At 39.2% G+C, this 133,574-nt stretch overlaps 19 protein-coding genes and 2 long non-coding RNA genes across 22 annotated transcripts in view; 8 read left to right on the plus strand and 13 right to left on the minus strand.

Moving 5' to 3' along the window:
• Window positions 1-1,952: 1,952 nt before the first annotated feature.
• Window positions 1,953-2,813, minus strand: LOC133715536 (uncharacterized). Its single transcript, XM_062142069.1, has one exon. It carries the CDS (start codon window positions 2,717-2,719, stop codon window positions 2,108-2,110), a length of 612 nt encoding a protein of 203 aa, XP_061998053.1. The 5' UTR covers window positions 2,720-2,813; the 3' UTR covers window positions 1,953-2,107.
• Window positions 2,814-8,351: 5,538 nt separating this feature from the next.
• On the minus strand, window positions 8,352-10,831 carry LOC133715168 (protein phosphatase inhibitor 2). Its single transcript, XM_062141557.1, has 5 exons — window positions 10,698-10,831; window positions 10,276-10,300; window positions 9,932-10,062; window positions 9,477-9,656; window positions 8,352-8,826 (listed from the first exon to the last, which is right to left on the minus strand). The coding sequence occupies exons 2-5, from the start codon at window positions 10,278-10,280 to the stop codon at window positions 8,633-8,635; spliced, it is 510 nt and encodes a 169-aa protein (XP_061997541.1). The 5' UTR covers window positions 10,281-10,300; window positions 10,698-10,831; the 3' UTR covers window positions 8,352-8,632.
• Window positions 10,832-11,406: 575 nt separating this feature from the next.
• On the plus strand, window positions 11,407-14,043 carry LOC133715582 (uncharacterized). Its single transcript, XM_062142119.1, has 7 exons — window positions 11,407-11,541; window positions 12,124-12,281; window positions 12,406-12,546; window positions 12,670-12,778; window positions 12,893-12,954; window positions 13,409-13,512; window positions 13,710-14,043. Exons 2-7 carry the CDS (start codon window positions 12,189-12,191, stop codon window positions 13,810-13,812), a joined length of 612 nt encoding a protein of 203 aa, XP_061998103.1. The 5' UTR covers window positions 11,407-11,541; window positions 12,124-12,188; the 3' UTR covers window positions 13,813-14,043.
• Window positions 14,044-14,135: 92 nt separating this feature from the next.
• Window positions 14,136-14,700, minus strand: LOC133715583 (uncharacterized). The gene is made up of 2 exons (XM_062142120.1): window positions 14,350-14,700; window positions 14,136-14,275 (listed from the first exon to the last, which is right to left on the minus strand). The coding sequence occupies exons 1-2, from the start codon at window positions 14,687-14,689 to the stop codon at window positions 14,226-14,228; spliced, it is 390 nt and encodes a 129-aa protein (XP_061998104.1). The 5' UTR covers window positions 14,690-14,700; the 3' UTR covers window positions 14,136-14,225.
• A 229-nt stretch (window positions 14,701-14,929) lies between these two features.
• LOC133716976 (putative F-box protein At1g65770) lies at window positions 14,930-16,273 on the plus strand. The gene has a single exon (XM_062143601.1). The coding sequence runs from the start codon at window positions 14,930-14,932 to the stop codon at window positions 16,271-16,273; it is 1,344 nt and encodes a 447-aa protein (XP_061999585.1).
• A 1,053-nt stretch (window positions 16,274-17,326) lies between these two features.
• Window positions 17,327-18,661, plus strand: LOC133716977 (uncharacterized). The gene has a single exon (XM_062143603.1). It carries the CDS (start codon window positions 17,327-17,329, stop codon window positions 18,659-18,661), a length of 1,335 nt encoding a protein of 444 aa, XP_061999587.1.
• A 520-nt stretch (window positions 18,662-19,181) lies between these two features.
• Window positions 19,182-21,351, minus strand: LOC133715035 (uncharacterized). Its single transcript, XM_062141341.1, has 2 exons — window positions 21,110-21,351; window positions 19,182-20,399 (listed from the first exon to the last, which is right to left on the minus strand). Exons 1-2 carry the CDS (start codon window positions 21,182-21,184, stop codon window positions 19,473-19,475), a joined length of 1,002 nt encoding a protein of 333 aa, XP_061997325.1. The 5' UTR covers window positions 21,185-21,351; the 3' UTR covers window positions 19,182-19,472.
• Window positions 21,352-30,459: 9,108 nt separating this feature from the next.
• On the plus strand, window positions 30,460-32,792 carry LOC133714805 (uncharacterized). Its single transcript, XR_009848820.1, has 2 exons — window positions 30,460-32,447; window positions 32,523-32,792. It is a non-coding gene; the product is annotated as an uncharacterized LOC133714805 (long non-coding RNA).
• Window positions 32,793-32,870: 78 nt separating this feature from the next.
• On the minus strand, window positions 32,871-34,753 carry LOC133714804 (membrane steroid-binding protein 2). The gene is made up of 2 exons (XM_062141060.1): window positions 34,362-34,753; window positions 32,871-33,331 (listed from the first exon to the last, which is right to left on the minus strand). Exons 1-2 carry the CDS (start codon window positions 34,661-34,663, stop codon window positions 33,007-33,009), a joined length of 627 nt encoding a protein of 208 aa, XP_061997044.1. The 5' UTR covers window positions 34,664-34,753; the 3' UTR covers window positions 32,871-33,006.
• A 2,174-nt stretch (window positions 34,754-36,927) lies between these two features.
• On the minus strand, window positions 36,928-38,362 carry LOC133715020 (F-box/LRR-repeat protein At3g48880-like). The gene has a single exon (XM_062141325.1). The coding sequence runs from the start codon at window positions 38,011-38,013 to the stop codon at window positions 37,063-37,065; it is 951 nt and encodes a 316-aa protein (XP_061997309.1). The 5' UTR covers window positions 38,014-38,362; the 3' UTR covers window positions 36,928-37,062.
• A 176-nt stretch (window positions 38,363-38,538) lies between these two features.
• LOC133715019 (F-box/LRR-repeat protein At3g48880-like) lies at window positions 38,539-40,408 on the minus strand. Its single transcript, XM_062141324.1, has 2 exons — window positions 39,943-40,408; window positions 38,539-39,565 (listed from the first exon to the last, which is right to left on the minus strand). Exons 1-2 carry the CDS (start codon window positions 40,323-40,325, stop codon window positions 38,998-39,000), a joined length of 951 nt encoding a protein of 316 aa, XP_061997308.1. The 5' UTR covers window positions 40,326-40,408; the 3' UTR covers window positions 38,539-38,997.
• Window positions 40,409-47,389: 6,981 nt separating this feature from the next.
• LOC133717939 (uncharacterized) lies at window positions 47,390-48,884 on the minus strand. Its single transcript, XR_009850039.1, has 2 exons — window positions 48,458-48,884; window positions 47,390-47,657 (listed from the first exon to the last, which is right to left on the minus strand). It is a non-coding gene; the product is annotated as an uncharacterized LOC133717939 (long non-coding RNA).
• A 422-nt stretch (window positions 48,885-49,306) lies between these two features.
• LOC133714967 (F-box/LRR-repeat protein At3g48880-like) lies at window positions 49,307-51,330 on the minus strand. Of its 2 annotated transcripts, none has more exons than XM_062141254.1 (3): window positions 51,172-51,330; window positions 50,245-50,655; window positions 49,307-50,045 (listed from the first exon to the last, which is right to left on the minus strand). In XM_062141254.1, the coding sequence occupies exons 1-3, from the start codon at window positions 51,207-51,209 to the stop codon at window positions 49,487-49,489; spliced, it is 1,008 nt and encodes a 335-aa protein (XP_061997238.1). In that variant the 5' UTR covers window positions 51,210-51,330; the 3' UTR covers window positions 49,307-49,486. The 2 variants fall into 2 exon arrangements, with proteins under 2 accessions (XP_061997238.1, XP_061997239.1); XM_062141255.1 differs by having other exon boundaries at window positions 51,050-51,184.
• A 741-nt stretch (window positions 51,331-52,071) lies between these two features.
• LOC133717556 (DNA mismatch repair protein MSH3) lies at window positions 52,072-58,135 on the minus strand. Its single transcript, XM_062144277.1, has 13 exons — window positions 57,087-58,135; window positions 56,702-56,893; window positions 56,344-56,508; window positions 55,758-55,856; window positions 55,416-55,667; window positions 54,965-55,219; window positions 54,726-54,857; window positions 54,361-54,621; window positions 54,187-54,258; window positions 53,641-53,790; window positions 52,816-53,289; window positions 52,408-52,730; window positions 52,072-52,297 (listed from the first exon to the last, which is right to left on the minus strand). The coding sequence occupies exons 1-13, from the start codon at window positions 58,050-58,052 to the stop codon at window positions 52,294-52,296; spliced, it is 3,345 nt and encodes a 1,114-aa protein (XP_062000261.1). The 5' UTR covers window positions 58,053-58,135; the 3' UTR covers window positions 52,072-52,293.
• Window positions 58,136-63,596: 5,461 nt separating this feature from the next.
• On the plus strand, window positions 63,597-65,428 carry LOC133715241 (WD repeat-containing protein RUP2). The gene has a single exon (XM_062141659.1). The coding sequence runs from the start codon at window positions 63,652-63,654 to the stop codon at window positions 64,921-64,923; it is 1,272 nt and encodes a 423-aa protein (XP_061997643.1). The 5' UTR covers window positions 63,597-63,651; the 3' UTR covers window positions 64,924-65,428.
• A 5,124-nt stretch (window positions 65,429-70,552) lies between these two features.
• Window positions 70,553-73,137, plus strand: LOC133717629 (pre-mRNA cleavage factor Im 25 kDa subunit 2). The gene is made up of 7 exons (XM_062144339.1): window positions 70,553-70,829; window positions 70,983-71,028; window positions 71,549-71,642; window positions 71,755-71,828; window positions 72,200-72,286; window positions 72,387-72,497; window positions 72,804-73,137. The coding sequence occupies exons 1-7, from the start codon at window positions 70,711-70,713 to the stop codon at window positions 72,873-72,875; spliced, it is 603 nt and encodes a 200-aa protein (XP_062000323.1). The 5' UTR covers window positions 70,553-70,710; the 3' UTR covers window positions 72,876-73,137.
• A 297-nt stretch (window positions 73,138-73,434) lies between these two features.
• Window positions 73,435-75,478, minus strand: LOC133717628 (pentatricopeptide repeat-containing protein At3g29230-like). Its single transcript, XM_062144338.1, has one exon. The coding sequence runs from the start codon at window positions 75,383-75,385 to the stop codon at window positions 73,748-73,750; it is 1,638 nt and encodes a 545-aa protein (XP_062000322.1). The 5' UTR covers window positions 75,386-75,478; the 3' UTR covers window positions 73,435-73,747.
• Window positions 75,479-99,444: 23,966 nt separating this feature from the next.
• LOC133718477 (transcription factor LAF1-like) lies at window positions 99,445-100,970 on the plus strand. The gene is made up of 3 exons (XM_062145329.1): window positions 99,445-99,687; window positions 100,075-100,204; window positions 100,309-100,970. The coding sequence occupies exons 1-3, from the start codon at window positions 99,552-99,554 to the stop codon at window positions 100,907-100,909; spliced, it is 867 nt and encodes a 288-aa protein (XP_062001313.1). The 5' UTR covers window positions 99,445-99,551; the 3' UTR covers window positions 100,910-100,970.
• Window positions 100,971-101,764: 794 nt separating this feature from the next.
• Window positions 101,765-103,855, minus strand: LOC133714935 (remorin-like). The gene is made up of 5 exons (XM_062141220.1): window positions 103,543-103,855; window positions 103,017-103,067; window positions 102,809-102,896; window positions 102,339-102,420; window positions 101,765-102,235 (listed from the first exon to the last, which is right to left on the minus strand). The coding sequence occupies exons 1-5, from the start codon at window positions 103,742-103,744 to the stop codon at window positions 102,035-102,037; spliced, it is 624 nt and encodes a 207-aa protein (XP_061997204.1). The 5' UTR covers window positions 103,745-103,855; the 3' UTR covers window positions 101,765-102,034.
• Window positions 103,856-125,180: 21,325 nt separating this feature from the next.
• LOC133717327 (transmembrane ascorbate ferrireductase 1) lies at window positions 125,181-127,702 on the minus strand. The gene is made up of 4 exons (XM_062144020.1): window positions 127,478-127,702; window positions 126,235-126,283; window positions 125,894-126,093; window positions 125,181-125,708 (listed from the first exon to the last, which is right to left on the minus strand). Exons 1-4 carry the CDS (start codon window positions 127,622-127,624, stop codon window positions 125,409-125,411), a joined length of 696 nt encoding a protein of 231 aa, XP_062000004.1. The 5' UTR covers window positions 127,625-127,702; the 3' UTR covers window positions 125,181-125,408.
• Window positions 127,703-131,622: 3,920 nt separating this feature from the next.
• The window catches only part of LOC133718551 (uncharacterized), a 4,506-nt gene continuing 2,554 nt past the window's right edge, over window positions 131,623-133,574 (plus strand). Inside the window, exons 1-6 of the mRNA XM_062145413.1 lie at window positions 131,623-132,341; window positions 132,456-132,656; window positions 132,746-132,868; window positions 133,017-133,054; window positions 133,187-133,289; window positions 133,435-133,574. The exon at window positions 133,435-133,574 is cut by the window's right edge and continues 1,788 nt beyond it. Coding sequence (XP_062001397.1) covers window positions 132,273-132,341; window positions 132,456-132,656; window positions 132,746-132,868; window positions 133,017-133,054; window positions 133,187-133,289; window positions 133,435-133,574 — 674 coding nt within the window. The 5' untranslated portion in view covers window positions 131,623-132,272. The remainder of the gene's footprint in view (window positions 132,342-132,455; window positions 132,657-132,745; window positions 132,869-133,016; window positions 133,055-133,186; window positions 133,290-133,434) is intronic.

The raw sequence follows: 133,574 nt of genomic DNA on the forward strand, positions 1-133,574 counted from the left end.
CTAGCTTTGATTTATTTTTAATTTCATTTCCTATAGAATTTCTAATTTATTTTGTTTTCGTTTTATTTTTTTATTGAGATGACAAACTTATCTTTACACATGACTTTCACATGGCTAAATTTTTGTCAAAATTAGCTTTTGGACCAACTTTGATCAATTTCGCAAAGGGTGGGGTGCTATTCACACACTCTTTTTCTCTATTCACACACCCATTTTAATTTTCTATAACTTTAATTCAATATTTTTTATAAATTACCCTAACTACCCTCCCTTGTAAATCTGTTTTTTTTTTCTTTTTTCTTTTTTCTATTTGGCAATTCAACCATGAATCAAACATCATTATACAATAATTCAATTTTTTTTAACCTATAAATGAAGGAAAATAATACGTTTATTAAGTAGAAGGACCTGTATTATTAGACAAAGAATATGCTTCCTAGGTAATCACCTTCACCCAACTGAATCCAAATTGTAAAGTTTGTTCTCATACTTTGCAAAGTACCAAACTCAATGCTTGTTTGTTTATGACTCTTAATCCAGGTGCATCAACCTCAAATCGAAAAAATATATATATATAAATGAAATCAGCGTTTTATCCACTTCAGCCACAAGCTTCCACATTGCAGCTGATAATGTACACAAAATTTGGAGATGCTCTACATAATATTGAATGCAATGATTTGCAATCTTCGTGTCGGGAAAAAATTATGTTCTACTAGCATAATATAGTAGAACAAATTATGTTTATAATCATAAGGCCATCATTATTAGGCTGTTGTAAAGTTCTATAGTTGCTCATTGGATTCGAATATACCAAATAATTTCAGTTAGAATCTTACCAGGAATAATGGATTCAAAGGGGCTCGAATGATCACTAAACTCATATTTTTTTTTTCCATGACTCCATTGCAAATCAAATGTAAAATTTTCTCAAAAGATAGGTCTAAAGTTTCTTGTTCTATCATGATTAAACTTCAAAGCATCATAATAGAGAGATAGAATGACTATGCTAGAGAAGTTTTTGATGAAAAAGAAAAGAGAGAATCGAAAAGAGTTTTAAAGTCCTCCGTGTTTGCGGGAAAATAAGGGTTTAGAATTTGAGAATGATTGATTTGCCAAATAGAAAAAAGAAAAAGAAACATAATTATAAGGAAGGGTAATTAAGGTAATGTTTAAAAGAAAATTGAATTAAAGTAATAGAAAAATATAAATGGTGTGTGAATAGTGAAAAAGGGTGTGTGAATAGCACCACCATTTCGCAAATCATAAGGATAAAATTAAATATTTTGAAACCACAAGATTAATATTGAGTATCACCCCAAATCATAGCTAGGGACCATTTCTAACTTTTACCCATATTAATAACATGGGCTTACTCTCTTCTTCCTTGGTATGGCATGCTTCGATCTCCTCCGCCTAATATCTCTCCTTATCTTCGTATGGATGATTTGGGATTCCCTTATCTTCGTCATGTTTGATTCTCTTTTCTACATGAGTTGGTGTTGGGTCTATATCACAATTAGCTGCTATATTTTATACACTTTTTCTTATAATGCAAAAGTTGGTGGCTATTACTTGGACATGAAGATGCAAGGGTTATTTGGTTTGATTACGAAGCTTAGACCCAATGGCTTCTCTTGGTTGGCGGTGCAACTATTTATTTTCTTTGTGTTGTTTTTGCTTTGCAATCTGTTTATCTAGAAGTTGGGAAAATTGGAGGTTCACAATCAATTTTTTCACTTCCTTTTGTCTTTCTTTTTCATTATTGGGGTAAGATTTATGTCCCCCCTTCTTTAGGTTGTATTTTCTTTTTTATGTTATTAATAAATAAATAAAAAGAAGACGGACGGTGATTTTCCAAAGTATGGCAAACCGCTATCTTCCAGGATCAAAAGTGAGACTTGTGCCCTATATTATTTGTCTCTGAGGAGATAATATCACCTAGTCTCTCGTTTGATTAAAAAAACAAAATGTATAAAATCACTCAACAAAAAGCAATACAAAGTTGTTTATTGTTATAAACCCTAGCCTTTTATTTACAAAGTCCAGGTTCACAACATTCCCAAGCCAGCTTTTCTTGTCTTTATTGGCTCCGACCAATGTGACCTCATTCAAGATTGGTGTGGCGCGCTCTTATGGCCTCAGGGCTCTGACCCAAAACCTCACCCAACCTATAAACCACCATCTCAAACAACACAAACAAGGCACCCTCATACACACTCCCCATCGGAAGCAACGCCCTAGACTCCGCCGCATCCCCGCCGTCATCCGCCATAGTCTGCGCCGGCACATAACCCACCACGCTAGCATGCGCCACACACGACCCCGTCTCCGGCTGAGCCGTCAGCAGCAAGACTCGACCACCGTGCGAACGCGCAACCGAGCATATGGCATCGACGGTGGAGAAGCCACCGGGCCCGGCGGAGGCAATGAGGAGGTCGTTGGTTGTTATGGGAGGAGTTGTCATGTCGAAGACCAAGTGTGCTGAGAAGCCGAGGTGGGCTAGACGCATGCAGAGGGCCTTCATCATTAGGCCTTCTCTTCCCACGCCGTAGAGGAAAACGCTGCCGTTTTCGGCTGCGGCGGAAGATAGCTCAGCGACTAAGAGGTCTAAGACCGGTGGGTGAGGGTGGGTAGGTTTTGAGAAGATAGAGGCTATGTGGCTGCAAATTTGGGAGGCAAGTGAAGCCATTGACGAGGTTTGGGACTGTGAAGCCATTGCTCTGAGTCTCAAGGATAAGATCAGTGTCTATTATATCTGCAGGTGTTGACAACCAGAGTATGCCAGAGTGACACGTCAGCAGTTGTCTTTTTTATATTTTCTTTGTTTTGTTTTTGTTTTTAAGGCTTGGATAGGTGAGGAAGAGATCCTTCCTATCCTCTTAAATTAAGAAAAGGAAAACTATTCAAAAAAAAAGAAAAAAAAGAAAAGGAAAACAAGAGTACAAAGGAGGGGGACTAAAACCAAAACCTCCCAAATAAATCAGAAAAAGGAAACATAAAACTAACGAAAATGAAAGTTCGGAAGACCCAAGTGAGAGAAAGCACCAAGAACATGACCCCTGTAATCTCGAAAAACCGCACCATATCCCCCCACATTAGAACCATGCTTTCAAGCACCATCAGAGTTAATTTTAATCCACCCATAAGGTGGTGGATGCCAATTGACTTCAATTATCCTAGGAGCACAACGAGGCTTGCATTGGACACCAAACCGCTTCAATATCCGGAGATCACGTATGGTGTTATGCATGTTGCCGTGAGCAAGTCGACTAGCATACTGAATGTGTCCTGAGATCATTCGACAAATCACATCCACTTAAAAAACCTGGCCATCATATTTTGCTTTATTTCTAGCATGCCAAATACACCATAAAACAGTTGTAAAGCAAGCCAACCATAACTCTTTTAATTGTGGACTAAAACCAACAGAGCTGCCCAAAAGAAGCACGCATAAGATTGAGCAAGGCAAAACACCCAACTCAAACTAGTTAATCATGTGGTTCCAGATTCCATGTGCAAATGGACAATGAAGAAATATGTGATCTAGAGATTCCAAATTAAGAGAGCAAAGACCACAACGAGAAGCCAAAGAGACACCTCTTTTCTGCAAAAAATCATCAGTAAGCACCATACCCCTTAACACCTTCCATGTCAACAATGATATACGAGGCGTAATGTAGTTCGACCAAATGCATTTACCCCAATCCATTGAAGGAAGTGGTTGGCGTAAAAATTGAAATGCTAATTTAGCAGTAAGCTCACTTGAAGAAGATGGTGACCATATCAATGTATCATCAAGTGTAGGATCAGTAGCAATAGAAACCTTACTAATCAACTCACACAATGCAGGATAGTGAATTCGAAGTAATTGTGGTAGCTCCCAGGAACCATGATTAATGAAACTAGCCACAGACTCATTAAGGCCATCCACCCCATTATCAATAGCCCCAAAGAAATCAATCAAAGGCTTTCCCATGAAATTATCCTTCCAAAAAGACACCTTTGAACCTGATCCAATAAGCCACCGTGCCTTATCAATAATTACAGGCCAATACTTACGTACACCTGGCCAAATTGAGGAGGGCGTATATGAAGTACGAAGAGCACCATTCCTCCAAAATCTAGCACGAATAAAAGAGCAACCTGTAGAGCTAGATGAAAATATTTCCCAACCACGTTTTAGAAGAAGAGAACGATTTAGAACGATAAGTTGCTTTAGGCCCAATCCTCCTTCCTCAACTGAAGAGCAACAAGATGTCCAAGCTACCAGAGGGGTTGCACGTTTATCAATTGACCAAGACCAAAGAAAGTTGCGACACCAAACTTCCACTCGTCGAAGTAAAGAAACTGGCCATTCATACACCTGAAAACTATATATAAACATACTGTAAATTAACCACAAATTTAATCAACTGAACCCGACCAGCCTGAGATAAAAATGAACCCATCCAACTTGAAAATTTCAACCGAACTTTATCCACGATTGATTGGAAATAAGACACCCGTGGCTTGCCATGAAAAATAGGGACTCCCTAATAGGTAAACGGGGCTGAGCCAAGAGAAATGCCCAAATTAGTGGCAATAGAGTGTCGTCGATAATGAAGGTGCTTACTGAGAAATACTTGTGATTTTATCCTTGTTTACAAGAAAACTCATACAAAGCATAAGTCTGTAAATATTTCTTGCTCCATTATGAGTTTTCCTATAAACAATAGGAAAAGACCCTAATAACACAAAAGCTACAATTGAACGTTCATGACACATAAAGTGTTTGGCTTAAACTAAGCTCCATTAGGTTGATCTAAATCACTTTATGGATTACATATTATCAAAAGAAAACGGAAATCTTTATCTAATCAAATCCAACGGTTCGTCTTTCTTTAGTTATAAAGAAATTGATGAACTAGTTTGAGCGAGAAAGGAATAGGTTTTGTTTTGGAAATAGGAAGATGAAAGGTTTGATTCTGATAGCAGGGACAACTGGAAGAATAAACATGAGAACATATCTCTCATTATAAACGAACAAAACAAAACCAGAAGCCCAGACACAAAAATGAAATACAACTAGGAGCCCAGATATCAATTACAGATGAGCAACCAAATTTGATGCTTCGAACTAAAGGCATGTAGTGAACTGAAATCATGATTAAAAATAATTATATCGTTCAGTTACATATATCTAAATGGCTTGAAGTTGACAGATTAAGAAGCAACCTTTTACAGCTACAAAGTTGGTACAACCGTTAACCAAAAAAAAAAAAAGTTGGTACAACCCACATGGCATGTTGCTCCGCCGTACTCTTGAGAAGGCTATTAGCAGCAAAGGGCTTTGAATACCTAAACCCTAAACCAACTCGAGGTGTTTTCGATCAAAATGTGAATCTAATTCAATCAAATTCCATCCAGCAAATGGAAGATATAAACCCTCAAAATAATAGACATAATATCAGAAAGGGAGACATTCTGTGGAGTGCCTGGATGAAAAGCATATGAGAGTTGTGTACCTCCATAATCTGATATCATTCTTGGGAGATGGATCCCTTCAAATTTTCAAATTTTCTTGTCACACGTTCTTGATCTACGAAACCAATATACCTCTGAACCAGCAGCAGTTCTCTGTCTCATTCAAATCCACTAGATATGGTCTCACAATATCCCTTGGTATTATGCCGCCAGAAATACATTCTACCTCAGAACTGGATTGGGCACTATCAAATGAATAAAGCTTCCTCCCCTCAGTAACGGCATAAATTTTGTCTTGAAAGTAAGCTATATCATAAATTCCGCCACAGCTTAGATACGTCCGTGTTGCATCTTTACTTGGTCTAATGAAAGCCAATCTGCATTGTTCCTCATAAATTACTACAACAGTGCAATCATCTGCATTTAATATTGGATCTGCTGAAATTGTAGCCCTGAAGACGTAATAGTGGTAATACTCAGCTTGTCTAGTAGCATAATAGCTTCTAAGATAAAACCTGCAAGTGGAGGAAGGCGAATCATCGAATTTTCTTTCTCCCTCTCCCTCCTTTAACCCTAGAGAAGGGGTTTATCAGGGTCACTACAAAGTTCTCCTCCACAGCTATTAACCATCCTTTTGAAGACCCCGAAAATCGCTTATTCGGCAAATTTAATTGCAAAAGTAGAACCTTATTATTGCTGACGCTGTATACATTCCATGTATCTTCTTTGCTAGTAGATATTAACAGCAGTGGAGGCCGATTATAAGTTGACAACATCTTAGCTCCTTGGCTTTGATTATCCTTGGCTACATTATACCATGGCATACAAACAACACTGAACCGAAACTAGTCTGATAATGACTCTAATCTGCCTATAATGGAATCCAACAGGTGTGTTTGGCTCCAAAACCAGTTGGCTTGCAAACTGTCTCTTTTGAGCGTGTGATTGCGCAGGCGTGCCAGCACCGTGGGGTGCAGTCGTCGGGGTAGTCCCTTGACCTGACTTCTTCTTCAAGCGACCGTGGACGAGGAGAGCACCAACCTCGTCACGGGGTTCTTCTCTAGCCTTCCGGAGAAGGACTTCTTGCCTTACTGGGTAAGGGCTTTGGTTGTGGTCTCTTGCGTTCACCAAATCGATACTTAGTGTTGTAGACTAAGCAGAGCAATCATTGGGAAGTTGGGAGAAGCACGGGGTTGCGCTAAAACGTGACTCTAGCTTCGCTGGGTGCGAGGGCGTTACCCTTGCTTCGCTGGAAGTAACAGTGGCGGTTGCGCTTACAGTCGGCTCGCTGGGAGACTGGGACTGGAAGTACGGTCGCCAGGTTGATCTGGTGATGCTAGCAGTCGGCTCGCTGGGAGACTGGGACTGTATCGCGGTCACCGGGGTTCAACGAGGTTGAAGGTTTGCTCCTGGGAGGCTTTGTAATCGCTAGGATTGATTGATATGAGAGAGGTATCTTTTTCTGTATCGTCTTTAGCCTCTATATATAGGCTGCTTGTAGATTCACTTTCCAAAGAGGAATGAAATACTATATTTTAGGCCACAGATATTGGCCTTTAATCAAATCAAAACTCTTAATAGTTTTGATAGCTATCGTAGGCGATAATTAATAATTATCCTCCTCCGTCGCCGCTAGAATGTAGGCAAAGGTTAATTGCCTCTTGGAGTCCTGGACGTAATCTTCTTGGATGCGGTCTTCTTCCGGGCAACGTAATTGCCTCAAAGATTGACTCTTGGATATTACCTTCGCGAGCACTACGTAGCTCGCGGCATGCAATTAAACTCTTGGATATGCATATATCTTTTATTCATACAATTAAGGATGCTACCTTCCTTAATTGATCTTCTGCCATGCATGTATATATGTATATGTGAAATAGCCACGTACTGGCCTTGATTCATGCAGCCTGTATATATATCTTCCTCAGTTGGCCCACCACCTAACAATCATATATACTCCTTGATTATTGCAATTAAGGTGGTTGATTCCTTAAACTGTTCACGTTGCATACTCCTTAATTGCCTGGAAGACTTGAATACTTGCACATATATTGGTGCTTAATGCTAGATATTTTGTCAAGTATACTCCATCCTCGTAGCCAAGTAAACCACCATTAATTATCAAATATCTTGATAATTATCAGTAAATCAATAAGATCACGATTTGTCTGAAGATTACTTGATCTCCAAGTAGGCTTTATTTAGCCTCTAAATAATATTTCCCGAGCTTATTCGAAAATAAATCGTTTGGGCCACGGATATTGGCCCGGTTCTCTTCGAGTCTCCCATGTAGGGAAAAAATATTTATTTTGGATTCAAACAAGGTGGATAGGCAAATAGGCAATCCTGCCCAATCTGATAAGAACAGTAAAGAGTCACACACACTATTCTATGAATCCAGGACATAGAAATCTACCGAAAACTAACTAATAGAATGGAATAAAGGATAAAAAGACACAATTTAACAAGAGAGTCTTATGATTTAATTCTCTGGAAATTAGAGAGCTGTATAATCTGTAATATAAAGAAGACCTAAGTATACAACATAATATAAACATATAGATACAAATAGAGACAAAGCAGTTTCTCTGAGTAAACATACTTCGATAGCTATCCATGTTTTCAAAGAAGATTATGAGAGAAAACCCAGAACAAGATCGAGGGTTTTTGAGGTTTTCACTGGTGATTATTATTTATATAGAGATGATTGGAGAAGGGGGCCTAATATTTGTGGTCACTTGAAACTTTGGGCTTCCTTACTATTCAAGTCATTTCCTCTTATTATTATTTGATTACTTTATTTTTATTTGAGAAAATAAATCTAAACGCCTAATTTTCACCTTGGTTAACGTACACATACTGTAACAAATTTTCATCATTAGTCATAAGTGAAAAAGACCATAAACTCAAACTATTAAAAAGGGTCTTTTGCATCAAGAGTTTTAAGCAACATTGTTATCGAGACAGAAATAAAGTGAACTATTTACAAACAAAAAGCATATTGATGAATAATACAAATAGCAGTCACTGCAGTCATTTGAGCATTCTGTACAGTCATCCCAGAAACTGTAATCGACTGTCAGTGATTATGGTATGTCTTAGCTTGGCTTGATTAAAAAGTCTTATCTCAGCTTCATCTAAGCTCCATTATGCTTGGCTTGGTGCTCTAAGCTCCATTAGGGTTGGCTGCACCTGAAGATGAAGGGGGATCGGATCTCTTTACCTTGTTCATCTCAACATCCTCGTCCTCATCTTCATCATCGAGAAGGGAACCTTTCCGTCTGAGTTCTTTTACTTTCTGGAATTCATCATAATGAGCTTTTCTATGCTCCCTGAAACTTCTGCCACTTTTGTCTGAATCTGGCAAAATCAATGGTGGAACAGTCACACACCACAGGTCAGTGTAGAGTTGGTAGCATATGAGTACTAATTCTACATGGTATAAATCTTACTGACATGAGAAAAAAGGATGTGATAAGATCCCTATGTGTCTTTTCTGAACTGGTTAGGAATAAAAAGCACCATGGATAACAATTGTGCATAAGGAAAGACGGAAACCAGAGGAGGACTAAGCACCATGGATAACAACTCATAAACATTAAGAACATAAAGACAACAACTAATCTCCAGGTATAATCAGGAATCTAATCTCTGCTGTCCTACACCAAATAACATTGGAAGATGATGCCACTTAAACAAAATCCATCTACCAATAGAGCTGTGTTTCTTTCTAGCACAAAAATGACTTCTGCTAACCTACATATATACCTTCTACATCAACAAATACACATTTCTATGGACATAAAATAAAACTTGAGGAAGCAAGCATGCAAAAATGGGATGTTTTAAACAATAACCAGAGCATTTCTCAATTCTAAATGTCTAATACACAAGTAGGCTGGCTAAGGTATAATAAGCAATCATGTTACTCCAAAGAAATGTAGTGAAAAGTTGTAATGAATGACGATCAAAAGAGTTAAGTAGGTGTTGAAAAAGGAATAAATGAACACCTTCACCATCTTGATCCATAGCATCAGCTTCATCCTCGGATGATGTCCAGCCAGTAGATCTCGTGGTCTTCTTTGTACTTGATGATGCCACATCACTCAAAGCAGATCGTATCGCTTCTGCATGCACTGCGTCACCAATACATTCATCAAACCGACTCCGCCGTATAGGAGACAGAGATCCTGGAAAGAGTATAGTGTCATCGAAATGATAAGTCGTCCCTTTTTTCTGAAAACAAGTATTCAAAATGATAAATCCTTTTTCCTAAAGGATTGAAAATCAACTATGAATCATACATTTCCACATGAAAAAGAAATATCCATCAGAGTGAACTAGTCAAGACTACCTTATCTTTCACATATAGAGCAACATTTTACTTGAAAGGGAAAGTTGATAAAAACTTCATAGAACATGCATATAACTCTGAAACGCCTCCTCATAAAGCAAATCAACCTACCCTCCTCATCTTCATCATCAGTTTGCATGGGGTGATACGGCGTCTTCGGCTCAGTAATCTTCTGCCTTACAGGTTTATTTGCTTCAATTTCTCCCAGATTCTCCTCATCCCATCTAACTCGACCTCGGTTACTGATTCAGAAAAAAAAAACAAAAAATCTAAAATCAGTATATCCAAATATACACAAGCTTTCATAACATCACAAACAACCATAAATGCAAAGCCTTACAGCACCAAATCTTTCTAATATCCAGTCTTAAAAATACGATACACAACAAATTTAATCGAAAGTTACGAACAACACCAAGTCCTTCTTAACATCAAAACAAGAAATGTTAAATTACCTCATTCTGCTAAAACAGCCAATCTCTGCAAAAAAGCACCACAGGAAACTCAATAAGTTTGAATTCTCTAAAATTATCAACAAAAAGCAAAAGAATTCACAAGAATCACATTCATAAGTCCTCAAACAAAAACCTAAATTCCACAAAAAAGAACACAACTTTTCATTCCCATTTCTCAGCAATAGATCCACAGCTTAAAGATATTCCATAATCCACTAAACAAACACACGCACGAAGCAAATAGAGCCACAAATCAACAGCACATTGAAACCCTAATTGAAATAAAACTCCGCAGAATTCGAATACTCGATATGGTTAACAAGATCGAACTTTCATTTTCCGGTAATCGCAGAGGAAAATTAAACCGCCGGAATCAGAATTAAAGGCAGAAAAAGAAATCGGAAAATGGAATTTTTTGGTACCTCAGTGCCTCCGGAGAAGAAGAATATGATGAAGCCCCTGCGAGTTTGTGTTTTTTTTTTTTTTTTTCACAAAACAGAAGAAGTCCTATTTTTCCTTCTCTTTTTATGATTTTCGGGTTTTACCAAATCACCCTCGATATAACATAGCAAACAGTGTCCTCATCGAGATCGTGAAGAGATCTCCACCTAGTGCTCTTGAAACAAGTCAACAACAATGACACCCGACATGTGAGTTGTGTCTTAACGATTTTCAGTTGATACACGTACAGTAAAATTTAGATTCTGAGTTTAAACTTTTCATTAAATCAGTGATTTGACTCGACATGCATAACTTATTTAATAAATAAGTGATGGGGCGTTGAACGGAATTTATCGTTAGAATCTTTATGAATCGATTGCATTGACCGATTTAAATCAATTCTAGTTCATATAAAGGTAAGAAATCTTAACATAAAAATGTAAAATGATTTACAATCCTTATTAAACTGTAAATCTGAATCGACTTGATATGATCAACTACTTTAACCGTATGAATTCAACCCGATTAATTTCGTGCAAATTTTGACAAACCTCAGAAGTTAATAACCATTATCCCTAGAAAAACATTTTCACCACTGCAATCTGCCACGTCAGCCAATTGACCCGTAAACTAAGCTCCACGTCCACGGGGGCAATACGGGAAAGAAAATAAAATGGTGCAGGCCGAAAACAGAATCGTAAAATAGGAAAATATTCCAAGAGAAAAAAGAGAGTGTTTGGAGCTTTTGATACGAAGCTTAGGGAGCCCAAGAGCTAATAATAGAGACTAGCAGCAGTTAAACCCATCACCAAGCATCCCTCAAAGGTAAGAATTTCCAGGATTGTTATTTATAATTGTTGTGTATCTATAGGTTCGATTAAATATGCTATACGGATCCAACTTTGCTCTCATCTACCCGGGAATTTTTTTTTCTTGATCTGTGTCTTTTGTGGTTGTGGGTGTGAATTTTATTCCTGAAAGAAAATTGGGTCGGGCTTATATTCAGTTTTTGTTATCGTATAGCTATGTGGGTTTTACTGAATTATAGATGTTGATGGGAGGTGGGAGATCCCTCTTTTGTTTTTCTTATTATGTTGTTTATTCTGCTCTTGGTCATTGATTTTGTAATGCATTGTGGCATTGTAGATGTAGTTTAAAGATTGGAACTTTGTGATTGAATTACTAAAGAAGGGAGGGATTAGTTTGATTGAAATGGGGTGTGATGAGAAATGAGGATTTGTGTGGATTTGATGCTAAGTAGGTAAATGAAGAGTTGGGATTTGTCGATTGATGAGGACAGTGAGAGTGTTAGGAAAGTGTATTGAGTGTATGTTAAGTTTGTATTGAGTAGTCATATGTATGTGTTTCTAATTTATACTAATGTTGAACATTTTTGTTCTGGTTAAGGTAGCAAAGTGTGATATTGTGAAGTTCTTTCTTTTTGCACCGGAGGGGATATAAACAAGAGAGAGATGTTTTCGTTGTTTTATGGACTCTGGAAGTATATGTTTAGCAAGACAGAGTTTCATGTACTCATTCTTGGAATTGACAAGGCTGGGAAAACGGTAATGCACTTTCACATCTTGTGTTAGTTTAGGTGCTTTATTGACTCAATTGGTGGATTTTATCTTCTTTAAACACGTTTTCAGAATCATTAGTTGTAATTCTTAGTCTGATTTTTATTCGTAGACTTTGCTGGAGAAGTTGAAATCAGTTTACTCAAATTTGGAAGGTCTCCCTCCTGATCGAATTGTTCCAACTGTGGGACTTAATATTGGTCGTATCGAAGTTTCAAATACTAAACTTGTGTTCTGGGACCTGGGAGGTCAGGTATGTGATTATTACATGACTGTAATTACACTCCAACTGTTGCAGATCCAACCCTTTTATGTGCATCAGTTTTCTTTTTGAAGATGAGTTTTTACAATCATTTCCACTTGTTATTTCTGTCAGCCTGGTCTTCGCTCAATCTGGGAGAAATATTATGAAGAAGCGCATGCTGTGGTCTATGTAATTGATGCTACTTGCCCATCACGTTTTGAAGATTCAAAATCTGCATTGGGTAGGTGATGTTCAAATTGGTGAATATTGTGCTGGAACTGTGTTTTCCTGTGGTAATATAGCTGTTACATATATAAGACATGCCAATACTAATATCTTCAACTTGTTAAACCAGAAAAAGTTCTTCGGCACGAGGATCTGCAAGGAGCTCCTCTGTTGATATTGGCCAATAAGCAGGTGAGCAAAGAACATTATCATATGATGCATAATCAATCATAAACAACCTAATCTTAAGTGTATTCAGCATGTTGGATTTATTTGTGTCTGAAGTGATTCAGCATGTTGGATTTATTTGTGTCTGAAGTCATGCAACCATAATATTTCTGAAGTTATCTTTTTTCTTGTAATGGTGCACACTCACACATGTGCACAGTTACACAGTCTATGTTCTTAGGTTCTTGGTAAATATTGGCCAGTGATAAGTACTCAACTATAGAGTATTGTACCGTGCTGTGGATTCTATCTCATTCTTTTAACATATAAGAATCGTACCATGTTGTGGATTCTATCTCTTTTCTTTAACATATTATAGGTATACCTTGTTGTGGATTCTGTTGCATTCCTTTCAGTATATGGATATAGTTTTATGTGTGATGTCACCAATACTGTTTGTTATTCCTGTGTCATTTAGGATCTTAATGATGCTGTATCATCCGAGGAACTTGCTCGATATCTAGATCTTAAAAAGTTGGATGAAAGAGTTTACATGTTTGAAGCTGTTTCAGCATATGACGGGTAAGTGTATCATTTTCCAGCTTCCATGGCTTTGCTGACTCTTTATTTGCTCCCAAAAAGTAGTGATATGGGAATGGACCAGTGTGGTTGCACCATAACTTCTGTATCGTTTATAAAAAGAATCTTAGGTCCCAGCACTGAGATGCACAGAGTATATAAATTGCATAGACTCATGGTGTGAAACTTGAATGCTGCAGGATGGGGATTAAAGAAAGTGTAGAGTGGTTGGTGGAGGTAATGGAGAGAAGCAAGAGAACTGAAACGTTGAGAGCTCGTGCAGGAGGCCCAGCCTCTGCTTAGAATCAAAACGTTGAGAGCTCGTGCAGTTGTCTATCCCTGCTTTTGTAAACCTTCTGTAAATAAATCATTGGTCCGGAGTTTTGATTATTTACTACATGATTCAAAGTCGAATATCAAATCTTTTCACAGAGTCAGCCAGCCTCTAGTGCTTGTTGTTTTTCCTTCTCAACTTGAAGTTCAGATTGTAAGATAACACTTAATTTATCACTTTAGTGGTTACAAATTTTAGCATATCCTGTTTAAATCAAGCGGAATGGAAGATTACAGTTTAGACATTCAGAATCAATATTGTCATTTTATATAGAAACAAAACTCAAAGCTTGCTTCTTTTCAACGAGAAGGATACAAAATACATATAAATATTCGATACGGAAACTTTTCCAGTTGTCCATGGCGCTCTGCCTGTAAACCTGCTATTTGCTTGATGCAAGAGTAGCTCTTTCCTTCGCTGTAGGCTGTGCTTCTTTGCAAAACAAAGAAAACCAATGTCACCACAAGTCAACTGCAAAAACAAACAGAATGGAATCGAAAGCTTACTGGAAATAAGGGCCTTAGGTCTGGTCTTGAACAGAATCCGGTGGCGGATGATTCCAATGACTTCCAATTCCACCCTCCCCGAACTACCCTCCTCACCGGCATCCTTGACTTTGTTCAACACCAAGAGCGGCTTCTTCAGCGGCAGCTTCGTCCCGGTCAGTTCATGATAACCTACGGTGAATGTGTAGGTTTCCGGCGAGGAAGGGCGGCAGAGGAGGCCAATCTTCAGATTCTGGAGACGATCTTTGAACTGGGGCTGAACTTCAACCATTCCTTGTAACTCAAGCATGGCCCATTCTGGACAATTCTCTCCACAACTGCACTTCACCCGAATCTGCATTCTTCCCTCTTTGAAATCTCAAACGGCGACTACACTACTTTTCATCAGCTTTATATACCATGGAAATATTTGGCGCCAACAACTCCCGCTCAGAAAATAATTTGGGCTGGGCTCATGTCTGCCTTGGGCCTCAATGCTTTCAGCCCACTCACAGGTGAAAAGTAGGAGACGCAAGAATTCGTGATTTGCTAGGGTTATATATAGATAATGTTTCAGATTGGCATTGAGATCAAAATTAAAATGCATACCAACTTCAATAGGGTGGTAAACCCTAGCCTCCAACAACACATTAGAGCTAGTGAGGTACTCACAGGTTCAGATTCAATACATCATCAATGGGAGTGTCTTGATCTGGACGTGGCTTGTTTGGTTCTTGACAAGTTATTGGAATCCATCGACCGGGCTAGTTTCCGTGTGGTTTGCAAAGAATGGGGTCGTCTTGCAAGAGCCTATAGGCGATTGTGTAAGCCAAAGGTGCTTCCCATGCTCCTAATCCCTGCAGACAACCATCACTACTATGGAAAGAAGAACTCACGACAATCACTAGAGACTATTATGCACCAAGGATTACTGTACAGTGTTTCGAAACGAAGAATCTACCGGCGTGTGCAGAGTATTATGCTCCCATCATTAGGTGAACCAGAACCAGAAACTAGATATAGCAGATACTATCGTGGATGTGGGCATGGTTGGGTGGCCATGATAGACACGGATGTGATATTTGGAAGTGAAACGATTATAACTCTCGTCAACCCTTTCACAACAGTAATATTGCCGTCTTTACCTCCTCTGAAACGCTATAACTCGGGTATCCCAAAAGTTATCTTGTCCGAAGATCCGACTTCGAATCCAGACCATTACGTGGTTGTAGCTTTCGCTGATGATTATGCCTCCATGGATTTCATCAAAGGAAGACAAGGTTGGTATCATATCGATTGCAGACCATACCTCGCAGAGCCTGATGATTACAATTTTACTGATGCTATATTTTACGGAGGCCAAATCTACATGGCTGATAGTTATTACGGGATAATTGCGGTGTTTGATTATAAAAGCAAACAACAAGTATACTTGGAAAAGATATACACACCACCGCCACCTGCTGCACGAGATGAATCCGAACGGGCATATCTTGTGGAATCAATCAATGGAGACATATTCTATATTCGACGGTTAACAACGTCAGGGTATTATAGTGATCTGACCAAGAGTTTTAGGGTTTTTAAGGTGGTGCTCAATGGAAGCACTGTGGAGCATGTTGAGGTAAAGAGCATTGGAGATGAGGCTTTGTTTGTTGGTGACAGTCATTCATTATCTTTTTTGGCTTCAAGCTCTTCAGGGTGTCAACCAAATTCAATTCACTTCACAGATGATTCGATAAATTTTTCCAAATATTTAGATAACTATATACGACGAGTCATCACAATAAAATGCTACGAGGACGAGGACGAGGACGAATATCAAGTACGAGCTGATACGGGTATCTTCCATTTAGAGGATGGAACTATTAGCCGATATTACCTAAAATGTTTTGACGATGACCTGCTACCACCCGCTTTTTGGATCATACCACCGGCCTTTTAATGGACTCTGCTAGCTAGCCGTCGTTCTGGTTCATAGTAGGGTGAGTTCTCTATTCTCAGTTGAACAAATATGGATTAGTGGAACCTAATTCTGTATCAAGTTTTATATTTTCACTATATGAAGTTTTGGAATATGTTTGAATTATTCTCATTGTGAATGTTTAATTGTTTATCTCTGTTCTTGATTTCTTGCCAATCAATTTCATTAACTCATATTGATGCCTACTAATTGGTCACCGAGGAAAATCATATTTCATGATAAGAATCAAGGAAAACTAATAGAAAATAATGCCTTTTAATCTTTTATCGATCTTCCTCCTTCCCCACGAATAAAAAAAAGGCACATGGATCACAACCAGCATTACCAAATTCAGTTGCAAAGTGCTAAAACTTATCTTGCAAGCATAGATAGCCAAAGAATGAACCTAGACATACACCTAAGTGAATGACAACCACCATTGTTACCTTAGAGAATTAATTAGGTGGTTTAACAAGCAATTAACAAATATTAACTTCATTCATTATAAAAGGAAAAAAATTCACAAATGGTCACTCAATTATGACTCATTCGACATTTCAGTCACTCAACTTTCAAATATATCACTTTAGTCACTCAACTATTACTCTATCACTCAACAAATAAACACTACAGCTAAACTCGAAAACACACACGGCGAGTTAACAATATTGCAGAAAACTTTGGTCAGACAATCTCTTTCTGCAAGAGATTGTCCTTGTGTTGTTGTGATGAACTAAATTGCTTCTGGAAGTACCCCTCGATATGCGGGTCATACTCGAGAGGGATTGCACCTGTGAGAGTTTGTATAGCATAGGGAATAGAAAATCGTTTGGGCTGGGCTCATTTCTGCCTCGGCCTTCAATACTTTCAGCCCATTCACAGGAGAAGGTAGGAGGAAAAACAAATTCCTATAACGTGCAGGTTTTGAACCAGAAATTAGAGATTGTGATTTCCTGAAACGCAAGAATTCTTGATTTCCTAGAGTCTTATATATGTAGATAATGTTTTAGAATTGCATTTAAACCGAAATTAAAGATGCATACCAAATTCGATAGGGTGGTATCTACAATAAACCCTAGGCTCCAACAAGGCTTACCACACATAAGAGCTAGGGAGGTACTCAAAGATTCAGATTCAATGCATCATCAATGGGAATGTCTTGATCTGGACGTGGTGTTTTTGGTTCTTGATAAGTTGTTGGAACCCATCGACCGTGTTAGTTTCGGGGTAGTTTGTAAAGAATGGGGTCGTCTTTCAAGAGCCTATAAGCGATGGTGTGAGCGAAAGGTGCTTCCCATGCTTCTAGTCCCTAGCGACTACGATGAATCACGTCAGGAATGGCGTTATGGAAAGAAGAACAGACGACCAAAGCACCAAGGATTACTGTACAGCATTTTGGAACGAAGAATCTACAGCCATGTGCAGAGTCTTCTGCTCCCATCAGTAAGTAAACCAAGACGTGGATGTAGCAGATACTATCGTGGATGTGGTCATGGTTGGGTGGCCATGATAGACATGGATGAGTTTAGAAGGGAAGTGATTATAACTCTCGTCAACCCCTTCACAACTGCAATGTTGCAGCGTTTCCCTCCATTGGAAATCTATGGCTGGGGTATCCCAAAAGTTATCTTGTCCGAAGATCCGACTTTGAATCAAGACAATTATGTGGTTGTAGCTTTATCTGATCATGACTCCTTGGATTTCATCAAAGGAAGACAAGATTGGTATCATATGGAATGCAAACCGTACCTCGCAGAGTTTGAACATTGCAAATTTACTGATGCTATATTTTACAGGGGCCAAATCTATATGGCTGATAATTGTTGCGGAATAATTGCGGTGTTCGATTACAAAAGCAAACAACAAATGTACTTGGAAAAGTTATGCACACTATTTCAAAATTTATCACAACGAGCTGAACGAGCATATCTTGTGGAATCAATCAAGGGAGACTTGTTGTATATTTTAAGATTTACAACATTAAAGAGTTTAGACGAAGGCCATGTGACCGAGAATTTTAGGGTATATAAGATGGTGCTCAATGGATCCATTGTGGAGCATGTTGAGGTAAAGAGCATTGGAGACGAGGCTTTGTTTGTTGGTGACAGTCATTCAATATCTTTATTGGCTTCAAGCTCTTCAGGATCGTGTCAACCAAATTCGATTTACTTTACAGATGATTCGATAAATTTTTGCCTATATTTAGATAACTACGGCGGACTACAAGTCCTCGACAAGAATATTGAAGTACAAGTTGATATGGGCATCTTCCATCTAGAGGATGGAACTATTAGCCAACATTACCCAAAATATTCCTTTGACGGTACGCTGCTACCACCCGCTTTTTGGATTATACCACCGGCCGTTTAATGGACTCTGCTAGCTACCCGTTGTTCTGGTTCATAGTACGTAGGATGAGTCCTTCATTCTCAGTTAAACAAATATGGATTAGCGGAACCTAATTCTGTATCAAGTTTTATGTCTTCACCATATGAAGTTTTGGAATATGTTTGAGGTGCTCTTGTGAATGTTTATCTCTTATTGACTTGTTGCCATTCAAAGTGATTAACTCATATTGATGCCTGCTAATTGGTCACCAAGGATAATCATATTTCATGAATACGAATAGAGGAAAACTAAAGGAAAATACTCCCTTTTATCGATCTTCCCTTCATTCCAGTTCATATTTAGGATGAGTTCTCTATTAATCCTCTGTGCAAACAAATTTGGATTAGTGAAAGTTCATTCTAATCAATCCTTACACAAAAAATGGGGAATATTCCCTCTTATAGATCTTTATACGAAAGGGAAACTAGTAGAAGAAAACACCAGAGCAGAATACTTCTTTTCTTGCTAATTGAACAAGTTGATCTACGTATGAGCTCAAATGTAAACATAAATAGAAGAAAAACCCATGATGATATACTGGAAGTACTACTGGTCAAATGTAAACATAAATAGAAGGAAAAACCTTAAAAGGTTGCTGCTAACAGTGTCTTCTACCTCATTTGGAAGGTTAGATTAATCAAAGGCCAAACAATCAGTATTAAGAACAAATTAGATTGCACATAACGCTATGCTAATACAGACTCCAAAGCTAAACTCGAAAACACACATGGGGAGTTTTTTTTTTTTTTTGACTTTTTGACTTTGGGGAGTTAAACATTGCAGAAACCTTTGGTCAGGCAATCTCTTTCTGCAAAAGATTGTCCTTGTGTTGTTGTGATGAACTAAGTTGCTTCTGGAAGTACTCCTCGATATGCGGGTCATACTCAAGTGGGATTGCACCTGTGAGAGTCTTTATAGCAAATTCAATGCAGGGGTCCGGCCATGAACTCCCGAAAGGGGGTTCAGTAATGGATGATCCCGACGTCTCACCAGTTCCAACTATGCCATCATGATTTTCTTGTTTAACTAAGTTGCCTGGAGGCGGAAATACATTGCATTCCTGCTTCTCATAGCTCATATTGTCTGTTTCTCCGTTCCCCGAATGATCCTTTAGAGTCTTTATTGCAAATGCAATGCATGGATCTGTGAAGAAATCAGCAAGAGGCGAATCTGAAGGAACTCCAGGCTTCTCTTCAGCCTTATCATGCTCTTCCTGAACAACAGAAGCAAAATCTTGCTTTTCTGGCTGCTGGAATGTACAACCAGCCGAATTATCCGGCTGTTTGCTGCCAACTCGACGTGCTCGAGTGCTTGCTTTCAGTTCTGGCACTGTATCAACTTCAATACCAGCTAGTCGCTTAGAAGCACGACGAGGCAAGTTAAGATCTTTCTTCTTCTTGGATTTGGACAGCCGCTGGATCTTTTCACTTTCATGTTTTGCATTCCCACCTCCTGGAGACTGTTCATCTTGCGTGCCTTGACCTGCAAGAACAGAAATGCATTTGGTTTTGGTAGAATGACCATCCTGTACTTTTTGCTTTGAACCTTTGGCTTCTGGCAGATTTAAGCTGCTTGATTCAGGAGCATGTTCAGTAAGGGACGCACTTGCTCCATTACTGTCACTATCAAGTAGCTGTCCATCTTTCATTATCTCATTCAAGTTCGAGCTTCGTTTGTATCTAACCTGTCCACTCGCTCTACCCACTTCTAATTTCTGCTTCTTGGTAACATCAGACAATCCAGACAGAGAAAAGATATTAATGAAAAAGTAAACATGGGTACCACACTGCAGCTAATCAAATCAAGAACAGAGAAAGCTAAGCTGAACCCACACTGATTAAACATTCATAAGTAAATAACTTTTCGTAGCATATGCCACTAAATAAGCAAATTGAAGACTTAAGCACTAGAAAAGTCGTAGAATGTCAAGCAAGGTAAATACTTCGATGCAGAACAGTACTTCCAAAATAAACCCTACAAATCATAAAATTCTCTAATTTGAAAAATTGGTATACAAAGCAAGATGGTACATAGGAAAGCACCTATGGAAACATTAAGGGCCTGTTTGACAACCATTTTGTTTTTGGGTTTCAGTCTTTATGTTTCACCTTGTGTAATCCAACACAAATCAAGCTTCTTCTTTTTTCTTTTGGCATATTTCTGAAATTTTACCTTCCAGAATATTCACTAGATAACATTTCTACTAAAAATAACATTCACAACCCAGAAGAATCACCACAAGCACAGCCCAACATTTACAAGCTAAAAAACAAGTTCTTTACCAAATCCAGTTCTAAAGAGCTAAAAGACTTAATCTTTCAAGTGAATAACCACTTAACCACCCTGGAAATTGTAAACCTATGAGCCTGTGACCCTAAAACACTCAGAACTTGATAAGATTGAAGAAAGTAGAAGCCTTTAATTATGTACCTCGTCTCTTCTGCCGTCATTTCTAGCTTTGCCCTCCCCGGCCAAACCAGTTGGGTCCTGCGATTTCTCCTTCATCTCACCGGAAACCGAGTTTTCCGACCGACAACCGCCGCAATATGAGCCTCAGTGTCTCTGCGCTCCCGTGATTCAAAACCTCAAGTACAGAGAACTAGGACACAAAGTCGTTTCAGACCCACGTGTTTCCTGAAACTGGTTTTAAAGCCCAGGGAGTTTGTTCTTGGGGGTTATAATACTATGTTGTTCTTGTTTCAAACTGCGCTTGATAAATTTGTGCTTTTGGTACGAAACTGCCCTCGTATTTTTTATTAGAAGACTGATTTGACCTCTGGTACAATGATTTGAGCACATGATGTTAAAAGGAGCAGCTGAACTGGGGAACATGGGATTCTGCACTTATCTGGTTAGGGAGATTCCACTCGTCTGGTTCAAGAATATGGAGTTGATCTAACACATCCAACCACTTAATGACACGTGGCACAAATGAGAAGGATTTTTCTAAAGGATCCTTGAACTCTTGTGTATTTAGATTTTACTACCCTGACTGACTGGCTATTGCCTCATTTTCGAAGCTATCTCTTTCAAGTACATCTTTCCTGAAGCTAATTATTTTGCAGCTGATTCCTTAGTAAAGTTGGTTCGTTCCATCCGTTCAGATTGATCTTGGGTTTACCAGTTGCCCTCCTTCAGCATTTTTTAATCTTGGTAAGTCTTTTCGTATCCAAAAAAAAAAAAAAACAGACCCCTAGCCTGACTGACTAGCTAGGATTCTTAATTATAGGCAATATACTTGTGCCATAGAGAACTATGAAAATTTCATGGAATGCCAAAACTTATGTCATTGATTCTGGCCAAAACAAAACTTGGAAATCTCCAACACTGTTATACATGTATAGCTTACAAAGAAACAAAACTTAGTGCATTTCCACGGAGTACAACTCAAACTAGTATATATCAAGTTTCAAGTACAATATATATATTAATCTGTGTATCTCTGATCTGCCATGAACTGAAAACACCACATTGGAACTTTTAAAACTGCACACCAAACTGCACACTTAGTGCATTTCCACGGAGTACAACTCAAACTGAAACCCCCCCCCCCCCCCTGTTGAACTAAGTCTTTGGCAAGTCAATTGTGAAGCGGATTGGGTCCTGCGGGGACCCTTCGGCGCGAAACTGCGTGACTCAGGTTGATCTTGTTCCTTCTGATGGACTCCATGGCCCTTAGGAACATTGGAGCGTACCTGTTGCTGTAATTCGACCTTTGTTCTGTATTGGATGCTTGAGCAGTAGCAGTACTAATAGGTCGACAATCGGAGCTTTGAATTATTGCTAGGAAGACAATGGCAACAACGAGAGTTGAGATTAAGCACTTTTGAGCCTTCATCATTATAAGTATGATAGAAATCAAACTCAAATGGTCTCAAAAATCAAAGAATGCTGGCTCTTGCCTTTTGGCTTTTGGCTCTGCCTGCTTGAAAGTCTAGCTGTTTAAATAATGGAGAGAGCTGCAGGCTTCCTTCAGTGTACATATATTATGTATGTGTATGAAATATCGATCCCACGTCGAAATGACAAAACCAAGTTGACTTTGGGGTTTGGTAGAAGTCGTTTTCTGCAAATAAGCTGGCCACCATGTGTAGTTAGCTCATTAGGATAGGATTATAAGGCTTTGACCTACATCATTTCTGTGTCAGTGTGAGTCTGAAGCACATATACATGCAATTGCATATAAACATACAGGCCGGATCAGAAGCGGACAAAAGTGCGGACGTCCATCCTCAGGCCTCAATGGTGGCGTTGCTGTTGCCGGACGGAGACCATATATGGGCATCCCGGACGGCGTCACCATCAAGGCGTAGGCTCAGTTGATCGAGGTCGAAGGTTCTAGGCAGCGTCCTCACCCGAAACCACAAGCCCAATCAAGGTCGACTTCGAACTCTTCATCAACGAGTCCAGCGGCAAGCAGAAGAGGCTTGACATCGAGGCCTGGTTCAGCACCAGCAACCGCAACGCCTCCAACGACGCCTGATTGAGACCTGAGGATGGACATCCGCACTTTTTCTATTTTGCGGACGTCCACTTCTGAACGGCTCCGTATAAACATAAACACATATATTGCACTCACACATGGACCGAGTGTGTTCAAAGACTCTCTTTGACCTAGTATTTATAGTGAAACATCCTAATACATTGCCTGTCCATATAAGGTAGTTGTATCACAATAATCTATGTAATCACTACGATATATTCTGATATCTTACTGCTTGATTTTTTTTTTTTTTTGAACCAATAATCATTCATTCATCTCAAGCCAGAATGGCACGGATACATACCTTCCCTTGCCAACTCTAGGGCAAGTTTAGGACGTGGTATGCTAGCACCACCCATTAGACAACCAATGCTCACTTATTCAGTGAGCCTATGAACTATGAACATACATAGCAAATAGGCACAAAATAAAACAAAAGTGCATAGGTCCCTAAAAAAATAGGGTATAACTTAGAAAGAAAAAATCTATCTAATTTTGGAGGCCAAACAGACCCAATTAGGAGCCCTAGGATCAATACTTAGCCCAAAAGACAAAGTGAAGACCCAGGCCAATAACCAGCAGCCCTAAAGGACATCCTGCCAGGCCCAACAGCGAAGCCCAGCCTATCTTCTCTCCACAGCCCCAAGCCTTCAAGCTCCACGCACGTCTGCAGATTGCCGCCGTGACCCCGCCTCGCCGCCACCGCCTCCGAGCTCGCGCCCAACCCAGAAGAGAGGGACGAACCGCACCACATATTGAAACTCAACCCCAATATGGTATGGGTCGCACACTCACCGCCGGTTGGAGCAAAACCCAGCCGCCGCCGTCCGAATCGAAACCCAGCCGCCGTCGTAAGGGATGAAACGAAAACCAGTCGTCGCCGTCGATCTGAACCGGTATGCACGAACCACCAGCCCCAAGCTGTTTCAATCCAAATAAGCCCAGCTACCTGTCAAAACCATAAGCAAAGATCCCAGAGGGCTACACCATGTGTCGCCCGTCCGGCAGCATCACCACAACATCAAGGCGACGTCGGAGAGCCACTGGACGAGGGCTAGAGCTGCCGATGCCGCCGCAAGCTTAGTGTTCTCGAGAGAGAGAGTTTTAGGGTTTGTGTGTGATAATATTCTTATATCTTACTGCTTGATTATCAAGCTATTTTCCAATATATTCATTAGATTCACATAATAAGTATATTTAACAAGAAATATGAAATACTTAATATCTCTAATTACTTGCTCTGTTTGTAACAGCAGTTTTTGTGCTAAATATAAATTGTAATTGTTCTATTTCAAGTTACATTTTGGACTAGCAAAAGGTTGACTTTTGATAGGTTTAAATATTTTCAATCTGAACTTGTATCCATGTTTATCTCTGCATTTTCTACCCTAATTCTCTTCTTGCATATATATAAAACTAATCTAGCTAACAGGCTCACAGCTCACTATAGTTTATAACAAACTTAGATTTTTTTTTTTAATTTTATCTTTTTTTACTTGATTACAGCCAAATTCATGCATGGTCGTTGTCAGCAAGCATGCTGCTCCAGTATTCTAACATGGAAATGCATGAATGTGTGAGATCGATTTGACCTATTCCGTGTTTTCTGAAATGTGTGTATAATAAACTAATTTTGCAGTTGACTAAGCTACAGTTCGGAGGTGATATATCAATTGAAAATGATGAGGCAGGCTAGCTTTACTATGTTGTTTGGAATCTTGACCGAGAAGGAAGAAGAAGAAGACAATTGAAGGTATAGCCGTACGGCTATGTAGTCTTGAAAGGAGTACTTGAGCTAAAGTCTTTGTTAGGTACCCATCACATTCATTATAGAAAATTCTTGCTACAATTGGCAATGAATCTGAAGCTTTGAGATTAATCCGTTTTCTTCTAGCATATAATCAAATGTTCATCCAAAAATTGGGTAACATCGTGATTCAACGAAGCGGTTTTGGTTTTATTAGCTATGGATCAAGATCATAATTTACATAACAAGAGAAGCTCAATCACCATATTGCAGGCTAATTAAAAACCAACAGCTAGCTTTTTGATATATAGATGCAAAAGGATCAGACACTCTAAAAAGGTATCAACTTTTACATCTTTAATTAATCAAGTACAGTATGATTCTATAGCATACAAAACCACTAATTGGTTCATCAAAAGAACAAAGTAGAGAGAGTTTCTTCAAGATCTTCGGTAGAGCATGCTTAATTTTGACCTTTTTCCCTTCTGTTCTCATCATAAACCACTCTATTTCTCAGCCTTCAAAGTTGAGTAGAAAGCAGAACATATGTTTCCTGGAAAATCCACTTAATTGTGAAGAGGGTTTGGTCCACCAGGGACAGCTTGATGAGCAACAGTACTTGTCTTGTTCATCTTCTTATATCGAAACCCTGCAGAACGCAAGCCAGCATTAAGACGTCTGAATTCGAAAGAAAACCTGGCTCTTACTCTCAGTTTAGGTTTCATTTCTTTAACTTCTTCACTGCTAGTACAGCACCAGCTTATGTGCCGCCGGCTACTAGAAACATTAACTAGAGCTAGAATGACAAGAATGCTCATAAACACGGGAGAGAGTTTAGAAATTCTCATGGCTTAAAAACTTTGGTAGATAGAAGTTTATGTAAAAGGAGTTGTTTGTATGTACTACCAGGATTGAGCATTAGAGGTTTATTTATAAGGGAAGGATTAGAAGCTAACACACCCTTCTGTATTGTCTTCTCAATTTTTAATTTTTTTGGAGTACGCAACCCCTCTGGTGAGAAAGATCCAAAATGACAATCAATCAATTATATCATCACAATGCCTGTACACCAATTTTCTAATAATTGCGAGGCCTGATTTAAAAAACAAAACATAAATTTATAAACTAATAGAAACTAATCCCCATCAGAAAGGACAATGTTGAAACAACAAGCCAAGCAATTGATCGATGAAAGAAGCAGATTTATGATGGTATAGGAGTACACATGATGCTGAGATATCAGGAGTTCAGGACCATTTGGTAGATATTAGTAGTATATAGCATCCCCTGTAGTATATAGCATTTGTTCTATCATGTCTTACTTTGCGAACCAACCGCGTTTGGGTTCACACAATCCAGATTCAGATGAGAAACCTGCGGATTATGTAACTCTAGCTATATGCATCACATAGTTCTTAGACTAGTTTGGTCGGCTACCGAGTACATCTCCTTCTTGTCTCCATATACTTCAGAATGCGAACCAGCAATAAGACGCCTATGTTCAAAAGAATACTTGAATCTTACTCTCGGTTTAGGTTTTGATTCTTGAACATCTTCCGTACTGGACCAGCTGATGTCCACCGGCAGCTAGAAACACGAGCCAGAGTCAGAATGACAAGAATGCACACAAAGACCAGAGAGAGTTTAGGAATTCTCATGGTATAGAAGAACAATGTAAAGTGAGTATAGAGAATTTTTGTATGTCTTAGCAGACTTTTTTTGACTTTGTCAAGGGGAACCCAAAGGCTTCCTAGGCCCAAGATAAACCCCTTCGGCGCATGTGAAATACTCCAACTATGCATTGCAGCACAGTGTCTGGCCACTTTGACAGCTTTGGGATTCGAACCTAGGTTGGGGAGCACACCCAACTAGGCAAGAACCACTATGTCTTAGCAGGCTTGATTAGAGGTTTATTTATAAGGTGATTGAGCGAGTAATTTCAACAGACTAATTGCGAGTTGCCTAAACAAAAACTAGTGGTTCCTTTATATTTTCACTGGAAAGGGAATGTAAGATTCTTACTAAAATGTTTGGTAAAAGTACGGAATGGAATCAATAACTAATAATATAATGGAAAGAAATTGGTATTTATTTGTTATATGATTATTTTAGTCATACAAATATTGTAATAATGTTAAGAAAGTGTAATTAATGTTGGGAAATGAGAAAGGAAAATGGTTCCTTAATAGAATGGAAGGATTCGTTTTTCCTTGCAAGAGGAACCATATTCCTAACCTTACACTTAGGCCTCGTTTGGTTCGAGGAATGGAAATGTTGGGAAATGAAAGTTGGTCATTTCCTGTGTTTGGCACACCTAAGGAAAGGAACAACTTTCCTGCATGAAGGGAAAATAATGGGGAAAATGGATCCTCCCACACCCTATGGGATTCATTTTCCTTCATACTTTTTCTGCATTAATTACACATTAATTACATACTCTAAATATTATTTTGATAGTTGTTATTACCAATTTATCCATTAAACTTTTGAATCTTGAATTTGTTTATAGGGTTTTTGTCTATTTACCCCATTTCTAGGGATTTTTTTCCCACTTACCCCATTAAGTTTTTTTAATTCCCTCTTACCCAAAACACTCTAAGGAGGTCTTCCCTAATACCCCATTAAGTTTTTATTTTATTTTTTAATACCATTTTACCCTTACCCATTTGTTGCTTAAAGAGAGAGAAACCAAAGGAGACTTCGCCGGAGCAGGTCACCGGTCGCGCGGATTTCGGCCAATTTTCGCCGGAATCCGGTCACCGGCCGCCGAAATCCCAATCTCCGACCGCCGCCCACCGGATTTTTTTGAAAATCTCTATTGCCCCCCAATAGACCGGATTTTTTTGAAAATCACTATTGCTCCCCAATAGACGTCTATTGCCCCTCAATAGAATTTTCAGTATTCGGAATGAGAACTAATCTCCCTAAATTTAGACAAATAAACTTTGATTAAAGAAAAAAAACGAGGTGATTACATCAATTCAAAACATATATTGCCCTCCAATAGACGTCTATTGCCCCCCAATAGAACTTTCAGTCACCGAAATGAGAACTAATCTCCCTAAATTTAGACAAATAAAACTTTGCTTAAAGGAAAAAAAGATGAGATTACATCAATTCAAAACGTCTATTGTTCTCCAATAGACGTCAATTACACCCCAATAGACGTCTATTACACTCCGATAAATTATCAAATTGTGTGGGAACTTTCTTTAAAAACCCTAAAGCATATGCCCAAATTTGTTTAATCACACAAAGACGACATTGCAGAAACCGAAAGCACTCAATCATGATTGATAAATAGTATTTATTTGATAATATATGAATATAGTATAGCTGAAGGGCATCAAGGCCTTTTGTGAAGAGCACGAGAAAGGCATACAAACTTTTGTAATAGTATATTTGCTGTTGTGTGATACGATCTTGTTGAAAATGATAATGTAATATGTAGCCCACCATTTTAGGGTACTGGGCCAGTCTTGCCACTATAGTAGACCACTTTAAACTAATTACCTATCTAAGTAATCGATCCAATACTCAGCCACCACATTTTTCCTTGCAGAAACATTGTCACCGACTCACCGTAACCTTGTGCTTGGCTCATTAAATTTTCCTTCTTCTTTTTCCAATTTTCCTCAGCAACCAAACAAGGTGTCGGAGATTAACAAAATCAAAAGCAAACGAGAATGATGGAAGGATTTGGATGAATGCAAAGCGTGAAAGAAGAAGAGGCAAATGATCGAAGCGGAGAACTTGAGCGATGATTCTGTTCCTGTTGACTTTCTCCACGATTTGTCTACAAGCGGTGGCTCGGCCTCGAGCGGCTGAGCTACACCACTCTCCAGATCCCCTCTGTCACTCACCTCCCCCACCATCGTACATACTCACCGGCCTCCGGCAGATCAGAGAGACGGATGGATTCGAATATGAGCCTGAACGACATCAGCCTGGGCTCGCCGCCGGAGGACGCTACCGGATTCTGATGACATGAGGAATTGTTTCTGAGAGAGAGAGAGAGAGAGAGAGATAATGTAGTCGCCGGTGATTTTGCATAGAGAGAGGAGAGAGATATGAGAGTGGTATAAGATGTAGTTGTTTAATTACACTGAGGGTGTATTTGTCATTGTACTTTAAATTGGGTTAGTGAGAATAAAAATCTATTGCTGGGGTAAGTGGGATAATTTTGGTGCTTTGGGTCAAAGACCCTTGTTTATATTTTGATAATATGAATATTATTGGAAAATTGATGTTACCTACTTTCCTATTCATGCACAAACCAAACATCGGAAAAAAAAGTATAATGCATTTTGCGATTACTTTCCCGGTGTTTCCAAACATTGGTAGGGAAACTAGTGGGAAATTTACTTTTCCATGCTCATGGGAAAGACCAAGGAACCAGTTTCCTTTCTGGCAACCAAACTAGGCCTTACCAAATATGGGAAGGTAACCACTTTCCATTTCCCAAGCTTAAAATCCTTGAACCAAATAAGGTCTAAAGAAATCACTTTCGCCCCTTTTTTCTTTGCATTTATTACTCGCAACATATTATTTTATTGCATTAATTACAAATTTTTTAACTACTTTCCGAATAACTTTTCTTAGTTCTTAGAGCATCTTTAGCAATAAAATAATGTGTTTCAGGTTGGGTATGAACTAGGTTGTTTAGTTTGTGTATAAACTTAAGTAGTGTATTCATGTACTTGTGTATTTCTCTCATAGTGAAGTTGAAAACTCTCCGAGGATGTAGACATGGATTTTGGTCTAACCTCGTTAAATTAATTTTTTAACATTATTTCCATTGCCTCATTGTTCTGTAGTTATAGCAATCAAGCCTATTTTTTAATAAAAACCATATCGAGTTATCATTTATCTCAAGCCATAATGGATCATTATATATCCTCCTTCTGTCGACAATGGACAAATAAATAAAATGTGGACATGTGTGGACACATAGAGTCCCTATGGAGGCGTCAAGAGCCTTAATGTTCGATGTTGTAAACTTGGGTTGCCAGAGAGGCTTCCATCTTTAATATATAGTCTTTTCGTATACAAAAAAAAAGACAATGGACAAATAAAAAGTTTGTATTGGTACCACAACAATACATAGATTAGGTCCCCTTGTATTCGACAGTTTCATTAATCAAGGCTTGAGGGCAGCCGCAACAGCCCTTTATTCAAAAAAAAAATTTATAATAATAATAATAATAATAATAATAATAATAATAAAAGCCTATCAACTATTTTAACACTATGACATAGTAAATAGGCACACCAAAACACAAAAGTGCATATTTAACTCCTTAAAACAGTGGGAAATTATTAGAAAGTAAAAACAACTAACTAAATAGCAGCCCAAAGGTCCGAAGGAAAGTAAGAGCAAGGCCACTACCTAACGAGCAACGATTGAAAAACCGGAAGCCAGCGGGGGTTTGACGAGTAGAGAGAAGCGGTTAGAGAACACACCAAAATTTTTGTGGGACAGCAATTCAAGCCTATAAATTTTCTTAATCAACATTATCTCCAATAAGCTCCCCAAGTTATTAGGAAAAAACTAAATTTTAATTACTCCATATATCCATGGTTCTTACTATGCTCCTATAGTAGCAAATCTGTAGGAGTTCCTAAATCCGAGGAAAAAAAAAATATTTGGATTCTAAGTAACATTTAGAAGAGAATAACAAAGCTACAGGACTCCCTGAATTGGGTAGCCGTGGAGTGAATTTCATCAACTGATGGATTTTTCACTTTCCGGGAAAGGTAATTCGACTAGCGTGCCTCGATTCTACGATGAGATAATCTAAACTCCAAAAGTACACTTGGACTGTTTGTATGTGAATTTTACTACCCTGACTGACTTTGACGACATAGAATAGGAAGTGCTAGTTTCTGACAATAGAAAATTTCATAGAATGACAAAACTTACATAATTGATTTTGGTAATTTATCTCTAGCAGACTGGAACTGTATCATACTTATTATACATGTATAGTTTCTAAAGAAAAGAAAAAGAAAAAAATACTTCACACGAGTGTGCATTCCACAAAGTAGAACTCAAACTCAAACCAGTACATATCAATAAGTTTCAAGTGCTTTTAATCTGTGTCTCTGATCTCCCATGACCTGAAAACAACAGATTCGATACTTAAACTGAAAACACTAGAAGTCTCCTGGAAATCCACTTAATTGTGAAGAGGGTTTGGTCCACTAGGGACAGCTTGATGAGCAACAGCGCTTATTTGGTTCATCTTCTTATATCGAGATCCTGCAGTATGCGAATCAGCTGCACCAAGATGCCTAAATTCAGTAGAAACCCCGGCTCTTACTCTCGGTTTGGATTGAACTTCTTCACTGCTGGTACAGCACTCGGTGATGTGCCGCAGGCAACCAGAAACATGAAGTAGAGCTAGAATGACAACAATGAACATAAAGAGAGAGAGTTTAGGAATTCTCATGGCTCAAAATAGAAGTTAAAGTACAAGAAGCTGTTTATTTGTTAGCAGGTTTGAGCTTTAGAGGATTATTTATAAGGAAGGAATAGAAGCCAAGACAGCCAACCCTTTTGTATTGTCTCGTCAATTTTAACTTCTTTTGCGCAAACCTGTGGTGAGAAACATCCAAAATGCATAAATCAATCATATCACAATGCTTAAACACTTCATTTTCTAATCATTGTTAGGCCTAATTGAAAAAGAATGAGATATTAAGTAATCCATATCGGAAAGACCAACGTTATAATAACAAGCGAAGCGATTGATGAGAAAAGCTGATATAGGAAGGTATAAGCAGCGTTTGATATAGGAAGGTACAGAATGATACTGAGATATAAGCAGCGTTTGGTAAGATGCAGCATCTGATCTACAGTTCAGATTGTTAGATATTTTGTCATCACGCCGCGTTTGGCGTCACACGCTCCAGATTGCACATCGGATAAGGAACCGCGGATTAGGTAACTCTAATGCATTACATAGCTCTTAGACTAGCTTGGTCGGCCAGGCATGTACAGAGATAAGAGTACCATATATGCAAAAGTTCAAGGGAGTTATCAAGACTAATCAGAAGAAATGCAGTAGCTAAGGGACCAAGGCATTAATATGCACAGTGCACTGAAAAGATATGTCAATGACCCAATTATACACAGGTCCTTGGTCTTGTGGTACAAGTTGAAGATCTGAAAATGAAAATTCTGGTGGAAGATATTCCTTTTTCTCTTCTGGTTTAAAGTTTTAGACCACCATGAAAGAATTTCACAGCATCTTTACTGCTGTTTGGTATATTTGCTTTTCAAGTATCTCAAGGATTTGCCTCCAAACTCCAGAGGGTGGTAAATGACATGGAAACCCTCAAACCCTTTACACCAGAAAGAGAAGACCTTCAAATCCCTACATAAATGGGATTTTGATGCTATATTTCCTAAGAATGGGAAGAAAAAAAAAGGATGTTAAAAAGCCGATGTATCATCAAAGTGCTTTTCATAGCATGTTTATCGTTCTTGTAGACTAATGCATAAATTTTGCTGGAGAAGAAGACTTCCTAAAAAGGTCGAGGCGCTAGACTCGCAATCTTAAATTAATATCTCTGTAAGGGGTCACTAATCTTTGAATTTTGTGGTGCAGCGCTGCCAGGGGACACTTCATATAGGACAAGTTCTACTGAAATCATTACGAAGAGAAGCCAGGAAGTATGGAATGAGATTTTTTGTTTGACAAAAGTTTAGCATGGTCATGGTTCATTAGTTTTTAGCGGATGAGTTCTCTAGCAAAAACATTTCACCAGAGTGAAATCCTGTCTTCCCGGAAAATATATTAACAGTAGGCACAGAAACTGCAGTCTATGGAAGTCAAGCCTCTAGTTTATGAGGATAATAGCCGAAATTTGTGTCCAAAGAGCTGTTTTGCAAGCAAGCCATTTATATCTTAACAACATAAAGTACTGATTTAGGGTAAGACAATTGCACCTCCAAATCACAAAAGTAACATTGTTGCATTATTATATCACAAATTAAACATCCGACAAAGTCTAATAACATGAGTATCCTAGACTGTAACTTATATGAGAAAGAGATTGTACTCCATCGAAATGATTTTTCCCCTCTTGAGACTACTCTTGCTTGGCATCAGCAGTAGGCGAGGAGGTTTCCTCAGATTTGACAGCTGGGATTTCTGATGGTACATCTTCAGCAGCTTTGGTGGCCTCACTAGTGGATTCCTCCTGAGTTTCTGGAACTGAACTCTTAATGGTTCCGACCTTGACATACTTGCTCATGAACTTATATTCCCAATCTTGCAAGGCCTCAAGCTCAAAAGGACCAAGACCAGTAGTATCACCAGTGAGATCTTTGTCTTCGAAAGACATTTTTGCAAGAGCCCTGCTAGCATCTTTTCCTGCAAATAGAGCATAAGGACCTCCAGGTCCATAAAACATCCTGCAAGAATAGTCCAGATGTGAAAAGATTAGAACCTTGTTAAAAGAGTGACATGCAAAGGAAATCTCTTTAAGACATAGTACGACCAGCACAAGTAGCCATCAAACTACTTAATGGCTGTGACCACCGCTTCTAAATATATGGATAGTTAAACAAGAATAAATATTTCTATTCACATTTAGTCATTGGACAACAATGAAGAAGACATCTAGAAAATTAATTAGAGAAGCATCTTAAGCTGTTAAACCTCAACATCATTTGACACTTCAAAACAAACTTAGATAAGCTGTTAATCCCCAATATCATTTGACAATACAAACCAAAGTTTGGTCTGAAACCACCGATCAACATCCTAAAATGAACATATAATGAAGAAAAAGTGACCGATTGCAACAGTTCTATCAGGCTAAAGCAACCAGTGATACTGTGACCCAATATACACCAACTTAGGTTTGAAACAGGTCAAACCAGATAATAGTTTTCAGAAACTACAAATTTAACTCTACAGAAACCAATTTGAACCGAACACCATGGATGAACTAACAAATACATAAACAAAAGCTGCATAACAAACAATTCCAAACACTTATATTTTGTATCGAAAGAACTAAATTTCAAACCTCTTAACATAAACCAAGCTAGATAGAAACACTTTCTCATCAAGCGGTGAAATGAAAAGCAACCACGTTGTTAATCACAATGGTGAGATTCAACATACAACATCCACTAGTTAAAAGTTAAAACACACAGATAGTAATCACTAACCCACATCGAAAAATCGCAAATTCTCAATCCCCAAATTGAAACAATTTGCAGCTCTAGTTTTCTACCCAAGTCTTCATCATCTTCCAAATTCAACAATTAACAGAACCCAGAAACTACCAGATGATCAAGTCTCCAACTTTAAAATTACCAGATAACAAAGTAACATCAAAAATAGAAACCCAGTTGACTACTTGAGAAATCAGATAAGCACAACAATCACAATCTCCAGAAGCTAAACCCTAAATTGAAATTTTCGATTCAACACCTGCTCTGAGACACGTCATAGATCTGAGACTTGATGGCCATGAGCAGAGGCTTCTTGGGATCGGAGCCGTCGTACTGCTTGAGCTCCTCGGCGGTGATCTCGCCGAGCTGGACCGGCGGCTGAAGAGGCTGCATCTCCTCCAAGCTCCTGGGGCGGTTGTGGGTATCGGACGGCCCAAAAAGCCCAGAAAGGACATAGTAAGCGGCGAAGAGCAGAGCCAGGAGTGTGAAGAAGGTCGCCGGAGATAGGCCCGTGTAGACCACGATCGCCTCCTTCAGTGTTTCCCAGAGTTGCAGAGCCATTTCTAGAGAGAGAAAGAAAGGAGAGAGAGAGAGAGAGTTATCAACGTCTAGTCCTGAACAGTGTGCTTTGGTCTAAATTGGTTACCATTTGCAACCTACCACCTCTTATAGTTATTTTATTCTCAAAAAAATAAAAATAAAGCTCTTATAGTTATTTTAAGAGAAAATTTTATAAATAGTACTCCAATTAAAAGGCATTCATCACTTTGGTACATCAATTTAAAAAATTATCAGATTGGTACTCCAATATATAGATCCGCCACAATTTTCATACATTCCGTCTGTAACGGTGTTAAATCTACTATGGGCAATCTTGTCTTTTCATTTTCTCAAATATTTATTTTCCTCTTCTTCCCCTCCTAATCACACATATAACTTGTACCAGCGAGTGAAAGAGTCAAACGAAGAAAACATATATCCATTCCAGCAAACATATCATGGCATTCTCAAAAAAAAAAGCCAACATATCATGGTCAAACACTCAAATATATACAATATATATCTTGTAATGAGTTTTTGCATCCAATTAAAAGCTCTCAGTCTCAAACTATTTTCTGGTGTGTGTGTCTCTCTCTCTCTCCATGTCATACCAAAACCCAGAAAGCAATATAGCAATTCAAATCAAAGAAACAAAAAGATTAGTCAAATTAACCACGACCCAAAATTTACACCTATTAGATGGCAATGGAATTTGGTCTCCCTATGCTTAGCTGCTTAATCACCCACTTCCCCCCTCCATGTCAGAGATGATAGACTCCATTGAAGACCACACTTGGTGGCTGAAGGAGAGTGGGCACTAAAACGGCCTCCACTGAAGAAGCAGTTGAGTTAAAGCATCGCCGACACCGATAAAGTCAGCAGCGGTGCTTGAAACGGCGACGGAGAAGACTGAGATTCCCATCAATGGCAGTTTTGGTTGTAGGGTTGCATGGGATGGGGAACTGGGTTTTGGAGTTGGATTGAGAATTTAGATTTTCAATTCAATTCAATCCAATTGATGGAGTCCTGGAGATATAGAATTTGGACGCTTTGGGATTAAATTTGATGGAATTGTGGAGAAGAGAATTGGGATTAAATTTGATGGAATTGTGGAGAAGAGAATTAGGGTATCCATTGATGAGGGAACTAATGGTGGTCTGGTGATGATGGGCTTGATGGTTCTCTAATTATTGAGTGGAAGGAAAAAAAATAAAAAATAAAAGTGTTGAAACGTGAAGAGACGAAATTACCCTAAGAAAATTAATGACTTGACGGCTTTATAACTGCGGGTACTAAAAATAATTCGGATTTTAATATTAGAGTACCAATCTGATAGTTTTTAAACTTGATGTACCAAAATGTCAAAATGATGAATGACTTTTAGTTTGGGTATTATTTGTAAAATTTTATCTTATTTTAATAGACAAAAGAAAATTAATTTTGTCTTTTTTAGCTACTTTTTACCGTATTGAAGTTGAATTTACCGCAGTGGAGTGAGGTCAATGACAAGGTCGCTGATTCAGAAAGATTCTCTTTCTCTATTTTAGATAGAAATAGTTTGTGGCTAGGGACATAGAGTTTTGGATTTGGATTTGGCCTTGTCAAATATAGTTTCATAATTGAATTCGATTTTCAGTTTTTGTTTACCAATTTCACTGTTGATTATTAGATTTTTTAAAGCTGACAATCAAAGAGATCGACTAATCCACGTTCGGTATGGGTTTCCCTTGCCAAAGATGCTTTCAGCTGGAATTGAACCCAAAAGCTAGGGTTACCAGACTTGGAAGCTCACCTAAGCTGAAGCTGACTTTGCCAATACAATCACACCTTGTGGTTTTAAATTTAGATTTTCCGTCCTTGTCAGTTAAGAATCTAAAAAGTTATACATATTTAGAAATTCAGTTTGAAGTCGAACAAATCATAAGTTCAAGAAAGAAGTGTAAAATGTTTTCAGAGATTATTCATGGAGTATTGTTAAGTGAACCATATCTTTGGGTATCACCTATGTCCCACCTTATGTGGGAGCAAATGTAGCACAATAACAAGATTTAATGTCATATCAGCTACTACATAAGGTGAAATCCAAAAAAATTCAAACAATTATTCTTATATATGTAATTTTTTAATAATTGATGATATTTGACAAAATAATCAAAACATAAAACATTTGAAAGAACGTTTATGGGAATTAAAAAACCAACCATATTATTTGACCATAATAATATTATTAGGCATTCGATCGGAAAAGTTGTCACTGATTAATTAATCAACTAACTTTGCTGCCCTATTTCATATTGTAATCTTCATCTATTAATGAAATATCTATTTTGTCAAAGAAAACACTAACTTTACCTTCCCTATTTCTCACCCACCACTCTCAATCACCATCATGACGAGGGTGGTCATGCTTTTATGATTAATCAAAGAGCAAGAGAGTCGACCTCATCTACTTTCCATAACCCTTCTTCATACCTATACCACCTCATGATCCCCTCGTCTTCTCTGGCCCTTTGGCACATGACGCACGACTCAGATTTCATGCACGTTATGAATCTCCTTAACCTAAAAGCCTTGCCAAGAATAAATGGATCAAGCTCTGTAAGAATAATCCTCGTTCTAGGTCGAGTATTTAGCAAAACGCAATGTGATATATTCAGAACTTCCAAGTCTTGTAATCCATTTAATATGGCGATCAAATCCTCTTTCAAGAGATTCGAGCACCGGAGGCTCAAAACTTTCAGTTTCGGAACATATCTAACTAGTGCTGAAGCAAAGAAATTGCAAGTTCCGATCAACTTCAACTCACTGAAGTTCTTGCAATTGGTTGAAATCTGCCTCATGAGGAAGTCGTAGTTGTAACTATTGATGTTACCTATTGTAAGGGACTCAAGGTCTTTCCATGAAGCAATGGCCTTACGGATTCCGGCAATGCTTATCCTGTTCCATACCGGCATAACCAGTCGTTTCAGCTTCGGGGATCTTTCAGCAGTGTAAGTGAAGAGATGGTCAGGAACATACAAGTTGAGATTGAAGAGAAGGGTGGTTATATTTCTCCTGCTGAGACTCAATGAAGTCTTCAAAATGCAATTCAATCTCGAATCTGTCTTTTCAGAAACATAAACATCGGGCTCGACATGAATGTAGATGAAATCAGATTTCATTGTGGACAAGTCAAGTGTATTCCAAAGCTGGGGGTCAGAGAGAATCGAACGCCATGCACTACAAACGGCACCGCAATGGAGCCGAGAAATGAGAGAAGTTAAACCAGAGGTGTCATCAAAATCAGACTCAACTAGAATCTTCTGCACTATGTCACTAGGCAGGCCTTCCCATCTTCGCAGAGTTATATGGGAGTCACCGTCTAATTCCATTGTCCTTCTCTTTTTCTTTTGCCTACTTACTCTTCAAGCTAAGCGATCCTATCATTCTGCAGTCACAATTGAGACAAATGCATGTCATTTTAGACCCTTATATATAATTTGGGGTATCCCCAATCCCTTCTCCAAAAGGAATTGGGAGACCCGGCTCTAGGTCAGTTTAGACCCTTCTCTCTAAGGATTGGGAATGCTTGGATTGAATTCCTTCTCTTACTGCTGGGAATATAGTGTGGTGAGAAGGAGGCAGATGAGTGTAGAAATTTCATCTAGGTGGTTATTTTAGACCCTTCTCTCTAAGGAAGGAGGCACTAGAAATTTCTTTGTAGGATTTTTGTTGAGGAATATAGTTCTGTGAGGGTTCTGGGTTTTTGTTGATCGAGGCCAAATACAGGAGAAATTTTTCCAAACTTTTTAATTTTATCATCTATAATTCTGCAAAAATCATATGGGAAAGGTATTTGGCATGGTTTGTGATAACACACGAAACAGGTAAAAGATTCTTGGTATATCACACAATAGTTCACAAACGCCAATTAAGGAAAACTTTCAAGAGTTTTTGCATAGATCATAAGAAAAGAGTCATAACCCCAAGAAAACCAATAAGCTAGAGCTTCCACTCTTCTACCTCCCAACTATCCAATTTGGTGGCCCAACAATCCAAGTGTACAATAGAAGCGATTGATTTCAAATAGCTCCATTCACACACTAAAGTTGCTAAGAGCTGGGAGTCCCACAGTTTAGTTGAGGAAAATGACGGTGGCTTCGATCATTTCAATGCCATACTTCATAATCTCTGCTTCACTTGTGGCTTTTGACAAGCAAAAATAGCCTGTTCCTACTAATTTATTCACTTCATCACCATGATGATATATATCTCCACCAACTTTCTCTTAGCACTGTAATTTCTCTAAATTAAAGATCACGGTTTAACACTTTCGACTTATTTTGGAGAGACAAGCATAACACACTTGAATAGAATCAAAGAGCAAGAGAGCTCACCTCATCTTGTTTCCAGAGCCCTGCTTCATATTTATACCACTTCATAATCCCCCCATCGTTTCTGGCCCTTTGGCACATGATGCACCGGTCTACTTGCATGCACGTTATGAATCTCTGCAACCGAGCAGCCTTCTCAAGAATAGCTTCATCAAGCTCTTCAACAATTTGAAGAGGCTGATTACGCCGCGGGGGTTCAATCAGAAGCACACAGTGTGCTATATTGAGGACTTCTAGTTGTGGTAAGCCGTCCAATATAGTGATCAAAGCTTCCCTTACCAGCTGCGAACACCGCAGGCTCAAGACCTTGAGATTCGGAAGATAAGTACCAACTAATGTTGAAGCAAATCGGACATCGAAACGACCCATGATCTTTAGTTCCCTGAAGTTACCGCAGTGGTTGGAGATCACCTCCATGAGATATGGGGGATACATTATCCCCGGCACTGTCAGCGATTCGAGATCTTGCCAGTTTTGAATTGCCTTGCAGATTCCAGTCTTCTTTATTCTGTCCCCGGTTGGCATCACTAGTCGTTTCAGATTCGGGCACCTACAACCAATTAGTCTTAAGTTGTCATCTCATCTACCAAAAACTCATCAACACATTCACTATGTTCAAATTGCTCAAAAACTTGTAAGTATCCACAATCATAGTGTTAACGGAACATACAAATATCAGTCACCAACACTCCTAACATGTTCAAATCGACGATCATTACGCTGCGATTGATCCAAAATTGTAACAAACTAACAACCGAGCATATATTCAATTCTTTTTAACACATTTTACAATGTCGAAATCCTTAACTATTTTTCAACTACACTCTTAACATTTCCACGTACAGAAACACCGAAACCAAAAACCAAAACAACCAAGCAAGATCAAGTAAACACAAACCCCACGAAAACCCAACAAGCCAGCCATACCTTTCAGCAGTAGACGTCAGCTGGTCGTCGCTGATATACAACTCCGGGTTAAACACCAAGGTGGTAATGTTACCTCTGCTAAGACTCAACGACACCTTCAAAACCCGGCTCAATTGCTCTTCGGACCGGCTATCAACATAGACGTACGGCTCCTGATGGATCTTGATGAAGTTGGATTTCAACCATGACAAATCGAGAGTGCTCCAGAGCTGAGGATCGCAGAGAATCGAACGCCAAGCAATACAAACGGCGCTGCAACGAACCTGAGCAATGGCTGCAGACGCATCAGTGATGTAGTCGAAAGTCCCGAAAATCTTACGTAGTATATCGGTGTTTAGATCTTCCCATCTTCTCAGGGTTACGAGGGAGTCACCGTCTTCCATTGGTTTGGAGGAACGGAGTCTTGAGGCGGGGGATCTGAAAGTGGAGAGGTTGGGGAATGGAAACTGGATGATGTAGTTTTGCCAAGTCAATCCGGTTTTTATAAGACAAGGGAAAAGCAATAACTTATCCTTGGAAGAAGCTAATAGGCTAGTAGGGTAAAATTTTGGACAAAAGTTATAGCTTACCATCTCCGTTATAACGAATCCGATAAGATTTTTGAGTTTCGTCAGTTCTAAAATTATTTAAAAATTATAATTTTAAGGGTGAATAAATTTTGGTAAGAAAATAAAAACGTACAATTTTATCTGAAAAACGGTGTGTTATAGTCAACAATTTCGGATGAAAAATCATATTATCGGGCTTTTTTTTTTAAGGGAATTATGGAAAATGTCATATTAGAGTATGAAATGATAAAAAAATCACCTAGTTTCTCACTTGATAAAAAAGTCCATTATGAATTGTTAGTAATATTAATTTAGTCCTTATTAATAATGAGGTGATGTTAAAAAATGTCAGTTTTCAATTTTTTTGATTCCTATTATGCCCTTAAAAACGTTTATAGCTTTATACTCAAAAATATCAGAGATCAAATCTTCTCTCCATTTTGATCAGAAATCCCAGAGCTCCGATTAGAAATCCAAAAGGTAGAAGACGAAACTCAAACTTCACCTGGCGTCAAGGCCCAAACCCAATCGGTCACCTACATGCCCAGACCCAACGACGGAGCTCCGAGTGCCCTGTTAACGTTAGTGATCCGAGGGATCTCTAGTTAGCTTAAGTGAGAAAGAGAGAGAGATTGACACGAGATGTATAGTGGTTCATCTCCGCCTTAGCGGGAGACTACGTCCACTTGAATGTTACACTAGTGTGTTGAGCCTTGCGGCCCAAGGGGATTACAAAAGATGTAATGGGATGTTGTGGAATGAATGGTGTTTAAGTGGGAGGAGGCATTCCTTTTATAGGTGAAGGAATGCTTCTCATTTACATTGTTTTCGATGTGGGACAAGTAACAACTATTCTAGTATAGAAATGCCTAGTTGTGAGGGCATGTTGGCAAGGCCGGAAAGGTGGCTTCCCGGCGACGGATTTGCGACTTCCGGATACCGTAGCGTAGCTTGAACATAGGGCTACAAGATGCAAGTCTCGGTTGGGCCTCACCATGGCTTGTGGATGTCCCAAAGAGGGTGTTACTTATGCTTGGTGAGATAGCAAATACTCCATATTGTTGGAGGTATGAACAAGTCCCCAAGTAAGAGGAGCTTCTTGGTTGGGGAGTTATACACACGAAGTCATCAAGCATAAGTAACCGGGCGGCACGGAGCCCCTACAAGTCCCCGAACTCCGTAAGCAAGAAGGGACTCGTTTGATCCTGCACAATGAGACAAAAAACGCGCATATGTAGAATGCTTGTTGTATTGGTTACCGTTCGTATTAATGGAATGCGAAAAGAATTTGATTTGTAGCGGATCTACAAATGGTAGAAGAATTCCATATTCCATTAATGTGTATGAACATGTAAAATGTTGGTAGTTGTATATGAGGATCTTATGGCCATATAACATGCACAATAGATAGTGGCAAGTGTAATGGGTGTCCATATAAAATTGTGGGAGTAGTCCCGGTGACATAGAATGAAGCGTTTGTGAACTTGGGGCTTACGTAAAACATGTTGGACATGATCGAGCAAGTTGGGTTGTTTGAGCAAGTTGGGTGTAGTTGAGTGTGTAGGCGTTGTGCGAGCATGCGAGGCGTGGCCCAAGCGCAAGTCGTGGCCATACTCGATACCCAAGCAAGTCGTAACCCGAGCAAGTCGTTTATCCGAGCATGTTTTAACTAAGTCGTAAGTGTCACAAGCTTCTAGATGAATGTCACACGTTTATTTAATTGAGTTGCAATTAAAATAGAAGCATGGCATGTGTGTATAGCATGTACTTGTAGGAAAGTTGCTAATAACATGTTGTGGGCATGCTTAAGGGTTATGGAGACATGTATAGTCATGGCATCGGCAATAGCTCAAAGTGTAAGAGCATAAAGATAAGAGGAAAACACTTATCTGGTGGATGTGGGGTGTCGAGGACGTGCATCAACTCGTAGTGGAGGTGGAATGATTGAAGGTAAAAATTGATTTTCCTTGCATACAGTAGGTATACCGCCCAGGGAATGCAGCGAAGGATGTACCAAAAAGTGGGAGTGCAGCATTGACTTGGAGCTGTTGAGTTCAGCGTTGACCATGCACATAAGTGTTGACTTGGAGTGGATTGTTGACTCGGTGCCCAGCGGCGTTTTCGATGGGAGGACCGAAGCTAGGAGGGCGGAGCTGCAGTTGGAGGGTGCCCAGCGGTACAGCCCAATCAGCAGTGTAGCAGTGGCGGAGCGGAGGAGTTGGGCGGAGGATAGCCGGCAAAGATGGAGCTTCGGCCGCTGGTGGTGGTCCGAAAGTTTGGCGGATACTCAAAGTGTGGCGGAGACGACGAGTTAAGCGGAGGACCAGTTCGCCGGAGCACCGGTTCGATGGATCACCAGTTCGGCGGAGCACCGGTTCGGTGGAGGACCAGTTCGACGGAGGAGAGCGCTGGTGTCCGGCCGAAGCTGAAGTTCAGCGGAGCTGAAGTCTGGCGGAGCGGAGCCTGATGGAGACCACGAGCTCGGTCGAAGGTGGACGGAGCTACAGTTCGGCGGATCACCAGTTCGGCGGGGATGCAAGTTGGGCGGAGGAACTCCCAGCGGCGAAGCTGGGCAGAGCCCTGGAGCTGCAGGTTGGGCAGAGCCTCGGAGTTGCGGCTGGTGGAGCTGCAAGTTGGGCGGAGTTGCAGCTTCGAGTGTGGCGGAGCGGAGGTCTGCCTGAGCCAGCGGAGGATGTGGCTAGAGGAGGGAGCTGCAGCGGAGGAAGGAGACAACGCAGCGAAGAAGAAGAAGATGGGTGTCCAGAAAAAATGTCTGGGTGCCCAGAGAAATTTTTGCCGCCCAGATTTTTTTTTTTTTTTTTTTTAGGTTCAGCGTTGACTAACCTTGGTCATTGTTGACCAGACGTTGACCGGCCCCTGATGGGCGTTGACCGCTTCCGCCGGGCGTTGACCGAGCCCTAATTTGATGTTTACTGAAGTTCAAGGTACGTGACGAAGCCATTGTGTTGGCTTCCCACAGACGGCGCCAATGTTAACGTTAGTGATCCGAGGGATCTCTAGTTAGCTTAAGTGAGAGAGAGAGAGAGATTGACACGAGATGTATAGTGGTTCATCTCCGCCTTAGCGGGAGACTACGTCCACTTGAATGTTACACTAGTGTGTTGAGCCTTGCGGCCCAAGGGGATTACAAAAGATGTAATGGGATGTTGTGGAATGAATGGTGTTTAAGTGGGAGGAGGCATTCCTTTTATAGGTGAAGGAATGCTTCTCCTTTACATTGTTTTCGATGTGGGACAAGTAACAACTATTCTAGTATAGAAATGCCTAGTTGTGAGGGCATGTTGGCAAGGCCGGAAAGGTGGCTTCCCGGCGACGGATTTGCGACTTCCGGATACCGTAGCGTAGCTTGAACATAGGGCTACAAGATGCAAGTCTCGGTTGGGCCTCACCATGGCTTGTGGATGTCCCAAAGATGGTGTTACTTATGCTTGGTGAGATAGCAAATACTCCATATTGTTGGAGGTATGTACATGCCCAAAACATAATCCCCGGCGACGGAATTGGACCGCTCGTAATGAACGCTGTCGAGCAGGTGATCGAGGTGATGCACGCACCGGTCTATTTCGAGAAGTACCTCGATTCCTCTGGTTCTTTTCTAATCGTGAAATCTCAGTTTTGATTTTTATTTTTGTTTTCTAGTTTTGTAGTACCCCGATCTGTTTGGTTTTGATGCAATTTATCAATGGTTAGTTCTTCGAGTAGGTCTACCTGGTACAATTTGATTTTGCTTAATTCTATTTGTGATAGAAGCATCAAAATGATCTCTGTGGAAGCAATTGAATTGCTGGAGTTGTGTATGCTTTGTATTGATCACGTTTTCAGTTTTTGTAGTATTGATTTTTAATTTCTTACTATTTCTAGGATTAGGTTGAGGTTGAGCTCTTTGATTTTCAATCACTATTTGTATTTGAGCTGAAATTGATGTGGTGCTCCGTTTTTGTGCTTTCTCTATTTGTTTCCACTTGTAGGCTATAGTGGTGCTAAATGTAGTGGTGCTAAATGTTAAACTACTAAAAGAATGTTTTTGTGGTCTCTCTATTTAGGGGTTGATGTTGCTATTGAACGTCTTGGAACTTTCTTTTTGTTATTGTATGGTGCTGGGTAGTATCTATAATGAGGATGATTAGTTTCTTATAACTAGACACTTGTTTATTGCCTGTTGCTTTTACCAGGCTTTAACTTATGATATGAGTTAGGTTAAACCAAGTCCTATTCCATTTGGTTCAAATCTAAATCTGCCCCATTAGATTTGGGTGGAGGGTGGCTTACCTGTGCCATCCGAACATCCATGAAATGATGAAAGAACGAATCTGTGGAACTCAGAGTAAAATTGAAGTGTTGAAAAGTTAAAAGACTTGCTGGAAGTAACATGCAATGTGTAATGGAATTGTGTTAGAGCTCTGTATGATGTTATTAGGTTTCTGCTATTCATTTTAGATATTTTTGTTAAGAACATGATTTAATTTGATACTTCTGCTACTTCACTAATTTTGCATGAAGGTTCGGCTTGTCAAGGAGTTATATGGGAACCAGATTAAAGAAATTCACTGTACGTAGCTGACCTAGCTACCACTTGATTTTGTTTGCATTGCTGATTTTGGCTAGTTGGTACATTTTCCTTTCTGCATTATACTTTTTTGTTTTGTTTTTTTTATTTTTTTCCTGCTTTCGATATAGTATTTCATTAATTTTGATATACTAAACATGTTAGTAGTCATCTATCAGGATTTTATTCTTTTGGTGCCATATATAAATTGCAGGTCACATGGGTTTTATATATTGAGTCATTTCCTTATGAAGGTTATCTTTTGAGATCAGCAATTTGTTATTGTTGCTAATACGCAAATATCCTAAGTTGCTGAATCATAAACTAGCCATTTCTATATTTCTTTGAGAGACAAATGTGGCTGGTACTACTTGTTGCTTTTCATATCCGTTGTCACATGATAATAGATTGTTTTCTAAGTCATCAAAATAAATACACTGATTTTTGAATGTGGTAAGCATGAACAGATTCATCCTCTTGAGTAAAGATATTTATTATCATGCTGAAGAGTGTAATTTTCTCTTTTGCAGCAAGGTAATTGTTAAGCTTAAGTATGGAGATCTTGTTTCCATACTTCCAACCAATGTCACTGTAGTAGTATGGCCCGTTCAAATCTGGAGATTCAGTCTAAATATATCAACCATGAATACATTGGAAGCTCCAACTTGTCTACTCTATGCAGAGGATGCCTTACGAACTATGAGCTTACCTGAAGGTATACTTGTAATGTATAATGTTTTTCCTTGTTTAGTATTGTCAATAACAAACTATCTTGATGATATGAACAGGTGACCTTTGTATAGTTATAAGCAAAGATATCTAGGTCAAAGAGTTGGTTTCACTAGATGTAACTTTCCTTGCATAGTTATAATTAAGCAAAGATATCTAGATGAAAGATTTTGTTTCACGAGGGCAAAACATTTTTCATGAACTTTTTTAGTGTGATGTTCATGTCTACGCTTTATATGCATCTGCTTTTTCTAATACAATTCTGATTTTGTGTTTTTGGCTCCTACTCTAGCATATACAGAGATTGTCTTGAATTTGCCATATAAGCTCTTCGGAAAATGCACAAAGAGTCCGCTTAATATCACACTTGTGAACGCAGCTGGATTTGTACAAAGCCATAGCAAAAATTGGTTTCGGGAAAAGGATAGCTCTCTGATCTAGTTATAGGCTAAAATCAGTAGTTTTTTTTTTTTAATCTCATTATTGTATATATTTGTATCAGGAGCGGTGTATCTAATTTGTCCTATCACTATAATCCAGACTAGTTTATACTTGAATAAATTGATAGCAACTTGCATTCATTTACTTCACTGCCGTAAATTGAGAAACCTTCTATAAAGATCAATTACACTATTAAACAATGACATGGATATAACAGTGGCAAAAGTGATTTTGCCAGGACTTGGTAAGTGACATGACAGTGACTTGGTCAGTGACTTCAGTTACATGATCAGTGACTTGCCCAGTGACATAACCAGTGACTTGAGGTTAACATTGACTTGCTTAGTGACCTCACTAATTAAGGACTTGGGCTGGCTAATGACTTCATTGGCCTGTGACATGGCCAGTGACTTGGTTAGTGACATGTGTAACAGTGAGTTGACCAGTGACTGTCAAAGTCAATAAGTAACTGATCATGTAACTGTCAATCACATGTCATTTGCCAAGTCACTAGTCAGGTTATATTGCATGTCACATAGTCATTGTTATACACACGTCACTGACCAAGTTACTAGCCAAATCACATTGCATGTCACTGACTATGTCCTTGTTATTCACGTCACTGATCAAGTCACTAGCCAGTGAAGTAACTGACCATGTAACTGTCAAAGTCAGTAAGTAACTGATCATGTAACTGTCAATCACATGTCATTTGCCAAGTCATTAGCCAGTGAAGTAACTGACCATGTAACTGTCAAAGTCAGTAAGTAACTGATAATCTTCAGTAAGTAACTGACCATGTAACTGTCAAAGTCAGTAAGTAACTGATCATGTAACTGTCAATCACATGTCATTTGCCAAGTCACTGGTCAGGTTATATTGCATGTCACATAGTCATTGTTATACACACGTCACTGACCAAGTTACTAGCCAAATCACATTGCATGTCACTGACTATGTCCTTGTTATACATGTCACTGATCAAGTCACTAGCCAGTGAAGTAACTGACCATGTAACTGTCAAAGTCAGTAAGTAACTGATCATGTAACTGTCAATCACATGTCATTTGCCAATATTCCTCTACAAATCAAAGGACCAGTGCTCACCAATTACATACAGCTAAACTATTCAAGATTCCGCTATAAAATTCGCGGCGGTATATATGTAATGACATCACTGTTCATGCTATGCATATGAACTATTATCAAGAAATTTATTCAACAATTCATCTTACATTCAAGCAGACACATAAAAACTCGGCTATAAAAATAAAACACAGCGAGAGTGAACTTAAGAAGAAATCACCCCAAACCCAGCATTGTCATAATGCCTCATCTTTTCTGGGTCAGATAAGATGCCATACAAAAATGCAACCTCCTCGAACTGTTCTGTTGCTTCCGGATTGCTTGTATTCTTGTCTGGATGATACCTGATCCATAATTTGGTTCAAAACAATATTACATGTGAAACCATTTCCAAGACTAGCATCATAATTACTTGACTAAATAAATTGAATGCTAAACGTCTAAACTTCTGGTCATTCCACTTAAAACTTAAACTTCCCAAAAAAATCTCAAAACCCAACAAGAATTCATACAAAGCAAACAATGAAATGATGAATCTCGAAGACGGAGAAACACCAAAGTTGAGCCGTCGATTTATCCCATTTCATAGTGATCATAGCAACCAAAGAAAGGAAGAGGATCAAAACACACCTTTTCAGATATGGAACAATGAATTTCAACCATAATCAATTTCTGGCCACAAGTTTTTTAGAGACAATAAATCAAACAGTTCATCTGCAATTTTGAACATCTTAGAATGGCTGTATATGACGCAACTACCTCAAGTCCCCATAAATGGTTCAGTTGGAAGCTGAAATTCTAACATAGCTCCAAAATCATGCATGCTCAAACTTCTTTCACTCTAATTCATTCAAAAAGGGATTAGAGTAGCTAACATTTAAATCTCAAAATAAACACCAGAATTGAACAAATGCTCTAAAAGCAAACTTTGTTTCAACATAATTCAAATCATGCAACACCCAAACCAACCAATATCAGATTCAAAAATGGCATCATAATAAGGCATGATAAATAAACAAAAACAATAGCAAAGATAATAGCTTTTCCAATGCTCCACTTAGTGTCCAGCAAAACACATAAGACAAATTCATGTGATCATAAACAATCAAGATCAATTGAAAACACGAAAATGAACCACCTTTACCTTGGAATTCTCATTGCCAACCTGGTTCTCTAGTTCTGCAGCTTTGAATTCCCAACCATCATCGTTGTCGTCATCAAAATATGAGATTCAAAAATGGCATCGTAATTTAAAATAGGTTTTGAAATTACCGCCGGAGACGGAGATCTAGTAGGCCGAGTCGTCAAAATCGCCAGAAGACCGCTCCCGCCGATTGGTGCCATTGCTGGAGTAAGAAGACGGTACCTGCATGAGGCGGCTGACTAGAGAATCGAAAACCGAGTTCATCATCCTCGTCGTCATCATCGATCGTCGTCTGCGATGGTGGATGGTGACTCGATTTCCGGTGGATTTGAGAGAGAGCGAGAGGGGTTATTCTAAAATGGATCGGGGAAGAGAGAGTTGATGGCATGAGTTGTAATTAAATTTAACTCTAATGGTAGGTTGTAAAGATGTGACCTTAATTATCATGGGGGACATTTGTGTATCCTAAATTATAATAAGACACTTCAAAATAACATCTTTTATCATTAGACCTTTTTTTTTTTCGAGGGAGTTTACAATCAAAATTACCTGACAATTTGTTTGGATGAAGGAAAAACAAAACAAAATTTACGTAAAAATGAAGATTTCATAATTCCTAAAAAAACATGAATTACATTGTTATTTTAGGTCTTTACTACATTTTAGCGCCAAGCACTGCAAACGGCACTAAAATGAAGCAGCGGAAGCAACTGAGAAGCGCTGACGTCTCAAGTTTACTGTGAATCAGTGTTATTTTAGGTCTTTACTACATTTCTATGAAAGATTCCAATACTTCCTGGTCCTGATTATCGGACTGTGGACATCTTTGGGTACAGAGGAGAGCTTAGATTATACAACAGTATACCAGCACAGATATTATTCAGTAATACAGCTCTACATCAGGCATTTTATACGTCGATAGAGGTAAAAGTTTTATTGTGTCACACAGCAACACAATCACGAAAGGCAAAGGTTACACAAGGTATAGCTTCTAAACAACTAGATTACAGTTACATTCTCATGCTCTAATCAATGAGCAAGGGAGCTCACCTCGTCTTCTTTCCATAGCCCTTCTTCATACTTGTACCACCTCAAGAGCCCCTCGTCGGTTTTCGTCCTTTGGCACATCACGCAGGTGTCTTGACTGCAAGTCAAAAACCTGCGTAGTCGAGAGGCCTTGTCATGGATAAAAGGATCGATCTCTCTCAAAATTTTTTTAGATGTAGGCGATGGAGAGAGGTCGAAAAGAAGGCAATGCGAAATATTCAGAACTTCTAGCTGTGGTAGGCCCTCCAAGATCATGAGGAGAGCCTCCCTCAGGAGCATTGAGCACCGGAGGCTTAAAACCTTGAGCTTAGGAAGATACGCAACTAGGGTTGAAGCAAAAAAGATATCACAAGGACCCATGATCTTTAGTTCTCTGAAATTCCTGCAGTTCTTGGCAATCTCTTCTATGAAGTATGGGGGATTCGCTATGCTGGGCATTGTCAAGGATTCAAGATCCTTCCAGCAGGAAATGGCCTTGCAGATTCCTGTCTTTTTTATTCTGTTCCAACCTGGCAAAACTAGTCGTTTCAGCTTTGGGCACCTGCAATTAAAGGAAATAACTCACATTTTAATGCAAGATCTCAGATTAACTTTGACATGTCTAGTTGACAAGTGAATACTTGTACCACGTAAACCAGAGTCTAATTTCCAAACAAAACATATAAGATAGTAATGAAATGCCAAAAAGAGTGGAGGATATATCAAAGGGAGGTCAGGTGAAACTAAAAGCAGTTAGTTACCTTTCAGCAGTATAAGTCAACTGATCATCGCTCACATATAAGTTGAAATGAAAAATCAAGGTCGTGATGTTTCCCCTGCTGAGACTCATTGAAATCTTCAACAAACGAGACAAAAGCTTATCGGACGGGTCGTCCACATATACATAAGGCTCTGACGGGATTTTGATGAAATTAGATTTCATCATCGACAAATCCAACGTCTTCCACAGCAGAGGATCACAGCACGCCAAACGCCACCCACTACAAACATGAGCTATTCCGGAAGTTAACTCAAACACATCAAACGACTGAAAAATCTTCACCAAAATATCCGTCTCCAAGTCCTCCCATCTCCTCACAGCAGAGACACCGTCTTCCATTTCACCAGATCTCCAAAATTCCCCGGACAACCTTACTCCATCGCAGTTATGCCTACACAAAGTCATCAATCATAAATCGCCAATACTCGCCTTCACAATTAACTCATACATACGATTGTTCTTAGCAACAATGATTTGGCAAACAGAGACCAGATTAATTCAATCAAACTACAACAGTCTCTGTTTTAAACAAACAAAGAAGAAGAAGAAGAAGAAGAAGAAGAAGAAAATTAAACCACAAGACTAGTGTTCTACGCATTATCCAAATTCTAGCTCCTACAAACAACAATCGCCTAGAAACCAAAAACTGCGCAAAGAGATCAAAGTTTCCAAACACTGCTAGATCTCGAAAATTCAGAATCCAATTCAGAACATGAACAATTCAAAGTCAATACGATCCAATTTTCTCAAGCGGAAAATCATGACAATCAGATCTACCTCCTAACCTCGAAGCCGCGATTCACAGAAACAAAGAAGAGAGCAGTTAATGAAGAATTTAGAGCGAGAAAGTAGTTAATGAAGAATTTAGAGAGAGAAAGTTAGAGAGAGAGAGAGAGAGAGAGATTACTTTTCGGTTCGGGTTCTGGAGGAGGGTTTATCAGTCATCTGCTGCTTGGGGTGGTAGTGGTGGTGGTGGTGATGGTGGTGGTTGTTGAGAGTTTCAGCCTTGCAAACTCAAATAATGTAACAAATATAATATATTATGGGGGGGTCATATTCTTCTTCGTTTTTTTTTTTTTTTTTTTTTTTTCGGTTACTAAAACTCTAAAAGTGTAAGAGAAGAGAAGAAAGCGGATTCTCTCCTCTGTGGCGGTTGAAATTACGGAAAAGGGCCTGGGTTTTCTAGAAAGAGCCTCTGAGACAGACTGTTTCTACTTTCCTAGCTACCCTCTACAAAATCTTGTTGGACTGTCACGTGCTTCTATCACGTGATAGTCGCTCTCTAAACGGACCTAGCTAGCTGCTAGCTTTACTATTTTTGGGGTCCGTAAATATCCAGAACGACCTGCCTGCCAGTCTGTGTTTTTTGACTACAATCGAATCATCATCGAAAAATTCTGGATGACGTGGCAGCCAAGGTTCATTTAACTTGGATTTACAAAGCCGGATTAACTAACTACTAAACGGTAGCAGTTGGGTCTAACCATGTTAAACTACAACGTGTGTATGACTTGTGTATTTCGAGAAGCAAATATGGTTGTTAACGTAGAAAAGTTCTTTTGTGCACCCGGCGGTGCTTTTTTCAGAAGATATGAGCTGTTGATATTTTTAGACAACTTTTTTTTTTCTTTTCTTGAAATGACAACTTTTTTTTTTAATAACAAAATAATGTACTTGATGTTATTCAACCGTCCATTTCATGTTGAATTCGATCATCAATATGAGGTTCTTGTATTGATTTAGTAATTGGGGATAATCGGTATGCAAACCAAGAATGGCTAATTTTAACTATAGGAAACAAATTCGATAATGGGAAAGAAAAACTGCTTTAAAAAGCTGGATTAAAATGACTAGGAAAAATAGATATGGTAATGATTGGTTGGTAAAACCGTATCATTTTGTTGATTCATAATTTACAAAAATGGCGATGGAGAGCTTGAGAAATTCGTTACAGGAAACATTATCTACGAAACTGATGAAATTCAACGTTCTAAATCCGCCTCCATGTTGCCGTATTAGGAATGACTATTTACCTGGGAAATACATGACAATACGTAAAAACATTCAGTTTATAATGCAGTGCCAGATAAACTACCATGGTAATATAGCAAAATCAATCAGAACTAAAAACGTTCATATTTACCTGCTTACTAATTCTTGTGCAATGCTTCTTGCATGGTTCAAATACTGAATGCTTTTTGTAAGGTCACCACTAGATATTGCAGTTTTCAGATTTAGAAAGAATTCCTTGTATTCACCGCTAATTTTATCTTCTTTAACCTGATTCTCCCGTCCACAAACGTTGGTGGAAGATCCCAGCATTTCCTCTTGCACTTCTTCTTTTTTATCTATTGTCAGTGATTTTAGCAACCTCTTGTTGCCGTATCTATTTCTTTCTCGGCTTCTTACTACTGCCTCCAACCTATCAGCCATGAAAGTGGCTCGTCTGATGCAAGAGGAAGGTAGCTGCACAACAAAGAGTGCCCAACTTAAAAACACAATCAAGTGATACAGTATCCATGATGGGACAGAGAAAGAGAGAGATAGATACCTGAGCAAGCTCTGCAACCTTGAATCCAAAACTCCTCTCTGAAACACCAGGCACAAGTTTATACAAGTATGTGACATCTTCATTTTCAGATGTCATGTCCACTGTACCTCTATCCCGTTCTGAAGTCAGGTAAGAAACATGGTAAGCCCCCACTGAGCCTGGGAATTCAGTTCTGATAGAAGCAATTTTTGGATAGTGCGTGACAAAGAGGACCATGCATCTTTTCTGCTGTAGCAAATGATGTAATGTAGCGTAAGCAATAGCCACACCATCGTGTGTGCTGGTGCCTCTCCCAAGCTCATCAATGATAACCAGTGAGCGTGCTGTGCAATTGTGGAGTATGTGTGATGCCTCGCTTAGTTCTTCAAGAAAGGTGCTTCTCCCTTGTTGGATACTGTCAGAAGCACCCATTCGAGTGTAGATGCCATCCAACACATGCAGTTTTGCCAATGATGCTGGTACAAACGAGCCAACCTGAAAGAATCAGAACACACTCACAACAATTAGATATTCATTCTATTAAAAGATAAGCAGAAACGAGAGGAAAAAAAAAAAGGAAATTCTTGATCAATATGTCTAGCTTCAGACAATTATAACTGGAGTACCCCTTGGAGAGCATGCAGAAGAGATGCATATATATACAAAGATGAAGACCAGCTAGTTCCTGTTATTTATGTTTCTATTAAGCTATAAATGTGTCCCAGCATATCAATTAATAACATATAAATATTCACTAATAGCATGTAAGTGAATGTAATAGCCTCAACCAATCCCCTTGTATCACCAAAACCTAAAAAGGTACATTCGTGGAGCTCCTAGTCTTACCTGTGCCATAATAGCAATGAGGGCAACTTGACGAATGTAACAACTCTTTCCACCCATGTTGGGCCCTGTAATTATCTGACAATACTCTCTGTCAGTATGTAAATCTGTGTGATTTGGAACAAAGTTGTCCTGTAATGTCGTCTCTAAAACCTGATCACAAGAATTGCAACTATCAAAGAGAAGACCACAATGACGATGCAATATATTCAAATCTTAGTACAGCAACAAATGACAACTCAAAATGAGCCATAATATTTGATATATGCAACATTTTTACAGAAATCAAAACTCTTCAATTTTAATAATTTCTTCAGAAACCAACTGTCTCGACTAAAATCAACAGAACAACTTGAATTGCAATAGTCTCTAGGTTGAAACCCATTGTTTCTCAATGTCAATCGAAGTACTAAGATTACATTTTGTATCAGATAATAGATATAATTGCTCAGCATGCAATGTGTGAAGTAACCAATAATGACACTTAAAAGCAATTGTAATAGCTAGCTATGTTCTTAAACCAAATGAGCATTATACAGGTATCAGTACCGGGTGACGTCCAGAACAGATATGTATCTGAACAGGTTCATCATCATATACAAACACTGGACGAACATAGTTCTGCAAAAGATAAAGTTTACAGGATTATAATTATTGAACACCAAAGTAAGTTGCAGAATGAAGCATGCATTTCAATTAAATATGCAGCAGATGGTACTATACCTTATTTCTTGAAAGCACAGCAAGTGAATGTAGACAATCTAAACTGGCTAGTGCCTGAATAGCAGTTTGAAACTCGGCATAATATTTACTGAATCCACTTAGAAAGCTATCCCAAGCAGCACGACAGGCAACAGTGAGTTCCTCTTTTGCAAGGGCTAGATGATCTAAAGCAGTCAAGACATCAGGTGGGTGATACCGGACTGTTTTTTTGGTGCTATTAATCTTAACCCAATTTGAAGGCACCTTTACATCTACAGCCAACTGCAGGCAATATCATTTTATATTAGATATGTTAACAGATCCAACTTGCACATTGAGTGTTCATATGTATAAGAATATTCTCAGAATGGAGTTCAACTAACTACCTCTATCAAGTGTGTTGTTCCGGACACACTCATGAATTCCAACTTACGCATTCCAAGCTGTTTGCGGTATAACCCAATGAGAGAATTCAATTTCTCATTTGCCAATTGAACCTCCTTTCTTGCTTTAGAAACCTAAACAGATAAACATGACAGAGTATAAGAAAAATGATTTAAAAAAGGCAGCACAGATTAGCCAAAGATAGATGTGACAATCAGAGTGTGAAACTCCTAGTACAAACCTCAGGAAATTGGCCATCAGAAATGGCGATTAGGTTCTGTAGATCCTGTTGGTCAGCTGCTTCTTTGTTAAGTGTAGACAAAAGTTTTGCAGCATTTCCAATTATACTGGATGATGAAGCAGTCAATATCAACTTCCTCAACAGCTCAGAGCACACTGTCTTTCCTCCCAAAAAATTTTCACTTCCCTCTTCTTCAATTTGAAGTTGCTGAAGTTGTTTTCCGGCATACAATACAGCTTGAATAACTGCAATGAACTGTACAATCCCATTATTGAAAACTGAACCAGCTAGGTGAAGAGAACTATATCACTAGCTTATTTATTATATGATTCATCTATTCATTATATATATACTATAAATAATTAATTATTATATATGACAAGGTCAATTAAACCAGAAGATTAATGATTTACAAACAGAATAGCAGGATAGAGAAGAACCCCTGCATCACCTCAGATGGAGTGGCAGTCCGATGAAAGATTCTTGTTATCCCACGCTGAATATCAGGTGACCTTCCCAGAGTTGTAAGAACTGAAGAAAGTATATAATTGAACTCTGGTTTCAAGATTGTTACGTGACAATCATCTGCATCTCCCCCTTTCATAATCTGACAAGCTTTAGATGACCCCATGGAATCTGCAATCTCAGAAACAGCATCAAGACGAGCAGAAATCATGTTTCTATCACATAAAGGGTGAGTTACCTGTACCATGCAACAGAACTATCAACTACTGAATAAATGAAAAACTAAAATCTAAATAGAAACAATAAACAATTTGCATGACCACCATACCCAGTGTCTAAGAAGCCTTGAACCATATATGGTAAGAGTATGATTCATACACTGCAGCAAGGAGCCAGACTCAGACCCATCATTGCTGTTCTTCAATACCTATGGGCATGTTTACCTAATGTCAAAATAAGGTATGGAAAAGAAATTTAAGAAAAGGAAAAACTATTGCAGCTTTCAGAATATAGGAAAAGCATCATTTCTATATCATGGCAATTACATTACGACAAACAAGACAAGGCTCCAAATCTGGAAAGTTTCTGACTCTGCCAACCAAGTAGCACCATGTAATAGTTCTCTGAAATAGTTTGTATCTACATTCTTTTCACAAATATTGATCAATAAATTCAACTTTAACACATTGACTATTGAAAATAATTGAATAGATGACACGGATTTACGACTGCCAACAGATCCATGTGCGTTGGAGCCTATTGCAATAAGTATAAGTATATAAGTAAATTCCATGACTCGTTGAGAGAGTGGACAACTGGCTGTCATCCTAATATATCAGGTTTGTACAACTGTACATATATCAGTTGGTATTTTGAAATCTCAGAATATTGATTATTGAAAATACTAAAGATACCTCTAGTTGTTGAAGTGCATTGGCTGAGAGAGTCATTTCCATGTTGCTTGAGAATGGCCTGAAAGAAGCTCCTAGGTGAAGGATCCTTTCTAAACCAAATTGTTTCAGATGACGAATGGTTAGGGCCAGTGCTTGGACTGCCAAATTTGGCAATTTCATGATTCCCTTTAAAAACAGAGAGAAAAAAACATAAGAGTCGAGGACAAGAAGTGCAATAACAAGAAATACGTTCCACAGGTTTGGTGTATGGACCTTATAGTCGAATAATGCAAGATACTAACATGAATGGGAACCTACTGACTAATGGTAAAATGAATGGCAAAGAAACAAACAAAAGGTTCTAAATCACATAGAATACCTCAATTCCCAGGTGATGATTACCCTTTTCTATAACCTCTGAATTTATCTTTGTTTGATCGCCTAAATTATCTTCATCCATGTTTCCATATAAAGACATTACTTCAGCCAGAGCACCACCGTCTTTGAAGCAATCCCGCGAGACACGCTCCACGCGGACATTTGAAGCAGGTCCAGCAAAAGCAAGTAACATCTATATGAAAATAATCACAAACCTATCAGTCAAACTTGGCATTACAATAAAGAGATAATGCAAGATTGGATAAACCATACATTTCACCTAACTTGCCTATAATCAGTATGCTTCCAAGTTCCATCATTACAGACTAACAAAGTAATAGAGCTTTAGTTGCAAGTTAACATTCCTACGGCAAAAGACTATATACCTTCTCGGTTTGTTTCGAAAGTGGATCCCCAAGAAGCAACTCAGCAGGAGACAAGCTCACCACAAAAGCCTCAAGCCCACTCCTCATAAAATTATCACTAAACTCTCCATACACAACATCCCCAGTCGAAATCTCCACCGCAACAATCCCAATCCTAACTTCCATCCCCCCATCACCTCCACAACCCACATTCCCACTCTCATCCACCACACAAGCCAAGTAACTACTCTCCCCACCACACCCCTCCTCCCCTCCCCCCACATCCTCCGCCGCCTCCAGCGTCGCCTTCGTGTACAATGCCGACAACCCCCTCCCAAACGGGCCGCCCCGGTTCGCCCCGTGGGCCTTGATCGCCGCCGTCTCGGTCTGCTTCACCACCCCAACCTTATACCCAGCACTCACCAGCCTCCTGACGTGGACATTCAGCCGGAAAGTGGGCACACTCGCCGTCAAGAAACTATGATCCATGTGTGCATAAATCCCCAAAATTCTCGCCGCGATTTCCGCATCTTCTCCGAAAAACCGGAACTTGTAACCGACTTCCACCATTAGAAGCACATCAGAGTACCTCTTCTTGAGGTCGACGACCTGCCGCTCCAAAGGTGTGAGATTAGGGTTTGAGGGATTGGGGGTGGAAGAAGGTTGGGGGATGTTGGTGGAGGGTTCTAGGAGCTTCTGGAGGAATTTCTGGTGGAGGGAGGGATTGGGTGAGGTGGGTATAGGGTTGTGGGTGTGGGGAGAGAGCTTGGGGAGTTTGGTGGGTTTTGGGGAAGAGGTGAGTTGGGAGGAGAGGAGGCGCTTGGAGGGTGAGTAGGTGACGGTGGCTGTGATTTTGGGCGGTGGGGTTGGTGGGTTGTTAGGGTTTAAGGGTGGGGCAGAAGAAGAAGGAGAAGAGGATGGAGGGTTTTGGGGTTTGGATTTGGGCGCGAAGAAGCGCGATAATACTTGCTGCTTTTGCTTTCCCATTGGGGAATTTGCAGCGATGGTTTTTGGGGGTTTTGGGGAGTGAAGAGAGTGATGAAGAAGGAGGACGGTTTTGTTGATTTGGCGCGCTCGGTTCAGGTCGTAATGTCGTATTGGATGGAACAAGCGACATGTCGTATGTCTACTAACTATGAAATTCAAAATGCATTTTTTAGGGCTCAATATTTCTAGTACACATACAGAACAGCAGAACTTAAGAAGTCGAAGTTAAAAGCTTGAAGACCATATGTTCCCTACTAGTCAAATTGTTATGATGAAATGATGAGTATCTGTCTGCCATAAAGTTAGTCTCATTAGACAGGATGTTTAAATATAATATTATCAATTTTGATCAAAATTTTTAAAAAGTGACATCAATGGCGGATCCAGGATTCTAGACATGTCTAGGCTAATTAGAAGTGCACAATTTTTTTTTTTTTTTTTTTTTGAGATTTGGAACCCAATGGGAGGCTCATCCTCACGCCTTTATAATTTTTAATCAAAACATACAACGGAGGGGACATAAAATCAAACCCCGTAAATTAAAAATTACAAGCATACATTTGTTGTAAAATAACAATAAACTAACTAAATCGTACCTTCCGAGACCCACTCACTTCAAACTCAGCAATCACAGAATCATTATCAATGCTATCGGCCAAGTCTTGGCAAGTCACAGTAATTAAACAATGAAACCAAGCTGCAGCATTTAAACAATTATATATACCATCATTATATTCAAGTCGACAAGTCACAGAGTAATTAAACAATTAAACCATGAAACCAAATAAGCAATAATAGACTAAGGGCATCTCCAACAAAGGAGTCAAAAGCCAAAATGACTAATGGACTTTTTTTTTCACCATCTCCAACCCAAATAAAAAAGGTATCAAAATGGTTTTTGAGCCGTACCTTGAGTCAAAATGACTAAGAAATGAAGGTAGAGAAACTAGAAAGCCAAAATGGCTTAGATTGCGTTTGGGGGGGGGCTTTTTTGCTCCCCTGCTTATAAGCACCTGACCTGTGTGCGTTTGGTAAACCTGCTTTTGCCCAGCTTTTGGTAGAAGCCACTGCTTCTTTTGGTCGAAAGCCAAAATGGCTTAGGGGAAGAAGGTTGGGCCCCACCTTCCACTATCCAAAATAAGCGGCTATGATTCACTCCTCATGAACTCAATTCAAAATAGAAGGCCAAGATTAATTGATACCAAAAATTAAAAAGTAAATATAAAATTACTTAATTTCTAGTCTGACAGTCAGAAAAATGTGAGGAATTAAATTCAACAGCTAATAATAGAGTAATGTAGTTTTAAATGAGAAAAACTTCAAAAATAAAATAAAAATTTAAACGACGATATATTATATAAGATTATTATGTATGATATATAAATTCATATTATTATTTTTTTTGAATCAACCCAAACCCAAGGGCGGGTGTCAATATATTCATCTAAAGCCAGAATAGGCCGTTACATACCCTTCCGCTGCCATCTACAGACAGACAAGAAGGTAGTGGTAGTACCCACAGTGGTACATAGAAATAGACCTACCATTAGACATTTCAGGAACGTAGATATAGCGGATATCCTCCATTGGTACTACTCCAGAGGCGCTAGAGAAACATAGAGTGCGCACAAAACGCATAGCTTCCTAAAAGGAATTATTGTAATTAGACTAACTAAAAACATAAAAGATGGGCCTAGGGCAAAAAACCTAGCCCAAAATACTGCAGTTCAAGCAGCCCAAGAAGAAGGACCCCCCAAGGCCCAACAGGCATTGCTTGGCTCGGCTGCAGCCATCACCTCCAGACCACCAACTTCCAGCGCAGCTCCTCCCCGGCCCCGGCTCCATCATGTCCCCGCCTCTCCGAGTCCCACCACAGTCCGCCACGACCAAAACCCGACCAACCACGCCGCAACATGAAAACCCGATGAGACCAGGCCGCCACAAGCTGCATCCCCACGAACCAATCTCGATTTCACCGTCCCCGATCGACGCCACCACCAAATTCGAATCGCGCCGTCGATCCAAGCCTCCACCGACACAAGCTCTGCCGCCTCCCAGAGATTACCGGCCGGAAACACAAAAGCCAAACAACACCGGCCAAGAACTTGAGCAACCCAATCCAAGAACTACATGAACAGCCCATTCCTTCCCCGTCCGGCAGCAAAACCACATGACATCGGCGAGGCCAAGGCCAGCCGGGCTGCCAGGGCCGCCACCGGACGAGAGATTAGCACAGGGGCGCCGCCGAGTTAGGGTTTTCTCTCAAAGGGAGAGTATAAATTCATATTATAGTTAAATAATTATCTAAAATAATTAAAATTATGAAATGGCTATGGCTTTTGACTAAAGGGGGTTGGAGATGCAAAATATGAATGAACAGTAATGACACTAGGGGTGTCAAATTTTCCAAATGACTTTAGCTTTTGACTAAAGGGTTGGAGATGCCCTAATAAAGCATATATGAAGAGCACAGAGTCACAGAGAAACAAATCAACTAATCAAGTCGGCATTCGGCAAGTCTTTGGAATAAAAAAAGTCAATAGAGTAAGAGACTCAATACCCAGAAATCCAGAATCACACAGATTCACAGCAGCAACTTGCTCACCAACTCCAATTCTCCAAAGTCCAAATCAAACAATCTCACGCAGGGATGCAGCAGCAAGTCAGCCACTGACCTCCATGGCTCCATCCAAACACACAAGCAGGTCTGCCTACAAAACCAGTAAACCACAAACCCAGAAATTTAGAGTAGATTCATGGGATTTCCCCAAATTGAAATTTAAATCTCCGTGAAGATGAAAGATAGAGTAATTGTACATGTGAAGCAGGGATCCCCAAATCGGATTGTGGGTTCATGGCGATTTCCGGCGGCGGTTTGTGGGAGTATTCAATCATTCACTTCAACTGACCTAGTGAGTACTTGAGTAGTGACCTGCTGCGGCCTGTGGGAGACTGGGAGTATGCGATTTCGGACTTCAACATATACTTTTTTTTTCTTTGGACTGGTATGGGCTGAAGGAATTTTTGGGCCAAAATGTTGTCTGGGCTATAGCCCATATAGTCTTCCATGTAGTTCCGCGCCTGAGTGACATGAATTATTTGAAGTTACTAATTAATTAAAAAAAAAAATTTAATCATAACATGTTATGTTGTACGACACAAAAACATTTTTGTACATGTATAAAGTAATAGAGAAGTATATACAGTAGTTTACTTTACTCATCTAATTATTCTTGTTTTAGTTTCTTTGATTTAACGAATACCTTAACGTGATTTATTTATAGGTCCTTAGTCCCTCAACATCATCATCTTTACATCTTAACAAAGACATTATCCTTACATCCCCTTAATTTTGAAAGATCGAAGAATTGATTTGTTTATGGGCTTAGGTTAAAACTAGAAAGCCCAAAGGACAATGATTGAAACTGATATCCACCTTCAAGTAGAAAATGACTTGTTCATTGATCCTTCCCCATACACAAGTGAGCTTAATTAATAGTTTCTGCATATGGATCAGGTAGAAGATAAAGTACTGGATGGATAAGAATCTGCAGCTGTTTCTTTCTATTATATATTCTGGTCCATTTTTTCAAACTAACGTTTACTTTGTCACTATTAGCTAGTTTGGAAGGAACTTAATTAAAACAACACTCTACTGATTGTGAATTTAAACACTGTTCAGTTTAAGGAATAATCTGTAAACGTATTGAATCCAAGATCAGAAAAAGCTGCCTTCTGCAGGCTGTACATCTTTGAGCCATCATTTTCCAACTGTAAATACCAAATTTTTCTACTTAAAGTAGTAAATGAAGTTTCTGTTACTAGCATTCTTTTTTTGAACGTGTTTAGGGTATTCCGATGTAGATTTTATCTTCAAAGTTTTTAAACGTGTTAAAACATGATGCTGAAGAATACACAAATTAAATTAAAGCTGATTCTCCATTTTATGTCCATATAACGAGCCTTAATTAGGGAAGAAAAATGCTTTGGCTTACAGACTTGCTTACGATGGTGCTTTGAATGATGGTGCAGTTAATTTGAAGGAGAATCTTGCCTACTTTTTCTGCGGTGTATGGTAGGGAGTTGGCTTCTAGAATCAATTATGAATTATCATTTCTCTTGGTTTGTTCTTTTTTTTTTTTTGGTTACATGAGTTTGTTCTTTGGTTTGTTATTTTACATTACTTTTGATTTGTTTTCCTCCTTGTTTTACCTTTCTTACTTTGTATTGAGTGGGGCTTGTCTAACTATTTTGGGGGAGGTTTCGATCTAGTTCCCCCCCCCTAACATATGTACTTTTTGATTGCTTTTATAAAAAGTTCTAATAAGGGAGGAGTGGTGGGCTCCTGGTCCTCTTTGGAGTTGTGTGAGATAAGCATTGGCAGATCATATTATGTTGCTATTCAAATCAGAGGCCACATCATCTCATGTTTGTTTGAATTAGGTTGGGAATATGAGCAAGGAAGTAAGTGAATCATAAAGGTGGACGATAAAAGGTTTTGCTGAAACCACGTAATGCATAAGGGGACAGCACAGGCTGTGGCCACACCATCTTCCATGACCAAAATGAGGCAGAAAACCAACCAACGCTGCGTCTACTTCTCTTGTGCCTCCTTCTCCACTAGCTCTTTGCTGCAGTTTTTATTATTAGTGTACCAAATAATAAATATGCACATCCCATCTTTGATCTTTCCCTTCCTAGGTTATATATATAACTTGTTTCGCATGCAATATCTGTATATGGTATGAACTGTATTTTATGAAATTGGTGATGGAATACCATAAAAGCCCATGACACACTGTGATCATCCTATGCAATAGCTAAAGGTTGATTTTTTGATGCAATGAGAAGATTTTGCTAGAGAAACAGAATTTTCAAGGAATTATACTATTATAGAATGCTTAATTTGGCAATATGCTTGAGGATTAACAACCCATCCGTGTTATTTTTATCGAATTCGTAGAAATTACACGTGATAGCATAGAATGATTATTACCTCATCGATGGAAGATTCTTCTAATGAGAAGCTTCCACTAAATAATTAAAATTTTGACAAAACTCTATTATCTTGAGTGATGAATTAAAACCATTTACACTTTCAAGCTAGTTGTACTAAATAACTTCAAAAAAATTGTATGATGTATAAGCTAATAATAAACACGCAAATTTTGCCCTAAGTCTTTCAAATTTAGCTACATTGAGTTGACCACTAAACTTACTGTGATCAATCAAAATTCGTAAATACTTGCAAATTGTTAAGATATTCACTTATCTAAAGCAGTTCAGTACTCGAGATTTGTCTTATTCAATAGTATTGACAATACTCGGAAGATGAAGTTGAAGGAGAATTTTTGAGTTTCAAAATTTATAACAAACAACATGAGACTCCTCCACCACCGCTATTATATCAGTTTTCGAACTCCTTCAACTTATAACATGTGAGATATTTACACGTTATTTGATACCAAGGGCATTGATGTAATTTAAGGAGACATTAAGAATCTGAGAAAAGAGGCAGATAACAAAACATGGAGTAAAGAACATACATAGAAATTTGCAAGTATTTATCCACTTCCTCCATGAGTAATATGAAGGTCCTATGCTAGGGTACGGGAGCCTTTGGTTGGTACAGAAACACCCCCAATGCCTCCAAAACTTAACATCTCCACCACCACCGCCCCTTAACCATGACTGGGCGATGAACCCACCTTTCCATTTCCCAGTCCCACAACCACTCCAAAACCCAGACCAACAACAACAACAAGTTCAAGATAACAAACCCACCGCCGATGATCATCATCTTCATAAGTCCAGGTTCGAATGGGACTTCACTCTCTCCACGGTCGTCTCCTCCCCCACCGCCACCGGCTCCGTCTCCAACACTCTCGGAGTAATCGAGTTCGACCCATCGGAAACTGTTCTAGCCACCGGAGGCATAGCCAGGAAGATTAGAATCTACAGCGTCAAGTCTCTCCTGCCGAGTCATGAACAGCCTAAGGACGACGTCGTTTCGCTAGACCACGCTGCTGCATGCGACTATTACATTTGCACCCCCGCCAAGCTCAGCAGCCTCCGCTGGCGGCCCGGGTCGAGCGGCCGGGTCCTCGGGTCTGGGGACTACGACGGCGTCGTCACGGAGTACGATCTCGAGTCCCACCTCCCCATCTTCGAGCGCGACGAGCACGGCGGGCGCCGGGTCTGGAGCCTCGACTACTCCGATTCGGATCCGGTTCTCGGGGCGTCCGGATCCGACGACGGGACCCTTCAAATGTGGGACCCGCGGTGCGAGGGCGGGGACTGTGTGGCTACAGTGGTTCCATCCGAATCGGGTAACCCGGTTTGTTGCGTGGAGTTCAATCCCTTCGGTGGACCGCTCCTGGCCGTCGGATGCGCTGACCGGAAAGCCTACGTCTATGATGTGAGGAGAATGGCGGGCCCGGTTTTGAGTTTTGACGGCCACGATAAGACCGTGACGTACGTCAGGTTCCTTAACGGCCGTTCGATGGTGTCAGCCGGAACAGACGGGTGTCTGAAGATGTGGAGCGTGGATGACGCGCGGGAAATTCGGACGTATTCGGGTCACACCAACAATCGGAGCTTTGTCGGGTTGTCGGTTTGGAGAAACGGTGGGCTTCTCGGGTGCGGGTCTGAAAATAATCAGGTGTTTGTGTATGATGTTAGGTGGGGTGAGCCTGTTTGGGTGCATGGGTTTGGACCAATGGGAAGCGAGGGTTGTGATGACCGTGGGTTTGTGAGCAGTGTGTGCTGGCGGCAGATGGGCGGTGAGGAACAGTGTACCCTCCTGGCGGGTGGATCCGATGGGGTTTTGCAGGTTTTTTTGGGTAGAAGAAAGTCATTAGCTTCGGATTAGACGAAAAAAATGGCTTAATTCTAACCCATTTTCCCTAATTACGTACTTCGATATTTGCCGAAAAATACAAGAGAATTTACAGACACCATTTTGTTCGGAATAATTTATGAGATATCTTTTAACCTATAATCTCTCTGCGGGTGTGCTCTATTTACTGTTCGTTCGTACTCTCTTCTATTGTTCTTGGAGCAATAGTTCATACACGTGGACTAAGCATATGTTAATTGCATGACATAACCAAAATCACGTGTATTAGCTTGTTATTGATTTCTGTAGGCATCTTCTTGTGTGTGTGTGTGTTAGTAGTAAGTTGGAGACGCTCACATGGTGGTGTCGAAGGTTTGGTATATGTAGTTGCATGAAATTGAATCACTACATGGCTGCAATTCAAACCGTAGATGCGTTTGTTCATCTAGATCTATTCTTTTTGCTGTCTGTTCAGATTTGTTTTGTCTTTTGTTCGTGTATTCTTGATTCATTTGTTGTGATATATATACATGTTCGATGCAGAAAACCATAAATGTATGGCTTGTTCTTCATTGACTTGTAGTAATTAACTGTTACAGTTCTTCAGGTATGCAAGCTGAAGATTAATTCATTAGCTAACCAAACCTAAACCAAAATAACATTTGATGGAGCTGTACATGAATTTCCTGTGTTGTTTGCAGCAATGCATATGTGTGCATAATATATTTTTCACAGTGTTCTTGATGTGGCATATGATATAGCTGCATGCACAACATAATTTGTAAACTTTACTCTCATGGTTGTAATTTGAATAGTCTAGGACATAGGTTTAGGCTAGCTAATGTAATGTTGGCAGGTTCTTACACGAGCATCATCAAGAGAATCACTGACTGAAATGATTATGAAAAAGCTAGATTTAAGCTCTTTCATCGAAGATATTTGAAACGTAACCGAAAGATTATAATAAATTTTGTTTGATCATGATCTTCTTGGAATATGCATGACATACATCGTTGCAAGTTCTTCAAATTATTGTCTTTTCATGAGCGCTAACGCAATAACTATATCAACAATTATAGATCCGGAAGATTGTATTGCGATCATATCTGTCTGAGTCTTCATACCAAATGATAACAATTTTTAGCCAAAAGAAAAGAACAAATAATATATAGGCACATGCATAGTTGAGATGCCACCCTATTTCCATATTGAGTTCTTTTGAATTTCTAAGTTGAGCAAAACACAAAGAAAGTCTCGTTAACCATACCAAAACAATATAGCAAAGATTAGTGTCGTGGATGGTCTACATGTAAAAACATTTGCAAATTTGACATGCAACTTATTTAATCAAACTCAAAACATGTACTTGTATTTTTGTTTCTTCATTGTGCTCTTAGATTTTGAACATTTTTCGGTAATGACAAAATTTGTTTAGATTAATTCAATTTGTGGAATTTTTTCTAACATGTTCTTGAAGCAATAGTTCATAAACGTGGATTAAGCATATGTTAATTGCATGGCATTACTAAAATCACATGTACGTATTAATTTGTTATTGATTTCTATAGGCATGTTGTTGTTGTTGTCTGTGTATGTTAGTAGTAAGTAGGAAATGCTCACATGGTGGTGTCGAACGTTTGGTATATGTAGTTGCACGAATGTGGTGCCATTGCAATCCCATCAGTCAATGTGTTTGTGCATCTAGTTCTGTGTTCTTGATTATCGTACCTTTCACCGTCTCTGTTAGGGTTTGTGTTGTCTTTTGTTCATGTATATATCTTTGCTTCATTTGCTGTGATACAGTGATATACATGTTCGATACAGAAATTAAGCCATATATGTATCAATGTATGACTTGTTCTTCATTAGATTGTACCAACTGTCACAGTTCTTCAGGTATGTATACGAGCTGAAGACTCATAAGCTAACCAATTAAGCATATAACATGCATATGGTAGAGCTGTACATGAACTTCCTATGTTGTTTGCAGCATTACATTAGGGTGCGTGGATTATCTTTCATACTGTTTTTGATCAACTTCCTCGATCCCCCTCTGCGTGGCAACGATATGATAGAGCTGTAAAGTATAATTTGTAAGCTTTACTCCCGTACGCGTTGTTGTAATCTGAATAGTCTAGGACACAGATTTAGGCTAGCTAAATGTAATGTTGGTAGGTTCTTATACGAACACATCAAGCGACTCATTAGCTCAAATGATCGAGAAAGAGATTTGGTAAGTTATGTCATATGAAAAATATTTGAAATGACCGAAAAACTGTCTAATTGTAATCAACTTTACTTGATCTTAATGTTCTTAAGTAAGAGATATGCAGAACATGCGTCATTGCAAGTCAAATTAGTCACACAATAATAAATTATTGTATTTTCAAGGGGATTAATGCAGTAATCATATCGACAAGTTATAAATTTAGAAGGTTGTATCAGTAGTTCCGTATTCATCTAAATTCTCATAGAAGGTTTTTGGCTGATCTCGGTTCGGGCTTCTTCGACGGACGACGGTTGCAGGGGTTTGAGATTCAAGATCTGCAGCGGCGTGGGTTGGCGGGGTACTGGATTGAGGTGGCTTCGGTGTGAGGAAGGTGGAGGCGGCATGTTCTGAGGTGGGTCTGTTCTGTGGCGGCGGGGATCACAGCGGAGCGGCCTCATGCAAAGCTTCACTGGAACTGTGTGCAGGGTTTCAGGAGCGGCGATGGCTCCGGGGCCGGAGTCAAGCCTGGCCTGCTGGGCCTTTGAGTGGGCTCTCCGTTTGGAGTTCTTGGATCTTGGCTATTTTGGGCTAGTTACAAATTGGCAGAGCACAGAGCAGTCCGTATGGGGTTTGGGCTTGGTCTTGGGCTGCTACTTGTTTGGTTGGTTGATAGGTGGAGATCGTGGTGGACGGGGGGCCGCTGGTGGTGGTGCGATGGTGGATCGGGTTTGCCATGGTGGCGGGTTTGGCTGTTACTATTGTTTTAGGGTTTGGTTTTATTTTATTAATTGTTGGTAATATGACACTACTAAAGGTGTGGCAGAGACAATCTTCTCTGTCGCGGTCTCGGGGATCGTTCCTGTTCTGGAGTTGGGTCAGCAGCGGTGGCAAACAGTCTGGCTAGACCATCACCCTTGGCCTTCTAGTGGGTCCTTTCTATCTGGGATCGGGTCGGAGGCGATGGCGTTTTGGAGCAGTGGAGGATGGATGGTGTCGACAATAGGGTGGTGATGGTGTTGGGTTTTCTTTAGTCCCAGGTTTGAACGCCCGACAATCCTTTTGGTCGAGTTTGGGTCACAACGAGTGTTGGCTTGGTCGATCAAAAGCTGGTCAGGAGGACTCTGGTTGGTGAGTTAATGTCGACACAAGTGAGTTGTCTAGCTTTAGAGTTCTTACTGGCTGGACGAGAGGTGCGATGTCAAGGATTTACTGTTCCTGCGCTTTTTGTCTTTGTCATACAGTTGTAGTGCCAGTTTAGAGTCAGTATATAGAGTTCCCAGTGGGAAGTCTAGTGGCCATTTCTGCGTAAGAGATGTCGCCCAAAACTCGTTGTAAGCAGTTCATTATTAAAGAAGTTCTTATTTGATAAAAAAAAAAAAAAAAACTCGTAAGCATGTGCAGATCGACGGCGTTGCAGATATTGAGGGCGCTGGGCGTGGCGGTTTCGACTTCGGCCGCGGCGTTTGGACCGTGGAGCGTTGGGTCGTGGTGTCGTGGCAGTTTCAACTTTGGCGGCGGCGTAGGATCGTGGTGGGGTTTTGTGGCGGTGTTTGCGTCGTTTGCGTCGTGACGGCGGGAATCCTGTCGGAGCGGGCCTGGGCACGGTGGTGGCTGAGGACGGGTTTGGAGATGGAAGTTTGGTCTGGGCCAATCTCAGCCTGTTGGGCTTTGGGTAGGCCTGCTTTTGGAGCTCCTTGGGACAAAAATTTGATGAGCTAGGGTTTTGCTCTAGGGATGGTGTTTTTAGTTTGTCTAATTACAATAAAGTTCATTGTATTAGGAACACTCTATGTACTTCTAGCGCCTTTGGAGTAGTACCGAAAGAGGGTATTCGCTACCTCTACGTATTTAAATGTACAATGAGTAAGAAATTTAAGCATAACTAGTTCAGATGATTGAGAAAGAAATTTAAGCTTTGTTATCAAAGATATTCGAAATGACTGTTATCAAAGATATTCGAAATGACCAAAAGATTGTCTTGTAATAAACTTTACTTTTTTTTTTTTTTAGTAATGCCACGAGGGTGAAATAATGTATTCATCACAAGCCAGAATAGGTCGTTACATACCCTTCCGCTGTCATTTATAGACAGACAAGAAGCTAGTGGTAGTACCCACAAGTGGTACGTACATATAGTCTTACTCATTGTACATTTAAATACGTAGAGGTAGCGGATACCCTCTTTCGGTACTACTCCAAAGGCGCTAGAAGTACATAGAGTGTTCCTAATACCTGCAAAAACTTTCGAGCAACACCCACACCCGAGCCTCCGGAACGCTAGCATTAAGTCTCGTCTGGCAGCAGATCACGCGTCATTGGTGAGGCCAAAAGGCCCGCCCGAATGCCATAGCTGCCGCCGGACGAGAGCAAGCTCTTAGTTGAAGCCGCTGCCGCCGACCCTTAGGGTTTCTTCGAGAGAGAGATGATAATTCTAAAAAGACTGTAATAAACTTTACTTGATCTCGATCTTCATAGGGATATGCCGAACATAAATTGTTGAAGTTATTCAGATTAGTTGCACATTTGCACAAGTAATAAATCATTGTATCTTCATGAGCCATAATGCAATATAGATCTAGAAGGTTGTATTACTACCACATTGAAAGAAGTTCTCATACCAAATGATAATAATCTTTGGCTAACGCCTAAAATAAAATAAAAAATTACATAACTGTCATATGTATGTAGAGAGCTGAGACACATAAATAAACGAATCCTTTTAAATATCAATACCGTGCATAAGAAAAAGAAAGTCTCGGTAACCACCACCAAAATAATATAGCAAAGATAGATGATCCATATGTATATATATTTTGCAAATTTGTCACACTTCTTATTTAATCAAACTCGAAACATGTACCTGTATCCTTGTTTACAGTGCTCTAAGATGTTGAACATTTTTCGATGACGTACGACTAATTGCAATCATCTCCAAAACGATCTAGTAAGAAATATAAATTTCAATTGTAAGAGCAAGTTCACCCGTTGGGTCACCAGGTCACCCACTATTCACTACTTTTTAGTGTTAATTTTCACCCTCTGCGTCACGGGCACAGTTTTCATGGTGACCTAGGTCACCAGGTCACTTTGCAGGTCCCGATGGTGACCCAGAAAGTGACTCCGGTTGACCCAGGGCACGAAATACACTGTGCTCGTGACCCAGAGGGTGAAATTAACACTAAAAAATAGTGAATAGTAGGTGACCTGGTCACCAAACGGGTGAACTTGCTCTAACTACTTCAGAAAAAGAAGAAGAAAAGATTGTGTAAACACAGCTACACACCGCATAACTATTTTCGTAAATAGGTTTCTGAAAAATAAAAACAAGTAAAAAATATTGCATAATTGGCGGCACAAGCCTCTTGACCTCCACCGTTCGATTCAACTAATTGGACACGTGGCAGCCCCTGGAGGAAATCAAACAGGGAGAAGACTGGTCCGTGATGCGGATTTGTGTTAAACGCGACTAGAGAGAACCAAAAACCCTGGGTTTTGTTTCTTCTGGGTTTGAATCTCTCTCCCTCTCTCTCTCGAAGTCTCACACTCCTCGCAGATCAAAAATTCTCAGAGCCAAAACAGAGAGACCGGAGATCTCCTCGGAGCTGTAAAAAATGGTGACGTCGGCGGTGGTCAACACCTATCCACTGTCCAGCTACACGTTCGGGACCAAAGAGCCCAAGATGGAGAAGGACACCTCCGTCGCCGATCGCCTCGCTCGCATGAAAGTCAAGTATGCGACGTCGTTTTTAGCTTCGCTCCGTTTTCAATTGATTCCGATTAGTTTTTTAATTTCAGTGTCCGTGAAGGTTCTTTATGCTTTTTTTTATAAACCCTAATTTTTAAAATTTTTTTTGTTTGTGTGTGTTCGTTTTTGAATTCACAGCTATATGAAAGAGGGGATGAGGACAAGCGTCGAAGCTATTTTACTGGTACGTTCTCAAAGGACTTGGTAATTTTGTTCGGTGAAATTGTAATTTTTTATTTTATTTTCAAGATGATATAGGCAATTGAAGCTCTTTTTGTGAAGCCTGAACACTTATCTAAGATGCATTTTGGATGATTAACCAGATTTATAGGTTTAGGAACATTTGCTATTGTGTATGACTTCATTTTATACATGATGCATCAACCGAGCCCCAATAGATTTAGGGATTGTATACTTGGGTGGGGAAAATAGGCGAATTTTATTCGTATGTTTAATGGTTTCTGAGAAAGGTCGGCAAATACTTAGTAATGGGTATTAGCAGGCTATTAGCTATCATTTCAATTTGATTAGTTCATGTTCTGGTATAGTAGGTCTCTGATTCCCAACATTCTTGCAAGCATAATTCATGTGTGAATTGTGGCGTGGCTTGGGTGGAGGAAGATTGGGCGTGAACTTAGTTTTGATATATACATGTAGGTGTTTGCATTATTTCCCAGGGCTCAACATTTTTCTCGATTGTGCAGGTACAGGAACATAATCATCCCCACATACTGCTTCTGCAGATCGGAAACACGTTCTGCAAACTTCCTGGTGGACGGCTGAAGCCAGGAGAGAATGGTATGGACTTAACCCTTCACTCCATCCTTTTTATGGTGTATGCATGATATTGTCAAAGGCTAAAACCTTTTCTTTTGTTGTTTTTTTTGGGGTGGATCTTGTCGTGTTGCAGAGATTGAGGGGCTGAAAAGAAAGCTCACCAGCAAACTTGGTGCTAATTCAGCAAACCTTGTCCCTGATTGGCAGGTACTGTTATTAAGTGTTGATAAGAGAGAGATAATTTAAGCCTTATTAGTGGAAAACACGAGAAATATAACTGGGAAGGAAGTTGTTTGTAAGTGTAATAAGGCAATGAAAGATGTGTGAATGTGCCAGAGCATCAAGAATGAGACGGATAATAGCATTTTAGGTGCTTCTTTAGTGTTATTCTTCATAAAACTGACATTGGTGTATGGGAAGCTGCAGTATGTCAATCTAACATGCCACCAATTGTATTTGAAGTTCTGAAATTTAGTTATTAATATAGGCATATATCCTACAACCTTAGCGAGCTTGCAAAAAACTACGTGCTCTATTTTTGTTAATGCTTGTTGCTTACCTTTTGAATCTTGATGCAGATAGGAGAATGCGTCGCTATCTGGTGGAGGCCAAACTTTGAAACCATAATGTATCCATATTGCCCTCCTCACATAACAAAACCAAAGGTAATGACCAACCCTGTCTACGAGACAAACAATGGAATATTGTTTATGTTGCTTCCCAATCTTTGCCATGTACTGATTTTGCCCTATGTTTGTAATGCAGGAGTGCAAGAAGCTTTTCCTTGTTCACTTATCTGAGAGGGAGTACTTTGCTGTGCCAAAGAACCTAAAACTCCTTGCTGTTCCGTTGTTTGAACTCTATGACAATGTTCAGGTATGATAATTATATGGCGTGCTTCTGTTATATAATCTTAGAATTGGACTTGTGTTTCAGTGTGAATTTTAAGTTCCAATGCTGTGGCTACTTCTTGTTAGAATGGTTTACCAAATATTTATAATACCTCATGGATATTTCGCTTACCCATCTTCCTATTGCTGTAGTCTATAGGATTAAAAACATTAATATTTCTTCTTCCCATGAATTTTATCTTCTTCTTCTTGTCCTTTCTGTTTTTTTTTTTCCTGATGTACAATCTTCATTATTCTGTTTGTTCTCATGATGCATATTTCTCAATTGCAGAGATATGGGCCTGTTATATCTACAATTCCTCAGCAGCTTTCCAGATTCCAATTCAACATGATCAGTTCATGAGTGGAGGATGGAACTTTGAAGTTATTGGGATAGAACTCTCCAATATAATGACGATCGTATCTTAATATCATTGCATGGACTGATAGAGCTGAAGATCTGGACATTATTTCGTTGCTTAACTTGAGTTGGTTAGTTTTGGATACAGCTATCCAGATGGCTGAAGTATAACTTGTGATATGGTCTATCTATCTATATTGGTCACTATTATTTGCTGATGGGTTTGCATTACTCTTGAAATTTTATTTGAACTATGTTTGCATTGTGTGTTGTGCAAGTTCTTATAGTTGTAGTCTTAACAGTAAAGATACTGTTGTTTCTTCCCTGCAAGGAAAGATGTTAATTTCTGTTAGAATCGGGGAGTGATACGATTAGTTGTATTAGTGTTGATTCAAGATTATTTTGGTTAAGATTTCTTAGCAGAACTTATTGTGCTTCACTGTATTGTAATGACGGGTAGGGACTGTAGGACAAGGATGTATGTAGGGTGTACGTGGCAGCTTGTAACATTTTGTATCTTGCATTTCACAGCTTTCTCATCAATTTCATTTTGAGAAGCTGTGTGACATGTATTGATCTTTGTAGAATCGCCTTTGATCAATGAAATTCTTTCTAGAAGGTGTTTTTTTTTTTTTTTGAAATGTCTAGAAGGTGTTTTCTTAAAGATACAAGGTTTGATTCTTGTAGCATGGTGCTTTCCGTTCTTGTTCCATGTCATGCTTAATATCTATTTGAATGCCAGAGGCCAGCCATAAAAAGAGAAGGGCTCATGACTATAAGTACTGAGCTCTGCCTGAGCGGCCAAGCCAATATTTCTCATCATTTTCACATTTACATTGCTTTGAAAATGATTGAATCCATCTGTATGCAAGACTTCAAGAAGCATAAACATTACTATGCCCTGTGTTCTTCCAAATTTTCTTTTCTTCCATCATTTCTCTTGCACTTTGAGCCTCCGGCCATTGCCCTACTGAGGCATGCATGTTAGACAAGAGCACATAAACTCCTGATTCATTTGCTTCCAACTCTGTAGCTTTCTCTATCACTTCCTCTGCCAATTTAAGGTGACTTCTATCTCTGCAACCGCCAAGCAAAGCTCCCCATATTGCTATGTCAGGCTTATACGGCATTTCCTTTACTAGACGTACTGCTTCCTCCAACTGACCATTTCGGCTCAGTAGGTCAATTATGCAGCCATAATGCTCGAGTTTTGGTTCAACCCCAAAATCCCTCTCCATGGAATAGAAGATTCCTTCACCTTCCTTTACTAAGCCTCCATGGCTACAAGCAAAGAGAGCAGCAGTGAACGTGAAGTCATTCGGCTCCAACCCTTTTTTTTGCATCAATGAGTATATCTTGATGGCGTCTCCTGTTCTTCCGTGGATAGCTACAGATCTAATCATAACATTCCAACAAAATACATCCCTCTCTCCCATCTTGATAAAAAGCGTGAGAGCTCTATGTATGTCCCCGCATTTTGCATACATGTCTATAAGGGCAGTCCCCAAAATGGCTCCAAACTGAGACCAGTCTTGTATCAAGTAGTGTATCCACTTTCCAAATTCTAAAGCACCCAACTGAGAACAAGCCGATAGAACAGAAACAAACGTGTATTTGTCCGGAACTTCACCACCCGATTGCATTTGGACAAAGAGATCCAATGCTTGTTCAAGTTGTCCATGCTGGGAGTAACTTGAAATCATAGAGTTCCATGAAACCACATTCTTGCAAGGCATTGTCTCGAAAAACTTTGTCGCTGTCATAAGGTCTCCTGCAGCGGCATACACTCTGATCATTATTGTCCATGATACAACATCCTTCTCGGGTATCCGCTCAAACAAATCTCTCGCATTGCCTGCATCCCCTACTTCAGCGTAGCCGGTGATCATCGAATTCCACGAAACAATGTCCCTTTCAGGCATGACATCAAACAGCTTCCTTGCACTCTGAACATCGCGAGCACTCACATAAAGTGAAATCATTCGGTTCCGTAATTCGATAGTTTTCACAGACACATCATCAAACACCTTGCGGGCATCACTCAAATCCACCATTTTAACGTATAAATGGAAAAGGGCATTAGCAACTGATAGATTGGACTCAAACCCATCCTTTACAATCCGGCAATGCACTTGTTTGCCTTTTCGGAACCAACCCAGTTTAGAACACGAGCTCAACACATATGGGTAAGTGAAGTTATGGGGTTTGAGTCCTCTCTGAGGCATTTCATCGTACAGGTGCAGGCATTGCTCAAAGAGACCATTTCCACCATACCCTCTAATCATAGCATTTTGAATCATGATGTTATTACTGAAATGAGAACCCAGTTGGGAATATATGAGATTGGGATATTCCATTGCTCCAAACTCCGTGCTCCGCCGGAGAAATCTGGAGAAAGTTTGGATGTCTTGGTTGAGTGAGGTAGTGAGAATGAGGGCATGTATTTGCTTCAACTGTCTGAATGTGCATTGTGGCAGTAATTTTGAGAGTTTGAGCTCTAGGAAATAAGCCATGCCATTCACTTTTTGCCCCTTTGTTGTTACTATGGAGAAAACTTACTTGTGGGTTTTTAGGGTTTAAGGGAGGGTTTATCAGAGTGCATAAGAAACAAGGTTCCTACTCCGGTATTACATTTGAGATACGAAAATATATGCAAAATCCAAACAACTTTAATTTCTTATTGGTCTATAACTTTATAAGAGCCATCTTTATTAATTAATAGGAACTGATAATGATCATTGTCTTTGCTTGATCTCTTTGGCTTTGTTTAGCCAAAACGAATCTTAGGAAATCAAATTTAAAATTGAATCGTTAGTACCCCAAAACACAAGTCATCGACTTCAATCATGGAATCAATTCAAGTTTCAGGAACCAGATTGCTCCTTATCATATGTATATTCCTTGCATAATTGTCATAGCAATGTAAGTTCATCTAACAACCAACAAAATGAAGGACCAGAACAGAGTCAACCTTTAGAAACCTTCAACATATCCAACTACCCCTCTCTAGGGAACAGAATCTTGATGGAAGCATGCAAGTCATATTTTTGGCTTGTAAGACAAATATCTATATATTTTGGTGGATTAAAATTTCTTCTACAACAAGTTGGTGTACCCAACGAGTTTGGTTTAACAGAAACCTGACTAGGTTTGTAAGTTGGTGAATGTGAGTTGGATACTCAAAGAGGTCAAACATTCGATTATCCGCTTGTGAAAAACACCACTTGGGAAGAGCTTTATCCAAATTAGGTTTCAGCTCAGAGTCGTAGCACACTTTGTCACCCAGGGGCGGAACTAGTAAAGGGTCTGCAGGGGTTCAGACCCCCCCCCCCCCCCCCCCAATCAATTGAACATAACAACTAATTAATACATTAATTATGTATAATTATATATAAGTTTATATGTTTTAGCAAATCGGACCCCCCCCTGTTTGCACAGTATTTAATGTAGTGATACTATTTATCTCTCATTATTATTATTTTGGTCAAAAAGAGAGATGAGAGCATTTACCTCTCATAAATTATTTACTAAAATTCATAAGAATTCATTTATTAGGATTCAATCTAATATATTCTTTTCTTCTTCTTTTTCTATTGTTCAACACTTAAACTTATTGCGGTTTACGGTTAATTTTTTAGTTTTGAAGTTTCATTAGATCATAGTAAGGATCGAACAATAACGTTTGTAAAGAGATTGCTTGCTATAGTTGAAGTCTAAAGAAAAATGTTGTGAAGTTTTTTTGTTTCATTTTTAGTTATATGTTTAACTATGTCCCGACCCCCCCCCCCCCCCCCCCCCCAATTACAAATCCTGGTTCCGCCCCTGTTGTAACATCCCGTATCTTAATTCACCGGTTTACTAGTCATTTGGACAGTAAACGACAATTCGATTTACTTTTACTCTTTTTCGGTAACTTTAGTGGCCCTAAAAGTTGACTTTTTGATCGGGTCAAAATTTGAGAAAACTTCCTTCGTGAAAGTTGTAGAGAACGTTAAACCGAGCGCGTGCATATGTGGTTCGTAAAAATCGGAGTTCGTATGCGAAAGTTATAAGCGAAAGATTAAAGTTACTGTTCATAGTTACTGTTCAGGGTAAGTTTCTATAAATAGCCAATTTACTGTGGTAAGTTTCCATTTTGGGAAACTTACCGGCTTTTCTCTCTCCTCTCCCCCGATCCTTTCTCCTCTTCGGCCCGATTTCTTCTCCCTCCGATTTCTTCCTTTTCCGGCCACCCCACGATGGAATCCGGACATCATCAGGCTCGCCTTCTCTCCCTTGACACGCCTGGGGTGGTGTTTTGCGGTGGCTCGACCGGTGGAGCTCGATTTGGAGCCGTGAACTTCACTGTAGCAGATTGGGGTTTTCCGGCGATTCTTCCGATTCCGGCCGTTTCCGGCCACGAAATTGACATCGAAGGTTCGGTTTTTGACATAGATCATTTCCCCTAAGGTCTTTCATTTCAATTTGCAGTGTAGAGGTCGAATTAACGATTTGCAATTTCTAGGGTTCTTGGAATTTCTGGAAATTTTTCACCGGCCGAATTGGAGCTCTTCCAGGTAAAATCGGAACTTGTTGTAGTTGAATGAATGGTTGGGTCTGATGAGTAGGTGGTGCTGTCCAAATTTGGTGGCCATTGGAGGTGGTGGCCACCGGCGCGTGGGCCCCACGCGCCGCCACTGTGGGTGGCGCGTGGAGGCGTGTAGGGCAGTGTTTTAATTCTAGTTTTTAGCCCATTAAATTCTATAAATGTTGTAGAGCTTGTTTGTGAAGTTTGGTGATTTTTGGAGAAGCTTGGAATTAATTATGAATTTTTGAAGTTTAGGGTTTCGATTATCGAATTATGAGAATCCGACCGTCGGATATCTCTCGGTTCTGACTTGGAACCTTTAAGATAACGAATTGGTATTAGTGGTAGAATGTGGGTTGAATCCGAGGAGAAGTGGAGATGTAATTATGAGGAATTGATTTTAGGAATCGTATTAATTTGTTGAATAGTTATTCACGGAATATAATTGTGTACAGGGTGACGCACCGAGCGATTGCTCGACGAAGGAACTCGTATGCGTGATCACCTGAATAGTACTGTGAGTGGACTTTTGTTTTAAATAACGATGCATGCATTTATTTTCTTAAAATAATGCTCTAGTGATTATTCATATTACTTTTTGAGGAAATTGATTTCGAATTATATCATGGATTTGCTTTCAATAATGAGTTTCAAAGGTTGGTTTTGATTTATATTATTATTTGATGAATTCCCTAATTTCCGAGGTAAATTTCCGGAATTAAGCATATCCCTAATCACCGAGTTAAGCTCCTGAAAGATTTTTAAGATGAGTTTCAATGGGGTTGGATATTCTCAATTGTTTACTGACTTTCGGTTTTAGCATTGGGAATGCCTAATTAAGGATTTTGGATTGGGTTGGCTTCTTGGAGATTTTGAGAGATTTTTTGGAAATGGGATTTACCTATACTAATTTCCGGTTTTGGTCACGGATTTGAGAATATTTGGGCGTGTGGGACACGCCGTCGATTTATTCCTATTTCTCACTTATCCATTTTGAGATTGAGAGTAATCTTGGCGTGCGGGGTCACGTCGTTGAATACATGGTTTCTATCTCGTGAGAAATATGGGGAAGCTACATGGATTTACTGGTTTTCGATGATTTTTCCTCACCATACGCGGCTTATGTGATTAGGTCTCCTCCTCACTGACTTTGTGTTGGTGAGTGGCAGTTGAGGTAGCTTGTTCTCCTCCTCACCTACTTTGTGTTGGTGAGTGGCAGTAGAGGTGATTTATTCTCCTCCTCACGTGAGTGGTAGTCGAGGTTATTAGTTCTCCTCCTCACACAATCTATGTGTGGGTGGCAGTCGAGGGTAGGAAGAGCCTAAGGGGCTCCTTTACCCGTATGGTGATATCTCTTCCCCATATCCTATTATTACTTGACTAGCGGGGCCTAGTCCGATATCTCTTAGCCAGCGGGGCTGGTATGTTTTCACGAGATTTTGAGTTTAAAGAAATGTGTTTTATAAACGTGGCATGCATCGAAGTTTTATAAATTTAAATAAGTGGGAAAGTATTTAAGTTTGCTTCATTTAAATCATCTTAATTATTTATTTTTGTCCACTCACACTAACGTGTTTTCAATACTTTCCCCTGGGCCATTCGGTTTCAAATGCCCAGTTTGCAGGCGAAATTAGTTGAGGTCGGGCGTACATGGAGTCAAGGCATAGTCAACAGCATTGCTTCCGCGTACTCATTCTATTTCTGTTTCTTTGTTACCTAGGGGATTAGTATTGCTCTGATAATCTATGAGATTAATATTGTTTTTAGGTTGAGACTGATATTTGTGAAATGGGAGTTGTGATTTGGGGAGCAGATGGCTCCAGGAGAATAAGGATGGATGATTTAGAAGTGTAAATGTTTTCCTCCATTGTTTTGGGTAGCCTACTTTTAGGGGAAGTTCCGCCAAATTTTTGGTAGAATTTCTTCTAAAGTGGGCCCCGCAGGGCCACTTCGGATTTCGGGGTGAAATCCGGGGCGGGTCCTGTCAGTTGGTATCAGAGCATTAGGTTGTCTGATTCTGTAGACCATTTTCTATCTTGTCACCTTATATGCTTGATGTTACACAGTACCTCCCGAGTGATGGCCCGACTGCAGCGGTTCCCCATCGTTTACTCTTCGGTGCTGATGTATTCATTAAGTGTGTAAGGTGCATGTCTAGATGGTGTTCCTTTAGGTGCTATGCCTCTTGTACGCCGACCTCCTAGGATTGTCGTTGCGTAGCGGAGTGTTCGCATGTTTTGCACGTTTCCCTGCTGATGGTAGAGTAAGACTACTCTACAGATTTGAGTTGTGCTATGAAATACGATTCGAGGAAATGTTGTGAGTATCTCTTCCTCGATGCCAACAAGTTTGTTGGGGCATGGTTTGAGGTGCGAGACCGGAATTTGATTTTGTGCCTGAATGTTAGAGATGAGCGTCCATTGTTTTGGGTTGTCTCTGAGTATTATAATTGATTCAGAATCAGGATTGTTGTTGGAATTGAATTAGTAATAATGATGGTTATGACTTTGAATCGAGTTTGGGGATTGTGTTACTTGAGACAATCGGTCTTGTAAGTGGCATGTGGAACATTACTAGAATTCGATGGAGATTCTTTGTGAATCTTGGAGTCGGAAACTATTTGTAGAGGAATCCAGATTGCAATGATCTCTACTGGGCACCTTATGTCGGCGTCAAGTACGCATCACTCTCCGTTAGACAATAGAGAAATTTAAATAAATACTATGGGTTGTTATGGCTAGAGGCTTCGTTTTCAAGTGATTTTGGTCACTGATGTTGGCAAGTGAGAAGTGACGACAGTAATTGAGAGATATAAGTAGGATGAGATTTTTAGAAATTGTCATTTTGAGTCATACCCTAACCAGGGTGTATGGGTATAGCTTTGCTCGGAATAAAAGAATTGATTTCAGATACCACAACTTATAGTTTTGTCTTCCTGAGTCTTGGATGATAACGAGTAGGGAGATTAACAAGAGTGGGCTTTTGCAGTTGATATGTACTTGAAGTTCGAGAATCGGAAGAATGCTTAAGGTTTTATAATAGAGTTGCGACTTTGGTTGGTAAATAATTTGGAGAGTTGGAATCAACTCTTCGTATGTGATATTATGCAAATTGGTGTCCTTGGTTATCCGCTTTTGAGTGAAACAGTTACACATAAGATTGGGGAATAGCGGTAATGACTTTGTTGGGTGTTCATAGAAGTTCGAACGGAATTACTATGTGATACGGAATCTGATTCGAGTTTTGGAATCACGGAGCCTTGAAGGTTGAATTGTGATAGGCTCTTGGTGGAAGTTTTGCTTGACAAATGGGTTGTGATATGATATTAGTGGTTGGTGGAATAATTTTAAGGAAATAAGTTTTCAGTTGGCTCCGGAAATATTTTAAGTCAAGGCTTGACCAGGGACTCTTGTTATTTTGGGTGGAAGGTATTGTAGCCTGTTTTTAAGTGACGTACTTCGGTAATGATTACTTTGAGGAAATTGGATCATTATTGTGGTGGGACCACGTTCGGATCCGGATATTGCTTGGTGTGATACAAAATGTTGGACGGGTGTCCTTTGATTTATTTTAAGGGTTGTCCAGGAAAGACCTTGTGAATTGTGTTAGCTACCTCGGGGAATTAGTTATTGCTTGAATTGAATACATGTAATGGACTTTTTTAGAGAAATTGAGCGAGTTTTACCACCATGGTGACCCTTAATTGGAAATGTATAGGAAGTTGTTGGTACGAGTGAATCCGGTCACCACTTGTCTGACGGTAAGATGACTTGAACAGGAAGTAGGAGTTGAGTTGGTATAAATTGATTGAACTTATGTTCTAGCAAGGTTTCAATAGATAGTTAAGTACTAATTGTTGAGCTACTATGGTTAAGTTATGTTATTGGATTAAATCTTAGTGAGAAGATTTGGAAGAGTTTTGGGTACAAGTTTGGTTAGCACAGGAAAGTCATAGAGATTCTTGTTGTAGCTGAAATCTTATAAGTCAAGTGGCGATCGAGGAGCGGATTTGTGGCTATTTTATCCTCTTTTCGAAATGGATAATAGACGTTTATTAGTATTGGCCTTAAGTTAAATAAGAAGAGTTGGCTATATTCTAGTATTTACAAGTTCAACGTTGTTTGACATGACTGATTCCTAGTGATTCTTGTAACATCAGATAGTGAACTTTTTCGATATCTTATTTTTCTTGTCTTAGGAGGTAGACTGTTTCCGTGGTACGCAAAGTGTTATTTGTTTAATTAATTGACTTTGAGCTTTTCTATTTGGGCTCTTATTCGACTTTCTTTCCAGATTGTTTTGAGTAAAAGAGTAGTTGCAAATTTTTGCTTAGCAGTGGCTAAGAGTTTTCGGTAATGCTTGAGGGCATATCTATATTTTTAGGACTGTTGAGCCAACGGGGGATGCTGTGAATTTTGTTGGGATTGCTGTCACTGGCCAGATTCCAGCTGGAGGATTTGGTACATACGGGATTTGGAACATATCCTTGTTGTCATACTTGTAGTAGAATTGTCATGAAGTGACGTCGGACAGTTGGTTGGAGATGTTCTGCATGGGGCTAGTGAAGCAGTATAAGAGAGAGTTTTCCTAGCTAACTATGGAAGCTATTTTATTTGAGTTTGATCAGAATTTCAGTCAAGTATTGTTTTCAGTGGTGAGAATTACATTGGCATATGAATTAGAATTATCGTTGTGGCATTAGAGGCCAGGGAGAACGACATGGATTCAACTAGATTTTAGACCTATGACTATTAAAGAAGTGTAGCCTCAGCTAAGAACAGCTTTAGTGTGATGCATCTCCTCTTGGATTTGAGTCTTTGGGCTGGAATAGAGTGAGTAGTTACGGATCTTTCTCTGCACCAGGTTTCGAAAGACGTAGTACATGTTGTGAGTAGTTTTGGATTGGAGACGTTGGTAATTAGTAGATTCATTGGAACGCATTTGATTTAGAAGAGTTTTCCACCACATTATATTTATAAGAAGTTTTCAAGGGACAACGCAAGATAGCTAGGTTGAGATGCTAGTGTGGCCAGCAGGGTGGCTATTAAATGAGTTTTTTCTTGTGACTGGGAATGTCATTTCAAGGCGTGATCAATGTTCCAGTCAGTTATTTGAGTAGTGCAGAGAAAGTGTAGTGACCCTCTTAACTTACATGATTAAGAACTTATAGGTTTGTTCGGAGCTACCCTTTGTTATACTTGACAATTGTGGAACCTTTATGTGAATGATATTTGATTAACAATCTGTGCACAAACAGACAAAAAGAAAGTGTTGTTTTGTGGTAACTAAGGAAATTACTTGTTTTGGACTTGTTGGGTAACAGTAACCATCTTGTGGTGTGTTAGTAGTGGTTGGGTTACCCCATGAATGCACGCACGGAGACAAAATGTTTTAAGTATGGATTAATATATATATATATTATCGCAATGTTGTTGGTGAACAGGGTGGATCTTCAACGTGCGACTTATATGAAAAGGTTATGGATACTTCTATTCCAACCGAATGACTTGTGATATCAATACCTTGTGCTATCTGAGCTATAAACATGTTGTGATGTGCTTGGGTAGTTGGGATTGTCAGAGACTATATAGATTGTCAAAATGGTGACGTCTGAGCTAACCATTGAAATGAATTTTTTCTTTTACACCGGAATTCATGTGCTTGCAAGTTTATGGTGCAACATGGTTCAACAAGTCAAGTGATTTGACTTTTGACGTTGATGATTTCGGATTATGAGCATGTTTTCATTGCTTTTGTAGTGGGGATCATCAGAGTTTTGTTGGTTGTTGACTTGATGTTGCGAGAAGGAAAGTTTAATCTGAGGAAAAGTTGATAAGTTTTGAGATTATGGTATTTTGAATCAAATGGTGAAATTTTGAGATTATGGTCATTTCTCTTCTAACCGGCATGAAATTTCGAGGGCGAAATTTTTATAAGGAGGGGAGAATGTAACATCCCGTATCTTAATTCACCGGTTTACTAGTCATTTGGACAGTAAACGACAATTCGATTTACTTTTACTCTTTTTCGGTAACTTTAGTGGCCCTAAAAGTTGACTTTTTGATCGGGTCAAAATTTGAGAAAACTTCCTTCGTGAAAGTTGTAGAGAACGTTAAACCGAGCGCGTGCATATGTGGTTCGTAAAAATCGGAGTTCGTATGCGAAAGTTATAAGCGAAAGATTAAAGTTACTGTTCATAGTTACTGTTCAGGGTAAGTTTCTATAAATAGCCAATTTACTGTGGTAAGTTTCCATTTTGGGAAACTTACCGGCTTTTCTCTCTCCTCTCCCCCGATCCTTTCTCCTCTTCGGCCCGATTTCTTCTCCCTCCGATTTCTTCCTTTTCCGGCCACCCCACGATGGAATCCGGACATCATCAGGCTCGCCTTCTCTCCCTTGACACGCCTGGGGTGGTGTTTTGCGGTGGCTCGACCGGTGGAGCTCGATTTGGAGCCGTGAACTTCACTGTAGCAGATTGGGGTTTTCCGGCGATTCTTCCGATTCCGGCCGTTTCCGGCCACGAAATTGACATCGAAGGTTCGGTTTTTGACATAGATCATTTCCCCTAAGGTCTTTCATTTCAATTTGCAGTGTAGAGGTCGAATTAACGATTTGCAATTTCTAGGGTTCTTGGAATTTCTGGAAATTTTTCACCGGCCGAATTGGAGCTCTTCCAGGTAAAATCGGAACTTGTTGTAGTTGAATGAATGGTTGGGTCTGATGAGTAGGTGGTGCTGTCCAAATTTGGTGGCCATTGGAGGTGGTGGCCACCGGCGCGTGGGCCCCACGCGCCGCCACTGTGGGTGGCGCGTGGAGGCGTGTAGGGCAGTGTTTTAATTCTAGTTTTTAGCCCATTAAATTCTATAAATGTTGTAGAGCTTGTTTGTGAAGTTTGGTGATTTTTGGAGAAGCTTGGAATTAATTATGAATTTTTGAAGTTTAGGGTTTCGATTATCGAATTATGAGAATCCGACCGTCGGATATCTCTCGGTTCTGACTTGGAACCTTTAAGATAACGAATTGGTATTAGTGGTAGAATGTGGGTTGAATCCGAGGAGAAGTGGAGATGTAATTATGAGGAATTGATTTTAGGAATCGTATTAATTTGTTGAATAGTTATTCACGGAATATAATTGTGTACAGGGTGACGCACCGAGCGATTGCTCGACGAAGGAACTCGTATGCGTGATCACCTGAATAGTACTGTGAGTGGACTTTTGTTTTAAATAACGATGCATGCATTTATTTTCTTAAAATAATGCTCTAGTGATTATTCATATTACTTTTTGAGGAAATTGATTTCGAATTATATCATGGATTTGCTTTCAATAATGAGTTTCAAAGGTTGGTTTTGATTTATATTATTATTTGATGAATTCCCTAATTTCCGAGGTAAATTTCCGGAATTAAGCATATCCCTAATCACCGAGTTAAGCTCCTGAAAGATTTTTAAGATGAGTTTCAATGGGGTTGGATATTCTCAATTGTTTACTGACTTTCGGTTTTAGCATTGGGAATGCCTAATTAAGGATTTTGGATTGGGTTGGCTTCTTGGAGATTTTGAGAGATTTTTTGGAAATGGGATTTACCTATACTAATTTCCGGTTTTGGTCACGGATTTGAGAATATTTGGGCGTGTGGGACACGCCGTCGATTTATTCCTATTTCTCACTTATCCATTTTGAGATTGAGAGTAATCTTGGCGTGCGGGGTCACGTCGTTGAATACATGGTTTCTATCTCGTGAGAAATATGGGGAAGCTACATGGATTTACTGGTTTTCGATGATTTTTCCTCACCATACGCGGCTTATGTGATTAGGTCTCCTCCTCACTGACTTTGTGTTGGTGAGTGGCAGTTGAGGTAGCTTGTTCTCCTCCTCACCTACTTTGTGTTGGTGAGTGGCAGTAGAGGTGATTTATTCTCCTCCTCACGTGAGTGGTAGTCGAGGTTATTAGTTCTCCTCCTCACACAATCTATGTGTGGGTGGCAGTCGAGGGTAGGAAGAGCCTAAGGGGCTCCTTTACCCGTATGGTGATATCTCTTCCCCATATCCTATTATTACTTGACTAGCGGGGCCTAGTCCGATATCTCTTAGCCAGCGGGGCTGGTATGTTTTCACGAGATTTTGAGTTTAAAGAAATGTGTTTTATAAACGTGGCATGCATCGAAGTTTTATAAATTTAAATAAGTGGGAAAGTATTTAAGTTTGCTTCATTTAAATCATCTTAATTATTTATTTTTGTCCACTCACACTAACGTGTTTTCAATACTTTCCCCTGGGCCATTCGGTTTCAAATGCCCAGTTTGCAGGCGAAATTAGTTGAGGTCGGGCGTACATGGAGTCAAGGCATAGTCAACAGCATTGCTTCCGCGTACTCATTCTATTTCTGTTTCTTTGTTACCTAGGGGATTAGTATTGCTCTGATAATCTATGAGATTAATATTGTTTTTAGGTTGAGACTGATATTTGTGAAATGGGAGTTGTGATTTGGGGAGCAGATGGCTCCAGGAGAATAAGGATGGATGATTTAGAAGTGTAAATGTTTTCCTCCATTGTTTTGGGTAGCCTACTTTTAGGGGAAGTTCCGCCAAATTTTTGGTAGAATTTCTTCTAAAGTGGGCCCCGCAGGGCCACTTCGGATTTCGGGGTGAAATTCGGGGCGGGTCCTGTCACCTGTTGTCACCATTTTAATGATTTTATGTAACCAAAAAAATGTTGGTGTATATATATTTGGATCTTGTTGTTTACATGGAGAACGACTTTAGTGTTTTAAGTGCATTCATGCATCAAATTTAGTGGGTCTTACACATTACACTTCTAATTTAAATACAATAATAAGCTCACCATTTATAGAGTACTTTTTTTTTTTGAAAGGTATAGAGTACTTTTTTTAAAGAAAAATGCTAGAGATCCCAAAAATTTGTACCAAAATAGGATCCCAAATGACATGGCACATGCCATATCATCACCCTATAATTTCCACATGGTGTATGTTCTTTGCAAAAAATAAAATTTTGACAACATAAAAATGTTTTGATAAAGTAAAAAAATTGTTCACTACACCTTCATTAGCTGCAAATCCTAAACGTCATTCATGTATCACACCAAGCCACCATCAGTCCGTCACTACACCTTCACTAGTTAATTCACTTGCTTTCAAAAATTACCTAGATTGTTAGGTAAACGAAGGACGGTTAAATTCAGAAGGAGACTCGTATTTCTTGAAGCTATTTTCTTCTAAATAATCTCTCACAAACAAGAATTTTCTCTCTAAATGGATCCGTCTCCTTTACGTACAATTGTGTACTTTAGCCATTCAAAAGATGTGAAAAAAGCTTAGATGAGTCCCCGAATTTAGATGTGAAAAATATTTTATAAGGCTTCAGGGCATAGATCACAGGGGTATGGATATTGGTGGTATCATCGTTATGATCAAAGGGAGGAAAGTAATAATTGGGAGACTAATTACAGAGGAAGTTTAGGGAGAGAGGGTATGGGGATGCGGTGATGGCAACACAACCGGGGGTGCTTCTCCAAGAATGCGCTCAAGTTGTTCTTGGATGATGATATATGGCCAAATTCCGCCGGACCTTATCATGAAAAAAGCTATCTCTGGTAAAGAGTATCAACATCTAGTTGTTGTGATTAATTGGTCATCATCATCATCATTTCTGATCTTGTTCTCATGTTTCCTTTTCTTTAAGAAAATTAAAAGTACCAATTCTCTCGTTTGTGTTCATGTTGAATTACACATCGTTTCTGTTCATTGTTTGTTTGCAGAGTTTAATTCATCTTCTTCTTCTATTTGGGTAATATTAGGGTTTTAATTCAAAGTATTATAGTAGTTTCTCAAAAGAAAAAGAAAAAATTATTCACACATTGGAAATTAACAAGTTAAAACAGATTATGAAATTATGTGGCAGCTGCCAAGTCATTTGGGATTCATATTTGGTATAATTTTTTGGGGTCTCTAGCACATACTCTTTTTTAAAACGTGTAGAATTGACAAACCATCGAAACCTCAAATGAACTTTTCTTACAAATTTATTGTTTTTGACTTTGAAAAATAGTATAAAAAAAAAATTCATAGTAATTTTTGAGTTTTGTCAGTTTGAAAAGTACTTAAAAATCAATATTCGAGGGTGAAAAAGTTTTTGTGAGAAAATAGTAATATGCAGTTTTGGTCAAAAATCATATGCAAGTTACCAGTTTTGTACACAAGTTTACCCAATATCTAAGATGGTTATGTCATATGTGTGTCGTATTTTGAATTTTGAATTGATATATGTACCTCTGTGAAAGAAAGTTTCTAACCCAAAAGAAAATAATAAAATAAACCTCATAAATAGGTCATTTGAAGTTGGTCATGAAAATGTTAACTTGACCTAGCAGAGCGCTCTGCTAGGGTTTGTGGTGCGGCGGCTCTTTTGTTCGTCGTGACCTATACCTACTCCATCCATGGAGAAATTTTCAGGCTTCGGCCTCTTCATCTTTGCCTGCGTTGTCTTCGCGGGCAGTGCCTCTTTGGAGAGGAGTTTTGGCGCTGCTGGGGAGGTTTCGGTGGGCCAATCTTCTTTTGGTTCGGGATCGGAGGTAGGCCACTATTACTGGGAGGAGTGGGATCTGGGTAGATGCTACGGTTTTCTCAATGGGTTGTCTCTTCCCGGCGGGGCTGCTAATGAGGTGGCGATTCGGTGGGTGCGACATGGGGTCTTCTTCTGGCCAGATTGTGTGTCGTTGTGGGTGGCGTGCCCCACTAGTAGAGCTTTGCTTTGTGGTGTTGGTGACCGGGTTTGGGTCCCCGACGTTCTTCGAAGCCAAGGTGGTATGGTAGACGGCGACCTATCGATTGGTGGCTTGACAGCGATTGGGTGCATCACCGGCGGCGGGGTCGGGTGGCCAGATGTAGTGGGAGCTGGGAGACAATCCAGTGGGCTCTGGGCTCAAGGCGTCTTGGGCTTGGGTCGGACCTGCAATGGGTGGAGCAGAGCTGCTGTTTTTGGGTCTCCACAGTTTTGGATCCGAATTTGGGATCCGGGTGGCAAATGGTTTCGAGTTCGGATCTGGGATCCGGGTGGATGTTGGGCTTGGACTGTAACCCATTATCTTCTGTGGGCTGTTTGTTTTTCTCATTGGAATGGGGTTCTTGTGCTTTACTGGTATTGGATCCAGGACCCAATTCTATGGTATTTGTTCGTAAAAGATCGGCTGCCAACATGGCCATGTTCTGACAACCTTGGCCGGCTTCGATCTTTAGGTGGAAGAGTGCCTTCATTCCAGCGCCAAATTGGCTTTTGTCAATTTGTGCATTGGAGTTCGATAGGTAGTCAAACCACCGACTACTCAATTCACTACACGGCTGCAATCCGTAGTGTAAAATTAGTTGGCGTTTCGACGTTGCTACTATTGCGATTTTCATATTTCTTTGTATTTCAGATGCAATTTTTGCATCTTTTCCTTTCGTGTTGTTTACTTTCATTGTTGATGCATCTTTGCATCGTAGCATTGTAATCTTTCAATTTCAATAGAGGGCTGACCTCTTTTTACTCAAAAAAAAAAAAATAGGTCATTTGAAATCATACACAAGTTTGTGAAAGATAGTCTCCACCCAAAGAAAAAATGACGAATGAATTCACTAGCTTCTATTTATATAGAAAAAAGCATACCAAAATTTCATGATTATATGATAATAATGAGAGTAATGTAAACAACTAAAATTAAGAACTAATAAAAACTTAAAGTCAAGGTAATGCCAACAATGACGTCAATCAATTAACCTCCATAACATGCGTCAGATAATTTTAATTATTTTTTTTGATCAAGGAGAACTTCATTTATAATGAACTGCTTACAAATGATTTGAAAGCCAAATCTCTGCAGAGCAAACCAACATGGTAGCGCTTTACAAAGATAGACCTTACTAGACTTCACACTGGAAATCTATACTGACAGACTCGTGAAGCCATAGAGGCCCCGACTCCAAAAAAACTAACGGACTACTCACTTTTAACGCCTCTTTTGCCAAACGGTGAGCAACTTTGTTGCCATCACGTTTCACAAAGCGACAACTACAAATAACTAAAGACTGAAATAAAAGCTTAACTTCATCCATGACATGACCTTCCACACTTAAATCCTCCGAACTATCATGCAAAGTGTTGATGATGGAGAGCGCATCACGCTCGACCTCAATGTTAGAAAAGCCAACATGAGCGGCAAATCTGAGTCCATGCAACAACGCAAGAGCTTCCACCGATCTGGGGGGAAGATAACCCACTTGAGGGACCGCCAGTGCTCCCTTCAAAACTCCCTGGTGGTCTCTAAATATAACTCCCAGACCGCATATCCCCTTCTTTGAATCACATGCCCCATCAAAGTTTAGTTTTATATTTCCAAGCCTTGGAGGTTGCCAACATACCACGTGCTGGGCTACACTTGCTTTGTCCATTAAACTAGTGGCATCCAACCTCACAAACTCTTTCTGCCATTCAAAAGCTAACTGTGCAATTGCAGTAGGCTCCATAAATGCCTCCCCATGTCTATGTAGATTTCTGTTCCGCCACAGCCACCAAGCAGTAAAACAAAATAACTCAAACTCATCCCTGGTAGTAGTAGTGCAAACATGCTGCACAAGATCGAAAACCGTTGGTTCCTGCCACACTTTGCACACATCATGTAAAAAAGTTTTCTTCCAGGTCCGTTTAGCTTTCGGACAGTCCCAAATAACGTGCAACTCCGATTCAACAGGGCTCCTGCATTGCCAGCACCACGGATCATCCAGAATCTTCCTTTTCTTAAGGTTTGTTGCGCACGGTAACAACTCATTCATCGCTCTCCACATAAAAACCTTAACCTTATGCGGTGCCCTTAGCCCCCAAACTTTCCCCCAGACTTCCTTACTACCATTGTAGCTTGAGCTCGCTTCAGTGTCACGTTTCTGTCTTTGTAACTCTCTTGCTGCCCAATAGCCCGATTTAACGCTGTAGACACCATTTTTGGTGTAATGCCACACCAACTTATCAGGAACTCTCCTAAGGCCAAGAGGCATACCCAATATCAGAGAAGCTTCCTGAGGTAGAAAGGACGAGGTGATAAGTGGAACATTCCATGCTCCAGACTCGGTAAAAAGTGACTCCACCTTCTGTTGAGCTGGCCATTGCAGAGGAGTTACCACCTTGAAACTTACTGGGCTAGGCAACCATTTGTCAGTCATAATGCTCACTCGCCTTCCATCCCCAATTCTCCACCTAGTCCCCCAATCCACCTCTTGTTTTCCCCACAGCAAACCTCGCCAAATAGCAGATGGAGTGCGTCCCAAGCTTGCATTGAGGAAGCATGTATTCGGAAAATATTTGGCCTGAAGCAAGGTACTAACCAAAGAGTGTTTCCCCCAGAAAATCCTCCACACGGTTTTAGCCAACATAGCCTGATTGAAAGCCTGCAAATCACGAAAGCCCAGCCCTCCCTCTTCTTTTCTTTTACAGAGTTTATCCCAACTACACCAATGAGTGCCCCTTGTATCACCACCATTCCCCCACCAAAATTTGCTAACCTTGGACTGAAACTTTTTGCACACACCAATTGGTAGCTGGAAAACACTCATAGAATAAGTGGGAATAGCTTGAGCAACCGCTTTGATCAAAACAAGCTTACCCGCTTTTGAGAGGAACTTTCCTTGCCACCCCTGGAGATGCACATCGAGCCTGTCAGTCAGCTTCTTAAACACATCTTTCTTGTTTCTCCCAATTGAAATGGGTAATCCAAGGTATTTCTCATGAAAATCAACCACCGGCACACCTAAAATACCCTGAATTTCTTCTTTAACTTGTTCCGGAACATTCGGACCAAATGAGATAGCAGATTTTTGAAAATTAATTCGTTGTCCAGCCGCACACTCATATAGCAACAGACACTGCTTCAAATGAATACATTCTTGTACCGTAGCATTAGCAAACAATAGGCTATCGTCAGCAAATAGTAAATGTGAGATAGAGGGTGCAGATGGAGCCACCCTAACCCCATTAATTAAGCCTGCCGAGTCAGCATAATGTAGAAGTCCAGAAAGACCCTCCGACACAAAGAGAAAAAGATATGGCGACAAGGGATCACCTTGTCGAATTCCTCTAGTTGGTCGGAAATGTCCCACGGGTTGTCCTTTCCACAATACCGAAAAGGAGACAGACATAACACATCTCATAATCAACTCCACCCACTCCTCCGCAAAACCAAGCTTCAGCATTACTTCTTTGAGAAAACCCCACTCCACCCTATCATAAGCCTTGCTGATATCTAATTTGAGAACCATCTTTGGGGACACTGTAGATTTCTGAACTCTGATGGTGTGGACTGTTTCGAACGCTGCAATCACATTATCTTGGATGTTTCTTCCTGGTACAAAAGCACTTTGAGTACATGAAATTATATCAGGGAGATATCTCTTGAGCCGGTTTGCCACGGTCTTCGAAATCAGCTTATAAATGATGGTACAAAGACTAATCGGTCGAAACTCTGTTACATTCTTAGGACTCAAGCATTTGGGAATTAAGGAAATCAGAGTATGGTTGAAATCGGCCAACTCGCGCCCATCATTGAGCACCCCCAGGCAAAAATCACACACAGAATCACCCACAATATGCCAATAAGTTTTAAAGAATAAGGCAGACATACCATCAAAACCCGGCGATTTTTGTGACGCCATATGCTTCAGAGAAACCTCGATCTCCCATCTTTCGAACTTCTTTAGTAAATACCTCCTCAGACACACGTCGAGTGATCTTCTCCAGAATTATCTCAAGATTCCCATTCCCCTCTGAGGTATATAGCGTTGAGAAGTACGAGATAAATGCAGTTTGTACATCCTGCGTATCCTCACACCAAGTACCCGTCTCATCAAACACTCCTGTCACCTTATTTTGTTTTCCACGACCCTTAGCATAGGCATGAAAAAATTTAGTGTTCCTGTCCCCCTCCTGCAGCCAATCAATCCTGGATTTCTGCTTCCACATTACTTCTTCGTACTCCGCTAACTTTCCCAGTTCAGTTTTGATCAAAGCACGCTGTTCCTTGTCCACATCACTCTGAACACTAATTGGATACCGCTGCAAGGACTCCTTCAGCGCTGCAATCTTCTTAGGCACATGCCCAATGACTTCCCTATTCCAGTGAGAGAGCCCCTCTGCACATTTATTTAGCTTTGAGAGGAGGTTAGTCTGCTCATCAGTTTCCCGTTCCCAAATATCCTTAATGATTTCACCACACCGTTGTTCTTTGGTCCAGAAACCCTCAAAAAGGAACCGTCTTCGTCTCTTAGGTGTGTGTGGCAGTCCAGAACCGACAAAATAAAAAACAAGTGGTAAGTGATCACTTGCTCCGACATCTAAATGATATTCATGCACCTTCGGGAAAATTGTTGCAGCCTCGTTATTCATCAACCCCCTATCCAATCGCTCATGCACATTACCATTACTCCAGGTAAACAGCGAGCCTGAAAATTCCACTCCCTGTAAGGAACAATCATTAATAGCTTGTATGAACCTCTCAATCTGACCGGGTGGTCTCAGTCTACCCCCACTTTTCACCTCATTACTAACAATCTCATTAAAATCGCCAAACACGAACCATGCCACATGAGGACAGACGTGTGATAGACGACGTAAAACCTCCCAAGAGTGGTATCTTTCCTTGGTTTCTGGATTGCCATAAAACCCCGTTAATCGCACCTGCTTTCCTTCAAACATCACCAATACATCAATAAAACCTGTGGTAGCATCTATCACATCAACCATCCAAGAATCCTTCCAACAAAAAACCAACCCTCCCCCTTGCTTTCCTGTTCTCTCCACCACCTTACAGTGAGGATACCCCAATGACCCACATATCTTCTCCATTGCAGCCTTCTTTTTTTTCGTCTCCATGAGGAAGATAATTTTAATTATTAGTGGCAGCTTGCGTAATTTTTTTTAAATGAGAATATAATATATATCTTTCTTTTTTTTTTTTTTTTTTTTTTTGATCGGGTTAGTTGTTAGTAACTCCAGGATGGAGCTGAGATTCGAACGCTAGACCTGGGGGTTCCAGACTAGGCCATTCGACCAACACACCACACCACGTGGTTAATATAAGGGGTTTTATCCATTTACCCCATTTCTAGGGATTTTTTTCCCACTTACCCCATTAAATTTTTTTAATTCTCTCTTACCCAATACACTCTAAGGGAGTGTTCCCTAATACCCCATTAAGATTTTTTTTTTGTTTTTAATTTTTTTTAATACCATTTTACCCCTCACCCTTTTGTTACTTAGAGAGAGAGAGAGAGAAAATGGAAGAGAGAGAAACCATAGGAGACTTCGCCGGAGCCCGTCACCGGCCGCCGGAATCCGGTCACCGGCCGCCGGAATCCGGTCACCGGACGCCGGAATCCGGTCACCGGCCGCCGGAATCCGGCCAACTTTCCCCGGAATCCGGTCACCGGTCGCCGGATTCCAGTCACCGGCTGCCGCCCACCGGAATTTGCTGAAAATCTTACCGGAAAGTTTTTTTTTCCCCCAATAGACATCTATTGCCCCCTAATAGAGGGGCAATAGACGTCTATTGCCCCCCAATAGACGTCTATTGCCCCAATAGTCTATTGGCCCCCAATAGACGACTATCAGCCATGTATTGCCCCCCAATAGACGACTATCAACCATGTATTGCCCCCCAGTAGACGTCTATTGCCCTCCAGTAGACGTTTAGATTACCGAAATGGTAATTAATCTTCCTAAAACTACACAAATAAAACTTTGATTAAAAAAAAAAACGAGGAGATTACATCAATTCAAAACGTCTATTGCCCCCCAATAGATGTCTATTACCCCCCAATAGACGCTTTAACAGATGTCTATTGCCCTCCAATAGCCCTCATATTTTCTAAGATAAATGGTCAAAACCCCAAAAAAAAAAAAAAAAAATCTGATTGGGCACCCAGAAAATGATATGGGCACCCATGTCCTCTTCTCCCATCTTTCTGGCTGTAGACCCGGGACCGGAAGTAGTCTTCCGGCGAGGCAGGGGTCGTGGATGATGTCGCTGACGTCCTCCAGGAGCTCGAGCCCAAAGCCTCCTCAAAACCCGATCTGATTGCGCGACCTTGACCTCCTCCTCGACGACACCATCTCCGCCGGTTGGAAGCTCTGGCGACTGGATCAGGGGACAGCTTCGTGTGCTTCTTGCGTTACTTGGAAACACCAGAACAGCCATGGCCGGACGTTTGGATCGGAGATGGCTTCGTGCGCTACTCGAAAACACCGGAACAGCCATGGCCGGACGTTCTTGCAAGTCGCAGCCATGGCCGGACGTTTGGATCGGAGATGGCCGGACTTCTCTTCCTGCTGCCGCCGGTCTACAGAGAGAGAGAGAGATATCGCCGGATCGGAGAGGGATGAGAGCTGTGGCCGCGAGAGAGAGAGAGAGAGAGAGAGGAGAGAGAGAGAGAGCTTCACCGGTCTGCACAGAGAGAGGGAGGAGAGAGAGAGAAGGATGATGAGTGGCAGATGGTAGTTTTTTAATTGGGTTGAGGGTAATATCGTCATTTTATTTTAAAACGGGTTGGTGGGAATAAAAATCTCTTGTTGGGGTAAGTGGGATGATTTTTATCAATTTTGGTGCTTTGGGTCAAGAACCCTTAATATAATATATATCTTAGTTGACATGTTTTGAATGTATACTGAAAAAGAAAATATGGGTGGGTTTTACGGTAAAACTTTTACCCACTATTTTTTATGATACATTCAAAACATTTCAGTATACATTTCCCCCAAGTATATACATTCAAAACTTTTACCCACTATTTTTTATGATACATTTCCCCCAAGTATTTTTCAGTTACAAATCATAAGAATAGTGGGCAGCATACAACAGAGAACCCTTTTATTTTAAAGATTTTCTTTATTCTTTTTGAAATGAAATGAAGTTTCATTTTTGGTTATTCTCGCTCGTCCATTTTTTTCTTTTTCATTCAGTAGTAAATATGAAGGAGATTGATACGAGTTCTAATGAAAAAGATTATCAGTAAGCCAGCTCCTTCAACCCTCTGTATACAAGTCATTGACTTCACTCATGGAATAAATTTAAGTTTCAGAAAACCAGATTCTTCATTTTTCCCTAGTTAATATTCCTTGCATGTTTGTCACAGCAATTTTTAAGTTCCATACCAAAAGTCAGAACCTTCAGAAACCTTCACCATATACATTAGGGAACAGATGATTTGCTTGCTGTATATGGTGAAGGTTTCTGAAGGTTCTGACTTTTGGTATGGAATTTAAAAATTGCTGTGAGAAACATGCAAGGAATATTAACTAGGGAAAAATGAAGAATCTGGTTGTATACAGAGGTTCTGACATAGGTTTAGGGAAGCTATGGAAATTGACAGTGAACTAATGAGTTTACTGAACTAAAAGCTAGTGAATGATCCAATCATTTGCTTGCTGTCAATTTCTTTTGTATCACATAGAAGCTAGCTTCCAAAGAAGCACGTGATTCAGTACCAATTACTTTATAAAGACCAAACTCAAGAAGCCAATGTATCCGGCCATCAGTTCATGACATAATTCAACTGAAATACACATAACAGAAACTACTTTCGCACTCAATCCATTTTAAAGACAAGGGGGAAAAGACAATCTGCTTAAAACAAAGTGCATTCTGAATTATATATATTAGTGTGTCTGAACTGAATATCTAATGCATGAAGTTTAGGATTATACTACTGTTGAAAATTCAGATTAAGTTGGGATAGAAAGTACTGAAGCAAAACAGTATCAAGTGTTATGGCAGAAAAATGAGAAAAGCTACCATGTTACTAAAATGAAGCTCTTCGAGATCTTCATCACTTTCTACAGAAGCCTAGATTACAGTTTTAGAATGTTCTCTAACTACAAAGCACCAATCAACAAGCAATTTCTCTGCTGAATGGTGTTTATACTTTACAAAACACTCTTCTTTCATTGAGAATTTGGCGGGATTAATTAATTACATACTGCTTGACATAAAAGAATGCAGCAATCATAAAAGTAACACCTTTAACCTTAAACCCTTGAACTCTGATGCTGGAGACTTCTGATGAAGTTAATATTTGCCATATATTGTAATTGTATGGTGTAAATTACTTGATTTTGATATACTGCTATATATATAACAAGATGTCACCTTATTCTCTTAACTCAAGCACTGAGTTTGACTAACAGGTAAAGGACAAAAAAGATAAACCCATTGCAGTCTTTCTTAATTTAATATCAGGGGGTTATAATACAGAAAACTGAAATGATAATTTTATCAGTGTGCTAGCTCATACTTGCATTGTGAACAGTTCAATTAGCTGCAACTTGATGGTCCACTTGAAATATATACATCTTGCATAGGTATTGTTAAGAAAGGCTTAAGCATATATGAACCTGAAAGAGGAATCTTATTACCTTAACAAGGAAGTGAGTTGCAACTTGATGATCGACTTGAAATATATACATCTTGAATAGGTATTGTTAATTAAGGCTGCTTCTCTACTTGATTAAGCATATATGAATCTGAAAGAGGTAATCTTATAACCTTAACAAGGAAGTGAATTAATGAGAGAGAAGAAATGGGAAGGACTTGAAGACCTACATAATTTTATGCAGAGAACGACATTTTGGGTCAATGGCTAGTGATATTATCTTGTCTCAAAGAATATGCAGGGAATTAGGAAGCAAACCTGTGCCAGTTATATATGAAAGTAACTTGCACCCTTTGAGAAACTAATTAAACTAATCCTATCACAAATAACAGAAGTAAGACACTCGCAGAATGAACCAGCTCAATGAACTATTTTCAGTTTTACAAACTAAGGTGAATCAACAAACCTTATCCTAGTTTTGGAGTAGGAGGTTCTATGTTCAAATGTCCATCAACTTTTTTCCAAATACTTACTGATCATTTGGAGAGCTATAATAGAAAATTCTTGCAAAATAAGCAGAATATATAGGGATAAGTTAAAAGGGAAAACATTGTTAATTCTTCCTTAGACAAAGGGAAACAAATTTTTTTTCAGCTGTTGACAAATTTGGGGAGTTGGCAAAAAGATAAGATTTTTATTTGTCCTCCTCCATGGAAAAAGCCATGCTTGTTATATTTTTTTTCTTTGTTATATCAGAACCATATTCCTATCACTATTTAAAATGTAAAAGTACAATCTGTCAAGGAGTTTTAGTATGAATTTATAGGCCATGTTCTTCTCCATCTTACTAAATGAGTGAATTGAATTGGTCATCTATATACACTGTCCAATCAAAAAAATGATTGCTAAATAATTGCTTCTGCTTCTTTGTCTAATACCATCTGATCATCATCATCAACTCATTGGTTCATCTGATAACCAATCGCAATTCGACGAAAGTGATATTTTCGAATAATCCAACAGATCAAATACAGTCTGCCTTGGATCTTTGTCCATTTGTCCCTTTTTACATTTCTTTATAGTACCATACCAATCAATCAGTGTTTCAATATTTGAAATCAATTTCAAGAGGAATCCAAATCCCATTAATTAGAGTAAAACACTGTCCTCTAATCTCAAATTTCTTTTTCAAGTGGAAAAAAAAGGTCGGTAGGTTAGAGAAGTCCCTAAAATAATTTCCCATCATATATTAGTTTAATGTATATCACTTGGTTCCCCAAGAGCATCATAAGCTTGCGTAATAGCCAGCACAAGCAGTTTTTCTCAAAGTTTAAGGTGGTGGCTGGCTCTTCATTAGGGTTAGAAGTTAGTTCATCTTAAGACCTTAATGCTTTTATTCACAAGCTGTGCCCCATGAAAGCTAGCTTAGCTGTGCCTCATCAGATATACAGAAACCTTTCCACTATGGTTCAAATTAGTTCCAGCTAAATAAGTACTAAGCTTTTATCAAAGTCTCTTCAGGAATATGATTAGCAGTTTCCTGCAGATTCATGACTTTGATGTGAAGTCAACTCTCATCTTCATGAGTCACATTTTCGAAGACAGAGTAGTGCATGTATTCTTTAGTCTCAAGCGTGATTCAAATGTTTGACATAAGCATGTTGGTCGTTTCCTAAACTCTAATTTTACTTCAACCAAGCTAGAAGAAAAGGGTTTAAACCATGCATGTGTAAAAAACAAAAAACACATGTCTGTAAAGACTGGACTGTTTGGATAATTTACTCGGATTTTGTGTGCTAGGATGTGCTTGATTTTTACTCCGGTTTCCGTATGATAAATTCGAAGGTGTGTGAGCAAAAGAAAATGTGAATTCGTAACACTTTCTGCTCGTGCGTTTGTGATGTCACAAACATGAACTCATGACTATTAGATTTGTTAATACACGGCTAAGATTGATCCAAACAAGTTGAAAAAACAAAAAAAAAAGGGAGAGAACTTAAGTTCATAAAGACCAACTTCAGAGCCTCTTGCATATATCTTAGTACTATCTCAAAGTTTAGAAAAGGATTCTTTCTTATCAAAAAAAAGAAAAGGATTCTTTCTAAAGAAGCAGGGAATACATTAATCTCATCTTTCTTATGTGAACATTGATTTGTTTATGTAATTAATTTATAATGGAACTTCAAGCAGAGATGGTGCTAACCAGTTCATCCTTAAGTGATGCAATACATAAGTGGTAAGATATAAAACCTACTATGATCCTAAACAATGAGAACATAGTACAACGTGTAAACCAATTTTTCTCCCAAGTTAATACCTTTTATACATACATTAGGTATAGATTTAGAAGTCAATTAAGTGGGTGTGTTTGCAATCTTATGAAACAGTGACTTTCTTAAAACCCAACTCAGCTTATCTCATGATGGAATATGAAAATACAACCTAGCATAAAATATATAGGTAATATGCTTCTTTGAAATAAATAAAAAAACAAGCAAAAAGGTTCATGCTTTGTTAATTCCTTTATGGAGAAGAATTCAACTAATCATTGCTTTTATAAGTAGCAGAGCTTTTGGGGTCAGATGTTCATTGCTCCTTTGACCATAAACAAGCTCAGTTCTCCTGAAACACCTTTTTCTCTCTCTCACAATTCAGATAAACACAGAGTAAAGCCGAAGCTTGTGTTGGTCAAAAAATCAGAATGGGGTGTAAGTCATCAGATAGTCCTAAGCCAAAGCACAGAAAGGGATTATGGTCACCTGAAGAAGACCAAAGGCTGAGAAACTACATTCTCAAACATGGCCATGGCTACTGGAGTTCTGTCCCCATAAACGCCGGTGAGTTCATCTTTTACTGCTTGCTAAAATGTGCCTAGAATTGCAGTGACTTTGTAACTGGTAACTATAGAAATGGAAACAATCTCCTATTGCTTCAGTGGAAATTCTGGTTACTGATTCCTATGGTTCAAGTATCAAAAATTGACTACTTTTTCATGATGAACTGATTCATCCGTTTAGTCTTTTGGAGTTAGTAGGATGGTTCTTTGAGTCTACAACAATAGAGTTTGGTTTGTGGTAAACCATGAGGTAGATATCTAAGTAAAAGGGATTGATGGTGACTTTTCTTTATAATTGGCTCAACATATCAATTCCTCCTCCATTTTAACTTCTGTACCGTAGTATATATATACGTGTACAAAATATAATATACAAGCTTCACTACAGGTTTGCAAAGGAATGGAAAGAGCTGCAGATTAAGGTGGATAAATTACTTAAGGCCAGGGTTAAAGAGAGGGACATTTACTAAACAAGAGGAGGAGACAATCCTAACCCTTCATCACATGTTAGGCAACAAGTAAGCATTTGTTCAAGTACTACCAACTTTTAACATTTTATAGAGTTGAAAAATTGATAGGAGTAATTCTTGGATAATCAACTTTCTGGATCAATGATGGTTAGGTGGTCTCAGATTGCACAACATTTGCCTGGAAGGACAGACAATGAGATAAAAAACTTCTGGCATTCTTATTTGAAGAAGAAAGTGGCCAAAGATGATGAAGATCAAGATCAAATGGAACTAGCTCAAAGCAAGTCTCAGTACACAAGTACTTCAAGCTCAGATCATAACTTAGATCAGCCTTCACCATGTTCTGAAAAGCTCACAAGCACCCAAATTCCAAGTTACAATGAATCTCCAATATTAGTTCCACAGATTTATCATCAAAGTCAAAGACCTAGCCCCTTGCCAAAGATTTTGTTTGCTGAGTGGCTTTCACTAGACCATGTTCAAGGGGGTAGCATTGGAAACAATACTGGCATTGATCAACATGACTATAATCCGCGAGCAGATCATGGGCTTGGACACAGTTACTCATTCAATAATGAGGCAACATTTGGCAGTAGTGGCTTCCATCATGGTCCGGCTACACATGAGATAATGAACTCACAATTTAGATATGATCCTCAGGATCAGATTCCAGGAACTGGATTTGCTGATTTTATATCTGGGGGTGATTTATGTAGTGATTTTACCTTGCATAATGATGTGATGTATATATAAGGGGGTGAAAAAGTAACCTCTAATTATGTTTCTATACAATAGTAAGATTAGAGAGATTGAATGGTGCTTATTCTTACATGTGAGTTTGCTGTTGGATAGACATAGTGCCATTCATTATTTGTTTCAACTCATGGACTTGGATTTGATTTGCTTATCTTTCCTATAGCTGCTTTCTTAGCTGGTCAATATGAAATTGTATATAGCTTGGCCACCAAAGCAGACTCTTCTTTTACAAACCAAAACCTATTTAGCTTTAGTCCACAGCTTTTTACAGCAGAAAAGTTGGCACCACCCACATTGGAAGTAGCTCGATCATCTTTGCTGAGTCTTAGCATGAGTGGTGTAACTGTGTAAGGAAAAGCTTCTACTTCGGAGGGTCAATGCACCAAGATCATCCAGTCCATGATCTCCAAAATCAATTCTTATGTATCTTCATCATTTCTCTGATGAGAATACTGTTTAACTTGTCAAATCCCTCTTCAAAATCTTATAGATAATGGAAACCCACCAGTCTTCTTGGATATGAAGATTTGAAGAATATGTTAAGAGGCAGTTTCATTCTCAACCAAGTAACTTCATCGATGAAATGCCTCATTGAAATTAAGATGTTTATCATGAGGAGGAGAACAAAGGGAAATAAAATGAAGTTATTCCTGATGTTATCATCACTAATGGTGTGCTAAGTTGACGCCATGGATGGTCATAAAATGATGTCGGTATGTAGCTTAATTGAAAGACAAATCAGTTGGAGGAAAGTAGCTTACTTTCTATAGTCTCGCTCAGTCCTTCTCAGATGAAGACCACCTTAGGTCCAGATGAAAAAGACAAGCAATTATGAAAACACGAATCCAACAGTTCACTTAAAATGCCTCATCAATGGCTAAAAATTTATGTATTCACTTCTGCAGAGTTAAGAACTTGAGATTATACAGACACAAGTATTTATCACACTATTCACACAATAAAATGTGACATTGACAAATTCCCCATTTTACATAAGAAATGAACACATCTATAAGTTAACAAACAAATGTACCCCAATCGAACAGAATATACAAACAACTAATTCAAATTTTGTTCTTGTTCTTGTTGTCAATCAATTTGTGGACCTGAATTTAGTTCACTTTAGCATGAAAGAAAACCAAGGAGCTTCTTAGGAGCTTTTCCGGTGGCTCGGTATTTAGCGGCAGTTTCCTCTGCCTTGAGAAGATCTTCAGCACGCTTAGCTTCAATCAGTGCCCTCTTTTCCTCTGCAGCCTTGTGGATCAAAGCTATCTTGTTTTTCATCTGCTCCACATACTCTGCCTTCTTCTTCTCCAATTTTTCCTGCTCATTGTACCCAATTTGTTTAAGCCAAAACGTACGTTCGAGTGGGAAATAATCACCACAATAAGATTACAGGTCAGATGAGCAAATTGTTCTTAGTTACCTCAATCTTTTTTAGCTCAGCCTCCACATCTGCCTTCTTGGTGTTCTCCCATGACCCAACAACAGATAACTTTTTATGAGCTCTGTTCATCAACAAGGCAATAATATCATATTTCATTTCATCAGAAACTATGTCAAAGAAAATAATAACAAAGAATGTGTTCAAAATTAGGAATTTTGATGGGAAAGTAGAGAATTGCCCGTGTACTACAATGCTTATCAATTTTAGGTTTTGACGCTTGTCGAATCCTTCTATAATATGTCTCATCGGTCATGTTAAAGAACACATGCACTAGCTGCATTTACATGGAGCTTTATAACACGATCACTTGCAAATTAAGACTACAACTCAAAACAGTCTTTGGGGGAAATCTCATATGGCCTTACTTGGAATGAAAGTATATCACTTCTATAAACACTAGCAAATTGTAATTAACGATTAACTCTCAAGAATCGAGAAAGCTCTCTTACTTGTTCTCTACTTTTGATTTTTCACTTTCTTCCCATGCATTGATAAGTGATATTCTTTTCTCAGTTGCAACTTTTGCAAGCACAGTATCTGATGAAGAAGAAGACAGGATTAACAGTTAATTAAACCTACTTATTATACAATTAATGTGCACAAAAACAATTAAGCAGGACTAAAAGGACCTCAGAATGAAATTAAACAGAAACTCACCTCGATCCACTGAACCCTCCTTACTTTTCTCTTCTGCTGGTTCACTAGGCTCTATAGGAACACAAGAAAGTAGAGCTTCTTTCAAACTTTGTGATATCAAGGATTAACAAAAGAAGAATATATATAGGCAATGAAACCCTCTAAGTTTCAAATTTCTAAAGTTTGCAACAAATATTCCAAAATCAAATTACCCTTAACAATAAAGTTCCAAACATAACGAAAAACAATACCAAGAAAAAGGACAAAGGAGAATAATTTTTGTCATCTACCAATAAATAGTAGAGTGGAATTAAAAAAAAAATCAGTAAAACAAATTTAAATTTCATGCATACAAATATGTCAGGATCCAATCATCCCAAGACATCAAGAATAAGCAGTTTAATCAGATTCTTTAGGGAAGAACAAAAACTGGTAAGTCTAAGATTTTCTTTTATCATACCAACCAAGCAGATAAAGTAAAAGCTTTAACAAAAATAAAAGCACTAATCAAAGTGAAAGGAGGATTAAGTAGAGGTGGAATTTATACTCTCAGCAATAGCAAGAGCTTTCGACTCATCTTCAGGCTTTGGCGCCTTCTCTTCTGATTTCTCTTTGTACTCCTCTTTCGGAGCTTCCACAACCGCCGGCTTCTCTTCTGATGATGTTGTAGCCGTGGCCGGAGCTGGAGGAAGATCGGAGGGTTTTTCGGATTCTAGTACCTGCTTCTTGGGTTCCTCTGCCTCTGCCATGTCTGTCACTAAGTTTTAGAAAGAGAAGGATGAGAAAAAAACAACCTAGGATGAGTACACTGTAGTGTAGAGTAAGAAGAATATAGAAGCAAAAGCAACAGAGACGGAGATAGGTTGAGATTGTGTACAGATATATATGAAAATGATACCCTATTAGCTGGATGAAAGCTACAAATGGCCTGTTGTGAGTTGGCATACTTTTTTAGCAAGATAGATTGGAGTGTGACGATTCAAATAAGGCTACGATTGTCAAGTTGGATGGGTTCTTTTTTGTCAATGGTCGGGAGACTCCAACTTCTTAAATCTGTCATTTACAGCATGTTTGTTTACACTTTTCAAGTGTATGAATGGCATGTGTCTTTACTTAGACGAGTTGAGGTGTGGTGTCGTAATTTTCTTTGGTCAGGTTCTATTGATCGGCGGGGGATTCCTTTAGTGGCATGGCGGTCATGTTGTACTCCAGTTGATGAGGGTGGTTTAGGGCTTAAGCAACTTGTGCTCTTGAATCGTTCCTTATTATTAAAGCGCTGCTGGGAGGTTTTTTCTTCTCAATCTGAAGGTTGCTCATTCATTCGGAACCGGTTTATTCGGCGTCGTTCTTATGCTTCTTCTTCTATCTGGCCTGGGATTCGTCAATTTTGGGTTATTGTTCAAGATAATGCTCGATGGTTAATTGGTTCAGGGGATAAGATTTCTTTTTGGAGGGATAATTTCTTGGGCAGACCCATTAGTGATTTCTTCGGTGTCCGTGTTGCATTACAGGACAATCTTCCAGACATGGTTTCGAGTTTTATTAGTAATGGTTCATGGGATTTGCCTCAGCTTCTACACTTCTATTTTCCATCCTTGTGTGACTGGATTAGTCAAGTTCCAATTGCCGCAGATCCTTCAGCAGAAGACAAACTTATTTGGACTGCTTCCTCTTCTGGTGAGTTAACTGCAAAGCATGCTTACATATTTTTGCGACGGCCTTCTCCTTCAGTAGCATGGGGCAAATCATTATGGTCTAAATTTATCTTGCCTCGAATGTCTCTGCTAGCTTGGAAGGTTTTAAAAGGTAGAGTGATTTCTGATGATTTTTTACAGCGAAGGGGAGTAGCTTTGGTCTCTCGTTGTGATCTTTGTGGTATCGATTCTGAATCTCTTGATCACATTTTTCTTAATTGCTCTTTTACGGCTGCAATATGGAGTCATTTTACTTCTCTCTTTGAGTTGGGTGGAGTTCCTCCCTCAATTTTGGAGGGTTTACAAGTGGGTATGGTTGTAGGAAGAAGTGGACAGCTTAAAGACTTATGGTTGATTTGTTTCACTTCAATATTGTGGTTTGTATGGAATGCTAGAAACAAAATGAGACATGAGGGGAAGGTGTTTTCAGTTGGTACTATTTGTAGGCTTATCTCTTGTCATATTCAAGCAGCTAGTCGTTTGGCAACAGGTACCATGCATAATTCCATCCAATATCTACGCATTTTGAAAGCCTTTGGGGCCCATTGCAGATTGCGTCGTGCCCCTAGAGTGATAGAGGTGAATTGGCATCCCCCATTGATTGGTTGGGTTAAGATTAATTCTGATGGAGCTTGGAAACATGATGAGGGGGTTGGAGGTTATGGGGCTGTGTTTAGGGATCATATGAGACGTTTTCTTGGAGCTTTTGCTTCTAATATTGAGATTCCTAGTTCCATTGCGGCAGAGGTGATGGCTGTGATTAAGGCAATTGAGCTGGCATGGGTTCGTGATTGGAAGCACGTATGGCTAGAAGTGGACTCTTCTCTTATTCTGGATTTTATTAAATCTCCTTTGTTGGTCCCCTGGCAACTTCGTATTAGCTGGCTCAATTGCTTGTTCAAGATTTCTCAAATGACTTTTCGTGTATCTCATATTTTTCGTGAAGGTAATAAGGTAGCTGATGCTTTGGCGAATTATGGTACGACTGCTCCTAATATGGTGTGGTGGGATGCTCCACCATCTTTTCTTTTATCGCATTGTCAGAGTGACCAATTAGGTTTTCCCCAATTTCGGTTACGATAGCTTATTTCTTTTCGTTGCTTTTGTAGGGAGGTTTGGTTTGGTCCCCCTCCTATGTTCCTTTTTTTCTTCTTACTCTTTTATTAAATTCAAGTAAGGGGCATCAGGGCATGCCTCTTATTTGCTTCAGCTAAAAAAAAAAAAAAATCAAGTAGATTACACATCAAAAAGCTAAAATTGTTGTTTCTGAAGTACTCGATGAGTATGTTGACCGAAAGAAAAAGTAATCAATCCATTATCCATACGAAGAAAATGATAACATAGTGTACTAGATAATTGAGATAGTATTGAAATTTGAGTGGAAACTAAACATTAAGAATTGATTTAGTTAATCAAAAACACATAATGATTTTTTTGAAAGAATTATATGTATATTATAATTGAACATTAAATATTACGTGATAGTAACCCTCGGTGCCACCTTATAGATGAGTTAATAACTTTTGATTAACAAAAGAGTAAATGTTATAATGTAGAGAGAAGATGGATAGAAAATAGTTTGGAGGAAGTAGAAGTCTATCATTCAGTCTCATTAGCCTCCTTTATATAGAGGTAGGGTTTACATCAAAGTACACAACTAATGAGTTGTAATACCCGAAAAATTCAAATTAATGTCCGATGACATTTTGGAAATGATTTCGTAGGCGTGGGCACGAATACGAAGCTTGAAGGAGTTGTGGAATTAGTTCGAACGATTTTATTTCGAAAACGAACGTTATTTAGGGGGTCTTGAAAAGTGACTTCTTATACGTACAGAATTTGGGAAAACTTTCTTCATGAAAGTTGTAGAGCTCGTCGATACGATCTCGTGCATATGTGGAACGCAATATTCGGAGTTCGTATGAATAAGTTATGAATATTTGAAAATTGGGAATTTTCTATAAATATCAAAAAAAATGTTGACTTTTTTCATTAAGGACGAAACTTTTCTGTTTTTGCGGAATAGTCCCCCGGATTCTCTCTCTCTCTCTCGATCGAAACCCTCAGACCCGGCGGGTCGTGTTCGACCCGACCCGGCTGGTTCTCTCCCCTCCGGCCTCCTCCAGCCCCGGACCCGGACTCCTCCGTGATCGCCGCTCCACGCCCAGCCGTCCCCTCCCATCGCTTCGCCCAGACGCTGCTCCAAAAGCTGGATCGAAGCCACCCAGACTCTTGATTCGGACCCGGCCGGAAAACCACTTTTCCGGCGTTGCATGGGCCGATCGTTCCCATTTTTGTGATCTCCTCCTCATGCTGATCATCCCCATGTAAGCCTTTCATCACGATTTTGTGTATAGAACGCTAGATCATGGTTTGACTTTTTCGACGTCCCTGATTTAATCTGAAATCTGATCGGACGCACAGGATTAATCCGACTTCCAAGCTTGATCTAGGACGATCTAGGCCAAACCAGACTTAGCTCCAGGTATGGAAGTCGACCACCCTTTCATTTTGAACCAGTTTGTAGTTGGTCACTTTGCCATCTGAGGTGGTTGACCGGCGTTGACCGCCGCGTTGACCGCCCACTGACCACCGCTTGTGGCGGCGCATCAGACCATATTTCGAGTTTTCATTATCTGGGCGATGATCTATGCATCCATACGAGCGTTTTGATATATTACAAGGTTATGTTAGAAAAAGTTGGTAAATAGTGGATTTACGTTTTTACGTTACTATTTACGGTTTTTACGTTTTATCTTCGGTTTACGATCTACGAAGATCAGACCATCGGTTTTACTTCAAATTTTAATATGTTGATCGTATGACTGTCCCGGTGACTTTGTGAGGTCACGGGCGAAGATCTGACCGTTGGATCTTCGTATATTTGAGAAATAGTGATTCGGAAGGCGATTCGTGAGAATCCGACCGTCGGATTTTCATATAATTTTGTGGAGATGTTAGTAAGGGCGATTCAGGAAGATCTGACCGTTGGATCTTCGTGATAATTTTGGAGGATGATCCTAAGGGCGATCCGTGAGGATCCGACCGTTGGATCATCATATAAATTTGATCTGACCGTTGGATCATCATTAAATTAGAATCCGACCGTTGGATTTCTGTATATGTGTGGTCTATGAATGATTTCTAAGTTAAGATCGTGTTTGACTAGGTGGTTGATGGATTGATTGGTGAACGATTTCGGATCGTTGTTTTTGAGCTGTTAAGAAGACGCAGCGGGAATTTAGAGGTGAGTAAACCTCACGTGGTTCATATTACGAACCGAATAAATTTAATTACCTTATTTTGTCGTAATTGCGTGAAAATATTTATGAAATAAATATTTGTTTTAAAATCATATGGACTTGATCAACCACGGTCCATGGGGAAGTAAAATGATTTTTATTATACAAAATGAATTTCACGATTTTCTTGTGTGAACTATAGTTGGTATTAGTGGTCATTCCTGAGTGGGTGATTACGTATATATATATTTACGTGATTATATGTGGAATGGTGTGACATTGAAGAGTGTGGAAATTGGGATGATTAAAATACTATGAATTGAAATTTGACTTATCATATTTATATGTGATGATCATGATTGATGAGTTCTTGTTAATATTCATGATTTACATTGGAGTATGTATAGAGTTGGAGAATGTAGGATTCTGAGGACGAGGTGTCCGAAGTTTGACGGTTATGGATAACCGGAGTGTTTGTGTACTGAGGACGGGGATGTCCAAAGTGCGACGGTTTATTATTAACCGAAGTTGTGTACTGAGGACGGGGATGTCCAAAGTGCGACGGTTTATTATTAACCGAAGTATATGGTGCTGAGGACGGGGATGTCCAAAGCGCGACGGTTATAGTGTTAACCGAAGTATTTTGCCGTTGTTTGACCCTAGGCCAAGGTGTCAGAGGTAACGAGGCAGTTAGAGCTCTAACGTGTTATTGGGATGGACCAGAGTGGTGTTATGTGGGTTGGGTGTTTACAGGACCAGTGTGGTGTATTGTGATTTGAGGATTGTGAAAATGTATTCCTTGTGGTTTCCATGAGTGGGTTGATGTCTCTTTGCAGACGTAATACTGTTGAATTTTACTTGAATTGTAATTTAATAAATCAACAGTTCTTTCTTGTTTACTCATACTGGCTGTAAAAAGCTTACCGGGTTTTGTGTTGTTGCAACTCCCGGTACACTATTCAAATTGTGTAGCGGGTAATCCTACAGGACAGGAGAACCAGGACGGTGATCGTGCGGTTAGAGCAATGGTTATAGTTTTACAGCAATTGTAATAGTGAGGCGAGTTAAGCTCATTTGAGCCTTACAATTTGATTTGGTGGGAGTGTGCTGTAATAAATAACTTGAGGATTTGGGTTATTGTAAATTTGAGAGTTGTGAAGTGTGGTTGTTTGTGAGAAAAAAATTCAGGATGTTAGTTGTAATTTGTTATTATTCATGTTTCGGATTTGAATTGATTATTCAAAATTCGGGGCGTGACAGTTTGGTATCAGAGCGTAAGGTGCATATTTGGTGATGTGTCAATACCTTCCGAGTGATGGCCCGTCTGCAGCGGATCCCCATCGTGTGCTCTTTGGTATTGGCTAAGTCATTGGGTATGCGTGAGTGTTGGGAGTTGTTTAGGCCGCTAGGTCGTTTAGGGAACGTGAATACATTCCCTATAGTATTGACTTGGTTAATATGAATTTGTATTTGACTTATACTGTGTTTTAAGTGTTATACATGTATTAGCCAAGCATACTATACTCCTTAGGTGATGGAGATTCGAAGGGGTTGTACTTAGAACCTTACAGTTGTCTTGTAGGTTCGTATTGGAATAAGTTCAGTGGCTGCGAGTTACAATCCTTGAGGAATAGAAACCTCTTGATTCAACTCTGTTAAGTCAACGAGGATTGTTTTATGGAAATGAGGTTCTTTTGATTGTTGAAGTGTTTGGTTGAAGGCATGGTGTGGACCTATGCTCGTCTGTAATGTGGATACGAGTATTAATCGATAGTAATTTTGCCTTTTTAAGTTGGATATACTAATGTTTTTGAATAGATTCTTGACTCATGTGGAGTTGTGAGTAGTGTTGCGGTTAGGGAAGGAATTATTGCGGTTACTTCTTCCTTGTGCTTGTAAGTTGTTAAGCAGGGTTTAAGGTGCGAGACAAGAATTTTATTTTGTGCTCGATGGTTAGAGAGGAGAGACCATTGTTTTGGGTTGTCGTTGAGTACTATAATTCCTTCAGAATCAGGATTGTTGGTAGAATTGGAATTAGTAGTAGTTTTGGTGATTCTGAATTTGAATTGAGTTCGCGAGATGTGTCTTATATACGTGGTTGATGTTACTTGCATCATTTTGGAACGATACGTTACGATTCACAAGGAAAACTGGATTTGAAATTTATTCATTTGAACACCATGGGTTGATGACCTGACCGTGACTTGTGAATATAGTTTTGTTCAAGTGAATGAAATTGAATTTTGTGGCCTTTGTGTGGTGAACTAGTTTTCTTAAGTTTTGGATCGTAGTATGGAGATGGGCTGCAGTGAATTTGAAGTTGTTGTGTGTTTTAAGTTTAAGTAGGCGGGACACTTAAAGTTTTGCAATGGAGTTGATTTTGGTGTAATTAATTGGGAGAGTTAGAATCAGTTCTTGTGAATGATGTTGGATGAGAGTGTGTGCCTTTGGTGATTGATTTTAGGTGTTATAGTTAAACGCAATTTCGGATATTGATTTTAGTGATTTTGTTAGGTATCCATAGTGGTTCAAGTGAGTTACTATGTGATATGGAGTTTGATTTGATTTCTGAATCGCTAAATGTTAGGGATTGAATTGTGGTGAGTTTTTGTTGAAACAATTGATAGATGGAATTATCGAGATTCTATAAGAGTTGTAAGAGTAACTCTAAAAACGTGGGTTTTTCCTAGCTAACTCAGGATGTGTTTAGCTTTATAAATCCCTAATCCTATCGATGAAATTGTTGTGTTTGGTTTGACTCAGAGGATACTAGCTAGACCTCGATGCGACTTAATTGATTGTTGGATTCTTTTTGAGTGATTGTTTTTATTGCATCATTATGAAAGATGTGTGCAGTAGAGTTGTTTATGGTTTTGAAAACAGTATTGGGTGACCAAGGTTCGATCCTTGGTGTTGTTGTTGGTTAAACAAACAGGAAAGAAAACATGCACACCATCTTATTGAGTTTATATTACAAAAAAAAAAGAAAAAAAAAGAAAAAAAAAAGCGAGGACTATGCTATACTAAGCCTAGTCAGCAGCTCCGGATGGGTTGAGGCTGAGCTCAAGAGAAACGTTTGAGCCACTGTGGTAACCGCCTGAGCCACCAGAATAGTAACCAAAAGCGCTACCTTCCTCGGAAGTAGCCTTCAGGTTACCAAAGACGTCCTCGCCGTGCACGGGGAACAGAGGAAGAGTTTGAACCTCCTGGTGATCTCCTCCTCGTTGTTGCAGGGATGTTTGTCCTCCTGTTGTGCCAAAAGAGTTGTACTAGTATTAGTGTTGAAGTGTGAGGAAGAATATGAAACAGAATTTAAATCAAGAAATCCTTCATTACCAGTAGAATAGGTGGAACCAAAGTTGAGATCAATGGATCTACCATCATCCGTAGAACTAGTGGACCCAAAATTGATGTCAATGGATCCACCAGCTGGCCCAAAATTGATGTCGATGGATCCACCAGCACCAGTAGAACCAGTGGACCCAAAATTGAGATCAATGGATCTACCAGTACCAAGAGAACTAGTTCTCATGGGCACTGGAGCAGCCTGATTACACCTATTCATCTGCTTCTCTCGAGCCCTGACGTTCTGGAACCAAAAGTAAATGTTCTTACCCTCAACATGCCCATACTGGTTCAGCTGGAGACAGATCTCGTGAATCTGCTCTGTAGTTGGGCACTTAAATCCCTTGACATAGTAAAGATCCTTGAGGATTCTTATTTGTTCTGGAGTAGGAATCCACCTGGTACGGCTTCGCCAGAAATCCATGTTGGCACTACTTCCAGCTGCTTGGGTGTTTCCTCCCTCCTCTGTTGGTTGCTGTTGTTGTGGTTCCATTTGTTGCGGGGTTTGGAGCTCCATTAGTTGCAGAGTTCGTGGCTCTTGGGTCATGGGGTGAGAGGATGTGTAAATCGAGGAATACATGGTTTAGTGTTTGAGGGAGATTTTGTTAGAAGGATTGGAGTTGTTGAACTGGTGATTGGAGATCTGAGATTCTCAGAGGAAAGATGAGATCGAATCTTCAAATGGAAGAAAAGATCTGAGAAAGAAGGATTGAAGATTTGGAGGAAAAGATTGAAGATCTGAGAGTAAAAAAAAAAAAAAAAACTGGGGATTTGAGAAGAGAAAGGCTGAAGAGTTGAGAGAGAAAGACTTGAGCTCGGAAGAAAATTTCTTTTCTTTTGGAGTGAACAGTTTTTCTCCAGAATGCACCTATTTATAGAACAAGGTGAGCAGATCTCCACCGTTGGATGAACGATCTCAGAATTTGAATCCACGCGTTGGATTAAAGTCGCCCCGAAACCCGGAAAAGCTGTTGGCGCGTGTTGAGCGTGTAAGGGGACAGGCCGAACCTCGAGACGCTGTGGCAGACAGCTTTAGCCGAAAGTGATTTGCTTTCCGTAAATCACGGAAGAGACGTGTCGTGGCACGTGGAGTGTACCGACAGTTTGTTGTTATTCTATCGCTTATGATAGAATAAATAAAAGAAGTTGCATGGATAGTAACGAGAGCAGCTGGTGCTCTAGTGGTTGAAGAGCAAGGCTCTTGTACAAGAGGTCAGAGGTTCGAACCTTGCCTCTCGTTTATTTTTATTATGTTCGCTTATGACATAATAAGTATAACATTTGTACACATTATATTAAGCACAGCTTGTGCTCCAGTGGTTGGGGGACAAAGGTTTCGTGCGGCAGGTTGAGGTTTCGAACCTTGCCTCCCCCGTTATTTTATTTATGTCACTTATGACATAATAAATATAACACGTGAGCATATATTAATGAAGGCAGCTCTTGCTTCAGTGGTTGGGAGCAAAACCTTCGTGTTCGAGGTCGGGAGTTCGAACCTTACCTCTTACAAATATTTTTGGATCTCGTATATACTTGTTATACGGACGTATATACGGTATGTACGGTATACATACGTATATACGGCCTGTACGGTATGCATACGTATATACAGTTGTACAGTATGCATACGTATATACGGTCTGTACGGTATACATACGTATATACGGTATGTACAATTTCATACCGTAGCCGAGCTGGAAATAGTAAGCCCAATTGTTCGGCCCGATTTGTAGGCCAAAATAGTAAGCCCAATTGTTCGGCCGATTGGTAGGCCCAAATAGTAAGCCCAATTGTTCGGCCCGAATGGTAGGCCCAAATGTTAAACCCAAATTGGTTCGGGCCGGTTTAAATGTGGATGGTTCGATTTCTTCGGCCCAATTGGCCAGCCTTAATGCTTAGCCCAAGGATTGAGCAAGCCCAAGTCATCATCACTGGGTGACATGTTTTATTGGCGTGCTTTTGAGAATGATTTGTTTTGAGTGATGCTAATTGAGTAGCGAAACGCTTTGTGGGAGTGTTTATTGTGGTTGTATGCCAGTACAGGATGACGATCAGTGTGAAAACAACAATATGTGCAATGCCACGTGGTGATTTGAGTGTGGGTTGCTTGAAGCAATTGTTGTGTTGTAATTTTGAGAAATGATGCGGTGAAGGAATGTCATGTTGATGACTTAAGTGGGAATGAGGATTTCATTTGTGAATTCTAGTTTTGTGAATTTACATCGTGATGAAAGGATTTAGTGGCCATAGGAATGTATTTTTATACGAATGGCTGTGGCTTTGTGGATTACTACAGTTTTGGGAAGGATGGAGATTCGATGGTTAGGTCAACCTTAATCAAGAGGAATTGACTTACGCTTAAATTTCGGGACGAAATTTCTTTAAGGAGGGTAGATTGTAATACCCGAAAAATTCAAATTAATGTCCGATGACATTTTGGAAATGATTTCGTAGGCGTGGGCACGAATACGAAGCTTGAAGGAGTTGTGGAATTAGTTCGAACGATTTTATTTCGAAAACGAACGTTATTTAGGGGGTCTTGAAAAGTGACTTCTTATACGTACAGAATTTGGGAAAACTTTCTTCATGAAAGTTGTAGAGCTCGTCGATACGATCTCGTGCATATGTGGAACGCAATATTCGGAGTTCGTATGAATAAGTTATGAATATTTGAAAATTGGGAATTTTCTATAAATATCAAAAAAAATGTTGACTTTTTTCATTAAGGACGAAACTTTTCTGTTTTTGCGGAATAGTCCCCCGGATTCTCTCTCTCTCTCTCGATCGAAACCCTCAGACCCGGCGGGTCGTGTTCGACCCGACCCGGCTGGTTCTCTCCCCTCCGGCCTCCTCCAGCCCCGGACCCGGACTCCTCCGTGATCGCCGCTCCACGCCCAGCCGTCCCCTCCCATCGCTTCGCCCAGACGCTGCTCCAAAAGCTGGATCGAAGCCACCCAGACTCTTGATTCGGACCCGGCCGGAAAACCACTTTTCCGGCGTTGCATGGGCCGATCGTTCCCATTTTTGTGATCTCCTCCTCATGCTGATCATCCCCATGTAAGCCTTTCATCACGATTTTGTGTATAGAACGCTAGATCATGGTTTGACTTTTTCGACGTCCCTGATTTAATCTGAAATCTGATCGGACGCACAGGATTAATCCGACTTCCAAGCTTGATCTAGGACGATCTAGGCCAAACCAGACTTAGCTCCAGGTATGGAAGTCGACCACCCTTTCATTTTGAACCAGTTTGTAGTTGGTCACTTTGCCATCTGAGGTGGTTGACCGGCGTTGACCGCCGCGTTGACCGCCCACTGACCACCGCTTGTGGCGGCGCATCAGACCATATTTCGAGTTTTCATTATCTGGGCGATGATCTATGCATCCATACGAGCGTTTTGATATATTACAAGGTTATGTTAGAAAAAGTTGGTAAATAGTGGATTTACGTTTTTACGTTACTATTTACGGTTTTTACGTTTTATCTTCGGTTTACGATCTACGAAGATCAGACCATCGGTTTTACTTCAAATTTTAATATGTTGATCGTATGACTGTCCCGGTGACTTTGTGAGGTCACGGGCGAAGATCTGACCGTTGGATCTTCGTATATTTGAGAAATAGTGATTCGGAAGGCGATTCGTGAGAATCCGACCGTCGGATTTTCATATAATTTTGTGGAGATGTTAGTAAGGGCGATTCAGGAAGATCTGACCGTTGGATCTTCGTGATAATTTTGGAGGATGATCCTAAGGGCGATCCGTGAGGATCCGACCGTTGGATCATCATATAAATTTGATCTGACCGTTGGATCATCATTAAATTAGAATCCGACCGTTGGATTTCTGTATATGTGTGGTCTATGAATGATTTCTAAGTTAAGATCGTGTTTGACTAGGTGGTTGATGGATTGATTGGTGAACGATTTCGGATCGTTGTTTTTGAGCTGTTAAGAAGACGCAGCGGGAATTTAGAGGTGAGTAAACCTCACGTGGTTCATATTACGAACCGAATAAATTTAATTACCTTATTTTGTCGTAATTGCGTGAAAATATTTATGAAATAAATATTTGTTTTAAAATCATATGGACTTGATCAACCACGGTCCATGGGGAAGTAAAATGATTTTTATTATACAAAATGAATTTCACGATTTTCTTGTGTGAACTATAGTTGGTATTAGTGGTCATTCCTGAGTGGGTGATTACGTATATATATATTTACGTGATTATATGTGGAATGGTGTGACATTGAAGAGTGTGGAAATTGGGATGATTAAAATACTATGAATTGAAATTTGACTTATCATATTTATATGTGATGATCATGATTGATGAGTTCTTGTTAATATTCATGATTTACATTGGAGTATGTATAGAGTTGGAGAATGTAGGATTCTGAGGACGAGGTGTCCGAAGTTTGACGGTTATGGATAACCGGAGTGTTTGTGTACTGAGGACGGGGATGTCCAAAGTGCGACGGTTTATTATTAACCGAAGTTGTGTACTGAGGACGGGGATGTCCAAAGTGCGACGGTTTATTATTAACCGAAGTATATGGTGCTGAGGACGGGGATGTCCAAAGCGCGACGGTTATAGTGTTAACCGAAGTATTTTGCCGTTGCTTGACCCTAGGCCAAGGTGTCAGAGGTAACGAGGCAGTTAGAGCTCTAACGTGTTATTGGGATGGACCAGAGTGGTGTTATGTGGGTTGGGTGTTTACAGGACCAGTGTGGTGTATTGTGATTTGAGGATTGTGAAAATGTATTCCTTGTGGTTTCCATGAGTGGGTTGATGTCTCTTTGCAGACGTAATACTGTTGAATTTTACTTGAATTGTAATTTAATAAATCAACAGTTCTTTCTTGTTTACTCATACTGGCTGTAAAAAGCTTACCGGGTTTTGTGTTGTTGCAACTCCCGGTACACTATTCAAATTGTGTAGCGGGTAATCCTACAGGACAGGAGAACCAGGACGGTGATCGTGCGGTTAGAGCAATGGTTATAGTTTTACAGCAATTGTAATAGTGAGGCGAGTTAAGCTCATTTGAGCCTTACAATTTGATTTGGTGGGAGTGTGCTGTAATAAATAACTTGAGGATTTGGGTTATTGTAAATTTGAGAGTTGTGAAGTGTGGTTGTTTGTGAGAAAAAAATTCAGGATGTTAGTTGTAATTTGTTATTATTCATGTTTCGGATTTGAATTGATTATTCAAAATTCGGGGCGTGACATGAGTATTTACATGGACATCCACATAGATAATAATATTTACAACACTCCCCCTTGGATGTCCACCAATGAATGATGGTATTGGACGCGTTTATTGTTGCCTCGTTAAAAACCTTGTCAGGTAACAAAAAACCCAGTGGGACAAAAAAATAACCCTGGTCGAAGGACAAAAAGAGCACAACGCGCATATGTCCTAGGTAGCATGCTTCTGGATGCTCCCCCTGATGAGAATCTCCCCCTGATTGTTGCAAGCCTCATTTATGTATGCGATAAGCTACATGTACCATGTATAGTAGTTTGATGTGTCTATCACCGAAGTGAGACCACGTGTGCTTTGCATATAGGGGCTCATCACAAATGTTCATACCTACAAAGTTTAAGCAATAGCAACAAAACTAGACGATTTTCAATAAGCCTTATCTTATATGATAAGGTTAGAAACAATCTCATATGCTCAAATTCATACACAAAGTAATAGCTAAACAATATAAAGAAATTGACACATTTAACTTTGTATAGTTTAAAACATTGAAAAATCATCATGGCATACCTAGCCATACACATCAATATCTTTGTGTATTGATATGTCTCATATAAGCTCTTCAAGAGCTCTAAGCAATTCATAACTTTGCGAAAGTTAGAATATGTTGCAACATTATATTCATAATTCGAATTTGATTTCGTAGTCTTTTCATATTACTCATTGAGGCAATTTAGGTCACGTTAACTATAACAGAATGAGTACATATGAGCTGGCTTAAGACTCTTTGATTCCATGAGTGAGCTTCAGGCTCTTTTGACCTTTCATGGACTTGTATTTGAATCATTCATGTATTTGATTCCCTTGAGGATTGATAAGCAATACGCTTATAATGACACTTTACTTTTGAGATTTTGCTTTTAGCAATGTGTCTTTAAGATCTTCATAATATACGATGACAACGTGCCATAAATCTCTCGTCAATATAACAGCTATATGTAACACTGTATTTATAGAAAATTGTCATTCGTATAAGGGAAGATGTTCACAATCTCATGTCTCTATAAATAGACATTGTGTCATAGTGATTTATCTTCACTTTAGTAAATACCCTTTTGTACCATGTAGGATTAAAGGTCCAAGTATTTCATCACGTTTCAATTATTCAATTTCATTGGAATTGCCTCTTTTCAATTTGGCCAATAATATACTTTGTCGACATTCATGGTGAAACGTGGTATAGCATCCATACAGCCCTTAATGATTTTTGGTAGCTACCAAATGTAAATTATCATCGATGATCATTAATCATAGATCCCACACATTCTTATATGCATGCATTAGCTATAATAAGCTTATTGATATTGGGTACCCATGTCACTTCTGGGGCATACATTGTCGCTTCTAGGACAATCATCTCTCATAGATGAATCACGTAGCGAATGTGGATCTTTTTACTTATAATCTCGTGTATGAGCATTTATAAGGCTTGTATAATCTTCTCTATTTTGGGAGCTTAAAACTTTAGACCTGGTGGATATAATCCACACAAATTCATGCCGTTATTCAAATGACAGTAGTCTTTCCTCCCCCTAACGGCGGGAAGACTGTCTTATTTTGACCATGCTCAAAAGATGCGTTCAAAAATCTATCACTTTCTTTGGAGTGAAGATGCTCATTGGTTGGTGGCGAACCCAAACCAAGATTTAGGTCAAAACATGCTTTATTCATCAGCATCAACCATATTGATTTATTATTGTATCACTAAGACTCCATTTCCTAATGGCGTACCTACATCCTCTGTATGTGTAGCTATATTAGGAGCTGTGATATTGTTTAATGATATTCTCTTCAGGAGAACCATGTCAATTTGATACACTTGCATCCCACAAATCAAATGGAGTCTACATTGTTTGTATTAATATGGTTGGTCTCAGGGACTTTAACCCAAGCAGATGGTCTTTGCATTTAGCATATAATTTTGTCACTAGCTTAGATATTTCCCAGAATTAAAATGAGACAGTGGATAAATATCTCACACCAATTCATATCGTTCTTCAGGAACAATCTTTTTCCCCCTCATTGCAGGAGGATTGTCTCATTAAAGTGACAACTCGCAAATATGCGGTAAATAAACAATTTGCTTGTGAGTAAGGTTAGCAGTCATCAAAACTTGTAAGTGATTCCATGCAACATGGTAGACAAAAGATGATGTAACCAGTCATGCCAAAATAGTGTATTTGGTTCAAGGAACTTCAGGTTCATGACATCATATGACTGAGTTTACTACAGAAAATTCGATACAGTATATATCTGATGGCATAAAGTCTTCTCCAACCATATAGGAGGTAATTAATGCAACAATATTTCAAATTTGGTAACATGATAGTATAGCTCATTCGGAGCCATAGATCAAGATCTACGACTCTTGATATGGGTGTTACCTTAGCTTCAGTAAACATTAATTGTGAAATACTGATAATTGGAATGGACCAAATTCATTTTGAACTGTTGGCCAAAATGATATACTCGAAAATTTCAAGTTGAAGACTATAATCCATAATAATAGAGTAACATTATCACGTATCACGTGGAGAACCTCAAGTTCTCTGTCACGTATATATTTATAGTCCTAAAGAGGAGGAACTTCAGGTCCTCATATAATCGGAGATCCAAGAAATTTGAGATTTCAATTTTTTTTCATTTTGTAACAACTTCTTGAGGAACATGATCGACGTTCTAAGATAATCAGATTAAGAAACATTTAGTTTCAATGGAAACTCAAGAGGTTACAAAAATTTTCTCAAAACATAAAGTTTGAAGAGGACACAAATCAAATTTGCAAGAATTGAACAGTGGATCTCATAGGATATACACGAAGCTTCTGGTTCATGTTATACAGGTAAAACATGACGTTCAATTATTGTATTGTTGTTTGATGTAGATTAATAACATCAAATGCATTTTGAACTTCTGGCCAAAATGATTATTCGAAATATCAAGTTTAAACTTTATGACCATAACTTATGAGTGAAGGACTTTAGATGGTCATCTAGTTAGTTTGATCATTGAGGAACTTCAAGTCCTCATGTAATTAAGGATCAATGAACTACAGGTTCTGATCTCTTTTAATTACAAAAATTCACGATCACAAATTTGGGGTATACTCATACTCATTCGTCATAAACCAACGGTTAAATATCTGCTTACATTTAAATTGGTGTCAAAATAATCCCCTCAAAGCTTCAGGTTTGAGGTTGACCCAGATTAAAACTTTATGATAAATTGTCTATATATTCACTCGAGACTTATGGCTCGAGTCTGCAGAATTAGAACTTCAGGTTCCAAGGTGGAATGCTTTAAGCAGACATAAAAGAAGAATGTATCAATCGACATATGAAAATTTACTCGAAACTTCTAGTTCGAGTTGACATAAAGTCAAATAAACTATGAATGAATTATATGTGTAATCGAAGCTTCAGGTTCAAATTTTTTTTCTATGAACTGCAAGTTCAAAGATTTTGTAATTTGAACTTCGGGTTCAAATAAATTTTGGCGCTCGAAACTTCAGGCTCGAGGTGACTATAGTGAAGCTTCAAGTTCACTTTTAACTAATTTATATTTTATACTCAAAGCTTCGGGTTTGAGTTTTACTGTTAGAACTTCAGGTTCTACTATGAAATTTTGAACTTCTGGTTCAAAAATATTACACTCAAAATTCATATGTTCGAGGTATAGGACTGCTGGTCCGTATAAGTAACAAAATTTTTTTTTAAAGATAAGTACTATAATGAAAGTACATAACAAAATAGAAAAATTGCAGGGAAGAAAAATAAATAGATAAACTATGCAATAAAATTAATTGTGGAAACTTCTGGTTCCATTAATGAAGAGAATACACAGAACTTCTGGTCTGGTTCATGAAAATCTTCTATCTCTCTTCAAATTGCACAAGAAGTCTTCTGGACAAATTCTCTTTATAAAAAAATGTATAGTCAAGAGGCTTGTAGCATTGACTTAGTGTCCATCCTCGAACTACAACTTCTGGAGGTGGTTTGAACCCCATTATTGAAAAAAAAAAATTAGAGGAACTTCAGGCCCTCTTATAATTGGGGATTAAGATGAGTTTATATATTCGATTGTATAGCTCTGAGGATCTTCTGGCCCTCATAATTGTATAAACTCTGAAGAGTTTCATGTCACAATTTTCCAATTTACATATCATGACCCTAGAGGAACTTCAGGTCCCCATATGATCAGGGATCAAGCAACATGCGATTTTTGGTCATTGTATAATTCTGAGGAGCTTTAGGGCCTCATGTAATCGAATCAAGAAATAGAGATTTCGATCACTTTTGATTACAAAATTCAAATATATATATATTTAATCAATCATAAAGAAGAGTAAATCGAACTCAATTGTGAAACTACAACATACCTGGATTCAAGTGACTTACTCCTTCACGTACTGGTGATAAAAAAAATAATGCATCGAAGCTTTGCTACCAAAGCTGAGAACACAACATGTAAATATAAAGAAAATTGAAAGTATGACCAATTAACTAGTTACTAGGCAGATAGGCATATATATTATATAGAGTTATAGACATCTTGTCTAGTTTTTTTTGATCCATCAAAAACAAAGGTCCATTGAACAGAATGGTCAACCAATTCTTTATACTACGGGAACAAGAGGCAATTGCCTGGGTTCCTTAACCTCAACTTCCCCACCGCACAATCTGCATACAATCTATGCCTCTGCATCTTGTCTAGTTGATTGAGATAACAAAACCCAGTACAGTACTATAGCTAAAAAAATTAGAAGATGAACCCTCAAAAAGTTGAAACGTGCTCACCAATATGAAAACAGATTAATTATTAATCGAAACAAGTGGTATGTGTAACAGTGCAATAGAAAATTCTATTATGCATATCAAGAAGAAAATGGGGAGATCAAATCCACATTGCACAACTGCTCTAGGCCTCTAGAACTGTGAAGGTCACAGTAGCTAGCGAACTGGCAACGGCGACGAGTGAGGAGAAAAACATTAATGCTAAAGAAGGGAACAACCTTTAAGGAGCTCTATAACTGGCCACCAAATACTGGCCGAAGACATTCAGAGCAAACGGTGCGGTTTGGGTCTCATAGAAATCCACATCGCATAATGAAAGAAAAAAAAAATTATAAACACTTTTGAATTAAGAATTATGCATATTATTATGGGTTTCGAATAATCAAATCGAAGGACGAATTAAATCTCATAGATCATGAATCATGGTAAAAAAAATTTGCACCAAGACGTCTTAGATCATCATGGAGACTAAAAAAAATAGAGCAAGCGTGCTGATAACGTGTTATAAAGTAGAGAGAAGATGGATAGAAAATAGTTTGGAGGAAGTAGAAGTCTATCATTCAGTCTCATTAGCCTCCTTTATATAGAGGTAGGGTTTACATCAAAGTACACAACTAATGAGTATTTACATGGACATCCACATAGATAATAATATTTACAACAGTAAACTTATAAATTGAGTAATTTAAAAACAATTGAATTAGCTTGAGTTCGTGATTGGAAACATGTGTGGTTAGAAGTGAATTCTTATTTGATTCTTAATTTACTCAAATCTCCTCAGCTAGTGCCTTGGCAATTGCAAGTTGAGTGGGGTAATTGTTTGCACCGTATCTCTCAAATGCATTTCCGCTCCTCACATATTTTTCGGGAAGGAAACCAAGTTGCAGATGCTTTTGCAAATTTTGGCCTTTCTTCGGCAAGTTTGGTTTGGTGGGATTTCCCTCCAGATTTTGTTTCATCGTTATGTAATCGAGATTATTTGGGTCTTCTCAATTTTCATTTTAGTTAGTTGGGGTTAGAGTTAGCTTCGATTTCCGTTTGCTTTTGTGGGGTAAGGCTTTACGTCCCCCCCCTTATGTGTTTCATTTTCTTTCTTTTGAAATAAAGGGGAGATGGAGAGCATTGTTGCTCTTCTATCTTCTAGATCTCTTCCGATTGCAACATGACCCTGTAAATTTGAACAAGCGCAATAATCTCGAAATTCTGTGACTTCAAATGACCATAGAGATTCAATAGAAATGACTACTTTAAAAAGTCTTTAGTGAGATTGTTTTGAAGCAATTTTGTTCAATTTAAAATTGCACTGAGAGTAAAAAATGAACTAATATGAAATTAGATCTTGAATTCATAAAACTACATGCATCTATATATATAGCCGAATAATTAGTAATATATATTGTTAAAAAAAAAAGATCAATGATGGGTTCAATCACCCTACTGTTTTGTCTTTGAGAACATAATGAATGAAGTGTATGCTTACATACAAAGCCACTTATTGATGAGACCCTTTGTTTTTCACCACTTGAGAAATGACATTTTAGTTAGTCTATTCATTTTTCAAAATATATATATTGTTATTTGAGTTAGTATTAACTTACAATTCATGCTTTCAAGAAATGTGTATTATTAGTAACACTTTGTGCTAACGAAAGGTTATCTTCTCTTCATGTTTGAGGTCTTTGACCTCGTTTAACCTTAAATCGTTAGGAACTGTGGACATGCCTTTGGATTGATTCGAATTGGTGAACGTCATGTTTGTTTGCCAGGTTTGGCCTGGAATGGAATTCAAATTTGTTAGTTATATAACATATGAAAGTGTACTGGACTGGAGGCAGTGTCAATAGTATATTCGTAAATAAAAGCAAAAGTTTAGACTTTAGACCTTATATTACTAGTTCATATGATCAAAGGAAAACATTAACAATTACGGCGTTTACTTGACAGCTACAAATATTGTTTTACTCCCGTAGTCTTATATTTAATAGAAAAGACAAATCAATAGTTGTTACATTAAGAAGGGATAAGGTTAAATCTAGAAATTACTCGATGTAGTTTTCTTAACCAAGAAGAAGAGCAAAACCTTTGGAAATTTAGAGTTGGCAAATAAGTTATCACATAATACAATCGGCTTAACTCATATGACAAAACACGATACGACACGACACGACACGTAGACATCTTGAGTCATTGAATTGGAATCACGTATTTATAATCACTTGTAAGATAGTTATTGTAACCCAAAAAAAAAAATCACAATTCGTCATCTATAAATTAGAAGTTACATCTCTCAATCATTTCGGCTTTGGTCATTAGGCATAATCCTTTTGTTGTTCGGCAGTTCCTATAAACTAATTTCAGAATCTCGCGTGCATCAATATCGCAGCTACTTTACAACCACAAAATCAAAATCTTATATTTTTTGTAGTCAACTAGTCATGTCTTTAGTTCCTATCTATCATGGATAATAGATAGATAGAGTGGTAATAATTGAGACAAACAAGCAAAGGGTCCCAAAAAGATAAATAAGGTAGTCTGATGAAGAGGTGGTAGACCATGAAGTAGTTGATTGATAACCTGATGGTATACCTAAACATTGTCCACCGCAAAATAAAAACTTTCAGGGAGTGGTTAGTGGTTACGGACTTACGGTGCATAAAAAAATAACGCATAGTTTAGTCGAAAAATTTTAAATTTGTTATGGAGATATCAAAAGCATATCTCGATCATTCTATAAATCGGTATTCTCAATAATATCAGTCAAAATTTTAATTAATAGTGAATACACAACTGATAAGATTACCAAAAAAAAACTAATTTAACAAATACATAGGATTAGTTTACTTTCTTCATCACTAAAAGGCTAATGTATTATTATATGCATCTTACACTTTCCGTAGATATTCCTATTATTAGATAGGACTAAATACTCGTTACTCCACTAATGGTCAGTTAATCAATTGTGCAGTCTAAAACCCTAAGGCCGCGTTCGCCGTCTGGTGCAAAATTGGTCTCGTACGGCAGCGCCCGGGCGTCGGGGGTGGCCTCCGGTCTCACCGCTGTCTTGGAGAGTGCTGTCGGACGGGAGATCCATAGCTATTGCCCTTGGGACTCTGTCGGAGAAGGTTGTCTCGGTTTTGTCAGTTTTGGTTTGGCTGGGCTAGAGGCGGAGGTGGTGGGTTGTGTCGTTACAGGCTGGTTGTCAATCCCCGTGGAGGTTTTCGTGGACCGACGACGCCGATTTGGGTTTTTTCGATCAGTGGCGGTGCGGGGCTATGAGGAACCGGATCAGAGACTGTGTTTGTTTGGTGGTGATGCAGGTCGACGATGTACTCGAGATGGTTGGATCGCTGCCATAGTGGTGTAATCGTGACGAGGCAGGTTGGCGGCAAGGATCAGACCAAACTCGGCCGGAAAGTGACGCACGACGAGGGTTGGGAGCAGATGGTGGACTGGGCCCAAGCCAGGTTGATGGGTCGTGTGGATCTTCTTGGCTGACTACCCTATTGGGCTTCTGGTTGTTGGGCTCAGGTCTCTACCCTAGTCCAATAACTTCTAATTTGGGCTAGGGTTTAGGCTCTTGGCCCAAACCTATGTTATTAGCTTTTTGTCTAATTACAATAAGTTTCTTGTATTAGGAACCTAACGAGTGTAGTTTACTTGTCTATTCGCTATGTTTTTTCATAGCTTATAGGCTCGCTTTTAAGTGAGCGATAAGTTCAAATATAGTTGGTCTATCCTATGTACCACTGTGGCTCCTCCACGAATCATTGTTCTGGCCATTGTTATGTGTCAGCGGGTGGGTATGTAATGACATGCGCTATTATCAATGGAATTACCATTACTTCAAAAAAAAATGCATCTTACACTTTCCTAAAATTTCAATTTGAAAGAAAAACATCATGAGCATCTCTATCGCGAATAAACTTATGGACAAGCAGCAATCAATTAGGGCTACACATACAGATCATGATAGCCAGATCTCCATGCTTTATTGGTTCAAGCCAATTAAGTATGGCGACGTGATGCAATTAACACTATATAACAACATAACTATCATATAGGATCGTAGTTCATATTTCTGAGTAGCTGTGGTCTTCTTCTACAGGACCCTGAGAAATGACCGAGAATATCACAAAGGCCCCAAACACGAGTGTAACCAGAGCAGTGAAGTTGACAAGAAATGCCTCACTTCCAAACTTTTCGACTCCTGAGCTCTCAAGGAATGTGAGCTTCTCCAAGAACCCCAAGGTAGCATTGCCGACGACTAAAATGTACACGAGAAGCCCAAAAAGCACATGCCATGGAACTGAGTCACTTCTCAGCCCTGCACTTCCTTTTGGGTAGAAGAATACCAAGAACCCATATATCCACTGCCATGACCACAAATTTACACAATTAGGGGAACACATTTTATATCATGAAAACCCCCTAAATTCCTATCAGAGTCCTTTTGAACATCTCACGTGTGTTGATGGACGAGAATAAGAATTAACGACTACATTGATATGTTTCTTAGCCCTGATTAGGTTGTCTACAGTGGGATAGAGGATTATACCTGAATACCATAGAGGCAAATAACCCCAATGCCAATCCAGGAGTGCAGACTGTAGAGATTGGCAACCCCAGTCTCATTGTGGTTCTTGAATGCAGTATAAATGCCGATTATACCAAGTGCTAATGCGATAGCATGAAGAACCAGGTGCACTAATTTCTTCACATCTTTCCTCAAAGGAAGGTATCTATAACTGATAATGGCTGCAACACAGACAAAAGTGAAGGACGATTTCATCCAAATGTATTTGCAAGGAATGTATGTATAAATTTACTATAAAGTATTCTAAAAAAAGAAAAAAAATTACTCTATATATAAAGATGCATTAACTTGTTTTAAATTACCTTCTCCTCCAAGGAAAACTAAGCCCAATACCATGAGAAAAGGATGGAGCTGTAAAAAATTGAAAGACAATGAAAGATCAGTTGAGCACAACGTAAATTCTTACTACTTTATTATTCTCAACTATGTGATACAAATTCAACGACAATTAACCACAACTGATTAGAAAATTCATTAAATATGTAAACAAGACCCGAAGACCGTATGAAAATCATTTTATCTAATTATAGATAAATTTCACCTTTATTTGGGCCTAGCTAGCATTATAGTCTATAGTTTAACGAGCCTCTTTTGCTTTTACATCCCATCTTACTCTTTTCACAAAAAACCAAGTGGGCTGAAAGAAAAGGATATTTGACAGCTTGAAATCAGATAACACCATACCCCGTGCTCATAACTAATTAATTAGGTCCACTTGATTCCAAAAATTCTGAAAATGTATGGTAGATGGCTACAACACGTGTTTCACTGATTTTCCCATCTAACAATTAACTGAAACAAATCAAATATTTTATATACCTAGCATCAAAGATTTTAAAATGTGCTCATTAGAATATGCATACTACAAATCATAAGACGCTTTCAAGGGAAAATAATAATAATATTTTGATTACAATTTTCATGGCAGACGTTTTTCCCAAACCTATCTGATATTCTACACACAAATCAAGCATGGAACCCTAAAAGAAAAAGGTTCCAATACAGTAAGGTTAAGGTAGACGAAGGTTAGGTAAGCCGTAAGCTGAGTTAGAAGGGCCGGTAGGTGAATATGTACGTGAAAGGTAGCTTAGTTACCTGTGGATAATCATTAATCATATTGGTAAAAGTAACTGAAATAGTAAGACACGAAGCTTAGAGTCCATGAAGATGCATTAGTTTCACAGATTCAACCACAAGGAAACACGAGCCTGCTTGTGTCAACATCATACTTGGATCAATCATGTTCTACAATGCCCTTAATTATTTAAATACATATCCTCCATTGAAAAACAAATGGAAGAAGGGTCAAGGAAGGTAGGTGCGAATAAAATTATCATCCATAATTCCAAAATATTAATTTATAAAAATACCAAAAAAAAAAAAAAAAAGGCATCTAATACCATATGATGGATTCTTGGAGAATCAAGACATATGCTAGATGTCTATAGAGGCCGTTGATTAAGTATTACAGAAGCAGAAGACATTTTCCAGAGGAAGAAACAGTCGCCGGGAAAAAGAAAACAGAAACAGAGAGAGAGAGCTTACGTTGAAGATGAGGCTCTTGTCGGTGGCTTCCCATGCGAAACCGCCCCTGAAGTATATGGACCAAACCAGAACCAGGATCAAAACCGCGACTCCGAGCGCGTGCACTACAAACGTGAATGGAGTCGATGGTACTCCTAAGGCCGGCATCTCTCTCTTTCTCCTTTGTTCTTTCTCTCTCTTCCTTTGAATCTACATAGTGAAATGAAGCCCTATTTATCTCCACCTGCAGCCATGGGATTTGGGACTCGGATAATCTGTGAAGGATACCACGTGGCCTTTTTTTAATAGAGGGCTCTTTTTGACTCTACGTACGTATACCAAAAGTTGTGTACAAATTGTTATCCACTTTTGTTTTGTCTGGGTCTGGGTTTCTTTTTCCGGCTAAGATTTAGATTTTAGACATTTAGTGACATACTAACAAATGAGAATGTAATTATTCTACAATGATCTTGAAGCCTTTTATGTAATCTTGTATATGGGAAATTGGGAATATTATAAGGCTATGGCCTATTATAATGGGAAGTTTGGCCTCTAATCTATATGTATGGAGCATGGTGAAGTTCTTGTGCAGCCGTTTTAACCAGGGCACGTGTGGCACTAGAATTCCCAATGCTTGTGTTTCACATGAAGATCAGAAGGAAGCTAGAGAACGCAAGTATCACTCTTATAAACATGTTACAATTAAAGCCATGAATTACTGTATATGAAACTATGAATACACTATCTTTTATCTAAAGGTTCGTTTATAATATATTAATGTATGGATACATCGATCAACTAAATCAGTTCAATTCAGAATTAAAGTGACTATATGTATTGATAGACAAATTTTAAAATACTCTACTTCTGTATCGAACTAATATACGTTTGTATCATATTAAATCTATTTATATACTGAATTAAATTTATTTGATATATCGGTACATTGATATACCGTTGAACTGTACCTAGTAGCTCTTTACGAAGAAACGTAAGCCTCTCATCCCAACTAGTTTTTCTATATGTATTCTATGTGTGTTGAGGAGGCATACCAAGTGTTCAATTACATGTCCAAGAGACACGTTGCACCCATGAGGAGGGAGTTGATTACCAACATGGTTTACACTCCATCAGGTTTCGAAAAGAAATCGTGAGGCTTTGGATTTGGATTTTGTGGATGAAGTTATATATAAGTTCAGATCATCTAACCCAATTGAGTCCACATTTTCTTTTCAAGTTCTGATGTGTTGAGAGAGAAAGAGACCGCTCTTACGTCGATGATGAGGTTCGTTAATACCCTGGTGTACTTTTCACCTTTTGTTTGGGCTTCTTTCTTCGGCTAAGATTCAGTCACAAATGGGCTTTTATGTATGTGCGAAATTGGGAAAATATTATGTTCAATCACAAATGGGCCCGTGGCTGTTATTAATCAGAGGGCTCGTTATGCATTTTATTAATCAGAGGGCTCGTTATGCATACGCGTGTGCCTAAATTGAATTTCACCTTTGGTTTTACTTGGGGTCTGCTCAATCTTTTTCTTCCGAGCCTCGTTGTGCGTAAGCTTTCTCTAAGAACTTATAACTTTGATCTTCACTATTCAAATAGGTCTTTCGTATAAGATATATTATATAATTTTTAGGTTGTTCCTAATTGTGACCTTATTTTTAGGCCTCGTTTGGTTCGTAAAAAGGAAATCAATTCCTTTGTATTTCCTATAGGAAAGGAAAGCTAGTGGGAAGTTTGTTCTCTTTTCCGCTGTTTGGAAACGTTGGTAAGCAATGAGAAAATATGTGTGTTTCCATTTTAGTGTTTAGTTTGTGCAAGGAAAGGAAACTAAATTATATTAAAATTCCATTTATATCATAATATAGAATTACACAAATCTCATAAACTTTTTGAATAAAATTGTCAATCATAATTTTCAACAATGATAGAAATGTATTTATAATATGTAATTAATGCTGAGAAAGTAGAAGGGAAAATAAATCATTTGGAGGATGGGATGATCCACTTTCCCCCATATTTTCCCTTATCAAAGGAAAGTTGTTCATTTCCTTATGCACACCAAACATATGAAAGAAATACATTTCCTTTCCCAAGTCCTTAAATCCACGAACCAAACGAGGCCTTATAGATCTGTTATTTTGATTCAGAATAGCACTAATAGGTTGGTTCCAATCGTTCTCTTTACATTAATGAAGGGAATAGACCTATCCGAATAAATTATAGTGAACATCTTCTCTAGGTTACCGGTCAAGTCCCTAATCCGATGCACCTGCGTCTCAAAGCAATATCATTTCCTCATTTTATCAGACCCGATTTTCACCAAAACCCAGTTTCTTCAGGTCACAGACTCCTCATCTCCTTAGAGGCTTAGACCACCCTGAACTCGGATCCCTAGACTTGGATACCCTGTCGTTTGAAGACATAAGGGAGCCGAATTTCCGTTTCTAAACTTCGTTTCTTTTGCTCTATGGAGTAATTGTTCATGGGCACAAAATGAGATAATACGTAAAAATTTTACAGCTAAAAGAAAGAAAGTGTCTAAGGAAACCGGTAAGCGTCTTGTGCGTTTTTATCGTAAGAATCATTATTCATGAGATTAGAGAATGAGCTCGATTTTATTTTCCTGATAACGAGGTAACTTTGTTCGGATAATTTCTTAAGTTGAACCTACTCATTGGCTCACCTTTGCGGTTAACAAATTTTCGCCTTATACTTGTAACTTGAACAGTTTGGACATGCAAGAAAATGAAGGAATGATCAGGTTCGCCCGAAAATATCACTTTTGCTCAACAGTCTGAAACATGGCAAGAACCAAGAAGCTGTTGGAATTTAATTTTTTTTTGATACGAGCTGTTGGAATTTAATTTGTGATCAATATCAAATATAGAAGATAGACATTTGACCAAACAATTATAGAAGATTCGGCGCAAACCACATGATGTCCAGCCCTTATCGGCTTATCCCAGCCCTACCCGAATAAATTATAGTGAACATCTTCTCTAGGTTACCGGTCAAGTCCCTAATCCGACACACCTGCGTCTCAAAGCAATATCATTCCCTCATTTTATCAGACCCAGTTTTCGCCAAAACCCAGTTTCTTCAGGCCACAGACTCCTCATCTCCTTAGAGTCTTAGACTACCCTGAACTCGGATCCCTAGACTTGGATACCCTTTCGTTTGAAGACATAAGGGAGCCGAATTTCCCTTTCTAAACTTCGTTTCTTTTGCTCTATCTTGCCTTCCCTGGGCATTGGCACAAAATGGAATTGTTCTGAAGTTCTCTTTTATTTGTGTCAGTTCAAACCCTGAGAAATTTATTGCTTTTCAGAAACTTGGTTTGCTAAAAATATAAATAACGTCACAAAGAAGACGTTTTGGACCATTTAAAATCACTGTGCAGCAGAGCCAACTAACTACCAAGTAGCATTCATGATTGATCCATATGTGGTATCCCGTATCCATACCAATGAGATGATATGTAGAAACTTTAACAGCTTAAAGAAAGAAAAAGTCTAGAAAACCGGTAAGTCTCTTGTGCATTTTTCTTGAAAGAATCATCATTTATTATATTAGAGAAATAACCTCGATTTTATTTTCCTGCTAATAAAGAGGATAATTTCTGAAGTCGAACCTACTCATTCACTTTTACATTTGAGATTAACAAATTTTCGCCTTGAACTTGTAACTTGAACAGTTTGGGTATGCAAGAAAATGAATGAATGAATGAGCAGGTTCGCCCAAATATCACTTTTGCTCAACAATCTGAAACATGGCAAGAACCACGAAGCTGTTGGAATTTAATTTGTGATCCATATCAAATTATAGAAGATAGACATTTGACCAAACAAACATAGAAGATTAGACGCAAACCACGTGATGTCCAGCGGTCCAGCCCTTATCCCAGACCAAGCACGTGTGGAATGACACCCAAGTCCATATTTTCTTTTCCCCAGAGAAAGAAAAACCCAGAAATGCCACCATGTGTTTCCTCCATTATTTTCAATCTTATACCAAACTGTTTCCTACTCTATATTAGTACTATACTAAGGTAATAGAGCACAACCGACAAGGCACTCAGGTAATAATAGAAACCTTTTATGCACTGGAAAGGCAATGTCTTTTTTTTTTTTTTTTTTTTTGGATAAAGGCAATGTCTTTTCCTCAGTGCTCTGAAAGAAATCTGTAGAAATTTTGTGTTTTGGGCCATCAAACTTTCCAAGGTGACCTATCAACCTCTGGTTTGCAAAACTCACTTTTATGATTAGCCTATTACACCTTCGGTTTTGGTCAAATAAAGTTTTCACTCCAATGGGATTTCCTCCTCATTAAGGAGGTCATAAAAAATTGGATTTGGTGCCCTTAAAGGAGCAGGGGCATTTACGTCATTTGAGGGTGGCATTATACCCTTTTTGAAAGCAAAAAGATAGCGGTAATGCGTTTCAGAGATCTTTTTCCATTACAGACTTACAGCGAAGCTTCTTATTGTGTTTTTCTGTAACAGCAAATTTTGTTTTTCTAATATAATTTAGATCTGTTTCTGGTTCTTGGAGACTTAGTTTTATGCAGAATCTAGTGCTTACAGCTAGATGTGGAGGTTTAACAGCTACCACAGAGCCCTTTAGTTGCTTTCAGAATATTCATAGTGTTGCAGAAATGGTGGGGAGGAAAATACCTTACTTGGTTCTGACCATGTTAGACTCAATTCTTTTATAAAGAAACCGAGAAAAAAAGCAAAGACTGTTTGCCAAAAGAGGAGGAGTGTGTTGGGAAAGACTATTTTTCTGAGATCTGAAACTCTGGGACTGGCATAATGTTCAAGACATGGAGCAAGAAGAAGAAGATAAAAGCTATATTCCAATTGCAGTTTCAGGCAACAGAGGTATGTATCAGTTTAACACTCGAAAAGTGAAAATGGGTTTGTGAGATTCAGCTGAAATGTGATCTAGTATTGTTCATTCATACCTGGAATTGCTTCCAACATTTTCTGTTTCAGGTGCCGAAATTGAAGAAGCCTGCTTTGATGATCTCTCTGGTGCCGGACGACGTGGGAAAGGCGACGGTGAAACTGGGGAAGGCTGCGGTTCAGGATGGGACCTGTACATGGGAAAATCCAGTTTATGAGTCAGTGAAGATAGTGGAGGAAGCGAAATCAGGGAAACTGAAAGAGAAGATTTATCACTTCATTGTTTCCAGTGTAAGAAAGAAAATTGAGCTCTTCTGAGTTTCATACTGATGGGAATTGTTGTTGTGGAAGGTTGTAATTCTAATGGGGAATCATTGCAGGGAACTTCGAAATCTGGTTATCTCGGAGAAGCTTCAATTGATTTTGCAGATTTTGTGGCAGAAACTGAACCCTTAACTGTCACTCTACCCCTTAAATTTGCGAATTCTGGTGTAGTTTTACATGTTAGTCTTTCTATCACTATCTTACTCTCACTTCTAGATCACAAATACAATCAATAACACAAGTAGTTCTGACTATTCACTAAATAAAAGAAAAACTTCAATGCCATTGACTATTAGTATCTGATGCATAATAAAATTCTTGAGGCAGGTGACGATTCTCAGGGTGCAGGAAGATGGTGATTATAGGTGACAATATGTTCTATCTATTTCCCATAAAGTTTTCTTCTTTCCTCTAATTTTGGATTTTTATTTTTCAAAGTTTTCTCTAGCTTTCCCCTTCCTTCTACTAGTTAGTAATGAAACTCAATCTAATTTCAGAGAAATTGAAGAAAATGAGGATCCCAGTCTTTCACGCCATAGCAGCGTGGACATCCAGAACAGCAATTGGGATACAGATGGAAGCAACCACCTAAGTTTTGAAGTATGTATTCTTGCATTTACTTTTAACACATGACATGAAATTTCTGAGATCAAATGGTAGCTAGCCATAACCAACTAGTTTATTATCAGAGTTTTGGGGATGGGAACCTAACTAGAGTCTATTGTATGTCATATTGCTGTAACAGAATGGAGCTTTTGATAGAACAAGTAATGGTGCCAGTTCCGTGTCACCCCAAGGAAAAGACTCCATGCCTCAAAATGGAAAGGCTGGTGCCACTGCAACAAAATTAACCTTGGATTGGTCTTCAGATGAAAGCTTATTTGA

This window comes from Rosa rugosa, chromosome 6 (assembly GCF_958449725.1).
Source record: "Rosa rugosa chromosome 6, drRosRugo1.1, whole genome shotgun sequence".
NCBI classification, from domain to species: Eukaryota; Viridiplantae; Streptophyta; class Magnoliopsida; order Rosales; family Rosaceae; genus Rosa; species Rosa rugosa.

Bases quoted from the DNA above. Each gene is read 5' to 3' on its own strand.
- LOC133715019 (XM_062141324.1), bottom strand. From the start codon at position 40,325: ATGGAAGACGGTGACTCCCTCGTAACCCTGAGAAGATGGGAAGATCTA. The intron at 39,566-39,942 runs GTATGGCTGGCT...AATTGGTTGTAG, and splicing joins CTGACGTCTACTGCTGAAAG to GTGCCCGAATCTGAAACGAC.
- LOC133715536 (XM_062142069.1), bottom strand. From the start codon at position 2,719: ATGGCTTCACAGTCCCAAACCTCGTCAATGGCTTCACTTGCCTCCCAA.
- LOC133717629 (XM_062144339.1), top strand. From the start codon at position 70,711: ATGGTGACGTCGGCGGTGGTCAACACCTATCCACTGTCCAGCTACACG. The intron at 71,829-72,199 runs GTACTGTTATTA...ATCTTGATGCAG, and splicing joins ACCTTGTCCCTGATTGGCAG to ATAGGAGAATGCGTCGCTAT. The intron at 72,287-72,386 runs GTAATGACCAAC...TTTGTAATGCAG, and splicing joins CTCACATAACAAAACCAAAG to GAGTGCAAGAAGCTTTTCCT.
- LOC133718477 (XM_062145329.1), top strand. From the start codon at position 99,552: ATGGGGTGTAAGTCATCAGATAGTCCTAAGCCAAAGCACAGAAAGGGA. The intron at 99,688-100,074 runs GTGAGTTCATCT...GCTTCACTACAG, and splicing joins TTCTGTCCCCATAAACGCCG to GTTTGCAAAGGAATGGAAAG. The intron at 100,205-100,308 runs GTAAGCATTTGT...AATGATGGTTAG, and splicing joins CATCACATGTTAGGCAACAA to GTGGTCTCAGATTGCACAAC.
- LOC133717327 (XM_062144020.1), bottom strand. From the start codon at position 127,624: ATGCCGGCCTTAGGAGTACCATCGACTCCATTCACGTTTGTAGTGCAC. The intron at 126,284-127,477 runs GTAAGCTCTCTC...AATTTTTTACAG, and splicing joins ACAAGAGCCTCATCTTCAAC to CTCCATCCTTTTCTCATGGT. The intron at 125,709-125,893 runs GTATAATCCTCT...TGGTCATGGCAG, and splicing joins TTTGCCTCTATGGTATTCAG to TGGATATATGGGTTCTTGGT.
- LOC133715583 (XM_062142120.1), bottom strand. From the start codon at position 14,689: ATGCAGATTCGGGTGAAGTGCAGTTGTGGAGAGAATTGTCCAGAATGG. The intron at 14,276-14,349 runs GTAAGCTTTCGA...TGTTTTGCAAAG, and splicing joins ACCTAAGGCCCTTATTTCCA to AAGCACAGCCTACAGCGAAG.
- LOC133717556 (XM_062144277.1), bottom strand. From the start codon at position 58,052: ATGGGAAAGCAAAAGCAGCAAGTATTATCGCGCTTCTTCGCGCCCAAA. The intron at 55,857-56,343 runs GTATCTTTAGTA...ACATGCCCATAG, and splicing joins ATGCACTTCAACAACTAGAG to GTATTGAAGAACAGCAATGA. The intron at 54,259-54,360 runs GTATAGTACCAT...TATCTTTTGCAG, and splicing joins CTGTGCTTTCAAGAAATAAG to AACTATGTTCGTCCAGTGTT.
- LOC133715020 (XM_062141325.1), bottom strand. From the start codon at position 38,013: ATGGAATTAGACGGTGACTCCCATATAACTCTGCGAAGATGGGAAGGC.
- LOC133717628 (XM_062144338.1), bottom strand. From the start codon at position 75,385: ATGGCTTATTTCCTAGAGCTCAAACTCTCAAAATTACTGCCACAATGC.
- LOC133714804 (XM_062141060.1), bottom strand. From the start codon at position 34,663: ATGGCTCTGCAACTCTGGGAAACACTGAAGGAGGCGATCGTGGTCTAC. The intron at 33,332-34,361 runs GTGTTGAATCGA...CTATTCTTGCAG, and splicing joins TATGACGTGTCTCAGAGCAG to GATGTTTTATGGACCTGGAG.
- LOC133716976 (XM_062143601.1), top strand. From the start codon at position 14,930: ATGCATACCAACTTCAATAGGGTGGTAAACCCTAGCCTCCAACAACAC.
- LOC133715035 (XM_062141341.1), bottom strand. From the start codon at position 21,184: ATGAAGGAGAAATCGCAGGACCCAACTGGTTTGGCCGGGGAGGGCAAA. The intron at 20,400-21,109 runs GTACATAATTAA...GATGTTACCAAG, and splicing joins ATGACGGCAGAAGAGACGAG to AAGCAGAAATTAGAAGTGGG.
- LOC133714935 (XM_062141220.1), bottom strand. From the start codon at position 103,744: ATGGCAGAGGCAGAGGAACCCAAGAAGCAGGTACTAGAATCCGAAAAA. The intron at 103,068-103,542 runs GTATAAATTCCA...GTGTTCCTATAG, and splicing joins AGCTCTTGCTATTGCTGAGA to AGCCTAGTGAACCAGCAGAA. The intron at 102,236-102,338 runs GTAACTAAGAAC...TACAATGAGCAG, and splicing joins CTGAGCTAAAAAAGATTGAG to GAAAAATTGGAGAAGAAGAA.
- LOC133715582 (XM_062142119.1), top strand. From the start codon at position 12,189: ATGTTTTCGTTGTTTTATGGACTCTGGAAGTATATGTTTAGCAAGACA. The intron at 12,779-12,892 runs GTAGGTGATGTT...TTGTTAAACCAG, and splicing joins AGATTCAAAATCTGCATTGG to AAAAAGTTCTTCGGCACGAG. The intron at 13,513-13,709 runs GTAAGTGTATCA...TGAATGCTGCAG, and splicing joins GCTGTTTCAGCATATGACGG to GATGGGGATTAAAGAAAGTG.
- LOC133714967 (XM_062141254.1), bottom strand. From the start codon at position 51,209: ATGACTGATAAACCCTCCTCCAGAACCCGAACCGAAAA. The intron at 50,656-51,171 runs GTAATCTCTCTC...GACTTTGTGTAG, and splicing joins TCCAGAACCCGAACCGAAAA to GCATAACTGCGATGGAGTAA. The intron at 50,046-50,244 runs GTAACTAACTGC...CTTTAATTGCAG, and splicing joins TTGACTTATACTGCTGAAAG to GTGCCCAAAGCTGAAACGAC.
- LOC133715241 (XM_062141659.1), top strand. From the start codon at position 63,652: ATGCTAGGGTACGGGAGCCTTTGGTTGGTACAGAAACACCCCCAATGC.
- LOC133716977 (XM_062143603.1), top strand. From the start codon at position 17,327: ATGCATACCAAATTCGATAGGGTGGTATCTACAATAAACCCTAGGCTC.
- LOC133715168 (XM_062141557.1), bottom strand. The intron at 9,657-9,931 runs GTAGGTTGATTT...TACTCTTTCCAG, and splicing joins TGATGATGAAGATGAGGAGG to GATCTCTGTCTCCTATACGG. The intron at 8,827-9,476 runs GTGTTCATTTAT...TGATTTTGCCAG, and splicing joins TATGGATCAAGATGGTGAAG to ATTCAGACAAAAGTGGCAGA.